Source organism: Peromyscus maniculatus, chromosome 11 (assembly GCF_049852395.1).
Source record: "Peromyscus maniculatus bairdii isolate BWxNUB_F1_BW_parent chromosome 11, HU_Pman_BW_mat_3.1, whole genome shotgun sequence".
Taxonomy (NCBI): Eukaryota; Metazoa; Chordata; class Mammalia; order Rodentia; family Cricetidae; genus Peromyscus; species Peromyscus maniculatus.
Genome location: NC_134862.1, coordinates 80,502,688 through 80,610,632, shown reverse-complemented (window position 1 = coordinate 80,610,632; position 107,945 = coordinate 80,502,688). Strand labels below are relative to the sequence as shown.

Below are 107,945 nucleotides of genomic sequence, written 5' to 3'. Positions count from 1 at the left end.
GATGGATATGGAACTCACACGAAGTCCAGCAGTAGCAAGGAAATAACTGAAGCAGCTGTGCTCCTGTTCTACCGTTAAGAACTTTATGGTGTAGGACCCATACTTCTCCTCCAGTCTGTGGACTCACATTCATGGAGAAAAACTTACCTTATAACTAGAATGCTAATGACACAGGAAAAAATAAATTGTGCTCATTGCAGGCTTGGTGTCTTCGTGAATCATTTTGGTACAGGGGTGGGAGATTTCAAAAGAGTTTCTGCTGCCCGGTTTGATTCTCTTGGGACATCACGGCTGGAAATCCTGATACAGCAAAACTCTTTCAGGTAGCCCCTCAAACATCCCAAGAGATACAGGGCAGACAAGAGGCACACCACTCCACTACTTCCTTATTTTACTTGGGTTCCTTGATAGTTTGGTTTTTTAAGATGGGTCTAGTGCATTCTGTGCTGTCCATAAACTCCCAATGTAACAAATGCCCTGGGTAAACAAAAACAAAACATAGTATTTTAACAATTTACTTAAGGGGCCAGAGAATTTATTCCAGGGTAATGGTCCTTACCAACAACCCTGATGGCCTGAGTTCAATTCCCATAATCCAGGTGGTTGAGAGAGAGTCTAGTTCTGAGAGGTGTCCTCTAACCTCTTCCCATGTGCCATGGTACCAGCACACAAATACATAAACTCATGCACACTTGAGGGCACAACATGAATAAAGAGGTATAATAAATTTTTTTCTTTGAACATGAGTAGTATTTGACTTTTTATGTGTACCAGATTTCTTTTATCAGAAAAAAAATTGAAGTCACAAAATTTTCAAGAAAATAGATTGCCTTAGAATGTATACTGTTAAATATGGTGATCCAATCTCCCCCATATGTGGAGCCTAGTGTATAAAACATGTAAGTATATGTGTAAGTGCTGTGGGATGTCTTTCTGTACTCTGTGAATATGTGTTGCTATGACTGATTAATAAAGAAGCTGCTCCGGCCTATGGTGAGTCAGGTTATAGCCAAGCAGGAAATCCAAGAGAAAGAGAGGAAAGTAGAAGGGCAAAGGTGGAGGAGATGCTGAGCCACCACCAAGAAGCAACATGCCAGCAGACTGGTAATGCCATGGCCATGTGGTAATACATAGATCAATAGAAAAGGGTTAATTTAAGATGAAAGAACTAGCTAGCAAGAAGCCTGACATATGCCATACAGTTTGTGATTAATATTAAATTAAACCTCTAAGTGATTATTTTATAAGTGGATGTGGGTCTGCAGGTGAGAGAGATTTGTTCCAACTCTGGGCCAGGTGGGACACAGGAATACTTCTAACTACATGTGAGTAGCTGTTAGTGTGAATATATTACATTTAGTAAAAAGGTGAGTATATTACATTTATTTAAAAAAAAAAAAACAAAAAACAAAAAAGGCTCATCTCAGGTGTACTGGCTGGTTTTGTGTGTCAAATTGACACAAGCTAGAATCATAAGAAAGGAAAAAACTTCAGCTGAGGAAATGCCTCCTTGAGATCCAGCTTACATATAAGGCATTTTCTCAATTAGTGACAATTGGGGGAGTACATTGTAGGTAGTGCCATCTCTGTTATGGTGGTCCTGGGTTCCCTGAGCAAGCCATGGGAAACAAGCCAATAAGCAGCACCCCTCCATGGCCTCTGCATCAGCTTCTGCCTCCAGGATCCTGCCCTGTTTGAGTTCCTGTCCTGACTTCCTTCAATATGAACAGCAATTTGGAAGTGTAAGCCAGATAAATCCTTTCCTCCCCACCTTGTTTTTTGGTCATGGTCTTTGGTCACAGCAATAGAAACCCTAAGTTATCAGGTGATGTCTTCAAGAAAAATGAAATGCAGGTAAATGACACATGATTTGTGAAAAGTGATATAAAGTCAATTGTTTTTCTGGTTTCAAGTCTTTTAGGGTGTGTGTGTGTGTGTGTGTGTGTGTGTGTGTGTGTGTGTTTGATAAATCCCTAAAATGTAATTGACAGTGAAAGTTAAAAACCCTAAGTAAAGCGCGAGAAAGGCCACCTAACCATCCTGAAGTTCACTGAGAAGTATAACGTTAGAGACTGGACAAGTAATTGAATGGCTAGATTCACCTAGTTGAGTGATGTTTTTACTTGTGAGTTCATTACAATAAGTGATTTTTTTATTAAAAAGAAATTTTTAAAAAGGTCTGAGATACAATTCAGTAGGAGAGTGTTTGACCTGTATCCATGAGGCCCTGGATTTCATTGTAAGTTCCTATGAATAATAAGGAGGAGGAGGAGGAGGAGATTTCAATCTAGCAAAAGAATCACAGAGAGAAAAAAGAAAGATTAAAATATAATCTACAAAAAGGATGTCTTTAACTCTTTGGTTCTAGAACAAGACAAACTAGAGAGTAGGTTTGTTTAATTAATGTGTTTTGGGTGCAAACCACAGAATTATTTTTATAAATTCACACTTTCAATTTATTAAAAGATTATAATAATGGTAATTTGTCTACATTATGTCTGTCCCTGCCATGCCTAACTACTGTACACTCTCACCCATTGCCCCTGTGAGTCTGGAAACATGAGCTAATTTTCTCTACAACAGTCTTGGAGTTACACTACAACAACGAGGCTGTTCTTTAGCAAAAATGCCCCAAATTTCCCTTTAATGAGTACAGTTAAATTGAAGGTCCAGGGATGTAACTCCATTAACACACATAAAGTCCTGGGTCCTATCCCTGTTACCACATAAACTGGACATGGCAGTACATACCTCTCGGCAAGTGGAGGCAGAAGGTTCAGAAGTTTGAGGCCAGCATGGCATACATGTCTCAAAAAAAATCACATTAAAATATATTTTCTTGGGGCTGGAGAGATGGCTCAGCAGTTAAGAGCACAGGCTGCTCTTGGAGAGGACCTTGGTTCAATTTCCAACTTATAAATGACAGCTCACAGCCACCTATAACTCTAGTTCCTGGGGATCCAGTGCCCTCTTACATACTTAGAGGATAAATTAGAAAATAATATTAGGGGAAAGAAATATATTTTATTAAACACTCAAGAATACTATATAAAGTGACTCACTAGTATGCAGCAAGTTGTTACTCTAAGACAGGTAACTTCTTCGGGCTATACATGTTGTTTCATTTATTTATTTATTTATTTTTTGAAAAACACGTGGGAACTTTACTGTTATTGGTATATTAAAAATAAGGAAACGGAGACTTGGGTAGATGAAAAACTTATCAAGGGTCAGGGAAAGTCAAGGAGCAAGCAGGACACCATGAAAATAATGGCATATGCCAGTCATCCCTCTAGGGTAGGTGAGGAGTTAAGCCAAATCACCTTCTCAGTGAGGTCCTCCTGGCAGCCTTCTCTGGATTAGAGGCTCCCCTCTGTGCTTCCCTAACTCCATGAGTCACACTTTCCTAGATCTTGTCACTTTTGTTCTTAAAAAGGCTGCATCTTTAGAATGGGCCTCATCTGTCCGATTTTTCACAGCTCCACAGTCCTTATTGTACTAGGTCCTGGACTAAGTGCTGGGGACATGTGAAGGACAGAAGTGTTCTGCAACTGGTCTGCACACTCCCAATCAACAGTGTCTGGCACAAGGGAACTGGGTCAACAGATAAACCTCATTCAGGTTTCCTATTGCTTTCTCTAATTGGAAGAAAGGTGTGTAAGAATAATGAGGAGACAAGGATATCTATATAGTATTTAATTTTTTACACTTATTTATGCATGTGTGTGTGCCTGTGTATGTGTGTGTGCACGCATGTGTGTGTGTGTGTCACACAAGCCATTATACCATGGAAGTCAGGCAGCTCAGTTTTCTCCTTCTAGCATGTGGATCATGGGAATCAAAATCAAATCATTGGGTTCACTGGCAAGCACCCCGACCAGATGAGCCATCTTGCTGGCCTCTCGTCTATGGTGATATTTTATTTGTACTGAAATGTGATTTTATTTGTATGTTAATAAATAAAGTTGCCTGTGGATCAGAGCTAATAGCAGAAGCTGGGCAGTGGTGGAACACGCCTTTAATCTCAGCACTTGGGAGGCAGAGCTAGGCGGATCTCTGTGAGTTCGAGGATACAGCCAGCATGAAGACACACGCCTTTAATCTCAATACCAACCTTAGAAGACCTGGAGGTCTGTATAGACAGGCAGTGAAGAGGAGGTCATGTGGTTGGGTTTACAACCAATGAGAAGGCAGAACAGAAAGTCAATAAAAGGACAGACACACAGGAAGTAGGTCTCTTGCTGAGGGGAAGGACAGCAGCGGCAGTGAAGGGTAAGAAAGGATTTTTAGCTCTTAGCTACTGCTCTGACCTCTTGGGCTTTTAACTCTGAATTTGGCTCTGTGTTTCTTATTTAATAAGACTGTTGATGTACACTCGTCTTTGAAGAATGAGCTAAGAGAAAAGTCAGGAAAGAACAGCTAGCAAAAGCCAGGTTATTAAGGAAAGAGAAGGAGATGGGGGGAAAGGGAAAAGTAGAGAGACCACAAGCAATTTCTCATTCAGAACTTAAAAAATCTCGTTCAAACAAGACAAATATTCTTCCCTGCCCCAACATTCTTTTCAAGATGTATGATTGTTTTGCTTGCATGTATACATACAACATGTGTGTGCAGTGCCCAAGGAGACAAGAAGAGGATATCAAATCCCCTGGAACTGAAGTTATAGACAGTTGTGAACCAAACCTATGTATTGTGCAAGAGCAGTTTAAGGTCAACTTAGAAGACATAAGACTCTTTCAGAATAAAAGAAGGGGGTGAGGAAAAGAGGAGGAGGGGGGAGGGGAATAGAGAGATGGCTCAGTAGTTACAAGGATTTACTTTTTCCAGAGGACTGAAGTGCAGTTACCAGCACTTACTTCAGGCAACTCACAACTGCTATGAGATAATGCTTTTGTACACTGGTTTAATAAAACACTGATTGACCAGTAGCCAAGCAGGAAGTATAGGCAGAGTGAGCAGACTAAAAGAATGCTGAAGAGAAAAACAATGAAAGCATGAAATTTGCAGGCAAATGGATGGAACTAGAAAAAATCATCCTGAGTGAGGTAACCTAAACCCAGAAAGACAGTTATGGTATGTACTCACTCATAGGTGGATTCTAGATATAAAATAAAGAACAATGAGACCAAAAAAAAAAAAAAAAAAAAAACAGAAGCATAGATTTTGTGTGAGGCATGCTCGCTTTTATTTTGATTCACATAGGGAAAGGATAAGCCACAGCCCAGCAAAAAGCCACCTGTGTGCCAGACTTGGTCTATGACCTACCAGATTGCAATCATTGTCATGAAAAAAAGAGACTGTAGCTGTGGAGGTGGTGAGCATCATGCATGAAGTGGAAGCAGATACTGCCATCAAACTGGTCCAGAAACCATCACTCACTGACTGAATCAGGAAGGCCAACTCACAGGGACTCCTCTCAAAGATCACAGAAGATGGGCTAGCAAGATGGCTTGGTGGGTAAAGGCTTCTATTACTAAAACTGATGACTTTAGTTAGATCCCTGGGATTTATATGATGGAAGGAAAGAACAACTTTCCCCAGGTTGTCCTCTTACCACACATGTGCCTTGGCATTTATGTATGTATCCACACATGCATACAATAAAAGTAAAAAAACAAAAGTCAAAAAAAAAAAAAAAAGAATGCTGAGAAGAGGAAGAGCAGAGTCAGGAGTTGCCAGCCAGACACACAGAAAGCAAAATGAGAAGGCAGAACTGAGAAAAAGCACTAAGCCATGTGGCTAAACATAAATAAGAAGTGTGGTGGTAATCTAATTGTACTGAAATATTATTTTGATTGTATGTTAATAAATAAAGTTGCCCGGGGGTCAGAGCTATTAGAGCCATAGCAAGAGTGTGGCGGTGGTGGCACACGCCTTTAATCCCATAGATATCTGTGTGTTCAGGGATATAGCCAGCATTGGAGACATATGCCTTTAAGACCTAGGGGGCTGTGCATTCAGACAGTGACGAGGCAGTCACGTGTTTGGGTTTACAACCAATGAGAAGGCAGAACAAAATACTTTAAATAGACGAACAGAGAGGAAAGAGATCCCTCATTGGGGAGGCTGGGACACCGCAGGCGGAAGGGTGAGATTTTGGCTCTGAGCTCTGACCTCTCGGCTTTCTCTTTTGCATTGTTTCTGTGTTTCTTGTTTGATAAGACGGTTGGTTACATCTATATCTAATCTGGCGGGTGACAGAGATTTGTCCTGACTGTGGGCAAGGCAGGAAAACTCTAGCTACAAATGGCGCCCAACGTGTTGGCAAGAGTTTCTACCTAAAACCTGAGAAAAGATTCTAAAATGGAGCTAAAAACAGCTTCCTAATTGTGTCTCTCAAATGAGCGGCAGCTGCCGGTTTGAGCTACTTGTGCGTTCCTGGCGTGTGCGCTTAACCTGCAGTAAGGCGGAAATGAGGCCTCTGCAAGTGGCACATTAAGCTGCGTGGTGGATTTAGCCTTTGCTAGTTACAAAACAAAAAAGGTTTCTGGGCTACACGCTGCTTGGATAAAAGCATAGACTCATGATAGCTCCCAGAGCTGGCGGTAAACGTACCACCGCCATGTTGGGAAGCTGAGGTGGGCGGAGCCAGCAGCCACAGCGCTGTTTCAGTCTTACAAATGCTGCAGTTTAAAGCAATAGATTCACAATAAGACAGATTCAGATGGAACAAGACTTTAAATGCTTTACAATGTGTGTAAAAATGTACATAGGCTTGGAAGAGAGAGGAAAAGGAACATAGACAGTTATATAAAGAAATAGAAAGTTTAAAAAAATAAAGTCTTTAAAGAGAAAGTAAAAGTAATATAAAAAATAAGCCATGTAAAGATGGATATCACACAGAGAGTCTGGATTATATTGTCTTTGGGATTTTTAACTGCAGAAAGACATTTGATTGTAAAGACTGCTCAGTTGAATCAATGTGTATATTTTAAAGGTATTTCAATTTTGAAATTTATGTCTAAGGATGTTTTGCTTTGGAGAGGAGACTCTGCTTTTGTTTCTACAGAAAGCCAGAGGCTATGGATTTGTTCCAGATTAAGATATATCAGGTTTGACCAGCCAAGACCACCCGAAAGGTCTCTGATGACACCATGGCCCAGATGATTCAACATCCAGAATTGTTTCAAGGCAACTGGCTCAGACGATACAGCCTCACGGACTACTCCATGATCCTTAAATATTCTTTGTGTCCCCATAAGATACAGCGCCCCCCTCCAGCAGGAAGTAGTTACGAGAAGCTACGCCCAAATTCCCAAATATACCAAGCTGGCTTTGGAGATGTGTAAAAGTTAAAACCTTCCTTTTTAAAAAAAGAAAAGAGGAAGTGCTGTGGGATGTTAATGTATGTCCTGTGGGAGCCCTTCTTGGGTTCCTTGTGGCGTTACCCAGCAGGTTTGCATAGAGGATAATTAGGACCATGGGCCTGAGTGCAGGTGTCTGAGATGGTCTGCACTTGGCTGTACTGGGGGATGGTCTGTATGTCAAGTTGCTCTGATTGGTCAATAAATAAAACCTGATTGGTCGTGGCTAGGCAGGAGGTATGGGCGGGACTAACAGAGAGGAGAGATAAAAGAGCAGGAAGGCAGAAGGAAACGCTGCCAGCCAGCTGCCAGCCACCCGCCAGGACAAGCAGCATATGAAGATGCTGGTGAGCCACGAGCCACGTGGCAAGGTATAGATTTGTAGAAATGCGTTACTTTAAGATATAGGAACAGTTAACAGGAGGCCTGCCATGGCCATACAGTTTGTAAGCAATATAAGTCTCTGTGTTTGCTTGGTTGGGTCTGAGCGGCTGTGGGACTGGCGGGTGACAGAGATTTGTCCTGACTGTGGGCAAGGCAGGAAAATTCTAGCTACAAAGAAGTATGGGTTAATTTAGGTGTAAGATATAGTCAGTAATAAGCCTGAGCTAATGGCCAAACAGTTATAAATAATATTAGGCCTCTGTGTGATTATTTTGCAAAAAGGTTGGAGGATGGTGGTTGAGAGATTTGTCCCAACTGCAGGCCAGGTGGGACACAGGAAAACTTCTGACTACATTTGGCATACCAACGTGGGTCTCTCAAGTTTCCATAAGGCCTAAAAGTTTAAAAAGGGCTTCTAAACACACAATAATGGAGCCAAAAACAGCTTTCTACTTCATGTCTCATATGGGCCAAGATATAGAGACAGCAAGGTACAGAGATGCTGTGGTGTGTGTACTTGAGCTACAGTATGAGTTCATAGTGTATGGGCTTGAGTGCAGCACAGCAGATACCTGCCACAGTAGACAGAGGCTTCTACAAGCTGCCAAGTATACTGATTGGTGGATTTAGCTTTTGCTAGTACAGGGGGAATAAAAAGGTTTCTGGGCTACACACTATGGATAGAGGCACAGACACCCTGCCTCCCAGACTCTGGGGAGCACATGGCTCCCAGAGCTGATGGTTAATGTACCACAGCCACATTGGGAAACTGAAATTGGTGGAGGCAGCAGCCATTTCCACTTCAGTACTAGGCACTGCAGTTTTTAGGTGGTTTTTGTTTTGTTTTGTTTTTGGTTTTGTTTTGTTTTGTTTTCTCGTTACAGGGTTTCTCTGTGTAGCTTTGCACTTTTCCTGGAACTTGCTTTGTAGACCAGGCTGGTCTCTAACTCACAGAGATCTGCCTGCCTCTGACTCCCAAGTGCTGGGATTAAAGGTGTGCACCACCACCACCACCACCTGGCTAGCCACTGTAGTTTAAAGCAATAGATTCACAGTAAGACAGATTCAGATGGAATAAACCTCTAAACAGTTTACAATGTGTGTAAAAAGTGCATTTAGGCTTGGAAGAGAGAAGAAAATGAATATAGACAGTTTTACAAAGAAATAGTTTTAAAAAATAAAGTCTTTAAAGAGACAACAAAAGTAATATAAAAAATAAGCCACATAAAGATGTAAATCACACACCGAGTCTGGACTATATTGTCTTTGGGATTTTTAACTGCAGAAAGACATTTGATTGTAAAAGCTGGTAAGTTAAACATGTGTGTGTGTGTGTGTGTGTGTGTGTGTGTTATCTTGACTTCAAAATTTGGATGTAAGGATATGTAGCTTTGGAAAGGAGGTTCTGCTTTTGTTTCCACAGGAAGCAAGAGGCTATGGATTTGTTCCAGGTTAAGATATATCAGATTTGATCAGCCAAGACTCCCTGAAAGATCTCTAATGACACCATGGCCCAGATGATCCAGCATCCAGAATAGCTTCAAGGCAACTGGCTCAGACAATGCAGTCTCACAGACTATTCCAGTCACACTTGACTATAATTCTTAATTTTCTCAGGATCCCCACAAGTTTGCCAGTGCCACCATCCAGTGGAAATAGTATGAGAAGCTACACCCAAATTCCAAAATTATAGTTTACAAATGTTTATTTTTATTTAAAGGAGATTGATTATAAATGCAATCTCTTTCTAAAAGGAAAAAAGAGGATATGATATAGAAATGTATAGTATAGATATGATAGAATGAAAGGGTAAATTATTGAATCTACTTTTGAAGAGCAACAACTTGTGTAAAATGTTTTACATTGCTATAGATTTTAGTTTATTACAAATTTAAAGTTAATTTTGATATACTGTATATATACTTCTACTCTTGTTTAAGGTATTATGTTTGTGCAGCTCACTGAAATTATAATGTATAATTAAGACATACTGGTTAATAATTAGTCGTCTATGATAGTCAAACTTATATTCATGTTAAGTTTTCTGGATATACATAGATAGAACTCAATTAGGTAGGTAATCTTCAAATACTTCAAAGACCTACAGAATATGGCATTTAAAATGTCTTTAAAACTTAGACTTTTCTTGACATTGAGGTATGTCTGCTCCTGGCAGCACCCATTTACTTCAAAGAGAAAGATAGGCATTGAAGACACTCTATATGGAGTTTATCTTCTTCTTGGCAAAAATAGCCATTTGGGCAAGAAACTGCTGAAAATATGTTATATAAACTGGACAAGCAGGACCCATAGGAAGGTGACCACTGAACTTTGCAAGACAAAATGGTCCTTCAGGTTCCTGCTTCACAGAGGAAACAGACATTCTATAGGACACAGAGAAAAGTGACTGAGAGACTCTAGGCCTGTAGGCTGAAGATGGATAACCCAACATTGCAAACTAACTTTGAATGACTGTCTGGGTAGTCAGCTGTCTCTGTCACTCTAGATTCTTGGAAGTTGCTTACAATGCTCTTCCTGTTTACCTAGGTAATATTATATCCTTCTGGGTCTTTGATGTAGTTGAAGACTAGATAGTTATAATCATAATTTTCCTTGGTTACGATAAAAGATAAATTAGATGTGAAACTTTAGACACTCGCAAATATAAGGTAAATGATAGAACATTTTCTTTAATTTTGCCAAACACAAATAGACTAGTTATTGTAACTGTAATTCTTGCTTGATAACTGTTCTATTATATGTAATTTTACTATGTTGAAGTTAAAACTTTCCTTTTTGTCTTGACAGAAAAGGGGAAATGCTGTGAGATAATGCTTTTGTATACTGGTTTAATAAAACACTGATTAGCCAGTAACCAGGCAGGAAGTATAGGCAGTGCAAGCAGACTAAAGGGATGCTGAGAAGTAGAAGAACAGAGTCAGGAGCCACCAGCCAGACACCGAGAAAGCAAGATGATAAGGCAGAACTGAGAAAAGGTACTAAGCCATGTGGCTAAACATAAATAGGAATTATTGGTTCATTTAAGTGTAAGAGCTAGTCAGTAATAAGCCTGAGCTAATGGCCAAGCAGTTATAAATTATATTAAGCCTCTGTGGAACTACTTTATAAAAGGCTAAGGACTGTGGGTGAGAGATTTGTCCCCACCACAGTCCAGGCAGGACACAGGAAATTTTTCCAGCTACACAAAACTTACTAAAATTCCAGTTGTAAGGAATCCAGTGATCTCTTCTGGACTCAGCAGGCACCTGCACATTACCACACAGAGACACATGCATACATAATTCTTTTACACAACTGAGATCCAAAAGACTGAAGCTGCTGACACACCACTGCACAGGTGAAGGCCACACCAGTCAGAAGAACAGGGAGACTCCCTGCTGTACCAAAGGCCACACTAGCTGCCAGAAGCCCAGCCCCCAACTCTGACAAAGACTCCCTGCTGGGCTAGAATTCACACAAGCTGCCAGAAATACAGACCACAAAGACCAGAATACCAAAGAAGAAACATAAACCTAGGGGAAAAAAGCACCCTTCCAACAAAGACAAACTCAGAAATCAGCACCGTGATAGTTTGAATGTAATTGGTCCCCATAAGCTTATAGGAAGTGATACTATCAGGAGGTGTGGCTTTGTTGGAGTAGGTGTAGCTTTGTTGGAGGAAGTGTGTCACTGTGGATGGGGGCTTAGAGGTCTCATATATGCTCAAGTCAAGCCCAGTGACCCAGCTGATGTAGGACACTCAGCTCCTTCTCCAGCACCATGTCTGCCTGCATGCCTCCTTGTTACACCATGATGACAATGGACCAAACCTCTGAAAAATGTAAGCCATCCCATTAAATGTTTTCCTTCATGGTGCCTATTCAAAGCAATAGAAACCCTAACCAAGACAGAAGTTGGTACCAGGGTCTGGGGTTTTGCTGTGATAGGCCATACCAAGTTTTGGTTTGGAGAATTATTCAGACTTTGGAAGTTTGGGTTAGGAAAGCAGTGGAATATTTTAAGCACTGATTAATGGGCCATATTAGTAGGAGCATGGAGACAGTGGTGCTAAGAGGTATTTGAACTGTGAGTGCCTGGCTCAAGAAGTTTTAGAGGAAAAGAATATTATATGTGGCCTAGAGATTGTCCTTGTGATATTTTGGTGAAGAATGTGACTGCTTTTTGCCCTTCTCCAAAGAACCTAATGCTAAGGTAAAGAGATTTGAATTTTAAATCTGTTGACAGAGGAAGTCTCAAAACAGCCTAGTATTGCCTCTGTTGTGTGATTTTTTACTGGTGTCTCTTATATAGATTTTCAATAAAAAAGAAAGAAAAAAAGAAAGAAAGGAAGGAAGGGAGGGAGGAAGGAAGGAAGGAAGGAAGGAAGGAAGGAAGGAAGGAAGGAAGGAAGGAAGGAACAGGCTGAGCAAGGAAAAATACAAAAATGTACAATTTGAGGAGAAGATGAGAACCAGGAAGTGGAATGGTGCTAAATCCTGTGTTCAAGGAGATAGAAAGATTAAGAAATGGAATAAAGGGAATGGTAACATCAGGGCAAGATCCAACCCAGTGAAGTTTTAAAGCTTAGAGCCAGTACACGCCTTTAATACCAGTACTCAAGAAACAGGGGCCATCTTACCAAAGAACTCTAAGAATCAGCACAGTCCCCATCAAAATTCCAACACAATTCTTTAAAGACCTTGAAAGGACAATACTCAGCTGCTTATGGAAAAACAAAATGCAGGATAGCTAAAACAGTCCTATACAATAAAAGAACTTCCAGAGATATCAATGTCTCTGATTTCAAACTTTACTACAGAGCCATAGTAATAAAAACCATGTTATTGCCATAAAAACATATGTGTTGATCGATGGAATCATATCAAAGACCCAAACATTAATCCACACACCTAAGGACACCAGACTTTTTATAAAGAAGTCAGAAGTATACAATGGAAAAAAGAAAGCATCTTCAGCAAATGGTCTAACTGAATGTCAGTATGTAAAAGAATGCAAATAGATCCACAGTTATCACCCTGCATAAAACTCAAGTCCAAGTGGATCAAAGACCTCAACATAAAACCAGATACACTTAACCTAATAGAAGAGAAAGTAGGAAACAGCCTTGAACACATTGGCACAAGAGACAACTTCCTGAACAGAACATCAGTAGCAGAGGCATTAAGATCAACAATTAATAAATGGATTTCATGAAACTGAAAAGCTTCTGTAAGGCAATGGATGGTCAATAGAACAAAAATGGCAGCCTACAGAATCAGAAAAGATTTTCACCATCTCTACATCTGACAGAGAGCTAATATCAAAAATATATAAAGAACTCAAGAAACACTTGGGAACTCAAGAAACTACACATTAATAATCTAAATAGTACAATTTTAAAATGGGGTAGAGATCTAAACAGAATTCTTAACAGAGGAATATCAAATGGCTGAGAAACATTTTAAGAAAGGTTTAACATCCTTAGCTATCAGAGAAATGCAAATCAAGATGACACTGAGATTCCATCTTACACCTATCAGAATGGCTAAGATAAAAAACACAAGTGACAGCTCATGCTGACAAGGATGCAGAGCAAGAGGAACACTCTTCAATTACTGGTGGAAGTGCAAACTTGTATAACCACTTTGGAAATCAATTATGGTGGCTTCTGAGACTATATGGAATCCACCCACCCCCAAGACCCAGCTATGACACTCTCAGGTATGTACCTAAAGGACACTCCATCCTACCACAAGGATACTTGCTCAACTATGTTCATAGCAGCTCTATTCAAAATAGCCAGAAATTGGGAACATCATGGATATCACTCAACCAAAGAATAAAGATCATATACATTTATACAATGGAGTATTAGTCAGCTGTTGTTTTTTTAAATCATGAAACTTGCAGGCAAATGGATGGAACTAGAAAAAAATTATCCTGAGTGAGGTAATCCAGACCCAGTAAGAAAAACATGGTATACACTCACTTATAGATGAATATTAGCTGTAAAGTAAAGGATAATCAGACTACGATCCACAGACCAAGAGAGGCTAAGGAACAAGGAGTGCTCAAAAAGACACACGGATCTCTCTAAAAAAGGGAAATAGAATAGATTTTGTGTAGCCAGGTGTAGGGACCCACACCTTTAATCCCAGCACTCAGGAGGCAGAGGTATATAAATTTCTGTAAGTTTGAACCTGGTCAATAAAGAGATTTCCAAGACAGCTGGGGCTATTACACAGAGAAATCATATCTCAAGAAAACACAAAGAATTGATTTCAAGAGTGCACTAGGAGCCGGGCGGTGGTGGTGCACGCCTTTAATCCCAGCACTCGGAGGCAGAGGCAGGCGGATCTTTGTGAGTTCGAGGCCAGCCTGGTCTACAGAGTGAGTTCCAGAAAAGGCACAAAGCTACTGAGTTCCAGGAAAGGTGCAAAGCTACGCAGAGAAACCCTGTCTCGAAAAACTTAAAAAAAAAAAAAAAGTGCACTAGGGGTGGGAACAGGAGGAACCAGATTGGAGGGTGGAGGGAGAGTACTGGGAGAGATGCCTGGAATTGGAGCCATTTCAGGCAAGGTAGAATCCTGGTGCAGTGGAAACTCCCTGGAATCTACAATGGTGACCTTGGTGGTTTGAAAGAAAATGGCCCTCAAAGGAAATGGCACTATTGGGAGTGGTTTTGAGGAAGAAGGGTGTCACTGTGGGGGCAGGCTTTGAAGTCTCTTTCCAAAGCTTCATTTAGTGTGATAGTCAATCCACTTCCTGTTGCCTGCAAGATGTAGGACTCTCAGCTACTTCTCCAGTACCATGTCCACCTGCACACTGCCATGCTCTCCACCATGATGATAATGGACTCAACCTCTGAAAATGTAAGCAGCTACCCAATTATATCTTTTCCTTTATAAGAGTTGCCATTGTCATTGCTGTGGGATGTTCAATCACACTGTGAACCCTGAGTTTGCATAATTAAACAAAATCAACCTTAGGTCAGGAGGCCCAGTTAGCAACTAGCTGACAGAAAGTAATCATAGAGAGTGACAGAGTGTCTGGAGGATGATAGAGAGATGCACAGGAAGTAATAAGGAGGAACTTAGTGTAGGGTGGGTTCTTTTGTTTTGGCAGAATGGAAGGATTCGCTCCTTCAGAGATGCCAGCAAAGAGAGAAGGTAATCAAGTTGCTACTCATCCTCTCTGAGCTGGCAAGTTTCCAACCCAGCTTTTGACTTCAGGGTATTATTAATAAATAGAATGATAAAGAATTAATTAAAAGCTGTATTTGGCAGCAGTAATATACCTAGTGCCTGTGAAAACAGAATTCCCAGCAGGCAGTGGCCTGAAAGGCTGGGCCACTGCCACAGAAGTAGGCCAATGACTACAGAACCACATTTGCTGGCTAAAATAGCAGCAGATTAATGCACAGCCTCTGTGCCCAAGAAAAACAACAGGGCACAGTGTCTCTTCGCAGCAATTGAAACCCTAAGACAGTGGCCCTAGTGAAAATGCCTAGTAATAGGGAATAAGGATCCTGAACTCTCCATCTTCTGTAACCAGGCAAGTCTTCCAGTGGAAGGATTGGGACACCAACCTAGCTACAAAACCTTTGAACTACAATTTGTCCTGGCTACAAGATGTGCTGGGGTAAAGGTGGTACAGAAGTTGTGGGAGTGGCCAACCAATGGCTGGTCCAACTTGTGACCCAGGCCATGAGAGGAAGCCCATGCCTGACAATGTATGGAGGACAAGGAACCAGAGTCTAGATAGCCCAGAGACCTAGGATAGGACCAAAGGTGACTGGGAGGGAGTCAATGAAATGATTCCTAATGATATTCTGGTATACTTGTAGACTAGAGCCTAGCATAATCATCATCAGAGAGGCTCCATCCAGCAACTGATGAGAGCAGATGCAGAGACCCACAGCTGAACATTAGGTGTAGCTTGGGGAATCCTGTGCTAGATGAGGAGGTACGAGCTAGAGTGGTCAAAAACACCACAAGAACATGGCCCACAGAATCAACTAACCAGGACTCATAGGTGCTCACAGAGATTGAACTAATTAAGGATCCTATATGGGTCTGACCTAGGTCCTCTGCATATGTTATCCTCTCCTTGTAGAACTACTAAAGTGGGAGTGGAGGTTGTCACTAACTCTTTGGCCTGCTCAGGGGACCCTTTTACTCCTACTGGGTTGCCTCATCCAGCCTTAATATGAGGGGATATGCCTAGTCTTATTGTAACTTGACATGCCATGTTTGGTCTATAGCCAAGGGAAGCCTGCCCTTTTCTGAAAGGAAACGGAGAAGTGAATCTAGGGGAGAAGGGGGTAAGGGAGGGATTGAGAGGAAAGGAGGGAGGAAAGGCTGCTGTCAGGATGTAATATATGAGAGAAGAATTATTTTTTTTTCTTTTTTTTTAGATTTATTTATTTATTATGTATGTGGTGTTCTGCCTGCATGATTGTCTGCAGGCCAGAAAAGGGCACCAGACCTAATTACAGATGGGTGCTGGGAACTGAACTCAGGACCTTTGGAAGACCAGCCAGTGCTCTTAACCACTAAGCCATCTCTCCAGCCTGAAGGGAATCAATTTTTTAAAAAAGACTATTGCTAAATCAGGATTCACAGTCCTGATATCTGAAGAACAACCAACCAGGGCAGCAGAAATTCTTTTGAAATCTCTCATGCCTGCACAAAAAAGGATTCATCAAGACACCAAGCCTGTAATGAACATGATTTATTCTCCTTTCCTGTGTCATTAGCATTCTAGTAACTGGGAAAGTTTTTTCTCGTGCATGGGAGTCCACAGACTGGAGAAGAAGTCTGGGTCCCACATCACAAAATTCTCAACGATAGAACAGAAGCACAGCTGCTTCAGTTATCTCCCGGCTACTGCTGTACCCAATGTGAGTTCCATATCCATTCCAATCAAATGCAGAGAAGTCTCCACACTGCCGAGGGTTACCTTCTGGGAAGAATCCTCCTCCACCAATGCAGCTCTGGAAAAGAAGAGAGAGAGGAAATAGCAATGAGAGGTCAGTTGGTGATATGGTCCAGATATGAAGTGTCCTCCCCAAAGGTGTTATGCACTGAAAACCTGGTCCCCAGTGTAAGTAACATCCAGAGGCAGGACTTTGGGGAAGGCTTGAATATAAGGACCCTGCCTTCATCAATTGGCTAATCATTGATGGGTTCACAATTTTGAATTGACTATTGGGAGATGGTAAAGCTATGAATGGGGGTTAGGTATCTTGTTAGAGGAAACAGATCACTGGGAAAGGAAGTGTAATGTGTCAGGCAAGAAAGGAGCATGTGCTTTCATGACACAAATGTACCTCTGTGGAAGCAGAAGTTAGAGGATAATCTCCAGGTGTTGTTGGTCCTTGACTTTCCACCTTGTTTGAATCAGGTTCTCTTCGCCACTGTTTTAGCCATCTTAGCTGACCTAAGATATTTGGGAGGGCTCCCTGCCTGTCTCCCATCCTTCTCTGGGGAACACTGGAATTATGGACACCCCCACTACTGTGTGCAGCTGATCACCAGACTTGCACCCCAAGTTCTTTACCCACTACACGATCTTTTCACCCACAAAGAAGCATGATTTTGAAGGTGACTTGCCTTGGCCTTTCATGCTGTTTCTCAGCTTCCTGGCCACCATTCACTAAGCCACACTGCTCTGATATGCCCTTCGGGTAGAATGTTTCTGTCTCACCATAGATCTAACAACAATGGAGCCAACTGACCACTGGCTAAAATCTCAGAAAGAATGAAACTAAACAAGACTTTCCCCTTTTAACCTCTTTCTCTTGTGTATGAATCAGAGAGGCAGAAGGCTGACTATTACAGCTGATGAACCCAGACACACCTTAAAAGCCAAATTCAGTGAACTCTTAGTCCCTCTTCAGACTCTCCATTGGCGGTATCATTCTGTTTGATCCATAAAACATCCGTCCATTGGCTTTAGTGGCATCACTGTCTCTTCCCGACTTTCCTTTAACTTTTCTGAATCTTTGTTCTCAGGTTCCCAGGCTAGACTTTTCCTTCATGAATTCCTTAAGCACCACTTCCCAGAGGACACATGCTCCAGTTCTTGTAGCTTGTGTCACCCTCTGCCTTCGGTTAACCGACTATTCACTGATAGCTCAAACTGTCAATCTGCAGTCCAGATGTTTCTTTAGCTAATGATCTTAAATCCATCTGCCACTCGAATCACTATTTGGACATTTCAAGCTCCACATGAAAAACAAGGTTAGCTACAGCCATGTGCCACTTAACAATGGGCATTTATTGTAATAAATTCATTGGCTGTTCTGACCACAGTGTAAAAATCACAGGTTATCCTCAAACAATCTAAAAGCACTATGATGTTTCTAGGCAGTACCACCACATGAAACCACTGCCATCTATCATTCCATCACTGGCCAAAGCATGTAGCAGCATATGAGTGTAAATTCCTCCTTGATTCCAAACCTGGTCTTCATTCAGACATTGTGACTTAATAAATGATATCCATTGACTTTGAACTTGCTGTTTCCATGTCGTAACCTCCCAAGTAACAGAATATGTTCTGTCACACCAAGAATTATTAGTGTGCTATTACAGAGAAATATGATTATAGGCAATGATAGTATGTTGCAGACTTCAAAAGCTAGAGGAAATCAATTGGAATGTTTCCACCACAAGGAAACGCATGTTTGAGAGACAGACAGGCTTAACCTGATGTAAACATTGCATGATCTATTTGTGTATTGACCCATCACAGAGCATCCTATTAATGTATAATTTTATGTTATTAGTTAAGTAAACTTAATTTTAATAAGATTTTTTAAATGGTATTCACTCACCCAAGTGAAAACCATAAAGTTATCCTAGACATCTCTTCCCATTCTATGTATTTGTCTGGTCTCAAATTTTAAATCATCAGTGTTCATTGGCCGCATACACAGGTACTGCTCTACCTCATGCTTTCATTTGGACCCTGGAAACCACCTTGCTTTGTGCTTAGTCTTTCCCGAACTCAAATCTGACTTTGTGCTATCAGTGCCATCTTAACACAAAGATGATGAAGTTAGTCTTCCTCTTTAAAATGTGTCGATGGCTCCCATCATTTACATGCAGTACAAGCTCACTAGAGTAATGTAAAGGTTTCTTCTTGATCTAGTTCCTGTTAACACTTCCTAAATCAGCTCTTGCCTCTACCCTATATCCATCTATACAACAAAACTAAAACACAGCTTGCTCTTCCTCAATACCACAAGTTACCTGAAACACTGGAAAACTGGAATACGCTGTTCACTCACCCTCAATTGGTCTACACCATAAGCTTCTGTACATCTTCCAAGACTCAACTCAAAACTACCTCTCCTATAAACTGGGTGTGCTGTCACAGGCCTGTCATGCTAGCACTGGGGAGCTAACGACAAGAGGATCAGAAGTTCAAGGTCATCTTCACTGCATAGTGAGTTTAGAATCAACCTAAGATATATGAGACCTGTCTCAAAAACAAAATCCCTTTCCTGCAGTCAGTACTCTGCCATTCCCATTGCTCAGTGTAGCCCCTAGCTATCATTTGTTTGTTTGTTTGTTTTGTGCTTTGCTTTCTTTTGTTTTATGGCACTAGGAACCATAACCCAGGGCCTTCTGCATGTTAGGCAAAAGTTTTACCACTAAGCCATAACCAAGCGCCTTAGTTTATATTTCTATTGTACTTTAAACATATCAGATAGCAATTACACACTTGTGTGAATGTCTAACCTACTAAGTGCTAGCAAGGTACATGGCATGGCATGTCTCCTGTACCATTACAGTGTAGGTGCTCAAACGAGCTACGCTAAACAGTAAGCGAATCACACGCTAGCACCTGTGCACACCGCGTTTCATATTCTTCAGACATGACTGAAAGGTGAATAGGAACCAGATTTTCACAAGGAGACCTTCCCTTTCATTATCTCCATCACTCTCCATCACAATCAGGGGGCCTCCTTATAAATAAATAAATAAATAAATAAATAAATAAATAAATAAATAAATAAATAAATAAATAAACAGAAGAATCTAATGATCTCAGGCTTAAGGGAACTGCAGTGGAACTGAGTGCACCTGATCTTGCTGCAGTCAGTCTACACGACATCTTCTAACCAGAGAAAGTGCCTGTGATAGGGAGGTGGAGAGCCTGGGTGAGGTCTACCAGATGTCCACAACTCTTCTAGTAATCCTTCCTCACAATAAGCATCTGTACAAACCCTGGAAAGGATCATTTTACTCTGAAAGCTAAACCCTGGGTGGAGAATGACAATACCTAGGGACTCTCTGACAGTCTCAGCCTCCAAAGGCTTCCACAGACTTCCTGAATATAAATGTCACCCTGACTCCAAGTAATTTAGTGTTTTATCCTAAAAGCTAAGCAAACAGCAACAGTGCATCAGAAGTTGTAACATTGACTTTGGTCTTCAACCAGACAGGATATTTGTATCTAGACAGAAGTTCTGAACCCTGAGACCATGCCAGTTATAAGGAAAGGTCACACTCTCACACACATGCTCACACTACCATGAGAATCTCATATGCTCAACACACACTGAAAAACTCAGTCTAACCACAGGCCCCCTTGGTCCCTAATCAGACTCATGAGTTTGGAGTTAGAGAAATGGCTCAGCAGTTCAGAGCACTTGCTGCTTGTGCAGAATCCAAGTTCAGTTCCCAAGCACCCATGTCAGGCATGTCAAAACCATATGTAACTCCATTTCCAGGAAATCTAATACCCTCTTCTAGCTTCCAAGGTTACCTGTACTCACATGCACATACCTGCACACAATCACACAGGTATATACACAATTTAAAAATATTTTTTTAAAGACTCACAGCTTCAGAATTACATCCAGTGACCTTCATGCCAGCACACAAAGCACTGGCTGCTCTCTCGTTATTAAACACTCTGAACTGAACAAATCCTGCAGTGAATTCCTCTGCAAAGAAAAAGTAGAAAACAGCATTCAAGAAAGATTCTAGAAATCCTTGTCGTGAGGTCAATGCAGAGATTGTCAGTGCCAGGAACAGATTCTAATTCAAGACATTAGAAAAACTGGGTGGAGTCTAACACTATCATGACCAATGCCTGAAACATCCCAACCACAAAGGTAGATAACAGGAGACTTTTCCAAATCTCAGAGTCCAAGAGTGAGTCTTCAAAAAGACCCTAGTCTGCGGAAGGCTTGTATGAAGAAATTTAGTAACCCGGGAAGATCACACTGACAACCTCCAGTGGACCATCACAGTAGGTAGCAAGTATATTGACTCTGGTCCTATCACACTTTCCTTGTTCCTTTTCATTTTAAACTTTTATATGCCAAGAATAAAGAACAAGAGTTTTAACATGGCACAGGCTCAACCTCTATGAAGGGTTTGTGCTGCTGTGGGATAATGCTCTTGTACACTGGTTTAATAAAATGCTGATTGGCCAGTAGTCATGCAGGAAGTATAGGCAGGGCAAGCAGACTAGGAGAATTCTGTGAAGAGGAAAGGTGGAGTCAGAGGTCATCAGCCAGACACAGAGGAAGCAAGATGACCAGGCAGAACTGAGAAAAGGTGCCAAGCCACATGGCTAAACACAGATAAGAATTATGGATTAAGCTAAGTATAATAGCTAGTCAGTAATAAGCCTGAGCTAATAGTTGAGCAGTTATAATTAATATAAGCCTCTGAGTGATTATTTTATAAGCAGCTTCGGGAACGCAGGCCTGGCAGGACCAGAGAAACCTTCCAGCTATAATGTGCCACCTTGGATTTTTTTTGTTTGTTTGTTTGTTTGTTTTTTGAGACAGGGTTTCTCTGTGTAGCTTTGGAACCTGTACTGGATTTCGCTCTGTAGACCAGGCTGGCCTTGAACTCACAGAGATTCACCTACCTCTGCCTCCTGAGTGCTGGAATTAAAGGCGTGTGCCACCACCACCCAGCTGTAGCCACCTTGGATTTATATTAAATAACAAGATAGTCACCCCTCACATAGAAATAAAACTCTATTTTTTGTTGTTGTTCTACCCGGTTTTGTTCTATTGTTCTGCCCCTTGCATGTGAACCTGGTCTGTTCCTAAGAAATCATTGGATGATATCAATGTTGCTAGAATTGATTCCATTGCCAAGTTTCCCCGGGGCAAATGCACACTCTCCTGCTGATGTCCTGTGCTGTCGGGCAAACTCCTGGACCTTCAGTGATCCAATCTCCTAAGCTGTAAAATGGGTTAGTAAGAGTTGAGAGATCAAAGGCAAGCAATTGAATGAAGTGAAACAAACACATTTATAGAAGAGAAACAGGCTGTCATGGATGGTAAATGAGAGTTATCATAACTTAATTTATCACATGTCCTGCAGAGGGTTCAGAGAAGCATCAGAGACTCACTCTGGCCAAGTGGGGAGTAATAAGCGGCTGTCTTCTGAGCGTCACCAAAGTCATAGACCACAGGTATTGCTGGGCCATTGTCAGTCCAACACTTCCCAGCTCCATATTTCACCGGGAACTTCTACAAGGAACAAAAGAAGCCCCTGGGTAAGGATGGCAGCATTGGCACTCACAGGAACACTGTCCTGCATGGAGAAGCACAGCAAGTGTCCAGTGACTGGGATTGTTCCAAACCAGTCAGATAAGAAAGAATCCTTTCCTTGGTCTGTGTCTCTCGGACACTCTAGACCTTCCCCCTTTTCTCTTCTCTTTGCTCCCCCTCCCTATTTCTCTCTTTCCCACACATCCCTACCTTTGCCCTCCTTGGCTCATTACACTTTAGAATAAGGGAAAATGGAATACAGCCCACCCAGCCTCAAACACCTGCCTCTTTCTAAACCCCTGAAAAGCAGCCTCAGCCAGCAGTCTCCAGTACCTGGTAAAGGCCAAACAGATTATGGCCCAGGTGCTGCAGGAAGCCAGTGAAGGTGCGGTACCTCAGCAGAGAACTGTCCCTCCAATTGTGCAGGGGGCTCTTGTTGGGCACATGCCAGATACCCAGGTTCTCAGCCTGGATGTCGAAGTAGCCAGGGTTCTGGAAAAGAAACCAACACTGAATCTGACCAGGCCAGGAGATTTCACCAAGCAAAGACCTACATTCACAGTTGTCAGCAGAGCTGATATCTCTGGGCTCCAGGTGGACACATGACCAGCAATGCTCAGATACTCTAATTTACAAAGACAATGGTCCAACCACCTACTTAACCTAAAAGTCTACTTGGTAGGATGTTAAGATTCAAAATAAGTGTTTTTTTACTTCCTCAGCCCTATGTTGAAGGGCAACCTTCCAACCCTCTCCCAGGCATGCTTGAGCTGCACTCACATCCTCACCCTTTCCCAAGTGGCCACAGAGTGTACCAACCTTGTAGTCATCACTCGTGGCCCCCTCTGCAGACCCGAAGGTGTTGTAGTTGGCCCAGTTGCCATCCCCCTCTGGGTAGTCGATTCTGTTGCCTTGCTGACTGGACCAGCGATCGCCCACTGTGCACTTCCCGCCCATGTTGTTCTCATGCACACTGGCCACCAGGGTCCAGCCACCACCTGCAGTGGTCATGTCACAGAAGGTCTGGTAGATGACACCATTCTTCGTGCGGAGGAAATAGAGGCCATCTGTGGAGAGAACCAGTCCACAGTCCTGTGTGCAGGCTCGTTGTCCATCTCTGCTCCATAGGCAGAATGACTCCAGGAAGTATAACCATGGCTAATGCCTCATATCCTGAGTGTCCTATTACAGATGTCCCTGGGAATCTGCATGAGTTCAGAAAGCCATGCTTCTGTGACTGAGGCTGAACACAGAATTATCCAAACTGACAGTGATTTATTTCTAAAGTAAAACATAAATATTATCAAAGGACTTTGCAACTCCACTCAGCAAATACCCAAATAACTAGGAACAGGACCTCAGCTATGTACATTCATGTTCATTGCAGCTCTGGACCCAAAACCCGAAAGGAAGAAACAATCCAAGTATTTCTCTTCAGAAAAAGGAATAAGCAATATACTGTGTTGTCTAATATACAGACTATATATTGTGTACATTCCTATATATCCAAGAGATCAAAAAGAATGAAGTGGGCTGGAGAAATGGCTCTGTGGTTGAGACCAAGCACTGCTCTAGCAGAGAACTTGAGTTAGGTTCCCAGCACTCACACTTGTCAGTGTACAAGTGCCTGTCACTCCAGCTCCAAAGGACTAGATGGCCTCTGCTGGACTCTGACGGTACCTGCATACCTGCATATATATATATATATATATATATATATATATATATATATATATGCCCACACAGAGACATGTACATCTAAATAATAATAATAATAATAATAATAATAATAATAATAATAATATAAATACTCTTAAAATAAATTAAGTATTCCTCAACACATATGAGCCTTGAAGTATGCTAATAAAATAAGGCAGATTACCCATATGAGGTAACAAGAATTGACATATTCATAGAAGTAGTAAACAGAACAGCAATTCATAGGGAACATAGGAATTTATTACTCTGTGGCTGCATAATTTCTATTTAAGGAGTGAAAACTTTCTGGAGATGGATAGTGGTCATCCATACCATTGTGAAAGTCATTCTTGACTCTGAAAACCCTTCAAATTGGCTAAGTGGCAATTTTTATCCATTATGTACATTCTATCACATTTTCTATATCAAAAAGAAAAGGTGTTCCAAAGGACAAAAACCTGATTTCCTAACTGGATTATTTGTTTTATTTTTGAGACAGGGTCTCCCCAGGCTGCCTTGGAGCTTTCAATCCTCTGCTTTGGGCTCCCAAGTGTTAAGATTACATTGTGTTCTTTAAATGCTTCATCACTCACCTTGTGCACTAGTTATCTCCTGCTTGATTTCCTTGCAGCTTCTGAACAGAGAGGAAGATCCAGGATTGGCCCATCTGTTGGTATCCAGGTTCTCTTTAATGAGAGAAGATGCAGAATTTCATTCTTATGTGACACCCAGACTCCCCTTGTCATTCATCCTAAACTCATTCCATGATTTCTCAAAGCCTCACTATGAAAACCAACAAGATTTGTAACTAGGAAGAAAGACAAGAGATTTGAAGGCTTGAAGAACTTTTTGTCCAAAGTCCTGAAAAAGGAGAATAAAGTGAAGTCCAGCTCTGTAGTAGAAAAATGCAGGGAGCCTAATGTGCCTGAAGCATGGGTATTAAGGTTGACAGTGCAGAGGCTTGACCAAGAGACCCTGGAATAAAAAGTCTTGCAAACTAGCCTCAACTCTGCAATGTCCTCTGAGAACCTAAAAAGGTAGAAACAAACAAGAACTCTGGAGTCAGAACTACTCAGGTGTAACTAGCTCTATGTTTACAAGTCAAATAATTTTGGATTGTATTTACTGCATCTGAACCTCAGTTCCCTAGAGCCTAATATTGAGCTGACAAAGACTACCATGTGTAGATCAATTAAGATGGCATTTAGGGACTTTCCTTTCCTGTGGGATATCTTTCTGTATGCTGTGAATATGTGTTGCTCTGATTGGTTGATAAATAAATCTATATCGGCCTATGGCAAGGCAGCTTAGAGGCAGGCAGAAAATATAAGCAGATAGACAGGAAGAAGAGAGGACAAGAGAGAGACGCCAGCCTGCCACTCAAGGAACAACATGCCAGCAGATTAGTAAAGCCACAGAACACATGGCAAAACATAGATTAATAGCAATGGGTTAATTTAAGATATAAGAGCTAGCTAGCAAGAAGCTTGAACCATAGGCCATCCAGTTCATAATTAATACAAGCCTCTGTGTGTTTACTTGGGTCTGAGTGGCTGCATGATCAGGCAGGACACAGGAAAACTTTTGGCTGCATGCCTTTTTCCTTAAAACAACAGTGAAGATGAAATAAACATTTTAAAACAACGGTGAGTTCTTGTAGAAAGCAGAACTGAAGACAACATTCTCTGGACACAAACAAGACCATTCACTTGGTATTGAAACCCTAAAGCAAAGGTCCTAAGCATAGGGAGTGACTAAGGACAGGACACAATTCTTGCAGAAGTTCCTCACAAGTAAGCTACACACAAGTAAAGAATCTGGAACAGGACTTGTCTCAGCAATCTCTCTGCCACAGACCATTTCCTTCAAGAGACAATCAGCACCCAGCCTACATCTCAAAGGCATCATCTCTTTGGGGGATGGACTAGGTTTTGTTTGTATGTCCAGGTATATATATATATATGTGTGTGTGTGTGTGTGTGTGTGTGTGTGAGAGAGAGAGAGAGAGAGAGAGAGAGAGAGAGAGAGAGAGAGGGAGGGAGAGGGAGACAGAGAGACAGAGGTGGGAGGAAGAGAGAGAAATCCACAATTAAAGAAAAATAGGCCTTTAATTTGTTAGAGAGTAGGGGTGGGGGACAATTGGGAAATGTTGGAAGGAAAAAAGGGTTATGAAAATAATACAATTATATTTAATTTCACAAAGTTTTTTTTTAAAGACATGATCAGCTGAGCCGTGTGAAACATGTCTCTAAACCCATCACTCAGGAGGTAGAGACAGAGCCAGGCAGATCTCTGAGTTTGAGGTCAGCCTGGTCTACAGATTGAGTTCCAGGACAGCCAGGGCTACAAAGAGAAAACATGTTTCGAAAAACAAACAACAGTTAAAAAAAAAAAAAAAAAAAAAAAAAGCATGACCTCTGGCCCTCAGAGACCCAGGTCCTGGAAGCAACCCAGTCTAGTGCTGACTGCCTCTAAAGCTACAGGTGGCCTGAGAAATCTGGGGTCCTGTAGCAAGACTCACGTGCCGTGCACCCTCTGGTGGCCAGGATGATAAATAGCAGGAAGCTGAGTTGGGTCATGGTCACCTAGAGAGAAGCAAGACAAAGGTCACTCCATCCTGACCATATTTTCCCCTTATCCCAGTCTCAGCTCCTACCTTCAACTACTCAAAGGCCCCTTTCGCTTTATATAGCTCAGACCATTTTGGCTGTAACAGTGACCTGAGCCAAAATCCTTTCCCATCTGTTCCACAAACAGCAACCACCTCCCTTCTGTACCTGACGGGAGCTGAGAGTCGCTGAGTAATGAGACAGAGCTTTCTCTGCTGAGGCTCCTGCTTGCGTGAGGTTGAGGCTCCGGTCCTTTTATGGGGAAAGCCCAGTGGGCCATAAGCTTACCTTCTGGCAGGCTGCCCAGCGTAGAGAGAGCATCTGTTTATTGTAGGGTAATTCTGAGATTAGCAGGCTCCAAAGAACAAATATTAAGCGTGGTTTACTAGTATCATTCTCAGATTCCAAAAAGTGATGTTGGGTTTGGTATACAATTTGTGCGTTTCCTGTAAATTAGTATTTTTCTTTAAAAAGAAATTCTAACATCTACCATAATCATCATTCACAGGTGTAGCCGGAAGATTTCCTGAGTCCCGCTTGGCCTGTGGTTGGGACAAATCTCTCCCACTCCCTCATCCTGAAGCTGCTTAGTCCCAAGTAAACACGCAGAGGCTTATATTATCTACTGGATAATTATCTACATGGATGGCCTATGGCTCAAGCTTCTCGCTAGCTAGCTCTTATAGCTTAATCCATTTCTATTTATCTATAAGCTGCCATGTGGCTTCGTGGCTTGCCGGTACTTTTACATCTTGCTTCTCCTGGCGGCAGCTCCCAGCATCTCTTCCGCCCCTCCTTTCCTCTTCCTGTCTCTCCGGTTGGAATGTACCGCCTAACCTATTCTTCCTCACCATTGGCCAAAGAGCTTTATTTATCAACCAATCAGAGTAATGCATATTCACAGCATACAGAAAGACATCCCACAGCACATAGGAAAGGGAAATTTTTTCCAGTGGTCTCCATTTTTTTTTTTTTAAGATTTATTTATTATGTATACAGCATGTATGACTGCAGGCCAGAAGAGGGCACCAGATCTCCTTACAGATGGCTGTGAGCCACCATGTGGTTGCTGGGAATTGAACTCAGGACCTTTGGAAGAGCAGTCAGTGCTCTTAACCTCTGAGCCATCTCTCCAGCCCCCAGTGGTCTCCATTTTTGAAACAAGGTCTCATGTAACCCACCCTGGCTCAAACTCACATATAGCTGAAAAGGACCTTGGACTCCAGATCATCCTGCCATTACCAAGTGCTGGAATTTTAGGTATGTGCCATCAATCCTGGCTAGAAAAAAAAAAAAAAAGAAAACATAAACAACATTGTGAAAGAATAATTTCAGAATAAATACAAACATTTGCTTGAATAAACCTAGTGGCATATAACACTAACTCTTTTGTCCTTAATTTTTTCATACCACAAACTAGTAAAATTTTACCGTAAACTGCATTGGGGATTATATCTATAGACACCATCTCTGATGATACTTCAAATGTACATCCCTTTCCCCCTGTTATTCTTCAGTTTTCAAATCTCCCCCCTTGGGCTATAATGGAATTATTCGACTTCTCCCCATAATACCTGACTTTATTTTATTACACAGCTAGCATTTCAGTCCTTAGGAAAAAAATTAAGTTTTGTGTCTAAGGCAGTGGTTCTCAACCTTTCTAATGCTGTGATCCTTTAACACAATTCCTCATGCTGTGGTGACCTCCACCCATAAAATTATTTTCATTGCTACTTCATAACTGTGATTTTGCTACTGTTATGAATCATAATGTAAATATCTGATATTTCTGATGGTCTTAGGTGACCCCTCTGAAAGGGTCATTCAACTCCCCACCCCCAGGAGTCACCACCCACAGGTTGAAAACCATTGGTCTAGGCAGATATTTTCTGTTTTTTAGGTGTAAAAGACTGGTTTACACAAGTCACTCAGGTATACTGAGAGGATAAAATAAAACAGGGGCATATGGTTTTCTTGGTAGAGTGCTTGCCTTGCGTTCAAAGCCCTGGGTTCCATCTCCAGCACTGCATAAACCAGGTGCGGTGGCACAAATCTGTAGCGCCAAGGTTTGGTACATGGAGGTGAGAGGGTAAAAAGTTCAAGGTCGACAGTGTCAACCAGTGTCATCCAACAGGACTGAAGCACATATTAAGTCACAGAACTGTGACAGCACACACAAGACGCGCATAAATTCAAGACATACAAAATCCCAGTATACCCCAGGCAGTGATGGCACACGCCTTCAAGGCCAGCATTCGGGAGGCAGGGGCAGGAAGATCTCAGATCTCTGTGAGTTGGAGGCCAGCCAGCTCTACAAAGGGAGTTCAAGGACAGCCAGAGCTACACAGAGAAACCCTGTCTTGAGGGGGGAAAAATCCCAACATAGACAAATGGAAGTGGGCACAAAATTTCACTGCCAACCAAGAAGCTATTTGTGGTCAATACGTGTTACAAGAGGTTGATACCAGTTCCCTCTGGATGGAATGACTCTGATATCAACCACACTCCAGAGTAGGCCACCTGCACAAAACCGACTCCATGGCTTTTGTGTGTGCCTGTTTTTGCTACAGTTTGGTGATTTTCATCTTTTTGATCCTGTGCACCCCACCCCACTACCTCTCTCTTTCAAATTTATGGTCTCTTTTTCTTTAGTTACTGTTACATACATGTATGTGTATGTTTGCATGTATTCCTAATACAGCTGGCTCAGTCTGCATAATGTTGCTTGTATTTACATGTTTTCAGGGCTCATCATTTGGTATTACATAGCGAATTGGTGTTCTCTTCCCTAGGGAAGACTATTTCTCCAGCTCTCAGCTGTCCTTAGTTGCCTGTAGTCCTTTGTCTAGGGTTGAGGCCTCATGAGCTTTCTCCCTTCTCTTCTACATTAGCATGTCTCTTGGTGCCATCCTTGTCCAGGTTATGTTTAGGCAATCATATTGGTAAGACCTCATGGGTGTAGCTCCTGGCATTTCTAGAAGAGTCTCACAGCAGTCTCCCCGTTCCTTTGACTCTTTTTTTATGTGTCTGGGTGTTTGCCTGGGTGTATGTCTGTGCAGTATGTGCATGCAGTGCCTTGCAGGATCAAAAAGGCATCAGATCCCCTGGAAGAGTTGTGAGCTTCCATGTGGGTGCTCAGAATTGAACCAGGGTCCTGTGGAAGAGCAGCCAGTGCTCTTAACCACTGGGCCATCTCTCCAGCCCCCTCCCTTGACTCTTACAGTATTTCCACCCCCTCTTCCACAATGAACCCTGAGTTGTGTTGCTGGTGTATTAGTTGGGAATGAATTCCACAACCCTGCATTTTGATTGGTTGTGGTCTTCTGCAATGATCTCTGTCTGTTGCAAAGAAAAGTGTCTTTGATGAGGGACGAGAACCTATCTGTGAATATAAGGACAAATATTTAGAATGAAGTTAGGGATTGTACTGCTTTAGTAAAACAGTGGTTATAGGTTCTCCTCCAAGATCCATGAACTCTCTAGCCCTGGATGTTGGTTAGGTTTCCAGTACCAGGCATAATTTCCCTCTTGTTGAGCAGGTCCTAAGTCAATTAGACAGCTGTTAGTTACTGCCAAAGTATATGTGCCACTTTCACACCCTTAGGGTTATTGAACCAAGCTAGTAATTGTTGTAGTTCACAGGCATCATAGCTGAGCAGAACTGTTGGTTCCTTTGGAAGTCTGTATAGTGCCTTCTGGTTCCATGGAAGTTAATCCTCAAGGAGGAGTCTCAGATCATAACCAGCTCTGGTTTGTTGTTGGTGGTGGTGTTTGGTGGTGGTGGTGGTGGTGGTGGTGGTGGTGGTGGTGGTGGTGGTGGTGGTGTATTGTTGTTGTTATTTTATTGTTTGGGGAGATTTTGTTTTGTGTTGTGTTGTGTTTTTGTGAGAAATAGAAAGAACATGAAGTTAGGTGGGTAAGGAATTGGGGAGGATATGGGAAAGCTTGGGAGAGGGGAAACAATATGATCAAAATATACTGTATGAAAATTTCAAAAAATAATTTTAAAACTACAATAAAAAAGGGCCAGTGTGATGGCACACACCTTTAATCCCAGCACTGGGGAGACAGAGGGAGGTGGATCTCTGAGTTAGTAAAGTGATGGCTATAGGTTATTGGTTATTGGTTATAGGTTATAAGTTATAGGTTATAGGCCAGCCTGATCTACAGAAAGAGTTCCAGGGAACCAGAGCTACACAAAGAAATGCTGTCTCAAAAAAGAGAAAGAGAGAGAGGGGGGAAGAAAAGAAAAGAAAAGAAGAGAAGAGAAGAGAAGAGAAGAGAAGAGAAGAGAAAAGAAAAAAGAAAAGAAAAGAAAAGAAAAGAAAAGAAAAGAAAAGAAAAGAGTGGGAGTGGGAGAAGAAATTCAATATCATCCTCAACTTCACAGAGTTTGAGGCCAGTCTGGGAAACACAAGACCTTGACTCTTAAAAAAAAATTGCATATGCACACAAAGAAAATATAAACTTCTTTTAGTATTTTTAAAATTGATCCCGGCAGGGTGGTGGTGGCACACACCTTTAATTCCAGCACTTGGAAGGCAGAGGCAGGTGGATCTCTGTGAGTTCAAGGCCAGCCTGGGCTACAGAGCGAGATCCAGGACAACTACCAAAACTACACGGAGAAACCCTGTCTCGAAAAACCAAAAAAAAAAAAAATTGATTCCAGGGGCTGGAGAGATGGCTCAGAGGTTAAGAGCACTGCTTGTTCTTCCAAAGGTCCTGAGTTCAATTCCCAGCAACCGCATGGTGGCTCACAACCATCTGTAGTGAGATCTTGTGCCCTCTTCTGGCCTGCAGGGGTGTGTGCAGACAGAACACTGTATATATAATAAGTAAATAAATAAATAAATCTTTTAAAAAAATTGATTCCTAGATGTGTTTTGTGATGTTTGACATATTTAGTGTCATTATACATCTTATTCTTATTGGTACATAAATCATAGAACAGCCTACAACTTTTTAGACCTAAGAGGACCGCCTTTTTAGACCTTAGGAGGACCACCTTCCTAGCCACCAGCATCTAGTCTCTGTGTCCCATTGATGTGTCCAAATGAGCCATTGGGCGCCATCTGTTGCTGGAGGGCTTCTCTCCAGGTTTCATCAAGCCCTGCAGTCCCACAATCCAAGCATAAAATAATCACTCAGATGCTTATATTACTTATAAACTGTATGGCCATGGCAGGCTTCTTGTTAACCGTTTTTATATCTTAAATTAACCCATTTTTATAAATTTATACCTTGCCACATGGCTGGTGGTTTACTGGTGTTTTTATATGTTGCTGGTCCTGGCGATGGTTGTAGTCTCTCTCTCTCTCTCTCTCTCTCTCTCTCTCTCTCTCTCTCTCTCTCTCTCTCTTGTTTCCCCAATTCTCCTCTCTCCTTGTCCCACCTATACTTCCTGTCTGGTCACTGGCCATCAGTGTTTTATTTATCTAGAGTGATATCCATAACACTACCTCCTACTTCCTCTGGTGTCTGTTCTTCATACCACCTCACCCAAACCTCACTGTCCTTGACTCCTGTTTTGTCCAGATTTGGGTTTTTTCAGCTGTGGCTAATAGAAATTTTATCTCAAACTGGCTGATTTTTTTGAAAGTGAATATATCACCTGATAAAATAATAAATCTAGAAAGAGTGATGGCTTCAGGCTGACTTGGTCGATGCAGCAGCTGTCTACATCCTTGGGTCCATAGTCTCATTTAGTCTCTACCCTAACTCATCCCCTGACTGATTTCAAACTGTTTGGCGATTGCTGTTCCAGGCATTACTGCAGAATGTGTTTTGTATAATGGAGAATGTCTCATCTCTCCCTGTGGCTCTTAACCCAGAGACCCGCCCCCACCCAGCATGCCTTTCCCCATTGGTTAAAAATGGGCGCCTACTGCACTATTGCAATGATGCTCCTCAGGGAACTGTCTGACTCAGTGGCCTAAACACTCTGGAATTATCTTCCTACAGTTCTGGAGAATTGGAATCCAAGGACAATGTGCCAGCAGGACTCCCCCTCCAAGGCTTCCCTGCCTGGCTTGGAGAGAGCCACCTTCTCACTGTGCTTTCTCACGGTCTCTTCTCTGTGTGCATGTATCCTTGATGTCTCCTCTTGTGCTCAAATTTCCTCTTCTATAAAACATACCAGCCAAGATCCAGTAAGAGAGCTCAGCATGTAAAAACACTTGCCACCAAGCTTGACAACCTAAGTTCAACCCCATGATCCTTACGTTAGAAGCAGAGAACTGATCCACACGAGTTGTCCTCTGACTTCCATGGGTGTGCCATGGTACATGAATACTCACATACATACATACACCCCTGTGTGTTCAAACACATAGAGAGAGAATAAATAAAAATAATAATTGTAATATACATATACGAAAAGTTTATTTATGCACACACATACCAGGGGTACTGGATCAAGACCCACCTTAGTTACCTTGTTTTTGTTTACTCGCCTTATTAAAAACCCAATATCTCATCACATTCTGAGCTGGTGAGGTGGGATTTCCACATAAAATTGAGAGGACCATAACTCACCTCAACATGTGTCAATTTCTGACTAATTTCTGGCCAAGGAAGTGAAACTGTCCCACTTGCCTTAAGCTAATCACCTGGACACGGGCCAGATGCTATGAGTTTTGTGACAAAGCCTCCGGCCTCTGTTTTGTGCCTTCCTTAGCCCTCTCCTGTCTCTAGTATTGGTCCACTAAACTCCTCTCCACGCTGGTGTCAACAGGAATCCTTATAAAATACAAGCCTTATCTAGGAATGATGGTCCACACCTGTTATCCCAGCATTTGGGAGATAGGGGTAGGATGATCCGGACTTCAAGGTCGTATTTGTCCACAGAGTGAGTTCAAAGCCAGCCTGGGGTACATGAGACCTTGCCATAAAAAAATAAAATTAAAAAAAAAAACTCACACACAAAATTATTGCTACAATCCCATTAAAAATGCTCCTGTCACCCTTCAGCTAAAAAAATAAATTCAAAGTCCATATTTTAGAGGTTATCAGTTATCTATTGTAACAAACCACTCCACGACTTAGTAATTTAAGACAGGACTCATTCCTTTTGTCTATGAGACCACAGTTTGAGTAGCACATAGAGGACATGGCTAGCTTCTGCTGTGTTATCATCTGCTGGGTCACTCCCATGCTTTCCCTCCCTTTACTGTCAGGGTGGGATTTTAGGGCTGAATCACTGTCACATCTGAAAGTAAAGCAGCCAATGGCTGGCGGTCAGTGCTGTATGACCGCACGGCAGCTGCTCTCTCCAGTCTTTCTCTTGCTCTCTTCGGAACCCGCGTGTGATGCAGATCAACTTCCTTACTCAGCAGAATAGAGTCAGAGATGTTAGTAGTGTGTCTGCAGAACCAGTGAGTGTGTTATACCTACTGTTGGCAATGATTAACTGGGTAGTGGTGGTGAGGCAAGGCCAGGAGATAGAAACTGCTCCAGTGACCTTTCCGCTTATGCTACAGACTAAGCTGGACAGAGCTGGAGCCTCTGTTGTGTGGAGTGACAAGCTGGAAACTTGGGGCAGGTGAGAGCATGATGACAAGAATATGAGAAAAGCAGAGCCTTGGATTGGATCCCAACCCTGAGAAGAAAAGGAAAGAAAAGGGTATAAACAGAAAGATGAAGCTTGCTTTTGCAGGCCTGCCCTGCGTGGACTTCACTTTACCATCGGGGGTCCCTTCAGTCCAAAGTGGGCTGGGTGGTTGAGGGAGATTTGGAAATATGTGTGTGTCCTGAGGATGAATCCTGCGAAGAAAGCCCCTCCCTCCCACACCACCTCAATCCATCCCAGCATCTGTATTCCCAGGTGATTTGTTACGTTTGACTGTTTTTAAAATATACACACTTTATCGTTCAACAAATATATGCACATATAGAGAGGGTGGGTACAGACAAATATGGAGAATAATAAATTATAGACAAGCAAATATCTGTGGATTATAGCCATGTCAAGAAATAAAACCTTATCTCCACCTCAGAAGCATCGACTACATTCCTTCCACATTACAAAGCCTTCCCTCCCTCTAAAGTAAATACCAGGCCAGTGGTGATCATTTCCTTGTTCCCATACTACACTGCCTTTCTTGTTGTGTGTTTGTAGTGTAGTCTGGGCGTTTTGTTGTTGGTTTGGTTTGGTTCATTTGCTTTTTCATTTGAAACAAGGTCTCACTATGTAGACCCAGCTGTCCTGAAATTCACAGAGATCCACTTGTCTCTCCCTGGCCCCTGTGAGTCCGTTTTTGATAGTGTGTGAATTTAGATTGTATACCTCACCCTTTCAGATTTATCTATCAAAGGATGGTATTATCTTTATTCTCACATTGTGTTTATCCTCACTTTGCCATGAGACAATAAACAGTCTGATCTTAACTGTCTATCTACAAAACCTAGAACTCTAGTGATCTTGCAGCAGCCCCTGGAGCAAGAACCCCCAGGTGAAGACCTAAGTGACCTGCAGTCAGCCTCGGGGAAAACTCGGGGCCTGGATGCCAAAGAGCCCTGCATAAGCAGTGCCTGTCCAACCACTCATCCTACAGAATGACCATTCCTACTGCAGGGCTCCCCCACCTGTGGGAGCCCAGCTGGGAGACCAGCTCCCACATTCTACAACAGGGTACTGCTGTGGGATGTTCTGTATGGCAAATGTGTTGCTCTGATTGGTCAATAAATAAAACACTGATTGGCCAGTGGCTAGGCAGGAAGTATAGGCGGGACTAACAGAGAGGAGAAAGAAAGAACAGGAAGGCAGAAGGAGTCACGGCCAGCCGCCACCCTGACAAGCAGAATGTGAAGATGCCGGTAAGCCACAAGCCACGTGACAAGGTATAGATTTATGGAAATGGATTGATTTAAGCTATAAGAACAGTTAGCAAGAAGTCTGCCATGGCCATACAGTTTGTAAGCAATATAAGTCTCTGTGTTTACTTGGTTGGGTCTGAGCGGCTGTGGGACTGGTAGGTGACAAAGATTTGTCCTGACTGTGGGCAAGGCAGGAAAACTCTAGCTACAAATGGCACCCAACGAGTTGTCAAGAGTTTCCACCTAAAACCTGAGAAAAGATTCTAAAACAGAGCTAAAAACAGCTTCCTAATTGTCTCTCTCAAATGAGCGGCAGCTGCCGGTTTGAGCTACTTGTGGGTTCCTGGCGTGCGGGCTCAACCTGCAGTATGGAGGGAATGAGGCCTCTGCAAGTGGCACATTAACCTGCGTGGTGGATTTAGCCTTTGCTAGTACAAAACAAAAAAAGAGGTTTCTGGGCTACACGCTGCTTGGATAAAAGCATAGACCCACGATAGCTCCCAGAGCTGGCAGTAAACAGACCACTGCCATGTTGGGAAGCTGAGGTGGGCGGAGCCAGCAGCCATAGTGCCATTTCAGTCTTACAAATGCTGCAGTTTAAAGCAATGGATTCACAATAAGACAGATTCAGATGTAATAGTTTACAATGTGTGTAAAATATACGCAGGCTTGAAAGAGAAAAAAAAGATGATATATACAGTTATATAAACAAATACATAGTTTTAAAAAATAAAGTCTTTAAAGAGACAATAAAATTAATATAAAAAATAAGCCACGTAAAGATGAATATTACACAGAGAATCTGGATTGTGTTGTCTTTGGGATTTTTAACCGCAGAAAAACATTTGATCGTAAAAGATGTTGAGTTAAACCAATATGTATATTTTAAAGATACCTTGACTTCAAAATTTGGATGTAAGGATATGTTGCTTTTGAAAGGAGACTCTGCTTTTGTTCCCACAGAAAGCCAGAGGCTATGGATTTGTTCCAGATTAAGATACATCAGGTGTGACCAGCCAAGACCCCCTGAAAGGTCTCCGATGACACCATGGCTCAGATGATCCAACATCCAGAATGGTTTGAAGGCAACTGGCTCAGACAATACAGCCTCATGGACTACTCCATAATCCTAACATTTTCTTTGTGTCCCCATAAGATACAGCACCCCCCCCCCCCCGCTCCAGCAGGAAGTAGTAAGAGAAACTACGTCCAAATTCTCAAATTATATGTAATTTTACTTTGTTAAGGTTAAAACCTTCCTTTTTGAAAAAAGAAAAGGCGGAGAGTGCTGTGGGATGTTCTGTATGGCAAATGTGTTGCTCTGATTGGTCAATAAATAAAACACTGATTGGCCAGTGGCCAGTCAGGAAGTATAGGCAGGACTAACAGAGAGGAGAAATAAAAGAACAGGAAGGCAGAAGGAGTCACTGCCAGCCACCGCCAGGACAAGCAGCATGTGAAGATGCTGGTAAGCCACAAGCTGTGTGGCAGGGTATAGATTATAGAAATGGATTAATTTAAGCTATAAGAACAGTTAGTAAGAAGCCTGCCATGGCCATACAGTTTGTAAGCAATATAAGTCTCTGTGTTTACTTGGTTGGGTCTGAGTGGCTGTGGGACTGGTAGGTGACAGAGATTTGTCCTGACTGTGGGCAAGGCAGGAAAACTCTAGCTACAGGGTACTCTTGAAGAGAAAGGGATAAGAGATATTAGAAAGAAGGACAGAGCCGGGCGGTGGTGGCGCACGCCTTTAATCCCAGCACTCGGGAGGCAGAGGCAGGAGGATCTCTGTGAGTTCAAGGCCAGCCTGGACTACCAAGTGAGTTCCAGGAAAGGCGCAAAGCTACACAAGAGAAACCCTGTCTCGAAAAACCAAAAAAAATAAAAAAAAAAAAAATAAAAAAAATAAAAAAAAAAGAAAGAAGGACAGAGAGGAAAGAAACATGATAGCCTCAGGAGGGCCTGGATCATTATCCACCAGCCCTTTCTGTCTCTTCTAAAGGGCCACTTATAGGAATGACAAGAGGTGGAGCAAAAGACCTCCCCCTAGCTCAGCCAAGTGTAGACCCTTCCAATCACTTAGTAACCAAGCACAGGGCCAATGCAACCCTGCTGGGGAGAAGCAAGCTCAGATCTCACTAGGAAACCTTTGTGGGCCTCCACATCCACCTCCCATCAGCACCTACCTATGGCTTTCCCCTGAGCTCTGCCACCACACAGGAGCCCCTGCTCAGAGGTGCTTCACTGGTGCCACGTGGGGCTTGATCCCTGATGCCCTCTGGCTGCTGAAGAACACCCCTGCCTCTATACCTGGTGACCCCAGCTGGAGACACCGCAGAGTTCTGAGTGCTGGTGGACAATGCCTGCCCCTCACCTTCTTCCCAATGCAGGGGAGACAAATGATTAAAAATAACATGTTTCTCCTAGCAGAGAAGGACACTGAGCTCAGTGGGGCCCTAAGACAGACAGGCAGCAACTCTGGAAGGGAAGTATCGCCTCAGAAGTGAATACAATTGCTGAACAGTTTCACTAACTCACGCTCAAGTGGCACTGGTCCCCAGATGGCATGTCCAATCACTGGCCAATGCACACATCCTCTGGTGCTCTACTACCTACTCCATTTCCACCATTCCACCATTCTCTGAATATCACTGCGACTTGCCCTTCCTCCCAGAGGAATGGAGCCCTTCCTTCCAAGTGTTGCTCCATCCTCGTGCACAGGGTTATCTTAGTGCAATAGCCAGGCCATTGCATTATTTACATGGCTCCTTCAGCAGTTCCTAGGAAACGTTTATGAAACTGTACTTGTTAAGCTAATATTTTCTTTGTTCCACAGCTTTATAGACTTACACAAGAGAATTGAACTACATCTGGTTCTAAGACCAGTGTTCAAATAATATGTATACTTCCTGTAAGACTAAGAGTTATCACTTGACTGTCTCTAATGATGATTAATGTTCATTCAGTAGCATATCACAGTTTGCAGTTCATCCTGCGTAGTACATAAAGCAATGGTACAGTTCACTGGTTAAGTCATTAGATTTAGTGGCTGATAATTCTGACATCAACAGAGAGTTGCTATAATGGAAAAAAAAAAAAGAACTTCCTGAAAGCCTGAAGACTAGAGCTCAAATCCAGGGTCTGGTACTAGATACAACTGGTTTCCATGTTGACTTTACATCCATCAAAAAATATTCCTCCCACGTTCATTCTGATCATTGATTGGCAGATTTTAGATTCTCTTTTTTTAAGACTTACTTTTATTATTGTGTATGTGTGCATGTGCAACTCAAACATTCAAATGCCCAGGGAGGCCAGAAGAGAGCATTAGGTCCGCTGGAGCTGGAGAAGCCAGATTCTTCCTCATACCCCTCCACCAGCCCATAGTATATGCAGGTGGCCTAAGTTTACCAATTGGATGTTGTAGCCCAGAATCCTGACTCTTGATATAGAGAGGCAAATGTTACAGTTTGAATATGAAATGTCCAGTACAGCTTCATGTATTGAATGCGTGGTCCCTAGGTGGTGAAATTATCTGGGGTGGTTCTGGAAATTTTGGGAAGTGGGGTCTAGTTAAAGAAAGTAGGTGCTGAAGGCATGCCATTGAAGGTTACACTTCGTCCCAAGGTCGGCTCATTCTCTGCTCCCTGCACCTCATGAGTGGGAAACTCAGCTGAGTAATCCTGCACATGAAGCTCTGCCCACGCATGCAAAGCCAAGAAACTGTGGACTAAACCTTCTGGAACCATGAACCAAACAATTCTTCCTCTCTTAATTGTTCTTGGGAGTGTTTGGTGTAATCAGACTTTTTCTTTGAGACCTCCAGCTCCTCAATAATGACATGGAGACTCATTATTAATTAATGAAAGCTCAGTCAATAGCTTAGGCTTGTTTCTAACTAGCTCTTATAACTTAAATTAACTCATTTCTATCAATTTACTTTCTGCCTGGTGGCTTTTTTACCTCATCTCCATATTGTCCATCCTATTTGCTTTGCATCTCCTGGCATCTCTCTGCAGCTCCACCACCACCTTCTTCCCAGCATTCTCTCTGCTCCCAAAATCCTGCCTCGCTATTGGCTGTTCAGCTCTTTATTAAACTAATCACAGCGATATATCTTCACACAGTGTAAAGGGACAGTCCACAACCGTTTGTGTCACAGTTACACTAAAAGAGCTAACTTACAAAGTTGGAGAGCTGGTGCAGCAGCAGCAGCAAGAAGAACAGCAGTCTGGGGAGTCTGATAGCCAACCTGGTGAGATTCAGTGCCTGGACCAGCCATGTGCCAGTCTCTCTCTGTGGGTCTCTGTGTCTCTTCTGTTTTTCTTAAAATGATATAAATTATATTGGAATCAAAACCCACCCTAATCTAGAATAACCTTATTTTAAAGAATTACACCTCTAAACCCATTGCATACTTGAGATAAGGACTACAGCATAGCTTCTTAGAGACCATAATTCAACCCACAATAACAATCTTCATCTTATGTCTCTCCAAATTTTTGTTTGTTTGTTTTCGGTTTTTATTTTGTTGTTGTTGTTGTTGTTGTTGTTGTTTCAAGACAGGGTTTCTCTGTGTAGCTTTGCACCTTTCCTAGATCTCTCTCTGTAGACCAGGCTGGCCTCAAACTCACAGAGATCCACCTGCCTCTGCCTCCCGAGTGCTGGGATTAAAGGTGTGCGCCACCACCACCCAGCCTCCAATTTTTTTTAAAGTAGACCCATGTGTGTGGGTATGGAAGTGTGTACAAGTATGCGCAAGTGTCCATAGAATCCAGAAGAGGACATTGAAGCCCCTGATCTGGAGCAGCAAGCAGTTGTGAGCTGTCCAACATGGGTGCTGGGAACCAAACTTAGATCCTCTGCAAGAGCAGTACTATTCTTAACCACTGAGCCATTTATGTAGCCCCTGTGTCTTAAATTGTATATTTTTCTCATATATACAAATATATATTGTATATATTTCTTTATGTATATTTATTTATCTACTCACAAGCCAGAGCTATTTTCTCTAAACTGAAACATTTCTTCCTAGAGCGATGAGGGCAGCTCTTAAGACTTTGGAAGTAAAAGAAACATAGAAGGCCAAGAAAGTAAGCACAATTTACAAGGCTCAGAAAGGTCCTGAAAATTACACATTCTAAAAGTCTTTCTCCAAGCTTATAAAAGTTGTAAAGAATTTCTAGCAGCTGGGCAGTGGTGGCACATGGCTTTAATTCCAGAACTCAGGAGGCAGAGACAGATTTCTGAGTTTGAGGCCAGCCTGATCTCCATAGTGAGTTCCAGGATAGCCAGGGTGATGCAGAGAGACCCTGTCTCAAAAAAAAAAAAAAAAAAAAAAAAAAAAAAAAAAAAAAAAAAGTTTTTTTTCTGAGAAAAGAGACTTTCTGGTGAGCTAAATTGTTTTCTAGTCATGCAGGAATCCCCTGGGAGGCCAGTTTATGAGTTCTCAGTCATCGGTGGGGGGCAGCTTTGGTGAGGTACAGGTACCTTTTTGAGTTATCTCTACTTCTGTAAGTAATTCCTCACCCATAATCCTGCAAAAAGACGCCAATAAACTCATTTACTCACTGATTTGGATGAACTGGACTTGAATGGAATCATCTTTGGTCGGTCATCAATGCCCTACCTGGGATGAATAGGCATTTGGTCATATCTTCCCTGGCACACATTCATGTCCAATGTCCAAGTCTGATATGTTCTGACTGTTTCTGTCCAACTCAAAACCCATATGCTGAAACCTAACACCAATGTGAGAGTACCTTGAGGTAGTAACTTTCTAAGGAGAGATCATAATGGGAGGGCCCTCTTGAATGGGGCCCCTGCACTTTTAAAAGACCTCACACTCTCCACCAGATGAGACAACAGTGAGACAAGAGCTGTGGATAAGGAAGACTCACCAGAATCCAAATCTGCCCGTGTTTTTATCTTGGACGTCTCAGCCTCCAGAACTGTGAGACATAATTCCGTCTCCTTGCCAGGTGGTGGTTTGGGCACAGGAGAGCTGGCCCTGTGTGGGCCTGGGTACAGGAGAGCTGGTCTCACCCCTCAAGAGCCCCCACATGGCTCTCCACAGTAGACAGCTTCTGATGTGAGGTGCAGATGAAGAAAGTACACCTTTCCTTGGAGAGCTGGCCACTAGGATTTTGACCATGCTCCAAAGAGTATATGAACAGCACAAAATGGACTTGTTTGTTTTGTTTTCTCTATTTTTTTCTTTTTCCACTCTTTCTTTTTGGGGGAGGAACGTCATGAAGAGGAGGAGCAGACTGGCATGCACAGCGTGAGATTCCCAAACAATCAATTAAAGAAATTATAGGAATAAAGGGAAAGGGCTGGAGAGATGGCTCAGTGGTTAAGAGCACCGACTGCTCTTCCAGAGGTCCTGAGTTCAATTCCCAGCAACCACATGGTGGCTCACAATCACCTGTAATGAGATCTGGTGCCCTCAGCCGGGCGGTGGTGGCGCATGCCTTTAATCCCAGCACCCAGGAGGCAGAGGCAGGCGGATCTCTGTGAGTTCGAGGCCAGCCTGGTCTACAAAGCGAGTTCCAGGGAAGGTGCAAAGCTACACAGAGAAACCCTGTCTCGAAAAACCAAAAAAAAAAAAAAAAAGAAAAAAAAATTTTAACCCCCCCCCCAAAAAAAAAGATCTGGTGCCCTCTTCTGGCCTGCAGGGACACATGCAGGCAGAATACTACATATATGATTGATTAATTAATTAATTAATAAGAAAAAAGCCTCAATGGACTATTTGCTCTAGAGTGTTAGCAGAAAAAAAGTAATGTGACAAAAATAAGAGACATAACAAGCCACAGTCACAACTCCGTAGGGCATCAAGGCAACAGCGTTCTCAGTCACATATTTCATGTTTGATGTATTAGAAGCAGTAAAGGAAAAATGGACTATGTTTCAGATAACCGAAAATTGATGTTTAAAAAGTGAAGTTTTAGATTTGGGCTTTTAGTGCACAAATGCCTTGTGTTTTGAAGGAATCACAAATGGAGGATGGCTTGGTGGATAAAGTGTCTGCTACACAGCCTAAGGACCTCAGTTGAGATCTCCAGCCCAACATGGTTGAGCATCTGTAACCCTAGCAGTGGAGGAGGGAGGAGATCGAGACAGGCGAATTCCCAAAGCATGCTGGACAGTCACTCTAGCCAATCGGTAAGGGCCAGGTTCAGTTAGTGACTCCATCTCAAAACATAATGTGGAGAACAATAGAGGAAGGACCTCCAGACACACACACACACACACACACACACACACACACACACACACACAAACAATGTGCAGACCACCTGTGCACACACAATCATGCATACACACACACTATACACACACAACAAAAGTAAAGTAAAACAGCATTAAAAGAACTGATAGAATTTAAGGGAAAGTTACCGGACTTAACCATGAAATTAGTTGTTGTTTTGTGATACATATAAATATTTTACCTACATATTTGTATGTATGCTGTGGAATAATCCTTTTGTACACTGTAAAGATTTGTCACTCAAATTGGTTTAATAAAAAAGCTGACTGGCCGACAGCCAGGATTTTCAGGGCAGAAAGAATGCTGGAAGAAAGGTGGAGTCAGGAGATGCCAGCCAGTTGCAGAGGAAGCAGGATGTGTAGAAAATGAGGTAATAAGCCATGAGTCATGTGGCAGAGGGTAGATTAGAAATATGGGTTAAGGAGCTGGAGAGATGGCTCAGTGGTTAAGAGTACCATCTGTAATGAGATCTGGTGCCCTCTTCTGGCCTGCAGACAGAACAGTGTATACATAATAAATAAATCTAAAAAAAAAAAAAAAAAAAAAAGTAAGCCGGGCGGTGATGGTGGTACACGCCTTTAATCCCAGCACTCGGAAGGCAGAGCCAGGTGAATCTCTATGAGTTCGAGGCCAGCCTGGGCTACCAAGTGAGTTCCAGGAAAGGTGCAAAACTACAGAGAGAAACCCTGTCTCAAAAAAACAACAACAAAAAGTATTTTAAAAAAAGAAATTTGGGTTAATTTATATGTAAAAGCTAGCTAGTAACAAGCCTGAGCTATCAGCTGAGCATTTATAAATAATATTAACTTTCTAAGTGTTTATTTGGGAGTGGCTGTGGGACAGAAACTTCAGCCTACATATGTATGTCTACTATGTGTGTGTTGTGTGCCTGATGCTCAAGGAAGCCAAAAGAAGGCATCAGAACCCCTGGAACAGGAGTTACAGACAGTTGTGAACCATCATGTGAGTGCTGAGAGTTGAATCCAGGTCCTCTGGAACAGCAGCCAGTGGTCTTGACCACCGAGCTGGTACCACATAGCAATACCCTGTCTCAAAATAGATGGGGGGGGGGGGGCAATAGTGCCACAGGCTTTTAATCCCAGCACTCAGGAGTCAGAGATCGGAGGATTTCTGTGGCTTTGAGCCCAGCCAGGGCTACATAATGAGACTTTGTTTCAAAGCAAAACAAAAATTAGTAGTGTTGTAACATGACATAGCCTTTCTACATTGAGCCCATCTATTCAGGAGTCCTGGTGATGGACAGGGTACCTATTGCCCTCATCTTATACACAATGCACATAGTCTGTAGCTTGTCCCAGGCCACCTGTTGGTGGTACCAAAAGATCTTCTCCCTCATATTGTTCCAGTGACATAAGGAGTAATTAAAAGACAGAAACAACAGGAACATGGAGATGATGGAAATAAACACAAAAATCTTCCAGAATAGTCCACAATGACTCATTTCCCAAATTTATAACGTAAACAAAGCTGCTAAGAGAGAAAGGCACCTGGGGATTGGAGAGATGGCTCAGCAGTTAGTGTCGGAGCCTGCTGACAGTCAGCTGGGTAGCTGGGTAGAGGCGTGTGGATTGAAGAGACAATGAAGAAGACAGAAAAGAGTCGAGAGGTCTGCCGGTCAATGCCGAACAGCCCCAAGTTTATTTCACAGCCAGCTTATATACAGTTTTGAAGGACAGAGGTAGAACAATGCACAGCACAGACATTCAACCACTATCTATCCTGCCTTGCGTCAAGGAGCAGGCAGTTTCATTTTCTATCTCAATGTACCTCTGGCTGGCATCAGCAGACTGCATCTAGCTAGATAGTGTGTTCCTTCCCATGGGCTAATCAGGACTTTCTCACAGCCCTTCAAGGAGGCTCTGCGGGCTAATCAAGACTTTCTCACGGCCTTGAAGCAAGCAAGCCTGAACTCTATAGACTCAGAATAGACTTTAGATTCAAACTGGAAAACTGAGTCAATTGTGGGCTCCCACAAGTTAGGAGTACTGACTGTTCTTCCAGCGAACCTGGGTTCAAGTCCCAGCACTCACATGGCGGCTCACAACTGTCTGTAACTCCAGTTCCAGGAGACCTGACATCCTCACACAGACATACATGCAGGCAAACCATCAATGCACATAAAATAATAAATAAATTTTTTAAAAAAGAAAGAGAGAACAGAGGATTGATCTCCACAGTATATAAAATACTCAAGAAACTAGACATCAAAATACTGAACAGTCCAATTAAAAAATGGGCTAAAGAGCTAAACAGAGAATTCACAAAACAAGAATCACAAATGGCTGAAAGACATTTAAAGAAGTGCTCAACATCCTTAATCATCAGAGAAATGCAAATCAAAACGACTCTGAGATACCACCTTACACCTGTCAGAATGGCTACGATCAAAACCACCAATGACAGTCAATGTTGGAGAGGATGTGGAGCAAAGGGAACACTCCTCCACTGTTGGTGGGAATGTAAACTTGTACAACCACTGTGGAAATCAGTATGGTGGTTTCTCAGAAAATTAGAAATCGAACTACCTCAAGACCCAGCCATCCCACTCTTGGGCATATACCCAAGGAATGCTGATTCATACCATAAAGATACATGCTCAGCTATGTTTATAGCAGCACTATTTGTAATAGCCAGAATCTGGAAACAACCTAGATGCCCGTCAACGGAAGAATGGATGAAAAAAATGTGGTACATATACACAATGGAGTACTACTCAGCAGAGAAAAACAATGAAAGCATGAAATTTGCAGGCAAATGGATGGAACTAGAAAAAATCTTCCTGAGTGAGGTAACCCAAACCCAGAAAGACAGTCATGGTATGTACTCACTCATAAGTGGATTCTAGATATAAAATAAAGAACAATCCATAGAACAGACCACAACCCATAGAACCATGGAGGCTATATATATAGCATGGAGGTCCCTAGGACGACTGTGGCTTATAATAAATTTCAGTTTTACTCAATTATTGAAAAAAAATAGCCAAACGAATGGAAACACATGAACTATGAACCAAAGGCTGAGGGGCCCCCAGCTGGATCAGGCCCTCTGAATAGGTGAGACAGTTGATTGGCTTGATCTGTTTGGGAGGCAACTAGGCAGTGGGACCGAGTCCTGTGCTCATTGCATGAGTTGGCTGTTTGAAACCTGGAGCTTATGCAGGGACGCTTGGCTCAGTCTGGGAGGAAGGGACTGGACCTGCCTGGACTGAGTCTACCAGGTTGATCGCAGTCCTCGGGGGAGGCTTTGCCCTGGAGGAGGTGGGAATGGGGGGTAGGCTTGGGGTAAGGGGAGGGGGTGGGAGGGGGAAGAACAGGGGAACCTGTGGCTGATATGTAGAACTGAATGGTATTGTAAAATAAAATAAAAGGGGAAAAAAAAAGAAAGAGAGAAAGGTAGCTCCTTTGAAGCCCACCATAAAAATCCAGACAGATTATACTCAGATAACACAATATTGTTCACAAGTATACATTTGGATAGGGGGAAAAATGGATGCTCTGGACAAAAGAAGTTAACCCTAGGGCTGAAGAGGTGGCTGGCTGTCCTGCTACTTGGCTTGAACCCCTCCTTTCCATCAACCTGAGGTGCAGATGGGAGGCTCGTCTGAGATACGGAGAAACTGAACAAAGCAGGATGTGGTGGCTCGTGCCTGTAACCACTGCACTTGCTGAGGCAGGAGGATGGCTGAGTCCAAGGTCGGCTTGGACTACAGAGTGAGACCTTGACTGAAAAAAAAAAAAAAAGTCAACAACTATAAGAAGGACTGTCTGATCCCACAAGTCAACTAACTTTAAATCCTTACTCTATGAACTACCTAGACCCTGGGCATACAGAGACAGTGTGTGTGACACATTCTAGACCACATTCTAGAAAGGAAACCAGCTGAGGATGCGTGGGGACAGGCCCACCATAGGTACAGAGGCTGGCAACCTGCTGGACGAAGTGGACACTGATTGGCCAATAAGTAACTGCCTACGAGTCAGGGAGAAAATGCGATAGAACACTCCAGAAAAGGAAGAAAACACCCAAGATGACATAAAGATTCTAAGAGCATAACCCAGACCGCTGAGAAATGCGGGCCAGTCATTCACTGTGGCTGAAATGTATGTTGTGAGGCAAGTGATAACAGTGTCTCCTGGATGACTTTAAATCCTCTCAAGCTGGCAATAAAGATTAATCATCCCAGATGGCACATGAGAAGAACCGAGAGTCCCTGTTTGTTAGCAACACTAGGTATCCCTTGGGGATCGTGGACTTCAAAGGGGACCAGAAGTCTCCTTACAATGGGAGAGGATGAAAGCCAGAGGGATGTCAATCAGTGCCAACCCTGCATGATCCCCAGGCTGGTGAGACACCCTAGGAAAGTACCATTTACGTTAAAGTTTATGATGCAAAGCTGTTCTACAGTAGTATGTGTGAATGGTCCTATTATTAGAAGACACATAGTTATTTAAGGTGAAAGGGCCATGATTAACTTCCCTTCAAGTGATTTTTAAAAGTGTGCATGTCCGTGAATGGAGAAGGGGTTAAAACACATACGGCAAAAAATCAACAACAGTGAACCCAGGTAAAGGAGTTCCAGGCAGCTGTGAGCTACCTGATGTCAGTGCTGAGAACCTAACTGTGGTCCTCTGCAGGGGCAGTCTGTGCCCTTAGCTGCTGAAACCACCTCTCCAGCTCTGTTTTTGTTTTTTGAGACAGGGTTTCACTATCTAACTCAGTCTGCCCTCAACCTTACTGTGTAACTCAGAATAACAGTGAACTCACAGAAATCCTTCTGCCCCAGCATCCCAGAGTGCTGCAATTACAGGTATATGCCATTATTGTTAGTATAAATGCATTCTTATCTAGGATCAATTCAGTAATTGATACCACATTTACATGTGCATATTAATTTGTATTATGTAAAAAAATCTCTTGGTGTTTATTTCCTCTTCTTCCCTGAATATTTACTGCAGAAAAAGTTTGTTTGTTTGTTTGTTTGTTTGTTTGTTTTTAAGAATCAGTGATGCTGAGCACAGCGGCACATGACTCTATGACCCGCACTGAAGAAGAGAAGGCAAACTATCAGGAGTTCAAGGTCATCCTCAGTCACAAGACTAAAAAGCTAGAATAGTGGCTCACACCTGTAATCCCAGCACTGAAAAGAGGCCAAGGCAGAAGGGTCACCCTGAGTTCCATACCCTCTTGGACTTAGTGATTTCCGGATTAGTCTCATAAACAAACAACCTCCTACTATTTCCCGATCATAACAAGGAAAGGTGAGGAGTCACTTGGTGATGGGGTGTCATGCCTAACGTTCAACCCTGAGCACTGGAAATAAATAAGCTCGGAGTTCCTGGTTTGCCTATTTACCTTCACAAAACTGTGGGACACTTTTCCGTGTTATTAAATAACCCTTAAAAACAATACTTGGTTTTATTTTAGATAAGTCTTACCCCACTAAAACTCACAGTCCTTCTGTCTCAAGCCATCCCAATGCTCAGAGTTCGGTCATGTGCTGCTCATGCCAGGCTCATATTTTCACTGGGCGTTTTTTTTTTAAACCCCCCTCCTTGCTGCATGCCAGGCAGGCAGGCCGGCCTCTGCCACTGAGCTGTGTCCCCAGGCTTTAAAGACAAGGTGCTGTGTTCAACCTTTTTGTTTTGTATTTATGTGATGGAGCTGAGAACGGAACCCATTCCCTCTACTGTGGGCTCTGCCCATAAACGTCACACTTCGATTTTATTTTATTTTATTTTTTCCCTGTGTAAGCCTGGCACTCGCTATGCAGACCAGATAGGCCTCAAATGCAATGATTCCCCCTGCCTCTGCCTCTCCCGACCAGGGCTGGAATTAAAAGCGCACACACGAAGCCAAAGTCCCAGTTTGAAACTGGACCAGTCTGGACGCTTGTAAATCTGGCTTTCGCTCTGACCCCTGGTGGTGGCCCAGGACCTAGCGGCAACGGGGACAAATTCAAGGCACGTCCGGAAACCGAGGGCCGCCACGCGGCCACACGGGGACATTTGCATACCCACAATGCACTGCACACAAGTAGGTTACATCATTTAAAAGAGCAATTGCTTTTTTTCATTTTTTTTTATTCATTCTAGTTTCTTAATTGATAGAAATTTCAAGAATTTATTTTAGACGAATGAAGCCGGCGCCGTCTTTAAGGGAGAGTAGTTACCATTTGTGAACTAGGAGGGACAGTCAGCCGAACACTGAACACCTGGCACACCCAGACATACTCTGGTTTCTCTTCAGATCGTATAAATCTTTCGCCTTTTACTAAAGATTTCCGTGGAGAGGAACAATTCTGAGTCTTAAACCAAATTTTTTGAGGCCTTGCTCTGGCGAGGCTAACAACACTGTTCAAAAAGTAGAGTGTCACTTATAGTTGACTAGGATGCTATGTGTTCTCCATCATGAGATCACTATTGGGGTCGTTTTAGTCTCAGCTTTTCAAGTGTTAGCTTCTTCAAAAGCTGTGAGCTGGGTCTCTACCAAGCACAGTTCTTCAATAGGAAGGTAAATTTGAAATGCAAGCGCCCCAGCAGGTAAGGAGCGCTTGTTCCCGGGAGTCTCAGTGGCCACCCCAGAACTCCAACTCCGGTTCTGGGGATCTGGCTCCACCTTCTGGCTCCCGTCGGCAGCACAGACGTGCAGGCAAAACGTTCATATAAATAAAAATAAATATAAGAAGTGCAGGAGCCGCTCACACTTTAACAGAAAGGACAGTTTTCCCTCCGAGCTGTGGGAGGAACCCAGGATACAATCCCCAGCACGCACGCACACACACCAGAAAAGTTGACATCCACTGGAACCTACCCGGCCACTCAAGTTTCCCTACAGAAAGGAGACTGTCCCATTGAGATACCTCAGTTTCCTCGAAGCTAAAATACCCCAGGAATAAGAAACGATAACATTAAGTGGCCAGTAGGTCTACGGCAGGGACCCCAAAAGCCAGAAATGCTCATGGTCTGCTTGGTTTCCCGTGGCCACCGGCACGAGGGTAGGACCAGAGCCCTCCCACATCGGTCAGTAATCAAGAAACTGGCTTGTCTAAAGCCAACCTTGTAGAATTTTCTCCGTTGGCGTTTCTCTTCCCAGGCTGACTCCAGCGTGTGACGAGTTGAGAGTTGACAAGAACATCACAGGACAACATGTACCACAGTGCCTTATTTTGGGGGATCCCCAGCTGGTCTGATGAATTTGTATGATCAATGCCTTCTCGTGACTGTAAACTACCACAGTACTGTCATCTGTTTCTAGATTGTTCTCCAGCAATAAAAACTTTAACGAGAGTCAAAATTATGCGGTTGTTCTGTCATATAAAACGCTTCTAAAGCCTAAAGAAATAAGGACTGCATGATAAGCAATAAAAAAAAGTTACTTCATGCATGTCTCCATTAAGCACATTTATTATTAACTATGCTTATTATTCATATCAATGCCACCTTGATTGGTTGCTATGTTATCTGTGACAAAAACTGGGGAATCCTAATTGTTCTAAATTATTAAATATGCCCTGAAAATTCAGGAAACAAAGCCCATTTCTTTGCTCCAAAACAAAAATTGCCATGAGAGTCCATTCACCTCCCGGTTCTGTACATTTCCCTTACTGCCTGGTTGGCTTCGGAAGACAAATATTCACCTCTGCTTCTGGTTAAGGGTATGAACTCTGAATGGTTACTCTACCTCCCAGGAAACACTATTCTCTAAGGGCAAGTGGACAAGAGTGATTGGACCAAAGGAAAATGCCAGGCTCACCTACAAGGATACACCAGGGAACCCAGGAACTGGACAGCAGGAGTCCTTAGTCATCCCAGGAATGCTTGTCAGTCTTCCTGAAGAAAATCTTAGTGCATCAGATAGATTCGTTTTCCATTTTTACGCTAAGTTGAAAGAGAGTTTTCTTAGCCAAAGATCCTTAAAATCTGTTCTGTCCAGAGAGCTCAGTGGAGCTGGTTAGTGCCTGGCCCTTATTAAGGACTAAAGCGCTGAAGGTAAGCACCCACCCCTGGGGTAATAAGCAAAGGAAGAGCCATTAGGAACGCCTGAGCAGGAATGCAAGCGTGGACTCAGAATAAGGCCAAGAAGCAAGACACCGACTGAGTAACAGACAGTAATTGAGACACGGTTAGGAAAGCAAGCCTTTTCCTGTCCTTGGGGAAGCTCTGTATCCTGCATTGTAAAGTGGGGATAGTAATGCGACCCACAGGCCTATGCTGAGGTTCAAACAGGACAATTTGAGTAACACTTTGTACACTCTGAAACATCGCACAAACTATCCTTACCGCCGAATTCTTTGAAGTTGCTCCGAGGTTAAGAGCACTTGCTGCTCTCGCAGAGACCTGGAGCTCAGCTCCCAATGCCTACTTCAGGCACCTCACAGTTCCCTGTTACTCCGGCTCCAAGGGAGCTTCTGGTCTCTAGGAGCATCCACATACACATTCACGTAAACAGACATGCACAAATTAAAATAAAACAAATATTTTGTAAATAATAAACTAAATTTGGCATCGTATTGACTCATCCTGAAATTCTTCTCTGATTTCCTGAGTGGCGGTCCTGAAACAACAAGAAACCCCTCAGGTGCCGGCAAGAGTTCCAGGCTCTGTCTCCGGCAGCTCACACCAGGGGACGCTGATGGCTGTAAGCTTTCATAATGATACATAACCCAAAAATGTTCCCAGAACCATTTAATGTTTACAGCAGGTAAAATCTCACTTGAGAGGCTAGGATCCAGCTCAGCAATAGAATACCAGCATAGTATGCACAAGTCCCTCAATTCAACACCAGAAGGGGGAAAAAACAATATTTGAGTATGATGTGAAAGGATCCTTTTATGTACCCTCTGTGTCCATTCTTGGCAAAACCCTTCAGGCATCACACTCACCCCAGACGGTGGTATTTTATTGGCTGCACCAAGGAGCACCACTCCCAGAAATAGCAGGAAAAGATGAGCCTTTTATGCGAGCTCCATGATGCAAAGGTTTGAAAGCACCCGTCTAGCAGGACTTAAGAAAAGGCAGTATGAATGAACACAAATAAGAGTGTGTGAACGCACAGAAGAACACAATCAGCGTGCCTGCTTTGCCTCTTAGTAATTACAATTGCCAGCCTAGGACTTGATTTTCAAGCCGTGAAGATAAAGAGCAATGTTTGTCTTACCGGATTATGTGGATTAATAATTGATGACGCGGTGGAAGTTTAGTTTAAGATTACACAAATCCAATCACTGCCATCTTTGGCATAAAGAGTTATGTGATCATCTATCTCCCTGACTGATCCCTCTCTCTTCAAATTCACCCCACACTTTGTTATGTATTTACCATATACCCTGCTCTCATTGGCAAGTTAATTTTCAAATCACTCTTCATTTCTTTCCAAATCACTCTTCACATTAAAACCCTAAGACAGGGTCAGACATGGTGGCGCATGCCTTTAATCTCAGCATTTAGGAGGCAGAGGCTGGTGGATCTTTGTGAGTTCAAGGCCAGCTTGAACTCATACATAGTGAGACTCTGTCTTGAAAAAAATAACATAATAATAATAATAATAATAAAATGAAAACTTTGAGACAGCTTCATTTTGCCTACTTAGCCACAAGAACCTTAAATTACCTGGTTAAAAAAAATTTTTTTTTGGTGGGGGAGGGTTTTGAGACAGGGTTTCTCTGTAGATTTGGAGCCTGTCCTGGACTAGCTCTGTAGACCAGGCTGGCCTCGAACTCACAGAGATCCACCTGCCTCTGCCTCCCGAGTGCTGGAATTACAGGCGTGTGCCACCATTGCCCGGCTTTAAACAATTTTTTTTTTTTTCATTTTTCGAGACAGGGTTTCTCTGTGTAGCTTTGTGCCTCTTTCTGTAACTCACTCTGAGACCCAGGCTGGCCTTGAACTCACAGAGATCCACCTACCTCTGCCTCCCGAGTGCTGGAATTAAAGGCGTGTGCCACCACCGCCCAGCTTAAAATTTTTTTTGTATTCTCTATGCCCGGTCCTAGTGGAATCCAAAATCAACGCAGTAGGTGTACCAGGCTCTAAGGTTCTGGGGCAAGACTGTTATAAGTTGAAATTTCCACAAAGAAATCATACCTAAGTTAAGATTCTCCAAGGTTGATTGGCTTACTAGAACTTCCTGTTTATGGAGGGTTGGAATGTTGCAGATCCAGAGCCAAACTATCTTTGGCCCTGTTAATAGACCCTCATTGCCCACATTTGAATGTAACCTACCATCTTTCAGCTATCAGAGACAGAAAAAAAAAAGAAGAAGAAGAAAGCTTTAGAATAAATGAATTTAGCAAACCAGTAGCTTCCACGAACCTAAAAACTAAGAACCAGATATCAACTAATAGCTGTAACTGAGTCTCTTGCTGCCTGGGCTTCCCACCAACGTGTTTGAAAAGTGTCTTAATTCATGGCTTTCTTTTGTTTCTCGACTATAAAAATTTCATGAACCATAAAAGCTTTATGAAACTACTTCCATGTTAGAACATGTTATTCAGGGCAACCTGAATCCACATTCCTAGACCATGGTGCTTTGTGTTTGGCTCAAGAAATACTTTGAGGGGAAAGCTGTACTGTACATCGACACCAGATCAGGCGAAGTTTGCCCAGAGAAGACGGAAGCTGGGCACAGATGGATAAAGTCAAAGAAAGAGGAAGCCAGAAGTCAGAGCAGCGTCAGAGCCCGGGCTGGGGGTGGGCGTGGCGCCAGAGCCACCTGTTGTAATAGGGATGGACTCGTTAAATAGTGCTGCCCAGACAAACTCAAAACCCCAATGACTTAATACAACAGCGCCTTAATGCCTGCTAATGCAAAGCCACTGCAGGTCTGCCTGATGGATTCTGCAGGGCAACCGTCTCCCAGGGAGCAGCTTGGTAATTTCACTCTGAGGTCTTCGGAACTGCAAAAGAGATAGACCTACACAGGCCTTACAGACCCGCAAGATAGTGCAGACCTCTCATCGCTTCCGTCTGGAAACAAAATACGTCCATTTTGCTCGAAATCTATTATTCAAAACTAGTCAAATATCAAGTGCCACCTCACCTTTGACCCCACTCCTCTTGCAGTGGTTTCACCTAATGTGGGAGTAGAATCCAAGGATGTCACCCACAATCTCTCCCCTCCTTCTATGCATGCAAGCACTCCTCTCATCAAGAAGTGGGTGTAGCAGGGTGTGCTACCCCTCACCTTCAATCCCAGCACTCTGGCAGACAGGCAGATCTCTAGTTCAAGGCCACCCTGGTTTATATAGTGAGCCAGGACAACCGAAGCTACATAGTGAGCCCTGTCTCAAAAACAAATGAAAAATTGAAGTTCCAATCCCAGTACCCACAGAGTGGCTCACAACCACCTGTAAATCCAGTTCCAGGGGGATCCAATGCCCTCGTCTGACCTCCAAGGGCTCCTCCACACATGTGGTGCACATCCATACACCCAGGTATACACACACATATACACATAAAATAAATGCATAAATACCTTTTAAAAGATATAGTAAACTGAAATGATGAGAAGCCATGGCTTTGGGTTGAGTCCCTGGTGGGGCCCAAAAGAGGTCAGACAAAACCAAAAAGATAAATCTGTTTCATCAGACTGAAAAGTTAAGGAAGCAGATGGAGCTCAAACGCGGCCGTTTTTCTTACAAACAAGAGATTCTGGTCTCCTGAGTCACCACAGTGAGGAAGTACCTTCTGCTTTAATCCTTACAGGGGAAAAAAAAAAACCTGTAACCTCCTGTTACCAAGCAAATCTCCCCAAGCCTATGTTGTTCTATTTCCTTGTCCCTCTCTCACAAAACCCAGTTTTCCCCGTCCAACAGGAGCTGTCGTTCTGTCCTGTAGAATGATGACTGCCACCATTCATGAGTTCCTAACAAAAACCAATTAGAGCTTTTCTGTCCCTCCCGGGATGAGTAGAGGAGCAAACACTTAGTTATAGATCCAATTAGCGCTGGATAGCCCAGAACTGTGCACCTGCTAAGTGCATGTTTCCACCACTGAGCCACACTCCCAGCCTTGGAAATTGCTCTGAAAACAGGATAGAAGCTACCCACTTAGGAAAGGAAGTCACATCAAGAAGGAAATTTCCATTTACAAGTGTCTCCCCTCTGCACCAGGAAGGGCAGGGGGGACCAAACTTCAGACTCTCATCACCAGAGAACTACTGACTTAAATATGCAAAACAAACTTGACTGTAACTCACCTGGTTCTCTCGCCATCAACTCCTCTGTTTCTCCCAAGGACGGTATTTTAAAAAACCTGAACTCAAAGCCTCCTGTGTGAAACTAACTCATTTTTCTGGCAGTTTGCTAGGTATACATCAAACATAAACTACAGTTCCCTCTCCATCTGTTTTTGTTTTTGTTTTGTTTTCTTGTTGTTGTTGTTGTTGTTGTCTTCTAAGGCTTTGGTTACCTGTGTTAAGCTGCAATCCAAAAATATGAAATGAAAAACTTCTAGAAACTTAAAAGGAATTATGTTTCAAATCCCATGCAGTTCTGAGTAGCATAATGAACCTCACGCTGCCCTGCTGGTCTGCTCCAGGACCGGAAGCATCATGTTGACTGTCAGGGCATCTGTGGTGTTGACATGGAGACATAACAATGTATAGACATGCATAGACTCCAATATTACTGTTACCCAAAGCACAGGAATCTGCTCATCTGGAAAGCCAATGCTCAGGAGGCAAGAGCTAGCAGGTAAATCAGGTTTATTCAAGGAGTGACATGCAGAGAAGATGAAGCTAGCATTCTCCCAAAAAGACAATCTCAGGAAACCCAAGTATAGGAAAGGGATTTTTATATAGGAAAGGAAAGGAGATCTGTGGGGCATGGGCAGAAGACTCTATGCTAAGTAGTATCTTCAACCAGGTGGTGGTGGCTGCACACGCCCTTAGTCCCAGCACTCAGAGGCAGAGGCAGGTATCAGTTTTTATTTTATTTTCTTCCATTTTTTTCCTTCTATATGGAACATCATAATTGACCTCAACTTCCTGGAACTTTTTTCTGTCCTATAACTCTTTTTATTTTTTTAGATTTATTTATGTGTGAGGGTGTTTTGCCTAAATGCATATACATGCACCATGGAGGCCAGAAGAGGACGTCAGATCCCCTGGAACTGGAGTTACAGGCAGTTGTGAGCTGCCATGTGGGTGCTGGGAATCAAACTCTTGTCCTTTGGAAGAGTAGGCAGTGCTTTTAACCACTGAGGCACGTCTCCAGCCCCGGGACAGCTTCTACATCAACTTCTTCTCCCTGAGCTCCTTCAGTGTCCACGTGGGGGTGTCCACAGCCTTGACCTCCTTACACAGCTGCTGAATGCACACAAAGGACTCGGGGTAGAGAGTGCATTTAAGCCTAAGTCTGCAAAAAGCTTGTGTTCTTCTAATGCTTCATGCTGCTGCGGAGCGCCAATATTTCCAGAAACTGTAGAGACCTATGCCGATCCCAGTGCAGGATTTCGCACACAACCTTGAACACATGTCAACAGAGAGTTGGCTGCTCACGGGTGCTCAAGCTTCAACAACCAGAAAAGAACTTTAAAAAAAAAAAGTGTGTGTGTGTGTGTGTGTGTGTGTGTGTGTGTGTTTATCTCTATAGTCCAAACTAGCCCCAGAACCCAGTCTAGCCTCCAATTCATCTTTCTGTCACACCTTCTGCATGTTGGGGTTATCAGCAGGCATCACTCTACTAGGCTTTCATTCTGCTCTTATTTAATAAGTGCCTACCCCAAAATCATAAATATATTTCATGTTTCTACATGTTCTCCATAATTATTATTCAATAACTGGATAAAAGTCCATCGGTCTACGTGCTCTCTGTTTAACAATCTGCTTATTGTGGAGAACTTGGTCTCCCTCCAGCTTGTTACATTTACGAATCGCACTACAATAACTTTCTTTCACCTGTATATGGATGTATACGCTCCTCTGCTTTGTTTAATTGTTTCCTAAGGGCTTATTCCCATGAGAGCCATCACTGGATTTCAGGGTGTGAACAATTTTATGGCCATTAAAACATGCTGCTCTAATGGGTCCCAGAAAGGTTGTGACTACCAGCCCATTCACCCAGAGTCCCCAAAAGCTTACCACTTTCTACATGAAGATGTATTATTGTCTGTTTTTTTGTTTGAGTTGGCATGGGTGGGATTAGTAGTGTTGTTTTGCTGAACATTAACTCAGGAAAAAAATGGATCCTCGACTTAAATGTTACTTGTAATTGTCTGTTTGCTTTCTTTCTGCATTTACTAAAGATAAGCAAGGACTCTGGTACACCTAGAGTAGGGTGATTTCAAAAGCTGAACTACCACATAGGCTTCAACTCCTTCAGATCAACCCAACATAGTAAGAATTTAAAGGGCAGGAAAAACAACAACAACAAAAAATCTAGATACCATGGCCCATTTCTATAATCCAAGTACTCAGGAAGTGAAGCCAGGAGATTCAGGAGTTCAAGGCCAGCTAATATTGAGTTTGAGGCCAGCTTGAGGCATATGAAACCCTGTTTCACACATAAAAAAATAAACAAATTATTTATTTGTTCTGTTTTGTTTCTCCATGTAGCTCTGGCTATCCTGTAACTAACTTTGTAGACCAGGCTGGCCTCGAACTCACCAAGATCCACCTGCCTCTGCCTCCCAAGAGCTGGGATTAAAGGTGAATGCCATCATCGCGCAACATAAATAATTTTAAAACAACCGTTCAGTTATAAAGAGCAGTGTGAATACATAGACACATATATGCAGGTAATTAAAAATCAATTAAATATTTAAAATTTGTATTTATTTTTTTTTTTTTTTTTTTTTTTTTTTTTTTTTTTTTTTTTTTTTTTTTTTGGTTTTTCGAGACAGGGTTTCTCTGTGTAGCTTTGCGCCTTTTCCTGGAGCTCGCTTGGTAGCCCAGGCTGGCCTCGAACTCACAGAGATGCGCCTGGCTCTGCCTCCCGAGTGCTGGGATTAAAGGCGTGTGCCACCACCGCCCGGCTATTTATTATTATTTTATGTATGTGAGTGTTTTGCCTGCACGTATGTATACAGATTGCGAGCTTGAGGTGCCTGCAGAGCCCAGCAGAGGGCATCAGATCCCCGGGAAAGGCAGTGATAGATGGAGCCACCATGTGGGCGTTGAAAACTCAGCTTGGGTCCACTGCAAGAAGAGCGAGCGCTCTTAACCACTGAGCCACCTCTACAGCCCCCAACTAAGTAGTTTAAATAGCAGATGTTTAGAGGCTGGTTAAGTGGCTCGGTAAAGCTCAGAAAGCTTGATTACCTTGTTCAATCCCCAGAGCCCACGTCAAGGTAGGAGAGAACTCACTCCGCAAAGTTGTCCTCTGATATCTGCAGTTGTTCCTGGGTGTTTGAACACTAGCGCGCGCGCACACGCACCCAATAATATATAATTTTCAAAAGAAAGTTCAAGGCCTGACCCACTTGAAATCCTTCCTCCAAACAAAAACAAGCCCAACACTCTAGAGGCTGAGATCTCTGTGAGTTCAAAGCTAACCTGTCCTACACAGCGAGTCCAGGCCGGCCAGAGCGGCACAAAAGACCGTGTATCAAAAAAAGAAGAAGGGAGGGGGAAGCACAAGAGATCAAGAAAAGAAATTCCTCTTTACAGCAGCTTCCTGGAGTACGTTCCCTAATCTTAACATCATTTTAAAAAACTGTTTCGGCAGGTACGCGTGTGTGCGCATGCGTGTCCGCATCACAGGACCGCTTGGTGGAGTTAGCTCTCCTTCCGCCTGAGTGTAGGTTCTGAGGATGAAACTCGGCGGTCGGGACCTCCTGAGCCATCTCGCAGGCCCTAGGTCATGCTTTTCATAATCCCCTCTCTCTGTTTTTCTTCCCTCATCCACAGACAATTAGCCAGCACCCCACCTAGCCACCAGGGCTGCCTCCACCCTCCCAAGCCCCACCACACCTGGCAACACACACAGCACTCACACGCACACGCGCACACACACGGCCCTGCCTTGCCTGGATTGAGTAAACTTCCCTGTGAGAAGTGTCTTTCCGGTTCAGGCCTCTCTCTAGTTCTGTACCTGAGAACCGGTCTGGCGGGGATCTACTGTCAGGTAGTGGAATGAAGCCGTCAGAGATGCTGGTGGGGCTGGCAAAGACTGGGTGCGCTGAGTGACTGAAAGAATAACAGCTCCGCCCTTGCACACGTACTCACACGCACACACACATGCACACAAGCAAGCACACGTACGCTCACACAGTACCCCACTGCACCCCCTGCGTGGCTCTTCCAGCTCAGCCTTGGTCTCCCTTCTTCCCGTTCTACCCAAGCTGACAGGTGAAACCGAGACTTAAAGCATTTCTTCACACACATGAGATATGCATTAGAATCTGCACATGAAAAAAACAAAAACACACCCCTCAAGAGGTATCCCCTGTGCTGTATTCAAATCCATGCAGGGCCTGGCTGGACCCTAAAGTTTTGGTGTTCATTAATCATCCAAGGCAATTCCCCACAGGTCCAACGGGCCACAGTGGAGTCCAATTAGGGGAGGCCTCAGGAAGCACTGTGAGAAGTAAGGCCAGGGCGACTCTCGAATTCACTTTCAGAGAAGTCACATCTGGATGCTTCCTCTGGGACAGCATGCTGCTGTAGCATCTGCCCCTGTGTCCCCCAGGGAGACTAGGGGTCAAAAACTGTTGTAGAGAAGAGTCTGTGTTTCAGCTCAAGGTCTACATCCTTTTGATAGAGGGTGCTGGGCAGGAAGAGACTAAAAAGTCAATAGCCAATTGCTTCCCAGGTGCCAACTGGGAGAGAACAGACATCTGTCAGCTTCGTCTCCTACAGCGGCATGAACCAGGACTGGCGGTATCCTTTCTGAGGCCGACAGCAAGTAATTGCCCACCTGTCTGTGACCCCTGTTGAGACGTACAAATACTCATGAGTGACATCTTTTGATAGAAATAGCATGGTTAATAGCCAGTAACCCCTTTAAAAGTGGCTTGGTCATTGTTGGTTACATCCTTTGAGGGAGAGCTGGAGATTCCCTAGGACAAACAAGGCTGTAGACACCCAGTGAAGAGGAATCCCATATCATAGGACAACAGCCAGAAAGTGTTACACATCTGTCCTTCTGGCACTTAAAAAGAGCCAGGCAGGAAGATCAGGAGTTCAAGACTCTCCTATATAGCAAGTTTGAGCCCAGTCTAGGCTATGTAAGACATTGTTTGGAGAAGGAGAGAAAGAGAGCTGTCTTACAGCCTTCAAAAGACCAGTCTTGAAGCTGGAAAATGCTCAGTCGCAGCTTTGTGGTTTTACCCCTAAATCATCCTGTCTCCCCCACCCCCACCATACACACATATACACAGGTGATTCTCCACACTGTAAAAAATTCAAGCTGGTGGTGGTGGTAGTGGCGGCGGCGGCGGCGGCGGCGGCGGCGGCGGCGGCGGCGGCGGCGGCGGCGCACGCCTTTAATCCCAGCACTCAGGAGGCAGAGGCAGGTGGATCTCTGTGAGTTCAAGGCCAGCCTGGTCTATAAAGTGAGTTCCAGGACAGCCAACGAGGGTTACACAGTCTCGAAAAGAAACAAACAAAAAAAGAAAAAGAAAAAGAAGACAAAATTTAAAAAAAGAACAAGTACTCTTAACCGCTGAGCCAGCTTCCCAGCTCCTCACGTGATAAAGTTTGCTTCATCTTTAAACCATGTAAATTGCACCCTTTGAGCAACATAACTCCGAAAGCCATTGTGAAGACTTTCTCTTGGAAACCCACACCCCCACTTGGGTGTGTGTGTCCTTTTCCTGTGTGACTCTCTTTAAACACCCACGCTTCAATCTGAAGTGTGTACCAGCTCTTATCTCTGCTTAATAAACTCCATGACTCCATTTCACTCTGACCTGCCTCGGAACTCTTGTCTGCAGTGTAGCCAGGGATCCGCCCTGACCTGAGTCAGGTCCCTAAGCGGTTAAACTCCTCAGGCTCCTGACATCAGCGCTAGGCTACATCTTCCCACCACAACTGGTGGTATTGCCTGAAGTATTTCTTAAGCGTCCTGTTTCACACTGAGCCTCCTCCCCGCCCTGTTTCCCGGGATCTGGGTGGCCAGCAACTTGTATGGATGCTTCCCACAGGGGCTGGAGATTGAGCTCAGCTGATAGAGTACTAACCTATATGTCGAGTGTGCAAAGCCCCGGGATTTGACCCCCAACACCACCCCAAACTACAAGTGGTTTGAAGTAGGCCTACAGTCCCACTTGAGGGGTGGAGACAAGGGGGATCAGAAGTTCAGGATCATCCTCCGATAGATATATTGTGAATTTGAGATGAGCCTGGGCTGTGTGAGACCCTTCCTCCAAACAACACACACAAAAGAAAGGGAGGGAGGAAGAAAAGGAAAGGAAAGAAAATTCTTCCCAGGGCATCTAAAAACTGTTCATTTCTTCAGCTGTTGTGATACAAGTCACTCATTTGTTCTAAGCCATTGAAGTAAAACTGCTTCACTGCCGAGAAATGCCAGGGGATAAAGACTCCTTGGGGAGAGAGCTCAATATGTGAAGTGTTTGGGGACCCGAGACCAGTCCCCAGCATTCAGGTAAAAAGCTGGACATGATTATGTGTGCTTATCCCCCCAGCTCTGAGGAAGAGAAGATACGTGAATCCCTGGGGCTTCACTGGCCATCCAGCCTAATCTAATCAGTGCACCAGGTCCCAGGGAGAGACCCTATCTCAAAAAAAAAAAAACATGAACAGTTCCTGAGGAACACCACCAGAGATTAACCTTCCCAGACACATGCACACACAAAAGACGTATTGACCAGACTCTTGCATTGCTTCTAGCAAGTTAAGGCATGTCCCTGGGCTGGCCCTAGACAATGTCTTAAAATGCCTCCCTGCAAAGCTTCAGTGGTGCCAGGAAAATTGACTGTTTATTCCAGTCAAAGGCTGCTAATAAAGATAGGTCCTGGAGCGTCCTCATACGTCCCGGGGCAATTAGTTGAGAAATGGGGATATGGCTCAGCACATCTGGTTTTCCAGGACTTTTGATCTCCAACAGATACACACACACACACACACACACACACACACACACACACACACACACCAACTTTCTTTCTCTACTTCTTTTTCTGGTTAAAATCTAACACTATAAGCTGTCTTCTCCAGAATCCAAACACTGTCTCAAACACAAACATTCAAGTTCAAAGAGAATTGCTCTTACAGTAGCTCTCAGCCAGCGAGGCACCTAACTCCAACATGGGTATCTCCTAAACCTGATAGATAAACCAGACATGGTGCCTCATGCCTACGACCCCTGTTCTCAAGGTTAAGAGGTTAAGGCTGGATTGCCCTGACTTTGAGGCCAGTCTAAGCTACAACATGAGTTCCAGGCCAGCCTGGCCTACAGTGTAAGGTACTGTCTCAAAACAAATAAGATAAAATAAAATTTGGGTGTTCATTTTTTTACCTAGATAGGATCAGTTCACAAACCCAGATGCCCTAGTCACAGGACCAATTCCTTTTAACAAGAGTCATAGTTTAACCCTGACCAATCCCATCTTATGACTGTTACTGAAGAGATACTAAAGAAAGACTATTCACCGCAGACAGAGAAATTGGCAGACCCAAGAAAGGACTCCATCCAAGTCCAGTTTGGTGAACCAATGAGTCTCTTAGGGCTACACATAGGAGCATGCGTGACTGGAGAGCAGCCACACCATTAAAAAGTCGTATTCCTGCCGGGCGGCGGTGGCGCACGCCTTTAATCCCAGCACTCAGGAGGCAAAGCCAGGTGGATCTCCGTGAGTTCGAGGCCAGCCTGGTCTACAGAGCAAGATCCAGGACAGGCACCAAAACTACACGGAGAAAGCCTGTCTCGAAAAACAAAAAACAAAACAAAACAACCCAAACAAACAAAAAAAGTCCTAGCGTAAGAGACCACACAAAAGCCCCAACTCCCAGTCACCTATCTCCTGTGTACCTTAGCACCTTCTAAGACCGTGTGCATTGGGGTAGGGGGGAGGCAGAAAGGAGCGCTGGTTAGAACCTCAGGTTGGGGTCTTTTTGAGGCAGGGGTGTGGGGTAGGGATAGAGGTCTGAAAGGTTTTTACTCCAAGGCCAGAAATTAGCATATGAATGAAACCAGTGCAAGGGAAAACTGAAACCTTAGCCCAACCCACCCTCCCATGCAGACTGAGCATGTGCCAGAAAAGCCCGCCATATGCAGATGACCCAGAAAGCTCCTGCTTCACAAGACCACAGAGTCCCGGTGCGGTGCCTTTACAGGCTCACCGTCTCCTCTGGAAGGGCTTTCTTGTTGAGAGCTTGCGTGGAGGTTCTAGCAAGTGAGTACAGCTAGTCGGATTCTCTTCCACCTCTGTGGAGAAGGTCGTCCATGAGCTTCAAGAGGAACAAAACAGGGCTGGAGAGATGGCTCAGAGATTAAGTGCACTGACTGTTCTTCCAGAGGTCCTGAGTTCAATTCCCAGCAACCACATGGTGGCTCACTACCATCTATAACGAGATCTGGTGCCCTCTTCTGGCCTGCAGTCATACATGCTGTATACACAATAAATAAATCTTTAAAAAAAAAAAAAAAAAAAGAGGAACAAAACAAGAAGTGATGGAGGAAAGGGACACCGGCCATGACCGCCTTATCAGCTGAGTCAACCCTGGGTGACAGAAGTCACCCACACATCTCAAGCACTTTCCTAATAAACTGCCTCTGCTGCTGTTATCCCTGTCTCTGCCCAGTTCCTTATTTCAGAACAGAAGAACTTAGAAATCCCAGCAGGTGCCCACTGACCCCCAGTGTCTGCTGCTATCGTGATGATCCTCCATCCCAGTGTCAAGAGCTTCATCGCTACAACCACAGACCTCGCTAGCTACCACTCAGTCATTCCACTTATTTCAGCACCATGACTCTGAGACACAAGCTATCCTGTAGGTGAATCCGGGTCCTTCGCAAGAGCAACAAGTGCTCTTAACCACTGCTCTCTGATCCAACTTTTTTGTATGGCATTATTATTATTATTATTATTATTATTATTTATTTATTTATTATTATTCAGGCTCTTGTGTTGCCAAGGTTGGCCTTGAACCCCTGATCCTCCTGCCTCCACCTCATGTGCTACTATAGAAATGGGTTTTTTTTTAATGATTTTATTTATTTTTTTATTTTATGTGCATTGGTTTTGCCTGCATGTATGTCTGTGTGAGGGTGTTGGATCCCCTAGAACTGGAGTTATAGACAGTTGCGAGCTGCCGTGTGGGTGCTGGGGATTGAACCCAGGTCTTCTGGAGGAGTAGAGTCAGTGCTCCTTCTTTTGTTTTTTCTTTAAAGATTTATTTATTTATTTATTATGTATACAATGTGCTGTCTGTACATATCCCTTCAGGCCAGAAGAGGGCGCCAGATCTCATTACAGATGGTTGTGAGCCACCATGTAGTTGCTGGGAATTGAACTCAGGACCTTTGGGAGCAAGCAGTGCTCTTAACCTCTGAGTCATCTCTCCAGCCCATTTTTGGTTATTCAAGACAGGGTTTCTTTGTTTCTTTGTGTATCCCTGGCTGTCCTGGAACTTACTCTGTAGACCAGTTGGGCCTTGAACTCACCAAGATCCACCTACCTCTGCCTCCCAAGTGCTGGGATTAAAGGCGTGGGCCACTACTGCCTGGCTGATTTGGGATTTTCTGTAAGTAGGATTTGTATAAAAAGCTAGGGCTGGCCTTGAACTCTGATCTTCTTGAAATGGGGCCCCTTAAAACCTAGGATCTAAAGCTACTTCTTGAGATCCCTACAATAAACGGTCTCATGCTGAGAGCAAAAACTGCCCTCCCAAAACTCCTGACTCCTGGAACCAGGAGTGTGCAACAGAATCCCACCCCCAAAACAGCATTATGACCTATCTCTCACTTTCACTCTGGGATGAGGTGGGGCAGGTAGCCCAACTCAGTCTCTATGTGAGCATTATCTGACTTTTAATCTACCCCTCTAAGAAATTGTAACTGCTATGGGTGTGAGAAATGTTTTGTTTAGTTTTCCCAATCAAAGATAGTTAGGCTACCAACTGCTAAGGGTATTTTGTTTTGTCTCATTTTGTTTTTGAGATAAGGTCTCACTACGTAGCTCTTGCTGTCCAGAAATTCACTATACAGACCAACCTGGCCTCAAACTCAGTTATCTGCCTGCCTCTGCCTTCTGAGCACTGGGATTACAGGTGTGTGCCATACCTGGCGATGCAAATCTTTTAATTTTCCCCTTGATATATAGAGATAGAGATAGATATAATTTCCCCCTGCATATAACTCTGTGCACCATGGGCTTGCAGTGCCCAATAAGAGAGCATCAGATACCTGGAGACTAGAGTTAAAGACGGTTGTGAGCCAGGCCCTCTGGAAGAGCATCCAGTGTTCTTAACTGCTGAGCTGTCCATCCCTACCCAGGTATTCTTAGCAAAGCTTTGGAGCATCTCAGTAGGACCAAGGCCTCAGGCCATACCAGTTCCCCAAGCAGAAAAAGTCATTAACACATAGGCACTTTTCCTAAAAAGGGTATCATATGGCTTAGGCTGGCCCCAAACTTGTGTAGAGGATGAGACTGAACTGATCCTCCTGCCTTAGCCTCCCTAGCTCTAGCTTACAGGCATAGACCACCACACCCAGTCTTGGGTTGACTGTGAAGGGAGGGGACAATGCTATGACTCTTTTATCAGAAAACTTCCAGCTAGAAGTAATCTTATAAATTTTTTTTGAACAGTTTAGAATGTCCTGTCTCTGCCCGGGGCTATAGCTAGAACTCAGATCCCATTCTTATGAGCAGTAACCAGATTCTTAGAGTTTCAGTTACTGGCTTTGTAAACTGTTGATTATGAGGAAGGTTCCATCTTAAATGACTTTCAAGTATGCTAATAGCTTAGCAGCAACTTGCAAATGAATCCATTTTTCCATTTTGTATGTATAAGTCGTTTTCTCTTAATCCTATGAAATAGAATCCATATCAAGTGATGGAATCCAGTCAAGACTCCATGGTTCATCAGGACCAATAATGCTCCCGAACCAGCCTCTCAAGGGCTGCTGGTGCTCTCCGTGAGTGGAGCCTGTCTCCTGTCTCTGGTCAGGTTCTCATCTTGCTCACAACCGATGGAGCGGGCAGACCATTGAGGAATAAATAACAAGGGTAACTTTATTTGCCACTAGAGAAAAGCAATTTGAATTGGAAAGTAAGAACTCTGCAACCTTCGGTGGCAGCAGATGCCAACCAAAGGAGATTGGTCTAAGTCCTCGGGCAAGTTTTGGGGTGCCTTGCTGAGAGGTGCCAACAGAAAAAATTGCCAGTGTTCCCATTGGAAATCTCCTGAAAGGTTCTTGGAGTGGCAGCCAACAGCGGTGCGTGGGAGAGCAAGTCTGTGGGTCAATGACGGAAGGAGCCGAGGGGAAGGGTCTCGTGTTTCCAGCAGGTCTTGAAGCCTCTGATGGTTGACGTGGGAATGAGTCACCATGCTTGTGGTCAGCTGGGTCCTGAGGCTGCCTCCCTCAGGACAGGATGTCCTAGGAGTCTATCTCTGAGGAGTCTTGAAGGAACAGCTTGGTGCAGCCAGCCCCCAGGCCTGGGCGACTGAGTGAAACACTGTCTCAAGAAAAAAGTAAGATAAAAGAAAAGAGGTGGGGAGGGCCAGGAGGGAGAGGAAACATTTTAATCTGTTTGTAGAGATTTTTCCCTGTCACTTTTTACAGTTGTTTTATTTCATTCGTTGTGCTTTATTAAACCAATATTCTGTGTTTTCAATGTTTTAAAATAGTTTCTAGCATGTGCAATTATGCTGCAATCAAATACTTTTGTGAATACGTATACTCATATTGTTAGAGATATATCCTCAGGGTAAACGGCATGGGGTGCCAGGTCACAGGCTCAATGCATATGTAGATTTGCTAAGATATTGCCAAACTGCTCTCTACCAGAGTTATACATTTTTGTGTTCCTTCCAAAACTCTGTGCAAGTGCTTGTTTCTCATAACCGTGCCAATTGAGTCTACTGTCGAGCTTCTGAGTCCCTGCCAATCAGATAGGCCAGGCTATTTTTAATTCTTCATGCAAACTTATCCCCAGCAAATCCTGCAGGTAACTAACATCAGTTTGAAAGTGCCATGCCAGGACGGTCTGGCGCCACCTGGCGGCAGCATATTCATTGCCGGAATGAGCTCTGGGCCTTTGCCCTAGACTTTCACTTAAGGGCTCCATTTCTTACCCCTTCTGCCCTAAACAAAAGATAAATAAATGATCCCCGCATTAAAACTTAGCTTTCCCCTCGTGTTGTAGTGTGCACCGCACCCCAAATTTGAAGAAATTGCAAATAACTAGGCATTCAAAACAACAAGCATCATTGGCATGAAAGTGATATCAAGGGTGGAGATGTGACTCAGTACTTGCCTAGCATGCCCGAAGCCCTCGCTTGGGTCCCTGGCACTTCGTCAATCCAGTGTGGTGGCACATTCCTGTAATCCCAGCACTCAGAAGGTGGAGTAAGGAGGAACAGCAGGTAGAAGCCAGCCTTGGTTACATAGAGAGTTGGAAACTAGCCTGGCATACACCAGACCCTATCCGAACAAGCAAACAAGAATATCAGACATACGGAAACTTTATCCCAACGACTATAGAAATAAAAACTGAAACAGTATCAGCGTTCACACAAAGCTCTAATTGGAAGGGAGGAATCAAGGGAAAGAGGGGATGGGACTGATTGCAAAAGATTCAGGCTGTGGACAGAAACGAACAGTACTTTTATAGGTTATTGGAGTGGTCTGAGGTCTGGAAGTTTATCTTAGTCATAAGGATGGTATTTTTAATTGTTAGCTGGGTGTGGCGGTGCATGTCTACTATCCCAGCAGTCCCAGGCAAGTGAGAGATACTGGCTCAAAAACAAAAAAAATTCTACTTATGAAGCACACCTTTAATGCCAGCACTCAGGAGGCAGAACAGGCAGATCTCTGTGAGTTCAAAGTCAGCCTGGTTTACAGAGGGAGTTCCAGGGCAGTCAGAAGTACACAGTGAGGCATAATTAATAAATAAGTAAGTAAGTAAATAAATAAATAAATAAACAAACGAACGAACAAACAAGCAAAATCCCTATTCATGGTTTAATTTGATTTTCCTCTGTAAGATACAGACCCTTGCAAATACCATGGAAACATCCTGCACTTGGGTTTTTTCCTCTGGAGATAAGGAACCAAGTACATTCCACACATTGTTGGCAAGGAAGGAAAGACATACTTGCTGACTACCAGGCTGTGGATTAAGGCCAGGTGAACCAGTGTCTCTTGCCTCCTTGATGGTCCTCGTTTCTATACTGGATCTTAGCCCAAAGTGCCTAGGGTCTTTATTTCCATGTCATGGGGCTCATCCAACAAGAGAAGCTCTTGTCAGGTGCGGTGGTCCACACCAGTAATCCCAGCTGGACTACATGGCAAGACAGCACGTCTCTTTTTTGTTGTTGTTGTTTTGTTTTTCAAAGCAGGGTTTCTCTGTGTAGCCCTGGCTGTCCTGGAACTCACTCTGTAGACCAGGTTGGCTTCTAATTCAGATATCTGCATGCCTCTACCTCCTGAGTGCTGGAATTAAAGGCAGCAAGATTCTTTTTTAACAAGGGAAAATTAAAAAAAAAAGACACAGTGAGTATGTGTGTGTCTAAGTTCTTGGCAGAGAAAAGTAACTGAACTGGCCTTTAGTATAGAAGCTGTTGGGTTTATCCTTTTACCAACTCCATTTCAGCCTCACCTGCTCTTTATACTTCTGCCCATGGAGCCTATAAAAAACATCAGGAGACATTGAAAGTTGCCCTGATTAAAGCCTCTCTCTCTCTCTCTCTCTCTCTCTCTCTCTCTCTCTCTCTCTCTCTCTCACACACACACACACACACACACACACACACACACACACACACACACACACCACACTGAGAGAGGAGAGAGAGAGAGAGAGAGAGAGAGAGAGAGAGAGAGAGAGAGAGAGAGAGAAAGGAAAATAGAAGAGGGACTATTTGGGAAGAGGAAACAGACCTATGGGAGTGAGACCAGACAGAGCAGGGCTGCTGATCACTACACACTCTATACACATACAAAAGTGTCAAGAACCCATTAGAATATATAATTGGTATATGCAGTAAAAACAGCATAATATGAGAGGACAGCCTACTGACCACCTGGGATTTGACTCCATTCTTCTGCTGAGGGCTGGAGTTCTCAGCACCTGCTGACACCACTGGCCAGATTCTTCTCCCTTCCGTCACTTTTTTCTCACATTTATTGAATATGGCAAAGGACAAAATGATAATAATTAAATCTTAAAACCTTAATTGATCATATATTTTCAAATCTAGAATAACAACACTTTATTTCATAAAAACAAAAATGTATCCAAAAGGGCTGAGAAAAAAAAATGTTACCAATATTTGCCCTAAAACTGAAGTCCTTTTTTCCTCTTGAGAGTCATGGAGTCAATAAGACTGAATGCCAATTGACTGAATGCCAAAGGAGACTTTTATTGGCCAAGAACAGAAGTAAGGGATAAACTCAAAAGTCAAGCTCTCAACTTTAGGGACTAGGAAGATTTGGTAATGTTAGATTTTTAAAAATGATTTATTTTTCCAGGCAATGGTGATACGTGCCTTTAATCCCAGCACTTGGGAGGCAGAGCCAGGTGGATTTCTGTGAGTTTGAGGCCAGCCTGGGCTAGAGAGCGAGTTCCAGGAAAGGCACCAAAACTACACAGAGAAACCCTGTCTTGAAAAACCAAAAATAAAAATTCAAGATCTTCAGCTATGGTGAATTAAAAGCCAGCTTGGGATACATGAGAGACCATCTTAATCTGCCCCTTCAAAAATAAAAAGGGGAAAAAAAAAAAAAAAAGCCGGGCGGTGGTGGCGCACGCCTTTAATCCCAGCACTCGGGAGGCAGAGCCAGGCGGATCTCTGTGAGTTCGAGGCCAGCCTGGGCTACCAAGTGAGTTCCAGGAAAGGCGCAAAGCTACACAGAGAAACCCTGTCTCGAAAAACCAAAAATAAATAAATAAATAAAAAAATAAAAAAAATAAAAAAAATAAAAAGGGGGGAGTATGGGCTAATAAAGGGGAGTCATAATTGTATGTCTTCGGGTAGTAGGTGTAGCTCCCCCTCTTTGCTTTGCTTTTATACTTCTTCCTGTTGTTGTCAGGGCAACTGTCAGTTATCAGCGCTAGGAGGGTTCATCATTTATCGTGCAGATAGCAGCATTTTTTTTAAAAAAGTTTTATTCAGGGTTCTGCCTGCATGCATAACTGCACGCCAGAAGAGGGCACCAGATCTCATTACAGATGGTTGTGAACCACCATATGGTTGGTGGGAATTGAACTCAGGACCTCTGGAAGAATAGCCAGTGCTCTTAACCTTAGAGGCATCTCTCCAGCCCCAGATAGCAGCATCTTGAGGTCAGAGGCTCTCTGGCAGCCATCTTTGTTGTGGAATATCTTTTTGTACACTGTGAAAATGTGTCTTTGCCAAGGTGCCTTCTTATTGGCTTAATAAAGAACTGAATGGGTAATAGCTAGGCAGGAAGAGGTTAAGCAGGACCTTCATGCAGAGAGAGAGGAAGAGGATATTAATCTAGGCCTCAGAGAGACACCAGAGGACGTAGAGAGGAAACAAGGGGTACAAGATGAGAGGTAATAAGCCATGAAGCAAAATATAGATTAATATAGATAGGTTCGTCTAAGTTATAAGAGCTAGTGGGATAAGCCTAACCTATAGGCTGAGCTTTCATAATTAATAATGTTTCTGTGGTTTTTTTGTGAGCTGGCAGTCCAAAGAAAAATCTGTCAACACATCCTAAACAAGTTTCTGATAGCCACTTAAAGAGAAACCACTGTCTACAAGACACCCTATACTCAAAAATAAAAAGGATTAAAATGGGTAGAAACTCAGCAAGGTCACCAATGCAGTGCTCAATGTAATTGGCTTTATAAGTCTACGAGTATGACCCAGTGACAGAGCAGGTACTTAATATAGGAGAGATTTCACACACACACACACTTAACATAGGAGAGGTTACACACACACACACACACACACACAGTTTCCATGTAAAGTAACGACACTGTGGTAGATTGACTAAGAATAGCCCCCACACAAGGGCTGGAGAGCTGGCTCAGAGGTTAAGAGCACTGGCTGTTCTTCCAGAGGTCCTGTGTTCGATTCCCAGCACCACATGGTTTATAACCATCTGTAATGAAATCTGGTGCCCTCTTCTGGCCTGCAGGGATGCATGCAGAATACTGTATGCATAATATACATACATACATACATACATACATACATACATACATACATACAGTGTGTATGAATAGCACCACACACAATAATTTGAATGCTTAGTCATCAGGGAGTGGCACTATTTGAAAAGGATCAGGAGGTGTGGCTTTGTTAGAGGAAGTGTGTCACTGGGGGTGGGCTTTGAGGTTTCAAAAGCCCCTATCAGACCCAGACTCTCTACCTACACATTAGGAAGATGAGGATGTAAACTCTTAGCTACTGCTCCAGTGCCTGCATGCTGCCATGCTCCCTGCCATGATGATAATGGACTAAGTCTCTGAAATTGTAAGCAAGCCTCCAATTAAATGCTTTCTTTCATAGGTGTTCCTTGTTCACAGCAATAGAACAGTGACCAAGGCAGACATGAAACAAAACGGAAATAAACCGGACATGATGGCTCATACTTGTAACCTCAGCACTTGGAAGGCTGATGGAGGAAGATCAGAGGGAGTTTGAGGCCATCCTGGGCTAGAGTAAGTCTGTTTAAAAAAAAGACAAAGAGGGCTGGTGAGCTGGCTCTTAGTAAAGTGCCTGTCACATAATCGTGAGGACCTGAGTTCTGACCCTCCAGCACCCACATAAAAGCTAGGCTCTGTGGCACACATCTCTAACTCCAGTGCATGGGGGCAGAGGTAGGTGGCTTCCTAGGGTTCATTGGCCAGCCAGTCTAGTCAAATTGGTGAGCTCTAGGTTCAGTGAGAGGTGGAGAGCTATTGAGGAAGACGCTGATCTCTGGCCTCCACATGCATGCACTCATACATGCATGCACGCACTGCATGTACATCACACAAAAGCAGAAGATAGATACCTTGATACAGGATTTTGCTCTGGCTTCCGTTTTCCAGTGAATGAATTCACAAGAGACACAGAATACAAAAGATACCGTGTTTATTACACACTCATAAGGTGAGTAGAGAATTATATCAACCTTTATTTCTTAGGCAGGCTTTACTTTTATTATTGTTATTTTAGACATGGTCTCGTGTAGCCTAGGCTGATCTCAAAAATCACTGCAGCTGAAAACGACCTTGAATTCCTAATCCTCCTGCCTCTGTACAGGGATGGGCCACAACTGGCTGCTCTTTGTTCTTAAGGTACTAGGGATTGAACCTGGGATCTTGAGCTTGTCAGACAAGTGCTCTTCCAGCTGGGCTATATGCCCAGCCCTTTATTTTCTTAAAGTCTCTCCTAGTCTCCTGACTTACAGGATCATTTACATTAATTCCTAGGGGAAGTAACAATGGGTGTTTCTGATCTTTACCAAAAAGCCTTCTTCTAGCTATTCACGTTTCCCCTCAGGGTTGGAGATACAAAGGAGTGTGAACTTGGGCAAGTTCCTTGGCTTTTCTGTGCCTGTTAAATGGGGTTAGTAATAACACCTTGTAATTCATGTTTGAAAAAAGGTTCTACTAGGCACGGTGGTGGATGCCTTTAGTCCCAGCACTCGGGAGTTAAGAGGTGAAGGAATGCTCCAAGTTCAAGGCCAGATTAGTTTACAGGAAAAGTTCCAGGCCTTGTCAGGGCTATACAGGGAGATCGTGTATGTGTATGTGTGCGTGTAATGAGATCCAGTTCCCTCTTCTGGCATGCAGGCAGAACACTGTATACATAATACATAAATGTATAAAGTAGATTCAATAATCTACCCTCTAAAAAAATTGTGCTTTCTCCTCTTTTAATCATTTTGTTAAACTGTCACCCCATTCACAACAGACTCCGTTTTCTTCCACTTTTTCAACCATGGGACTTAATCTACAGATCCTGTCAAAAACAGACACAGCCATGTTGGTCAAAGTTTGAGGTGTCTAAAGTGCAGCATGGTTATGAGACACATTCATCCTTCCTTTCTCTCTGTAGAAGCTGAAATCCAGCCTCACACAAGGACTACGTACGCAAGGACTCTACTCCTGAACTACCCTTAGATAATGTCCAATCCCTTAAAGTGACTGGGACAACCAGAACACAATCTTGTGCATGGCAAAGCATTCCTTGACCAATAAAGGTGGGGAGGGTGGGGGGCGGGGAGAGAGAGAAATGTATCCTTAACATTCTATTGTTTTGTACCAGATCAGAGTTAAGTACCTATCTCATGGAAACAATATCCATGGGATTGGCCCATCTCCCATTCTCAAATCTTTAATATAGCAGCAATTTCTAGATCATTCCCATTCAAGCACAAGACTGAAAAAAGGCTAAATTAAAATGTATCTTTTTAAAATGTAGCTATTAGAGATAGCTCAGTAGCTAAGGGCACTTGCTGCTCCTACAGGACCTCAGTCTAGTTCCCAGCACTCATGCTGCCTCTAACTCAAGGTCAAGGGGAATCCAATGCCCTCATTTGGCCTCCTTGGCACCTGCATATACCCACACATATATATATACATAATTAAAAATTAAAAACTAATGTTTCCAAGAGACAACATATACCCCTAACTTCAAATAACAAGACTACCAGGAAAATTTTAGATATTCAAGTCACTTTTGGGAGTCACAATTATTATTATTTTTCTTAATTGCATCTGTCTTTCATTTTTAGGTTTTTTTCTTTGTTTTGAAAAAAGGTCTCAAGTAGCCCAGTCTGGCCTCAAACTTGCTGTTTAGCTGAGGATGACCTTGAACTTCTGCCTCTCAAAGGCTAGGATCACAAGTGTGCACAACCCCACCTGATTTTATGCAGTGTTGGGGATCCAGCCCAGGGCTTCAGGCATGCTAGACAAGCACTTACTAACTTGGCTTTATCTCCAGTCCAGGAGTCCCAATTCTCTTAGTGCTGAACTTCAGGATTTAAACAAAATCAATGTGAAAAGTAAACATTTATTACAAAGATTAGTTTTGACATTGTAAAATGAAAGTAGAGATGGAATTTCCAAGGGATGCTGTAACCTGGAGAGGTGAACTCCAAAACTGTTCAACTTGATTCATACTCATCAAAAGCCCCCGGGGAAGTTATCTATCTCACAGGGTGAAGGGGCAATGAATCTACCCTTACCCTCCCCCCATCCTATCCCCCAACCATGACAACAAACTGAAACATACTTGAAAACGTCTTATGTTTAACTGAACTATTTCAAATCTTTCTTTTATTGTTCAATTGGATCTTATTTCCTCTGGAAAACTCTTTATTGGTAAAAGACCCTTAAGTGAGTGCTTAAGTTTTCAAAGGCTCAAAGGGAAGAAAGCAATGACCACCAGACCTTTCTTGCTAATTCCTGCTGTCTCAAACATTACAGTGGTTCTTCAAATAATCAGAGAACTCCCCCTTAGAAGCCTTAGGGGTGTCCATTATGCACACCGGACAGGACAGTGGATGGGCACTTTCTTCCTCCACTTGACCAAATGGCCAAGCAGAACCCACCCACTTCCTCCCAGCACAGCCCCAGCTTCACCCCAGCAGTAGGCGGCCATGGGACTCCGTTCTGATGTCCTGAAGTGTTGCCTTGAGCTAAGAAAATAGTCCTGGGGCCAGCCACAGGTTGCTGGGAAGCAGAACTTTCAGGTATTTTCCTGTTTATACAAAGGAGCCCCGAGTCCCTTAAAGATCTCATTCCCCTACTTCCAACAAAAACAAGTTTGACAAACCAAATTTTTATTTCCAGCAACATCTGTCTAATATAAACAAACAGAAACACAACCTTGCCAAAAAGCTAGGATGCCCTTCCGTATAAGAACCATTCAGTACATATCTCTCTCTCCCTCTCTCTCTCCCTCTCTCTCTCTCTCTCTCTCTCTCTCTCTCTCTCTCTCTCTCTCTCTCACACACACACACACACACACACACACACACACACACACACACACAGCCCAGCCCACCAAAGAGCCAAGACTATAAAGTATGCCATCTCCACAGCCCACACACATTTTACAAGGGTCTGTGCAGTTGTTCCAGCCAAGGGAAGAGTGACTGACACAGCTACTAGTCCCAGCCTTTTCTTTAGATCAGTAGTTTAAATCTTTCTTATTCCAAGTCTCTTGGGAGATTACTAAGCTCTCCCTCCTCATACAGACATGGTGTCAGTTTGTTTGTATCCAGGAGAATCCCAGTGGCACATTTTGTGGGGATAGAAGGCTCCAGAGACCAAAGAGCTGAGGTCACCACCAAACATTTCAGCCCCTCCTCTCTCCAGTCCCTACTCTAGAGCAGCTGGCACCCATCCTCATCAGGAAAGGAGAAAGCTAGTGAATTAGGCTTTAAGTCCTTATTCAAAGGCCATTACAGCCAAGTACTGGTTTCAGGTTCCTGTCAGTCCAGTCATCTTGGCTGTCTAGTCTAGGACTCTTGTCCGATCCGTAAAAATGGGAAATGAAACTTTGTAACTAGTCTCAGGCCACCCAGTGGTGGAGGGCAGGAAAGGGGAGGGAGAAATAGCTGATGTTATTGAAATCATATCCTAGCTAAAATAAAAGCAAGGGGTCCTGTGGGACCTAGAAGACATTGAAGGCATCCTGTGCAGCTACAGCCAGCAGGGGGGCTGGAACCTGTAGCACCTGAGTAAGGCAAGAGAACAGATGAGCTGCAGCAGGTCACACCAGGAATGATGAGGTCTGTTTGAATTCCCCCTAGAGGAAAAAAAAAAAAAAAAAAAAAAAAATCCAGTCGATTCCAGTCTCATTTTGCTCATCAACACACAGTCTAGAAACTTCTACTTGATGGGGAAAGCCTCTCCTCCTCTGGGCAGGCACACTCACCTCACTTCGAGCACTCGGCTGGCTGTAAATCACCTTTTTACCTGGTGCAGTCCTGAGGGAAAACCAGAAATGGGGAGACACTCAGGCCCCAGCAATTAATGGATCCTTGCCAATATCCGGGGTCAGAATGTAAAACTTTGCAGAAAAACTGAGTGCAAGGTATTGGCAGGAGACAGGAACAGAAGTCCAGGTGTCATACTCTCCAAAACCACTGCTTCCACATTACTCCCCCTTCCCCACTCCCATGGCTCAGCTCCAAACCACACACATCCATGCTTTCACGAGAGAACCCTGGGACAGCGCCATTGCTCACCCTTTCTTTGTTCCTGAAAAAGAAAAAAGAGAGACCAAGACCATGATTACTATCAGAATAGAATGCAGTATGGCACGGGAATTAGGGGGAAGTAGCATGTGGTTTTTGATATGAGCTAGATCATGTTATCCATGCTCTTGGATAACTGGAAAATGGTACCATCACATGGAGCAGGGTTATCAGGGTCCATATTCAGATGGCACCCACAAACCATGCAAGGACAAAGACCTTCTAGCTGGGTACAGTAGCACTTGCTACTGTGCTCAGCACTTAGAAGGCTGAGGCAGGAGGATCACTATGAGTGGGAGGGCAAAGTTTCAGGCCAGCCTGGGCCATCACAAACAAACAAGCTTCTGGGGGAAGAAGTGGTGGTGGCAAATACTTACTTTCAAAGTATCCTCTGCTATAAGCAAACCAGATGCCAAAAATCAAGACTCCAAGGAGAATCAATGTTACCAGGACAGCAGCCACGATGCCCCCCACATTCAGTTCCACTGTAAGACACAAATGAGACGCCAGGCGCCTTGATACACAGCTGTGGTGCTGACAATACTGTCGATAACCACATGAAAATCAGCCTCTGATCACAACCCAGCTCCACTCCCAGGCCGCAGCCACTCTCACTCACCAGCATCCACGTGTACAGCCTCTGACCTCATGGCCGTCCCAAACCCATTCTGAGCTTGGCAGTAGTATTCACCACTATCGAAGGCTGTCACTGGATCAAAGACCTAGAGGGAAGAGGATGAACGGGCTTCTCGCTTGAATAAGTCAAGCACCTAACCTGTTGTTAGTCCTCGGACCCTGTTAGCCCCGATGTTTCCTCCTTCCCACTCTCGGGGGTTCCACGACGGCCCCCCTTGCCGTTCACCTCCCCCCTTTCATACCAGGTCCCCTGTCTTTGGATCAACGGTGTAGGAAGAATTAATGAAGGCTCGGGTTTTCTTGGCATCTGTAAGCATGTCTATCCCATCCCTGAACCAGGAATACTCAGAAGGCGGGGAACCATCTTGTTCCGAGCAGGTCAGCACTGCCCTGTTCCCAATGGTGAGAGAGGAGGGGATATTGACCGTCGGCTTGGATGGAGGCACTGGGGAGGGAGGAAAGAAAAAGGCGCTGAACACAAGGGCAGGAGGGTTACGATGAGTGTAGGTAACAAATTAGGATGACACTCTCAACCAATCAGCTGGAGGTGCCACCAGCATGCCCTTGGTTCCCACGGGGAGGAGGGGAACACAGACGTACTCACCACCTCTATATCTTCACCATCTGCAAACGAGGACTAAAGCTTAGCAGTTTGCTACCGGGTTTAGGGAAGCAACTGGTTTTAAGCCGACATGAGGTTATATGGCACCTACCAAGCACAGTGAGGCGGACGCTGACCTCCCCATAGTTCTGGCCGCCGTCCTCAGAGACCATACAAGTATACTCTCCTGTGTCTTTCCGGGTCACCGAACTGAACGTGATGCCATTGGATGAGAAGGTAACGCGGTCTGCATAGGAAGCTACCAGGGGATGGAAGCAGAAGAGACCCGGTAAACCAGACAGCAAAGGGAAGGCAAAGGTGGTACCCAAGGTGCATCCTTTATCCTCCGCCAAAGGGAAGTACTCAGAGCCTCGAGCTCCAGACGCACCCCCCCCCACCTCTGGAATCCAGGCCGGGCAGCGCCAACGGCTCCCCAATCTTAGCCACTGGGACAATTAATTTACCTGTGATCTGGCTGTTATAGCAAACAAGCGTGGTAGTGTCCCCTTGGACGAACTTCCACTCCACTCGGGGAGAGGAGAAGCCCGAGTAGGTGCAGGACAACTTGACGGCTGCAGAGAGGGCAGACATGAGAGAGAGAAAGGGGGAGCCCCCGACCACAAGCCATGTCCTCCCAACCCCCACCCTGCTGCCCTCCACAGCTCCGCCCCACTCACAGTTATCCTCAGCAACTTGGACGTCGGGTTGAGAGGTGTACACTGAACCCTTGCCTTGTACCAGAGAGCCTGAGAAGAGAAGAGAGGGACCCCATCAGGGGGCGGAGTTGCCACAGGGTAGGAAGGACAAAGCTAGGAGATGAGGCTGAGAGCTCAAGGTGAGGGAGGGTCAAGCTGGCCGGTATCCTGAAGACGTTAAACGTGTTGTTACAACGGCAGGCAGGCCAGTACTACTTCTAAAATGGAAATACAACTTCTTTTATTTTTAGTGGCGGCTTCCTCTATGGCTCCCAGTACTCGAATTACATTCCTACTGGTCCAAAAGGGAGCTGACAGAAATGACATTTCATGGTTCAGAGGAAGCTCCACAAAACACTGCAGCCACTTGTCCAATCAATCCTGGAAGGAAGCCAGCTAGCCAGCAAGCTGGAGGCAAGGCAGCCAGGATGGGTAATGAGGATAAAACCACGACTTGACATGTGCAGAACATGAGCTGTTTTTAAAAGTGTTCTCGGAGATGTTACAATGTTTGATCCTTGAAACAAGCGTGACGTATCAGCCGGACAAGAGTTATCACCCAAATTTCACACGAGAAACTGAGATTACAAGTAAAGACAGGTGCACAAAAATCGCATCGCTGGCTGAGTCGCGGCAAGGGGGGACCAGAAGGGAGCTCAGATCCCCGCATTAGAATCACATACTTGCCAAATGGAGAAAGAAAAGTCAGTGTGGGCTCGGGGCGGAGACATGAGGAGCCAGGAGGCTAATGAAATAACATGGGAGTGGGGGAATCATCAGCGCTCACAGTAAAGTCCCCAAACGAGTGACAGAGGACTCTGTGGGACACACACACACATAGACAGGCACACACACACACACACCCTCCTTTGTGTTTTCAAAGTTCAAATTTACAAAGAATGTGTTTATTTACAGCTCTAAGTCAGAGGCCTTAGATAAATGCACAATGTACAGTGCAAGCATGTCTACTGCATTCCAATACGCTTTCCTTTATTTACCTACCCACAGAGCTTGGCCTCTCAGATATCTTGGCCTCTGAGGTCTCATTCCCTATCTGAAATGTAAGAGTTTGAACAAGATGGTCTCCAAAGGCCTGTTTCTCTCCACACTCTCTGACATCACTGTTTAAAGAGTACCTTGTTTGTTTCTGCAGGGCTGGGGATCAAAGGCAAGGCCTTGTACATCACAGGCATACGCTTTACTACGGAGCCACACCCCCAGCCAGGCCTTCAGAGTATCTTTACATGCACTGATTTCAATCAGACACAATTAGTTCAGACACTATTTTTTGTTGAGTTTTGTTGTTTTGTTTTTCAGAAAGAATCCCACTGTACACCAGAGCAGCCTCGAACTCCTTGATCATCCTGTCCTTACTTCCCTAGCACTGGGATTATAGGTGTGTGATGCATCTTCTCAACTCCGGATCTGGGGAACCTCTGAAGGACCATTCCTGTTTCAAATCTCCCTGTACAGTAGGCAACTCTCCATCTGCCAGATGTTGTACCCTTCTCCTCCTTTTCAGTGTAGATCCCAAGAGCACTCCCTAATAAATGACATCTCAGATATATGAATGCTTTGCCTGCATGCATCTATATGTACTATGCCAGGGGGTCAGAAGAAGGTACCAGATCTCCTAGAAGTAGAGTTGCAAACAGTTGTGAGCTGCCAAGTAGGTGCTGGAAATTGAACACGGGTCCTCTGCAAGACCAGCAAGTGCTCAAGCCTCCAGGCCATCTCTCCAGTCCCTCAGATGCTACTCTTAAAAAGTGCTACTCACTGATCTATAAGTGATTTCTAATACTATCACTTTGCATATTTTCCATTATAGAGTTGTTGGTTGGTTGTTTTTGTTTGTTTGTTTTGTTTCATTTTGTTTTTTTGTTTTTAAGACAGGCTTTCTCTGTGTAACAGCTTTGGCTGTCCTGGAACTCACTGTGTAGACCAGGCTGGCCTTGAACTCACAGGGATACGCCTGCCTCTGCCTCCTAAGTGTAAAGGCGTGTGTCACCACCGCCCAGCTCATTATAGTTTTAATACTGAATTCATACTCAAGTGTAACAACAGATCTGGAAATTAAATCAACTAGCCCTCATTAAACTGGAATATCTTCCTGGGGATATGATTAAAAGCTCAGTGGTTAAGGCTCTTCCCATTAGATGATGTAAGTATAACCACCAGAGTTTGGTCCCTAGAGCCTACATCAAGGTGGAGGGAGAGAACCAACTCCAGAAAGTTGTCCTCTGACCTCCACACGTGCACACACACAAATGATAAACTTTAAAAATTCTAATGTAGCTGTAATCCTATCATTTGGGAGGCAAAGGCAAGAAAACCAATGCAAGCCTGGTCTACATGGTGAGTTCCAGGCCAGCCTGGTCTACATGGTGAGTTCCAGGCCAGCCTGGTCTACATGGTGAGTTCCAGGCCTACATGGTGAGTTCCAGGCCTACATGGTGAGTTCCAGGCCAGAGTCTGGTAGCTCACAAGTCATCCTTGCTTGAATGCTGGGAACCTTGTTCTACAAAGGCTCTGAAGTTCTGCAATTTGCCTTCTGTGATGCTTGAACCAGATATCAAGAGGAATGAAGAGCTTACTGCCCCAGCGGCTGCCCACAGGCTCACAGCTACAGAGCACCGCCTTGCCCCAGGACTGCCTTGTCCCAGGACCACCTCTCCACCGGGGTTAGGAGCGGCAGAAACCATCATTTGACGATGACCCGGGGGGGGGGGGGGGATGTAAAGCCCCCACTCTACTTCCCAACTCTCCTACGCTCCCTGTGTACTAGGCGGACACGTCAGTACACCTCAGCCCCTCCTCCTGCCCAATCCTGTATCCGTCCCCTCCTTTCCACAGGTGTGAATCCCAAAAACAAACCCTAATAAAGTGTCTTGTATGATAACTGATATCTCGGAATCAGCTTCGCAAGAACCCAACCTATGACACCACCCAAATTATGAGCAAACATCTAATTAAACTACTGAAAAGCAGGCTCTGAAATTCACACACACACACACACACACACACACACACACGCACGCACACACGCACGCACACACACACGCACACACACACACTACAATGTACAAATGTTAGTTATTCTTCACCATTTTTTATGTTGAATAGTTTTTAATTAATAAACTAATTGATTAATTAGGAGTGTGTGTGTACATGCCGGGGCAGGAACATGGAGGTCAGTAAACAATTTTTTGGAAATCATTTCTCTCCTTCCACCTTGCAGACAACATCTCTCTTCTCTGCCACCACCGCGCTGTTTCCAGGCTAGCTGGCCGAATCTGGTTTTTACATGGGTTCTGGCCATTGAACTCAGGTCAGGCTTACCTGCTGGGCCATCTCCCCAGCCCCTAACCCTGTGTTGTGAGTCCTTTGAAACTGTGAGATCAAAAAGACACTCAGGGGTTCTATCACATATATACACAAAAACCCCGGGCTTCCGGCACACTCCCCTCTTAATCATGACGGACACAACCTGCTTCGTGTTCTCACCCGTGAAATACAGGAACCTGCATCTCGGTGTCTACCCAACTCCCTCCACTGCAAATGCCTGTTGGCTATGACCCACCTGCACCGAGACTCAAAAGTCTACTGTGGAGAGCTGAGATGGCTCAAGGGAGTCAACTCACTTGTTACCAAGCCTGACGACTCAGTTCAATCCCCAGGTCCCACATGGTAAAAGCAGAGGACCAATTCCAATGCACCATGACTTACGTACACACACACACACACACACACACACACACACACACACACACACACAAAAGAAACGAAATATTTTTAATTTAAAAATAAAAACTGCGCTGGGCAGTGGTGGCGCATGCCTTTAATCCCAGCACTCGGGAGGCAGAGCCAGGCGGATCTCTGTGAGTTCAAGGCCAGCCTGGGCTACCAAGTAAGTTCCAGGAAAGGTGCAAAGCTACACAGAGAAACCCTATCTCAAAAAACCAAAACCTGGAAGTTTCACATGGGCTGGAGAGATGGCTCAGAGGTTAAGAGCACTGACCGCTCTTCCAGAGGTCCTGAGTTCAAGTCCCAGCAACCACATGGTGGTTCACAACCATCTGTAATGAGATCTGGCACCCTCTTCTGCATACATAATAAATTAATTAAAAAAACTGATTAATTAATTAATGTCTACTGTGCCTGCCTATGTCCCGCATGATTCAAACCCAGCCTCAGCACCATGCTCTTCCTATTCATCCACCAAAGACACCACAACCAATGCGGCCCATGTTCCCCTTCTCATTCCTTCGCATGCCTCTGGAACTAGACCACCTATGTGCAAATCCCAGCTCCGTTTCCTACTTGACTTTGTGACCCAGGCAGGCCACTGTAGCCATTTAGAAGATTCTGGCAGTCTGTAAAATGGGGACAACAACTGTTTCTACGTCAAGATGAGAGGGTTAAAGAGGACAACACAAATAAAGTGCTTCGCCCAGCATGGTGGCACACCTCCTTAATCCCAGTCCTGGGAGGCAGAGGCAGGTGGATCTTTGTGAGTTCTCAGCCAATCAGAGCTACACAGTGAAACCGTCTCAAAACAAACAATAACAAACTCCAAAGTGACAGTGTGTGACCCAGAGGACCCAAATAAACACCATCTTATCATACCATCCACCCACAAGCTTTCCTGTTCACACCTCCTTCTGGCATTGACACGTCTTCAACAGGACATTTAATTAAGCAGTAAGTACTGCATGAGGAAGGCTTACACCCCAGCCCACCAAATCATCTCCCTAGTCACTGTAACTGCTTTGGGAAGGCATCCCCTTCTCTATCACTTTCATGGATAGAACAGCAGAATCGGGACTGTCCCTCGTGAACACCCATCTACAACAGGATGAATCATTTGCCTGCCCAATCTCGCCTCTATTTTCTCCCTGGCCTCATCATAACTCCCCCCGCCCCTCTCTTTTTCTTTTTTAACATAACCTCTGATCCTCCTACATACTCTTACTAATGCACGTGATAAATCAAAACAAGGAAATTCCATTCTGAAGTTTTACTTAAAAAAAAAAAAATCCATATTTAAAGCCAGGCCTAGTGTGGTACACACCTTTTGTCCCAGTACTTGGGACACAAAGGCAGGTGGATCTCTGAGTTCAAAGCCAGCCTGGTTTACAGAGCAAGTTCCAGAACAGCCAGGGCTACACAGAGAAACCCCTTCTCAAAACAAACAAACAAAATCTATTTTTTGGCGATCTTATTTCTTTTTATGTGGATGAGTGTTTTGTCTGCATGGATGTCTGTGCACCATGTGTGTGCTGTGCCCATACAGGCCAGAAAGAGGGAGTCAGATTCTCTAGAATTAGCCCCACCTATCCCTCCTCTGCCTAGCTATTGACCATTCAGCTTTTTATTAGACCAATCAGATGCCTTAGGCAGGCAAGGTGAAACAGCAACACATCTTTACACAATTAAACAAATGCAGCATAAACAAATGCAACACACCTTTGCATAGTTAAAGTAATATTCCACAGCATAAACAAATGTAACACATCTTTACATAGTTAAAGTACTATTTCACAACAGATGGTGACAGTATTCCAACCACCATTTTCAATGTTGAGAAAGTGAGACCTGGAACAGTTAAGAAGTCTCACCAAATAAAAAACTAATCAACCTTCAAGACAGGCAGAGGCAGGAGGATCTCTGTGAGTTCAAGGCCAGCCTGGTCTACATAGTGAGTCTCAGGTCAGCTAGGGCTGCAGAGGAGAGACCTTGTCTCCAAAAGGGGAAAAAAAAAAAAGAAAAAGAAAAACCCAAAGAAAACAAATGAGTAATCAAGATTCTGGAGAAGCAAGCAAACTGTCCAGACCAAATCACAGTGAGTGGTAAGAGAGTTTCAAAGCGATCCAGCCCAATTGCAAGGCAGCGCTAACTCCCTCTCTACACTCTCCAGCCACCCGTTTTTGATGACTCCGTGCTGCCTAGGTGGCAGAATGCAAATTTCAGCAAGCTAGGAAAATTCCAGCACTATCCGAGCTGCAATCCGCTTCCCATCTTTCACTCACTCTCCTGTCGCAACCGGCCATCTGGCAACACAAACCACTTCCCAGCTGTTGGCCAATCCCTGCCTTTGCTCAAGCTGCTGCTGCTGCCATGTGCACCGCCCTTTCCCCTCTTTGCCTGGTTGGCACCCAGCCCTTCACTTTTTTTTTTCCGGGAAATGACCCACCACCCCCTAGTTCTCTCGGAGCCTCTTTCCTGGGCTTTCACTAGCCCCCGCAAAAACACCATTGAAGTGTTTCCTGAATTACGTGCTGTTATATCTAAACACTCCCATGTCTTTCCAGTAAATGCCCAGACAGCAGAGACCATGTCTCATTTCTCACTCTAAGTACTACTACTCAACCGCCAGCATAGTGCCTGATACCATGTATCAGGTATTTGCGGAGTGGCACAGAACACAAACAAATTAGGTCATGGCAGGCCATTCACTTCAATACCCGCTTGTTGAGGTTTATCTTCAAAGTTCAGTTTTTAAATGGGCAGGCCAGATGGCAGTATGGCCACACGAAGGAAAAACAAACTTGTTTCAAAATCCAATCTCTGTAATATTTTTTAAATATTTATTTATTTACTTTGTGTATGCGAATGCTCTATCTGCATGTACATCTTTATGCCAGAAGAGGATATCAGATCCCATGATAGATGGTTGTGAACCACCATGTGGTTGCTGGGAATTGAACTCGGGTCCTCTGGATGAGCAGCCAGTGTTTTGTGGTTTTTTTTTTTAATGTACATTGATATGAAGGTGTCAGATCCTCTGGAACTGGAGTTACAGACAGTTGTGAGCTGCCATGCAGGCCCTGGGAATTGAACCTGGGTCCTCTGGAAGAATAGCCAGTGCTTTTAACCGCTGAACCATCTCTCCAGACCCGCAGCCAGTGTTTTTAACCACTGAGTCATTTCTCCAGCCCTCCCTGTAATATTTTAATACTAACACAATCCTTTTTTTTTTTTTTTAAGTTCTAGTTGGGGTGGGGACTAAAATTATTTACTTATTGTTTTTTGTTTTGTTTGGGACAGGGTCTCAATGTAGCCCAGGCTGGCCAATTTCTGTTCCTCCTGCCTTCCCCTCCTGCATGATGGTTTTATGCGTCCCTGGAGACCAAATCCAAGGCTTCATGAATGTTAAGCGAGCGTTCTACCAACTGATCTACACTCCCAGCTCCTCAAACCTAGTTTTGTTTTTTGTCCGTAAGATTTTTATTTCTGTGTGTGTGTGTGTGTGTGTGTGTGTGTGTGTGTGTGTGTCCAAAGAGGCCAGAAGAGGGCAGCAGATCCCCTGGAGCTGGAGTTACAGATGGTTGTGAACCTCCCAATGCTGGTAGTAGGAACCAAATTCCACTCTTAACTGCCAAACCCTCTCAAGTCCTAAAACTTACACAGGTCAGAAGAGGGCGCTAGATCCCCAACAACTGGTGTTACGGATGGTAATGAAAGATCAAGAAGGTACTGAGACCTGAACCCCAGTCTTCTGTAAGAACAAGTGCTTCTAATCCCCAAGCCACCTCTCCAACCGCCTTAGTTCTATATTTTAAAAAACAAAGGGGTTTCTCAGAAAATTAGGAATCGAACTACCTCAAGACCCAGCCATCCCACTCTTGGGCATATTCCCAAGGAATGCTGATTCATACCATAAAGATACATGCTCAGCTATGTTCATGGCAGCACTATTTGTAATAGCTAGAACCTGGAAACAACCTAGATGCCCATCAACGGAAGAATGGATGAAAAAAATGTGGTACATATACACAATGGAGTACTACTCAGCAGAGAAAAACAATGAAAGCATGAAATTTGCAGGCAAATGGATGGAACTAGAAAAAATCATCCTGAGTGAGGTAACCCAAACCCAGAAAGACAGTTATGGTATGTACTTACTCATAGGTGGATTCTAGATATAAAATAAAGAACAATCAGACCACAACCCATTTAAAAAAAAAAAAAAGCCAAGGGCCTTCCAGAGGTCAGGCTGAGGCTCAAGGAGCCTTGGTGATATCTGGCTTTTGATTACAGCCGTTTCCTGCTATGAGTTTGTGTGGTATTGTAGCTTTTTCATCATTTATTGGGCACCATTTCACCTCTACTAAAGAAATATTTAGATAACCTTGTGCACTGACAGCTATGCACAGCCAGAACCCCAGTTCAAGCCTCCCTGTAATTATCGTCATTGGCAGCATCCGGCCAGGTCCATCCCCAGACGGAGGAAAGTACCTTATCAGAGATACCTCTGTACTCTCTAAGAACAGATTTAAGCATCCAAACTCCCCATTTGAGAAGGCCTAGCGGATGTGCCAATTAAGCTTTACTTCCTCCTTTCCCAAACCTTACCTCTAGTTCCAGATTTCCCTTTAACTCTCACCAGAGGCATCTAGCTGTTCACCGGTTGCCTAGAGACTGAGCACACTTTCCCCCACCCTGCAGAAAAACGGCAGATAGTTTGGACAGATAGGAACCACAGGAAAAAAGATAATTTTATTTTCTCCCAATAATCTAGCAACTTACAGATTCTTAACATTTTCTACCAATCATGTTTAAGGTTATAGTTGAGCACATAAGATCCCTCTTCTTAGATATTACCCGATAGCCTTTAGTTAATTCATTTCCTCATGTCACTTCCCTTTTGGGTTGCAAATGATAATTAACAATTACTGCCCCTCTATGTGATTCTTATCACCCCTCCATTTGACCCTGGAAGCCTGGCTTTGCACTGCCAAGGGATTACTGCTTGTAAGTGTGTATATACCAGGACTCCCAGGGCATGGGAAAATGGAGATTTGGAAGAATAAATGCCTGGACTAAGAAAAAAAAGGGGGGGGTTGCTTTATTTTGATGTTCTGGTTTTTTGAGATAGGATTTCCTTGAATTGGCCATCTATCTCAGGCTGGCTTTAAACTTACGGAAATCCTCCTGCCCCTGCCTTTGAACAAGTGCTGGAAATAGGAGTGAATGCTTGAGATCACCACTCCAGGCTACAAGGTGATTTTTAAATTTAACTGTCTTGAAACAATGTTTAAGTTCTCTACCCATAATGTACTGTTTTGTAAATGGGACTGGTTCTGCACCCAGGATACAGTGAGTCTGCAGGTGTTGCACACACAAGTGGCAAAAGGCTGCCTTCTACAACTAGGCTGTATACACTGGTACCTGCAGACCTCCAGGGTAAAGACAGAGCCAAGAGTAGACCAAGAGCCAGAAAAAAACTTCTAATGTCAAGTGTAAAGCAGCAAGAGGTGGGAGAAACCCCTGTGACCGGCTGTCTCAAGCCACTGGAAATAGAAAAGGGAAGGGTGAGAGTTAGGACCGGGCTGGGAAACTCTCCAAGGATTCAGAACAGAGTCAGACGCTGCCATTTGGCCTTTCACGTAAAGCCAGGAAAACACGTGATCACCCTCATTCATTTGTGGTTCCAAATCAAGTGGAAGCTAGGCACACATCTGTAATCCCAGGACTTGGGATGTCGTAGTAGCGAAAGGATAAGGAGTTCAAGGCCAACCTTAGTTACTTGGTAAATGTGAAGCCACCCTGCACGTCCAGGGGCCCAGACTCAAAGACAAAAAAACAAAGCACAAATGAGAACTTTTGCTTCCCTAATCCTGAAGCACGTCTTCACTACTTAAAAAGTGGGTTCTATTTGGGTGGAAAAAATAGGAGGAAGAGGTGAATCCATTCCCCACACCACAGAGTAGCAGCATCACCACCAACAACAAAAATGCTTACGTAAACTCAGTTCAGCAGAAAAGGAAAACTGTTGGCCAGTCCATTGCTTTTGAGGTCAGCTCCAAAAAGGTTTATGTTGTTAGGGACTGTGTTGTTTTCCCCAAATTCTCATACTTACGTCCTAACTCCCAACATCTCAGGATGTATTTGGAGACAGGACCATTAAAGAGGCAATGATGTTAAAATGAGGTTACTACTGGATGTTTCAATCCAACCCAGCTAGTCTCCTTATAATAGATAAAGGCACAGAGAGCCACACCTGGGATTCGTGGCATGTGAACAGACAGCAAGAAGGAGAGCCACCTGCCAGCCAGTAATCCATCTTAGACTTCCCGTATCCAGAATTGTGAGATCATTTTGACAAGCTATCCAACCTGTGGTGTCTGTTACAGTGGCCCCGGCAAACTAACACAATTGGTCCCCTGGTTTCTATGTGCACCCACGTCTGCTCACCACATAGATAAAAGAAGACACGAGGACATATCTGCACAAAGGAAGAATCAGCTTGTCCTACACAGTTAATTCATCACACCTGAACTGTAAACACTGCGCACAATCAAGAAAGCCACTGACTAAAATAACTGCGACCAGTAACATTTTTTGAATATTCAACTATGTGCCAGTTACTGCAAGCCCTTTAGTGATTTAATTCACTGAATCTTAGACTAATGCTGTGAGACAGATACGATTATAGCTCTCATCTGTAATGAGTAAGCGGGGCACGGAAATTAATTTGTTCAAGGTCACAAAACTAGTGGGTGGCAATGCTAAAATTGTAACTCACATAATCTGGTTCTAGTACATAAAACGGAATCAATGGGCTGGGCGGCAGCACTCGGGAGGCAGAGCCAGGCGGATCTCTGTGAGTCTGAGGCCAGCCTGGGCTACAGAGCGAGATCCAGGACACCAGGACAGACACCAAAACTACACAGAGAAACCCTGGGGCGGGGGGACACGACACATGAATCAATCAACTGCTGTAATATCATATCCCCACCCCCCATGCGTGCGTGTGTGTGTGTGTGTGTGTGTGTGTGTGTGTGTGTGTGTGTGTGTGTGCGCGCGTGCGCGCGCACAAATATGCCAATGTGCTCACGTGGAGTGCAGAAGACATCTCGTGGGACTCTGCTCTCCTTCCACCATGTGATCCCAGAAACCAAACTTAAATTGACAGGCATAGTTGAAAGCATCTCTACCTATTAAGCCATCTTGCTGGCCCTTTGTTTTTGAGATAAAAATCTCACATATAACCACAGCTGGCCTGAAACTCCATGACTGGTGTTTTGGAAAGAAAGATAACCCTTAAAATGTGTTTCCCCTCCACCTGCCAATGAAAACAACACATCAACACATGAAGTGGCCGATGTTTAAAAAAAAAAAAAAAAACATGCCAGGCAAGATGGCACAAGCCTGTAATCCCAGCCCTTGGGAGTAGAGGTAGGAGGAGCAGGCATTCAAGGTCACCAGTCTTCAGCTACATAGTTACAAGCAAGACTGGGCTACATAAATGCCTACCCTCAAGAAAAAAAACACAGTGCCAAAGTCAACAGTCCCTAAAGTCAATTTAAATCAATCCGAACTGGCACGGAAATGTCTCCAAAATATTAAATTCATATATAAAATGATGCCACCCTTTTTGAGTCTCACTATGCCTGACTTGAACTTGCCATGTAGACCATGCTTGCCTCAAATTCAGAGCTCAGCCTTCCTGTGGCCTCTGAGTGCTACGATTAAAAGCATGCTTCAATCTATATAAATAATTTAAAAATAAATTAAAAAAAAAATAGCCCAAGCGTATATATTTTAAAATCTCTTAAGAATGACTCCAGGCCGGCGGTGGTGACACATGCCTTTACACTTAGGAGGCAAAGCCAGGCGGATCCCTGTGAGTTCAAGGCCAGCCTGGTCTACAGAGTGAGATCTAGGACGGGCACCAAAAACTACACAGAGAAACCCTGTCTCGAAAAACAACAACAACAAAAATGACTCTACTTGGCAGTCTCCATTATCTCTCCCGCCACATGTTGTGCATTTCTGTAATAAACAGGTATCTGGACTACAGAGGGAAACCCTGTCTCGAAACACCAGGGAAGGAGGGAGAAGGGAGAGGAGGATCAGATAAGCTACAAAAAGAAACACAGCCAAATAAACAGGAGAGGCAAACACACAGGCAGAAACTTGAGGGCGTGGTACTGGGAATACAGGTAGAGCCCTTGCCTAGCTGCACGAGGTTCTGGGTTCCATGTCTAGCACTACCAAAAAAGAGAAGAGGAGAGAAAAAACAGGAGAAGGGAGGTGGAGAAAAAGACCCGAGGAAGTATCCGCTATCAGTGAACAGTGGTAAGCCATATCGGAGAGTGAGGAATGTTTCAAACAAACGTGAAAGGTGAACTGAGGTAAAAGATGAGGAAGAAATGTGAGCTGCTGGGAAGTCTAAGAGGGAGGAAAAGGTCACAAGAACAAAGATGTCCCGAGATACGAGGGAAGGCAGGAAACGCACAGGAGGATGTGGAAGCGAAAACAAGAACAGGAAATGATTAAAATAATCATAAAATATTAACAACTAAGCCAATCTCCATATATTTTCATAAGCAATATGATTTCTTTTAACCCCCCCCCCAGCCCCCAAAGCACTGGGTTTTTGGAGACAGGGTCTCCGTACGTAGCCCCTGGCTTGTCTGAAATCGGTAAGTGTATCACGCTGGTCTCAAACTTTGGCAATCCTGCTTCTGTTTCTAGAGTACTGGTCTTATAGGCATGTGCCACCCTGCTGGGCCTAAGAGACTTTTTTCAAGAGAACTGGTGGTTGTACCTAGGCTGGTGTGTCCTCCCCACCCCCACTCCTTATCCTCAGGGGATGAATTCCAACGTGTTCTGCCAACACATGAAAGCAAAGATAGCATACCAAACCCCAAACTTTTGATAAGTTTTTCTTACATGGGATAAAGCTTAATTCATAAATAAGAAACAACAAAAGATTAATAACAATAACCCATAGTATAAGATAATGGCAATGCACTGTGATAAAAGTTTTTAATAGCTAGGCATGGTAGCACATGCTTGTAATCCCAGCACTTGGGAGGTGGACGCAGGAGGACTGAAGACCAGCCTCAGCCAGAGCTGAAGGCCATCCTGACCACACTATTTCGAAAGCCACCGCAACAAAATCCACCCTAGATTCATGTACTGTTTATTTCTGGAAGTTTCCTTTTAATATTTTCAAACCCAGATTGACCATCAGGTGACCTAAAATGCAGAAGTAAAGACAAGAATGGGGCCTACTGTGTAACTACTGAAAATCACAGTGCATCTGGGTAATAATTAGAAAACTGTGGGAAATGGCTTTTCCAAAATGGTCACACTTATCTAGTCTTTCTCTCTCCCACATGCATATTTTAGGACTAGGGTAGAGTCTACGTTCCCTTCGGTCTGGACAGAGTCCCTGTGACTACTAAAAAATAGCCAAGAATGATACACAGAATCTTCGCATTAAAGCTAGTGCTATTTTCTTATTAAATTCTCAAAAACCAAGCCAGGAATGGCAGTACATGCCTTAATCCCAGCACTAGGAAGACAGAGGCAGGTGGACCTCTGAGTTTGGGGCCAGCCTGGTCTATAGAGCAAGTTCCAGGACAGCCAGGGCTACAGTGAAACCCTGTCTCAACAGCCCCCAACAACAACAACAACAACAACAACAAAATCTCAAAACACCCTATGAGACAAGTACTATCGTTATTATACCATTTTATTTATTTATTTATTTGTGTGTGTGTGTATGTGTGTGTGTGTGTGTGTGTGTGTGTGTGTGTGAGAGAGAGAGAGAGAGAGAGACAGACAGACAGAGACAGAGACAGAGACAGAGAGAGGCCTGACCATGCACACATGTGTAAACAAGAGATCACTGCCAGTGTCTTCCTCTTTCACTTTCCATCCTGGTTTTTCAGACAGTTCTCTCCTGGAACCTGGCGCTCAATGACGGACTAGACTGTCTCGACAGCAAGCTCCCAGGATCCTCCTGTCTCTGCCTCCTGAGGGCTGGAACTAAAGGTGCCCACTGCCAGGCCTGGCTGTGCCCCACTTTTAAAAGGGTTCTTCTGGGGATCAAACACAGGTCCTCACACTTGCATAGCAAGTATTTTACCAACAGAGCCACCTCCCCAGACCCTCGTCCCATTTTATAGATGAGGAAACTGAGACCTCAAACAGCTGCCTCATAAAAAAGTAAGGGTCTTAAGCATCTCCGATGCTTTTGGGGACTTTTTTCTTGTTTTGTTTTGTGTTTATCTTAGGCTGTACTGGGGACTGAACCTAAGAGAAGCATTCTATCACTGAGCTACCATCCCGGTTTTTAATGTTTCTTTTTTTATTATTGTTATTATTAACTGATTTATTTATTTTAGTTTTTCGAGACAGGGTTTCTCTGTGTAACAGTCCTGGCTGTCCTGGAACTCACTTTGTAGACCAGGCTGCCCTTGAACTCACAGAGATCCAGCTGCCTCTGCCTCCTGAGTGCTGAGATTAAAGGTGTGTGCTACCATGCCTGGCTTTAGGTTTTAATATATATGTTTGCATCACATTAATTCGTAGAAATAAGTGTTTAGCTATCGATTAAGAGTGCACATGATTATGTTTGTCTATAATCCTATACTTTCCCATTTTTTGACCTGGAGCAGGTATATGTTGTGGGATATTTGTACAATGTGTGAAGATGTATTGTTGACTGGTGTAATAAAAAGCCGAACGGCCAATACCTAGGCAAGAGGTGTAGGCAGTACTTCTGGGCAGAGAGAGAACTCTGGGAAGAAGAATGGCAGAGTTGCCAGCTAGACACGGGGAGGAAACAGGAAGTACAAGATGGAAGAGAGGTAACGCCATGTAGCAACATGTAGATTATCAATATAAATGGGTTGACTTAACTTATAAGAGCTAGTGGGGCAAGCCTAAGCTAAGGCCGAGCTTTCGTAATTCATAATAAGTCTGTCTCCATGTCGTCTTGTGTGAGCAGGCAGCCCAAGGAAAAGTCCGACTGCATGTGGCATCCAAAGTGGGCCTGACAAAGTGATCTCTCGGGCAGGCTCAGTGTACAGAGGCACGACTTGTTTTGTTTTGTTTTTCGAGACAGGGTTTCTCTGTGTAGCTTTGGAACCTGTCCTGGAACTCGCTCTGTAGACCAGGCTGGCCTCAAACTCAGGTGTTCGCCACCACCGTCCAGCAGAGGTAGGGCTCTTTTAAGAGGCCCTACTGTGCAGCTGAGCATTTGAACAACCAACATTGGGCACAAACTCCTGCTTCAGGCAGACACAAGAGATACCAGAGCTAGGGCAGGCAGGTAAATGCAGCTAGGCTCCAGAGAACTGAGCGGGGCACAGCCAGCCTCCAGCACCACTCTGTGTCTCCAAGGTCACAGAACACTGTAAGCAAACAGCTACAGACTCACAAAAAGCCAGATCCAGACACAAACACACACACACACACACACACACACACACACACACACACACTCACTCACAAAAAATAAAAATAAAAAATAAAAAACCTAGAAAAAGGCACCATATGCTTTAAAAGGTGCTTAGGTGCTGAAAAAGAAAAATACATATAGACGGTCATTAAAAAAATAGTTTAGAGCTGGACAGATGGCTCAGAGGTTAGGAGCACTGGCTGTTCTTCCAGAGGTCCTGAGTTCAATTCCCAGCAACTACGCAGTGGCTCCCAACTATCTGTAATAAGATATGGTGCCCTCTTCTGGCATGCAGACAGACATACAAGCAGAACACAGTATACATAATAAATAAATTTTTTAAAAAGTTTAAAGTCATTCAAGAGAAAGTAAAGTAATATTAAAAAATGAGCCATGTAAGAAATGGGAATTATTATATAACACAGGGAGTTTGGACCTTATATGGTGCTTTGTTAATTTTGAATTTTTTGAATCCTAATGAACAGTGAATGACAGCTGCTGAGAGACAGTAGATTATGAAAGGGACTGGTGAATTAAACCAGCCTTTAGAGATGTCTTGGCTTCAGAATGGAAGTCGGAAAATGTTTTTAGTTGGGGGAAAAGTTGTGCTTTTGTTTCCATAGGAAATGAAAAGCTATCGATTCCTTCAAAATTAATAAAGATCAGATTTGACTGAGGGAGACCTTAGGATCTTGGCTAAACACATGAGGGGAAATGCCAAGAAAGACTACATGACAGGTGATGTACATGCTGATCCCTCAACATGGGAACTCTGAGACTGGATGAGACATGATAAATCTTGTTGGTTACAGGGTCCTCATGACTTGTTACATTACAGTTTGGATCTTCAGTCCAAACAGATTTATGAAGTTGACAGATGCCTTTTACCTACTCAAACATAAAACAAAAAATCTTTAGCTGACTTGTGTATACTGTACATCCCATACTTGTGTTAATATGGATATGTTAACTTTAAAAGCTTATATGATTTCCGAAAAAAGGGACCAGATGCCAATAAAGACAAATAGCCCAGGTGATCCAGCCTTTCAGAATGCCTCTGTTACATTTTCCTCAAAATTCTGAATCCAGAACCACTTCTGAGTTAGCTGAGATGGTCCAGCCTACTCCAACCAAGACTTCAGATAAGCTCTACACTTTCCCATTGCAGAGACTAAACAAAAAATAATACAGCTAGCTCTCCCAGGACCTGACCATTATCCCAATTTTCTCAGGGTGCCCTAAAGATGCCATCACCCCCAGACAGCAGGAAGCAGTCTAGAGAACACATGCCCACATCCCCCAGGGGTGGGGTGGGTGATTTCTGGTCATTTGATGGATGTTTATCATTGTTTGGGGGTGAGGAGGTATTCGTTACAACTTGTTACTGGTCATGGTTACCAAAATAAACAAACAAACAAACAAAAATGTTAGATTCAAGGATTTCTTTCTAGAAAGCAAAGGGGGGATATAAAAATGACAGACTAAAAGCAGAGATTATTTAATCTACTTTTAAACTAAAAAACAACTATTAATCTCAAATACTTTCCCTGGTATGGATTCTTGTATACTGATACATATTTTAAGGTTACTTTTGTCATACTGTATATATGTTTCTACTCTTGTCTAAGGTAATGTACCTATGTAGCTGATGTTAAAATGTAAAGTTCTAGTCCTTGAAAGCTATTATTACAAACTGTTTAGGATAATTAAGAAATGCAGGCTAGCAGTTAGTCATTTTTAACAATCAAATTTGTAGTCACGTTAAGTGTGTATTCAAGGTCAGAGACACATTTTAAACAGATGTTCTTTAAATACTTCAGAGACCTACAGAATATGGTAATTAAGATGTTTTAATAACATAAGACTTCATGACAGTGAGACATGTCTGCTCCTGACAATACCAACTTACTTCAGTGTGCATTGAAGAACCTCCATATGGAATTCGCTTTCAATGTGGCAGAGCTAGCCACCTGGGCAAGAAACTGCCCTTACCTCAACTGCTGACAGAATGCTGTCCAAATTGGGCAAGCAAGACACAAAAGAGGCTGACTGACAAAACTTGCCAAGGCTGGACAGTCCTTCAAAATTCCTGCTTCACAGAAAAGCCTGTCAGATATCTAGGCTGACAGGTCAAAGATGAATGCCCAAACACTGCAGAGAACCCTGGCTGACTGTCCAGACGGCCAGCTGTCTCTGTTGTTTTTTATAGTTTTGGAAGTTGTTTGTTCTACACTTTCTGTTTACTCAGGTAATAGCTATCCTCAGTTCTGTGAAGAGGTTGAACAGGAGACAGTTATAGTTAGTTTTCTTGTTACCAAATTCGGAAAAGAAACAAGAAAAAGAAAAGAAAGAGAAAAGAAAAGAAAAGAAGAGAGAGAGAGAGAGAGAGAGAGAGAGAGAGAAAGAGAAAAGAAAGAAAGAAAGAAAGAAAGAAAGAAAGAAAGAAAGAAAGAAAGAAAGAAAGAAAGAAAGAAGAGATCTACATGAACAACCTGGACATGAGTGGGAATAATGAAGGGTGAGGGGCGAGGGAAAGAGAGCTTGGGGGAGCGGGAGATCCTAGCTGGATCAAGAACAAAGAGGGAGGGAGAACAAGGAATAGGAGACCATGGTAAATGAAGACCACATGAGAAATGGAAGAAACAAAGTGCTAGAGGCCCACAGAAATCCACAAAGATACCCCCACAAAAGACTGCTGGCAATGGTCGAGAGACAGCCGGGACTGACCTACTCTGGTGATGGGATGGCCAAACACCCTAATAGTTGTGCCAGAAACCCCATCCAAGGACTGAGGAATCTGGATGCAGAGATCCACCACTAGGCCCCAGGTGGAGCTCCGGGAGTCTAATTAGCAAGAAAGAGGAGGGTTTATATGAGCGAGAATTGTTGAGACCAAGGTTGGATAAAGCACAGGGACAAATAGCCAAACAAATGGAAACACATGAACTATGAACCAAAGGCTGAGGGGCCCCCAACTGGATCAGGCCCTCTGAATAGGTGAGACAGTCGATTGGCTTGATCTGTTTGGGAGGCATCTAGGAAGTGGGACAAGGTCCTGGGCTCGTTGCATGAGTTGGCTGTTTGAAACCTGGGACTTATGCAGGGACGCTTGGCTCAATCTGGGAGGAGGGGACTGGACCTGCCTGGACTGAGTCTATCAGGTCGATCTCAGTCCTCAGGGGAGGCTTTGCCCTGGAGGAGGTGGAAATGGGGGATGGGCTGGGGGGAAGGGGAGGGGGGGGAGGGAGGGGGAGAACAAGGGAATCTGTGGCTGATATGTAGAACTGAATGGTATTGTAAAATAAAATAAAAGAGAGAGAGAGAGGGAGGGAGGGAGGGAGGGAGGGAGGGAGGAAGGAAGGAAGGAAGGAAGGAAGGAAGGAAGGAAGGAAGGAAGAAAGAAAGAAAGAAAGAAAGAAAGAAAGAAAGAAAGAAAGAAAGAAACTCACAAAAGAGATGTCAAGTGCCTAAGGTTGAGAGACAAAAGCTTAAGTTGTTTATCTGAGAAAATGTTTTTGGATCCAAAAAGATATTTTTAGGTTGATAATACAGCTATGATAGAAAGCGGTTTAGGTATAAAACTTTGGACCCACTAAGATAGGATAAATAACATAGTACTTTCTCCAAATTTTCCAAATGAAAATGGACTGCAATTCTTTTTTTTTAAAGATTTATTTATTTATTATGTATACAGAAGAGGGCACCAGATCTCATTACAGATGGTTGTGAGCGACCATGTGGGTGCTGGGAATTGAACTCAGGACCTCTAGAAGGGCAGTCGGTGCTCTTAACCTCTGAGACATCTTTCCAGCCCATAGACTATAATTCTTACCTGGTAATTGTCCTTATTATATATAGTTCTACTGTGTTAAGAGTTTAAACCTTTCCTTTTTATTTAGACAAAAAGGGAGAAATGTTGTGGAATAATTGTACACTGTGTGAAGATGTATTGCTGTGATCGGTGTAATAAAAAGCTGGACAGCCAATAGCTAGGCAGGAAGTATAGGTGAGACTTCTGGGCAGAGAGAACTCTGGGAAGAAGAAAGGCAGAGTCACCAGCCAGGAATGGGAAAGAAACAGGAGATTCAAGATGGGAAAGAGGCAACACCATGTAGCAGAACATATATTAATAAAATTTGGGTTAATTTAAGTTATAAGAGCTAGTGGGACAAACCTAAGCCAAGGCCAAGCTTTCATAATTAATACTGTCTCCATGTCATTACTTATGAGCTGGTGATCCAAAGAAAAATACAACTACAGGTATTACTCTGTGTTGTTTCTGTTTTGAAAATGAGTCACTCTATAGTCCAGACAGGACTCCAACTCACCATCCTCCTGCCTCAGGCTCCCTAGTGCTGTGATTACAAACAGCACCACCATAACCAATTGTACCTCTCAATCACTTTAGTAGGGTTTTTATTTTATTTATTTTTCTTTCTCTTCTCCCCCACCTCCACCCCTGCAAGCTTAGGGGCTGGAGAGACGGCTTGTGAGGAGAACTTGTGAGGAGAACCTTACTGTTCCTGCAGAAGACCCAAGTTCAGTTCCCAGCACCCAGGTGGCTCACAACTGACTGCATCTCCAGCTCCAGGGGGTCTGATGCTGTGTCCTCTGGCCGCCTTGCAGCCCCAAACACATATGTTCATACATACATACATCTATACATAAATAAAATAAATTAATTAAAAAAATTATCAGAAGTACTCTGCAAAGATGGATAGTGACCATCTCAATAAGCCATGGGTTATTAAATAGAAATCTCATTGGGCAGTGGTGGTGCATGCCTTTAATCCCGGAACTCAAGAGGCAGAAGCTGGTGGATCTCTCTGAGTTCAAGGCAAACCTGGTCTACAAAGCAAGTTCCAAACAGCCAAGATTGTTACACAGAGAAACTGTTTCAAAAAACAAAACAAAACAAAACAAAACCCATCAGTACCAGGTGTAGGAGACTTTCTTAAGAACTGTTGATCAGGCAACCCCAGAGGCCCCAAAAAACAGAAGGTATTCCCATTGCTCTTAGCTGCCTACTTGTAACAGGCTTTCTTTTGGGCCATCTACCAACTCCCAAATCATGACACAGAGACTTATTATTAGTTATGAATGCTCAGCCTTATCTTATCCTCGTTTCTTGCTAGCTTATATTAACTTGTTTCTCTTCATCTACGTTTTGCTTTGGGGCTTTTTACCTTTCATTCTGTATGTCTTACTCCATGTCTGTCTAGCTGGCCCCAGATGTCTCCCTTTTTTTTTTCTCCCTCATTCTTTCCTCCTCTCTCCTCCTACCAGCCCTGCCTATTCCTCTACTGCCTAACTACTGGCCATTCAACTTTTTTTTAGACCTATCAGGTGCCTTGGGCAGACAAGGTCAAACATAACTAAACAAATGCAGCATAAACAAGTGTAACACACCTTTACAGAAAGTAGTCTGCAACGCCCACCAGAAAGAGAAGATAAGATACAATTGTTAAAGATACAGCATACTTCAGTTGCAGGATACAGAGAAATCAAGCTGGAGCTGAGCTAGAAGCTTCCTCCCTGCTGGCTGACTTTTCACGGTGCTAGCAAGTGCTATGTAGGCAACTGACAAGCAAAGTAGTCAGTGGCGTTACTCAGCTGTGGATCTTATGTGCTATAATACCAACCTGCCAAGCAAACTGGCCACTGTGCAATAGTGGCGGGACTGTTAGAGGAAAACTAACTGCACACGGAGTAGATGAGAGAGAGGCCCACTCCACAAGAAGGAATTAGGCCCAGTACCATGGACTTGGTCAAAAGCATGGGTTCGGGAGGTCATAGGTCACAGACCATGCAACTGCCTTCTAAATATTTATGTTTATGTTAGTCAAAGAAGCTTCTTTTTTGCAGATGGTGGTTAATGACTTACAATCAAGATGCTGAAAATAACTGGTTATTGAATGATCATCTCTATATGGGATATCTGCATTACCCCTTCCAAGGCTCTGAGAACATCACAAAAGGGGGAGTGGAAAGAATGTAAGAGCTGTCAGGCCAGTGAGGTGGCACTTTTTGCTGAGCCTAACAACCTGAATTCAAGCCCCAAATCCCACAGGATAGAAAGTGAAAGTGTGCTGGGCGGTGGTGGCACACACCTTTAATGCCAGCACTCGAGAGGCAGAGCCAGGCGGATCTCTGTGAGTTCGAGGCCAGCCTGGTCTACAGAGCGAGATCCAGGAAAGGCGCAAAGCTACACAGGGAAACCCTGTCTCGGGAAAAAAAAAAAAAAAGTGAAAAGCAACTCCCTCCAGTTGGTCTCTGACCTTCACACACACACACACACACACACACACACACTAAATTTTACAAATTTTACAATTTTACTAATTGTTTCTTAAAGACTGTAACAGCTGGAGGATGTGGAGGAGAGTTATGAAAGGCTGTCTTCTGGGCATGGCACAGCTGCTTCACCCATAACCTGAGCAGCTACAATTACCTGCACAAGACGGGGCCCACTGAGATTCTGTCAGGGCTGGAAGAGGGGCTTCTGGGCCCCTCCCCCTCACCCAGTAGCTACTGGCAATTGACAGCTACTGGGAAGGAGACACTGTCTACAGTGGTGTAGCCACAGCTGAGTTACTCAAGGGCCAGCAGGTTATAGCACCACACCCAAGGCCTTGGTTAAACTCAGTGGATCACAAAACAAAAACAAAAAAGCAGAGGGCCAAAGATGCCTGGCACCATGCTTTGAGGTCCTGAGTTCAATCCCATGGTAGGACTCCGATTCACACAAGGTCTTCCGTGACCTCCACATACACACGCACACAAAAATGAAATTTGAAAAAAAATTAGCCATTAAAAAAATAGAAGGAAAGATGTGTAGGTGGGAAGGAAATTTGTTGAGCAGAAAGAAGATCAGTAGGAATGAAAGGGGACCCTGTGTGTGTGTGTGTGCGCGCGCGCAATCAGAATGCACTGGACACAATGGCAAGGTCAAATTTGCTCCCAAAACATTCTGTGCTTGGTTGATGGCCCTCCCGAATATTCCAGTTGGGGATCACGCTGGTAGCCCTTGGAAACAAAGAAACCAGTCGGCTTCAATCCCTAGCTGTGGATGTTCCCTGAACCTCCCTGAAGCTCTGTTAGGAAAAGTTGACAGAGACTCTGGCGACTCCAGGCGCTGAGCAGAGCCCCCCAACAACCTATGTTTTGAACGTGGGGGTCCAGCCCACAGCAGACCAGCTCCTTCCTTCTACTGCTTTAACAGGAAGCCCTTTGTTTTCGCCTTATGCACATCCTGTTAACTCCTAGAATATTCCTCACGATGCTTTTGTGCCACTAGTTTTGATTTTTAAAAAGGAAGGAAGGAAGGAAAAGAAGGGAAGCCAGCCAGCCGGTCTCTGCTTTCCTCTAAGAATACAGTACTTCACATCTGGGCATGTGAACTTCAGAAGACGCTCCTGACATAATGAAGAAAAGCTTGCTGGAGGCTGGAGTGATCCGATCCAGAATGTCTGGGCAAATAGGAAGGCTGTGTGAGTCCTACTACAGAGCAGGCTCAAACCTCTGAAGATGGGAGAAAGCAGTGGCAGGAGGGGGGGCTTTCACTCCATGGCTCCCTCCTGCCCTCTCTTTGTGGACTTTCCAGTTTTACCTGTTCGGCCCCCTCCCCCATGGCAAAGGACAGTGACTCCTGTCAGGGCAGAACTCACCCCAGAGACCTGGCATCCAACTTCCTGCCAGCCAGCTGCTTCCTCTACTCCCGCCCCTACCCTGGAAAACAAGTGACACACAGTGGACTCTGGACAGAAACTCTGCTTATCAGGGAGCCCCAGGCTGACGAACTCCAGGGTTTCAATGCCTGGGAAATCCCAATGTGCACGTGCTCACACTGCACCCCACAGCCTCCTCCCAATTCTGAGAGACTTCTTTCTCACTGAACATTTGCTCTGGATACCTAGCCGAGCCTGCGAAGAGGCAACAGGTATGAATTCTGCGATTTTCTAGTCTCAAAGCCAACAGATGTGAAATCCAAGCCCCAGTACTTTCTAATGTACTACATAAAATGTGTAGCATTTCAATCCATCTTTGGGGGTTTAGGAGAGGGGGCATGTCAGTGACCTCCCCCTTAAATTCCAGTTGTGTGTGGAAGTTGGGCAGATCCAAGCAGCCATGCTATAGCCCTATAATACCAGCATGGAAGAAAAAAAAAAAACAGTTGGAGCTCTGTGAGTTCAAGACTAGCCTGATCTACATAGCAAATTTCAGGCCAGCTAAGGTTATACAGTGAGACCCTGTCTCAAAACAACAAAACAAAGAAACAAAGAAAAGAAAACTCTCCAGGCTATCTTAAGTAAAATAAACAAGATGTAATCTAATGCATACCATAAGGCTCTTTTGTGTAAGAAAAGGGTGAGAAAGCAAATACACATTTGTACACATGTGTCTGAATAACAAAATACTAGAAAGATATATATAAACTCTCCCAGGGATAGTTTCAGCAAGAGTAGAATGGGACGCGGGGCAGTGGTAGCACATGCCTTTAATCCCAGCACTCGGGAGGCAGAGGCAAGAGGATCTCTGTGAGTTCGAGGCCAGCCTGGTCTACAGAGTGAGATCCAGGACAGGCACCAAAACTAGAGAAACCCTGTCTCGAAAAACCAAAAAAAAAAAAAAAAAAAAAAAAAAAAAAAAAAAAAAAGAGTAGAATGGGAGTGAACTAATCCCCCCTCTCTGATGTACTTTGAATCCCAAATCCTGTCAACCAATGCACTATGAATAAACAATTTCTAGAATCACAGCAGCTCTGCCCAAAGGAGAACTAGGCTGGAGGCCCTGGACAAGCCTGGGACACAAAGAAGCAGAAGAGAAAGAAGTCTCGCAGGTGAAACATTCCAGAGCCAAGCCTCACCTGCTGGAGCCCTGCCACCACCCATTTCCTCCTAGCTATGGCCACTCACTAGCTTCTGGTTTCAAGAGAACAATTATTTCCCTGGGAGGAAGCAGTAGGCATGACTCACCAGTCCACAGTTTTGAGGGAAAGTCTGCCCGCTGAACAGCTCATTGGGAATACTCAAAAGAGACTTCTTTAGAAACACCGTCAGGAAACATGGGAGCCCTGATCAAAAAGCCACAGCAGGAGTCCACCCCTCTTAGAAGGAAGGGAACTTCACAGCCGGTTAAGAGGAGGCACGAAAAAGTCAGCATTCCAAGCTTGCCTTGCTTTCCTCCTTCTGGATACAGTAAAATTTGGCCCATCCACTGGCCACGGCGCGCAGCTGAACTTTTTCCAAGTTCAGGTTCTCTAGGGAATGGAATGTAGCATTCTGGGACACCAATTTCACACTCCCCAACCTCGGCTCTCCTAACATGTCCGTGTATCCCTGCCCACTGAGGACCTCAGGCTGGAGCTGTCTGCCACTCAGGGGCTCATACTTAACTATCTTGCCCTTTCTTCTCCCTCCCTGATAGCAGAGCCATGATGAGGAGTGACTCAGGAAGAACAAGACACAGTGGCAATCTGCTTATGCTTCAGACCAGAGGCCCCACCCCAAAGAGCCCCTACTTTAAAAATTAATAATAAAATAAAGCCCCACCACTGGGAATTTCCCTGCTTCCTCTGACCTACTCTGGTAAGGACAGCATTCTTGCACCCTCACAAAATCCAAAGGGGTAAGAGCTGGGCAGCAATAATCCCTTCATGTCTATGTGATGTAGCTATTATCTCCATTGATCCTCATGGCAAGCGCTGGACCAGTATTATTACTCCTGTTTTATAGCTGAAGAGACTGAACGACTAGCTTAAGGTCACCAGAGAAGAAAGCAAAGCCAGGATGCTTGGTGAGGTGGCCAGGCTACCATTTCCTTACTCATTTGCACTAATCAAATCACTCCCCCCCCTCCAGGTCTGCCTTGATTTAAAAGTTGCACGGTCTGTACCTCCACCACCACCACCACCCACTCCAGTCTACCACCCCACCACCCCCTATGGTCCACAGTCCACGCCCCCAACCCCTCCTCCGCAACCCCGACGTTATTCCCTAGGATCCACTGCCCTGCCAAGCAAGTCAACAGCTTTTCCTCAGGCTTCCTATGAACGGTGGCTGCTTGCTCAAAATGCTGTTGTTAGAATCCTTCAGCGGCAGCATGCCATAGACCCAATCCAGAAAATTAGGAGAAAAGAAAAGGAAGAAGGGAAGGAGTTAGCGGGAAAGCAGCTCCAGGCAGTTTACAAGCTGTCAATTGCTGTCACTGATCCAGAAGAAATAGCACACAAAACAGGAATATGGGTGTGGCTAACATTTCTAAGATACGAACAAAAATGAAGTGATGGCTGGGCAAAGAAAGGAAGATGAGAAGCAGAAATGGATGGATGAGTAGCATTCGAAGGTGAAGCGAGAAAAGACGGAGCCAGTGGAAGGTTCTTTTGTTTTGTTTTGTTTTGTTTTGTTTTGTTTTAAATAAAACAGCAAATTCTGAAGCAGTAGCTCAGATAAGTTCTTGGGCCTTGGGCCTGAAATGCTGGGACTCCAGGAACGGGGGACAGAGGACCCAGGTCCATCCCCAGCTTCTACTCCCCTTGTAAACTGGAAAAGTCATTTCCTCTCTCAAGACTCATTTCCTTATCTGCACAGTGGCAAGAAGTAGGGTCACCTATTGTCCAGTCCCACGCCAAGGGTTTACAGTCCTGTGACAGAGACAGACAAAGGCTGATCTAGCCACCTAGGATAAGGAATCTATTTCTGCTCTCCAAAAGTCCATCAAAACGAACCTTTAGAGGACACCAATACCCACTGTTAGGTTTCATTCCTTTACCCTCTCTAAAACAAGAACTTGGAAGGGAAACAGATTCATCGAGAACACATTCCAACGAAACTACCCAATAGTGCATGCAGCACTTAAGAATCAGACATGGCACACCCAAGTCCCTGGGTTTGTGTGGTGGCAGGGAAATCAGACGGATAAATATACAGGTCCTGACACACACTGACCAAGGCACAAACCAGCCAACCTCACACTCGGCCTCATACAAACACACCTCGAGACAGTCATGCCCCAGCACGCGAGCCTGGTTTGTTTCTCAGGAAAGGGAGTCAGTCTACAAGGAAACAAAAAACTTCCATTCCCGACAAGGGGGAGGGCAGAGGTCTGGCTCCGAGGAGATCCAGCCAACCAATAGACCCAGTCTCCCCCAGGGAATCGTCACTCAGTCAACAACCTTAATTAGGGACTCCTCGCTAGTTAGTCAAGAAAAGAATTCTGAATGCTATGACCTGAGAAATTTTTAGAGATTTCGTTTCTCCTTCTGACGCTGAACCCCGGCATTAATTCCCTAAAGGTCCACAATTGAACAAGAGCGAGAGACCCCTTCCGCAAAAGCCAGGAAAGGAAACATTCCCTACCCCCACCTCCATTACATTTCCTCCTAGGGCACTTGAGCCAAGGGAGTCCGGCTGGGAGGCTCAAGGTTCCTCTGAGTCGTCCGAGATGTCGGGGGTGCAGGGCGGCCCTTCCCAGGTGCACATGAAGGGGAACGGGTAGCTTGGTAGTTTAGTGTGGGAAGGGTCCTCGGGCCTGAAGGGGAGACCCAGAACCGGGGACCCTCCCAGTTATTTTTAAAGCTCCAGGCCACGGTGTAGGAGGTGGGGTCACAGATCACCCGCCTGGGGGAGGGTAGCCAGCCAGTCTCCAGGTGGGGGAGGGGAGAGTGACCAGACCCGGGCGGAAAAGTGGACTCCTAGGGCGAGGCAGGCAGGCTGGCAGGTTTCTGGACTCCTCCCTTCCGGTGGGCAAGTGGGGTGCGCCTTCGTCCAACCTCTAACCGGACCCACCTACTCCTCCCCAAAACTCCGGGAACTCACCAAGGATCATAGACGTGAAGAGAAACAACAGTTTCCTCCCTGCTTTCCCCTCGGTGCCCATTCCAGTTACAATCCCGACGCGACGGGCGAGCCACTCGGCTGGGAACAGCTTCGCGATCCACCGCGCTGGGACTGGACTCCAGCCGCCAGGTTGTGCCCTGCCCGCCTTTCTCTCCACGCCCGGTGGGCGGCGCCCGGCTGTCCCGCGTTCCGATTGGCGAAGACAGAGGGAGCTCCGACGAGGGACTCACCGCACGCAGGTGCAGCCCCGAACTTTCCTCCCTCTCGAATCCGATTGGTGCCTTTCTTTCCTAGAGACCTCTGGTTGGCCCAGGAGACAGTCACTTAAGGAAGCCAAAGCCTCCTCCTGGACAGGTAAGGGCATCCCGATTGGCAGCAAGGTTCGCAGCTATGGCCTTTCTGAGTGGCCTGGCTCTTGATTGTTATCTCTAAGGTGTAGGTGGGGAAGGTCACAAGCCTCTAAGATGGAGGAATCTCCTTGGTTGATTTTTTTCCCCATTACTTTTAAATTGCTTAATGCTGCAGAAAGCCGCCCCGCACCTTGGTAAGTAAAAAAAGACACATATTAACATGGGAAGATGTAGGGAGAGATAACATTGAGTACCCCAAACTGGGTTACTCCGCCCTCCTGGTTACATTATCTCAAAAAGAAACCTAATACACAGACATAGAAAACATCCAAATTATAAAAGCTAACCTACAGTTCCCTGGGTGACTTTTATACGGATATGATCTGTCATTAACTCTTTTGCTGGACCTTACATTTGGATTGACTTGTTTTCTTAGACCAGGGCTGGCTATGTAGCTGAGGATGGCCTCAAACTGTAGATCTTCCTGTAGAAAAGGCTATCCTTATCCGTAGCACACGGCAGTAATTCCAGCACCCAAGAGGTGAATACAGCAATATCGGAGGTTCAAGGTCAGTCTTAGTTACCTAGTGAGTCGTAGGCCAGCCTGGGCTTCATGAGACCCTGTCTCAAAATTAGAAGAAGAGGAGAAGAACAGAAGGAGGAAGCGACAGAGGGAAGAAAATAAAACCAAAACCATAGTGTCTCTTTCTGCCTGTAATCTCGCCCTTTAAAGACAGAGGCAGGAGAATTAGGAGTTTACTTACGGCTGTCCTTGACAAGGTAGCAATCTGACAATAGCCCATTTCAAAAACAAAAAACAGGCTAGAGAGATGGCTTAGCAGTTAAGAGTGCCCTCTACAGTGAGCGTGGTGACACACGCCTTTTTTCCTGGCTCTGGGAAGACAGAGGCAGGTGGATCTCTGTTGAGTTAGAAGCCAGCCTGCCCTACATAGTGAGTTGCAGGACATCCAGAGCTACAAAGAGAGACATTGTCTCAAAAAGGCAGTAACAACAACAACATGTTTACCAAGCTTCTGCTGGGTGAGATAAGGAAGTACAAATAAATAAAAACAGCAATTCTGCCCAAAAACAACTCTGACTTCAAGGTTGGCAACAAGCCATAACAGAGTAAGCAGGAAAGTACCTAACCAATAATGAAACTTTGTACCACTAAATTGAAACAAATATCTGGTACCTACTAAGCGCAAACTTGTTATTCACTCTCAAACAAATTTCAAGTCCTAAGGTGAGAGACTTATACACAGTTTTGGACTTGTTTGGGATGGTTTCACTTTAGCCCAGGCTGGTCTGAAACTCACTATACAGCCCAAAGTGTCCTTGAATCCATGATGTCTCAGCCTCTCCAAATACCAAGATTATAGTGTGAACAACTATACCTAGTGAATATGTGAAGATATTTTTTTTTTAATTTCCAGCCACTGTGCTCTGACATTACACAAAATGTTTAATATTCTTTTCCCCTGGTAGGCTTTCCTTTAAAGAAAAAATAAAAATAAGCTGGGCAGTGGTAGTACACTTAGAGTACTCACACAGAGAAACCCAGTCTTGGAAAATAAATAAATAAAAACCTGGTAATGGTAGTGCACACCTTTGATCCCAGCACTCAGGAGGCAGAGGCAGGCGGATCTCTGTGTTCGAGGCCAGCCTGGTCTACAGAGCTAGCTCCAGACAGCCAGAGCTACACAGAGAAGCCCTGTCTCAAAAAACCAAATATATAAATACATAAATATTAAAAGCTGGAATGGTGGCTTAGTGGTTAAGAGTGAGTACTGCTCTTTCAGAGGACCCACTGAATTTTTAGCCATATTGGTGTTTTGTCATTGTTTTTGTTTTTGTTTGTTTGTTTGTTTGTTTTGAGTCAGGGTTTCTTTGTGACAGCCCTGGCTGTTTTGGCATTAGCTCTGTAGACCAGGCTGGCCTGGAACCTACAGAGATCCGCCTGCCTCTGTCTCTCAAGTGCTGGGATTAATGGCATGAGCCACCACCCCTGGCAAACCCCGTCTTTTATTTTTATTTTATTTTATTTGGGAACAGGATGAAATAGGGATTTGCTATATTGTCCAGGCTTGTCCCAGCCTCTCATTATGTGGTCTAGCTTAGCCTTGAACTCTTGGCAATCCTTATTCTTCAGCCTCCCAATACAAGAAATAAACTATCACACCTTGCTTCAATTTTTTTTTAAATTAAAATATATACTAGTGTGCTGGCTAGTTTTATGTCAACTTGACACAAAATGGAGTCATTTGGGAAATGAGGATCTCAATTGAGAAAATGCCCCCACCAGACTGGCTCACAGTAGGTGGTGCCACCCCTGGACTGATGATCCTGGGTGATAGAAGAAGGCAAGCTGATCATCAGTTCCTGCCTCCAGCTTTCTGCTTGAATTCTCACCCTGCCTTCTCTGGTGTGGACTACAAACCCTTCCCTCCCCAAGGTGCTTCTGGTCATGGTGTTGTATCACAGCAGTAGAAACCCTAACTAAGACATCTCGTCAGCTTTTATCACTGTTGCAAAATCCTTGACACAGGCCACAGAGGCATGTTAAACCTGGAATTTTTGAGGCTCCTCCAGGGGCATCAGCTCAAGTCTTTTAATTTTTTTTTTTTTTAAGATTTACTTCTTTTATGTATGAGTGCTCTATCTGCATGCATGCCTTTATGCCAGAA

At 44.0% G+C, this 107,945-nt stretch overlaps 2 protein-coding genes and 1 non-coding gene across 4 annotated transcripts; 1 reads left to right on the top strand and 2 right to left on the bottom strand.

The window, feature by feature from the left end:
• Nucleotides 1–16,492: 16,492 nt before the first annotated feature.
• Nucleotides 16,493–27,740, bottom strand: LOC102912293 (intelectin-1a-like). The gene is made up of 9 exons (XM_016008916.3): nt 27,726–27,740; nt 26,817–26,974; nt 26,441–26,504; nt 24,513–24,605; nt 23,041–23,288; nt 22,555–22,713; nt 22,080–22,200; nt 20,546–20,649; nt 16,493–16,683 (listed from the first exon to the last, which is right to left on the bottom strand). Exons 2-9 carry the CDS (start codon nt 26,847–26,849, stop codon nt 16,531–16,533), a joined length of 975 nt encoding a protein of 324 aa, XP_015864402.3. The 5' UTR covers nt 26,850–26,974; nt 27,726–27,740; the 3' UTR covers nt 16,493–16,530.
• A 21,125-nt stretch (nt 27,741–48,865) lies between these two features.
• On the top strand, nt 48,866–48,982 carry LOC121821474 (U5 spliceosomal RNA). The gene has a single exon (XR_006062295.1). It is a non-coding gene; the product is annotated as a U5 spliceosomal RNA (small nuclear RNA).
• Nucleotides 48,983–74,498: 25,516 nt separating this feature from the next.
• F11r (F11 receptor) lies at nt 74,499–105,318 on the bottom strand. 2 transcript variants are annotated; one of them, XR_013043395.1, is made up of 9 exons: nt 104,888–105,071; nt 77,852–77,920; nt 77,639–77,746; nt 77,287–77,433; nt 76,816–77,018; nt 76,557–76,659; nt 76,315–76,422; nt 75,616–75,941; nt 74,499–75,486 (listed from the first exon to the last, which is right to left on the bottom strand). XR_013043395.1 is itself a non-coding variant. In XM_076547967.1 (9 exons), exons 1-9 carry the CDS (start codon nt 104,946–104,948, stop codon nt 75,451–75,453), a joined length of 891 nt encoding a protein of 296 aa, XP_076404082.1. In that variant the 5' UTR covers nt 104,949–105,318; the 3' UTR covers nt 74,499–75,450. The 2 variants fall into 2 exon arrangements, 1 of the variants encoding a protein (XP_076404082.1); XM_076547967.1 differs by having other exon boundaries at nt 75,616–75,667; nt 76,311–76,422; nt 104,888–105,318.
• Between the last annotated feature and the right edge of the window lie 2,627 nt (nt 105,319–107,945).

What these genes read in the sequence shown, in the direction of transcription:
- LOC102912293 (XM_016008916.3), bottom strand. Translation starts at nt 26,849, where the DNA reads ATGCTCTCTCTACGCTGGGCAGCCTGCCAGAAG. An exon ending in CCACGAGTGATGACTACAAG is followed by an intron (nt 22,714 to 23,040) that starts GTTGGTACACTC and finishes TTTCTTTTCCAG; the next exon opens with AACCCTGGCTACTTCGACAT. An exon ending in CTGGATGTAATTCTGAAGCT is followed by an intron (nt 16,684 to 20,545) that starts GTGAGTCTTTAA and finishes CTTCTTTTCCAG; the next exon opens with AGCTGCATTGGTGGAGGAGG.
- F11r (XM_076547967.1), bottom strand. Translation starts at nt 104,948, where the DNA reads ATGGGCACCGAGGGGAAAGCAGGGAGGAAACTGTTGTTTCTCTTCACG. An exon ending in CTTCACGTCTATGATCCTTG is followed by an intron (nt 77,921 to 104,887) that starts GTGAGTTCCCGG and finishes TTCTCTTCTCAG; the next exon opens with GCTCTCTGGTACAAGGCAAG. An exon ending in ATCCAAAGACAGGGGACCTG is followed by an intron (nt 76,660 to 76,815) that starts GTATGAAAGGGG and finishes TCTTCCCTCTAG; the next exon opens with GTCTTTGATCCAGTGACAGC.